Consider the following 144,179-nt stretch of genomic DNA (forward strand, 5'->3'; position numbering starts at 1 on the left):
TTAAGACTGCTTTAGGGGAGAAAACTCCTTGCTAAACAATGAAAGTACTTGGACCCATGCTTATAATAAGGCAAGGAGTTCTTTGAGCCATGCCTGTTTTTTTAGAATTGATACAATGGGATGCTAGGTACCTAAAAGGGTCGGGCAAGTTTTCTCTTAATGAAATTAGTCGACTCAGCTGTGTTTTCTCTGGTTCAGATTTACTGAGGGGATTAGTCGACACAGCAGCATTTCCTCTGGTTCAGACTCACTGAGATTAGTCGACTTAGCAGGAATTCAGATGGGCAGTCCTTTGAAAAATGTCTACAGTGATTGGTAGATGTAAGGACTTAGGGGAGGTGACATAGGAGAAAAACCCCTATATAAGAAAAAGCAGAATCTCTTGAGGGAAAATCCTTTTGGAGGATCTCTGATAAGGATCACTTGGGAAGAATCTCTTGAGAGAGGCTCTGGAGAAGGGAAGCTCTTGGAGGACAATCTCTAAGAAGGTCTTGCTGGAACTCCTCTGAGGGGACTCTGTCCCTCTGGAGGCTCTGGAGAGAGGCCCTTTGGATCAGTCTCTGGCTGGAAGGCTCTTTGAGGAGGACTCTGGCTGGAACTCTCTCTGGTGAAGTCAGCTGAGATGGAGCTGGCCTGCTGTCACTAGAATCCTTGCTTAGACAGACCTTGTGGTGAGTGATAAAAGACTGACTGACTGATCTCTCTCTCTTAAGACTCAGGTCTAGGCCATGTTGGCTTAAGGCCCTTCATACTTATTTCCTTTTTCTCTCTTTCCTTTAATTACTTATTGTATTATTAATTAAAATCTCTATAAAACCCAGTTGACTTGGGTATATTGAATAATTGGGAATATTTCCCTGGCGACCACCTTATATATTGATTTAAAAACAAGACACTGTAGTGGAAACATATTCCCTGCGGTCAAATTTACTCACCCTCTCTTATATCTATCACAGTTTATACCCTTAACTCTTTTAACTACTACAGTTTACAACCACAACAATTTTAAATCTTACAGGGCATAGTTCCAAAGTGCGCTCCATAATAATCACAACTCCACCAACAATGCATAAGTGTCCCAATTTTGCACACCCCTTTCAATATTTATCACTTTCCTTTAATGTTGTATTGGCTAATCTGATAGGGGTAAGGTAGGTGGTACCTCAACATTGTTTTAATGTGCATTTTTCTAATCAAGAGTGATTTAGGACTTTTAAAATATGATTATTGATGGCTTTGATTTCTTCACCTGAAAATTGTTTGTTCATATCCTTTGACTATTTGTCATTTGGGAAATGGCTTGTAATCCCCCAAATTTGCCTTAGTTCTCTACAAATTTGAAAAATTAGACCTTTATCAGAGATGTTTTGTTATAATTTCCCCCCCATTTTGTTGTTTCCCTTCTGATCTTGGTTACATTAGTTTTGTTTGTACAAAAGCTTTTTAATTTAATATACTCAGAATTGTTCATTTTATATTCTTATGATACTCTCTGTCTCTTATTTGGTCATAAATTCTTTCCTTCTCCAAAAATATTTTCCAGGTAAACTCTTCTGTGTTCCCTTAATTTAGTTATGTTACTCTTTATATCTATACTCTATACTTTATATCTATACTTTGTACTTTATATCTATACTCTTTATATCTAAATCATATATCCATTTTGACCTTATCTTGGTCTAGGGTGTGAGATATTGGCCTCTACCAAGCTTTTGCCTTACTGTTTTCCAATTTTCCCAGCAGTTTTTGTTAAACAGGAGTTCTTATTCCAAAATCTGGGGTCCTTGGGTCCTTTATCAGACACTAGGATGCTAAGGTCATTAACCCTTACATAGTATATATTTAATCTGTTCCATTGATCCACCATTCTATTTCTTAGCCAGTATGAGACTGCTTTAAAGCAAATCAATATTTCTTAAGAGCATATTTTACCATGACATTTCTCTATTCAAGAAGCTTTAGTCATTTCCCATTGCCTTCAGGACAAAATAGACTTTTCTGTTTGGTATTTACTGTTCTTCATAGAATCCAGCCTATCATTCCAGGCTGACTGCACACTGACTCCCTTATGTATTCTTTATTCAGTCATTTTTCAGTCGTGTCCAATTCTTCATGAACCCATTTGGGGTTTCCTTGGCAAAGATACTAGGTTTTTTCAAGGTTCAAGGTTCTTTCAAGGCTCAGCTCAATTGCTACCTTCAAGGAATCTTTCATGATTTCCTCTAGTTGTTAGACTCTCTCTCCTGCCCCCTTATCATTTTGTATTTATTTTGCATATACATTATATTTTTTATGATCATGAAGCATACTCTGCAGTTGAGTAAGTTTCTTGAAAGGAAGAATTCTTAAGTTTGCACCCCTAAGGCCTAGCACAGTACTTGACACATAGTAGGTGCTTAATAAATGTTATTAATTGACTGACTGCAACCTATGTGACTTTAGGCAAGTCTCAATCCCCTTTGATCTCAAGCTTATTTATGTGCAAAATGAGGAGTGACATGGATGATCTTTGGGGTTCCCTCCAGATGTAAATCCTGCAAACCTCTGCAGAGGTAGGAGGACAAATGTAGAGATAACAAGAGCTCTGACAAATGGACAGATTACCTCATTGTTGGTCACATTTCACCTCTCTGTGTCCTAGAAAGTATAATGGAAAAGTTGCCCTATATGTACATGGCAGGAAACTAGACTGAAAGTCCTATTGGATGGTAGACGACCTTTACTTAAGCTATAATAGCATTTATCACTATGTGGGTTTTTTTTAAAAAAGTCTTTATTTGTAAGAAAAATGACATAGGAAAGCCACGATGAAGCCTCATATACAAAACACGTCAAAAAGTACAGTGCCAAGACCCAGAACAGGAGAATACCACAAAGAGTGCCCATGGTTCAGAAGCTAAAATCTTCCTTGTCCACTGAAGAAATATCCTCCATGAAGTTTCAGAGGGTGCTTGTCAAGTTAAAAGGAGTAAACTGTGGTCCAGAGGTTGCAATGTGTTGTTGTTGGTTTTTTATAGGAAGATCTTAAAAAAGAAAACCTGGCTCAGCTCAGGAAGTTGAGATAAAATAGCCCCCTTCTGAATCACTCATTTAGTTGATCAAAATTCTGGTCTTTGATTGTAGGTTGTACATTTCCAAATATAGATTCTGTTCTTTTGGATCCAAGTATGGCCACAAACAACAGAGAAAAGGTCTATTAGCATCCATCGTATGCACAGGTAGAAAATAGGGACCTGTTCTGCTGGGGCTGATTTCATCACCACAGCCATTCAGTTCCAGCCAGGAAAGCTCAGAGCAGCCTAAGGACATTGAAAACAAATTCTGGCAACAACCCTATCAACATAGGAATACAGCAAGAACAAGATCCATTGTGCCACACGTGGTACATTTTTACAAAGTAGAGCCACAGACAGAACATGCTTGAAGGGTGGTTTTTAGAATCTTGATGCATGCACATGTGTATGTGTGTGTGTTTTCTGGTTACAAAAATGGGGAAAATTATGTTGCTATTAGACCATATGCCAAAGAATCCCATTTATTAAAAATGACCCTTTGTTAAATGAAAAGTAGTTCAATAAATCCCTAAGCAAACAGACAAAAAAACTACCAAGGGAGGAGGCTGTAGTGCATATATAAAAGATATTGATGCCTGAAATCAGAAAAATTTCAAGTTTATATCATCAAGATCAATGAGAACTAAATAGAGGGAGAGTGGAGGAACAAGATGGTAGCCAGACAGATGGGAAAGACTCTTTTCACAGAGACGGTAGCTTTTAGTATAAACTGGAAAAGGGCTTGTCTTCACTCCTCTTGGAGGAAAGGCGAGCAGAAGAACTGGCTATGTGTAAACTACTAAGAACATCTATAAATGTAAAAAAATCACATTTTATATTACATCCTAGATATGAGTCTGAGACACTAGTGCTACTGCTGATCTATTGCCTTTTGATATGAAAAGTCACCCTTTGCTTCTATACCATTTAATTGTGTGGGTTGTGTCAAATTAAGTTTCATTTACCTGAGAAAAGAAATACCCCAAATGGCAGACCCAGGATCTACCTGGGAGAAACGTTAATGAAATAAGACCCAGAATGAAGGTTTTATAATCAGTGGCCGTTGGGTTCTTTTACTTTGGGCTCAACCACTATTAGAGCAGATGGGCCACATGTTGAAACTAAGAAAGGTTAGGATGATCTAGTGATTGCTACATATTCCTCAGATTCGTGGGACCAGAACTTGTCCACTGACTCTGTGAGATGTTCAACCATGTCCTTGAGTTCTTTGATCCTCCATTTGTCCATGTGTAAAATATGGAATATACTTGCCCTCTTTTTATTTTATGGATGTATTACAAAAGGTATCCTTGGGACTCATTGGGAGATAACTGTAGGAATTACAGAAGGTAGTCAAGGAAATAAGAAAAAGGTGGCTGCTGGTGGTACAGACTTCTGGGTTGAGTTACAGACCTTTTCCCCATTGAGTAAGTTACCAAACCTGCATGGGTAGGTTTATGCTGTTAAATAAGGGAGTTGGCCCACAATATCTCTAAAACCCCTTTCAGCTCTAAATCTATGATCACTATAAAGTTAAATGAGCAGCCAAGTCAGAATTCTAACTCTGTGGCTTTTAAATCCCAGCAGAGGGCACTATCACATCAAAAGTCATTATTTAACAAAAAGCTTAACTCAGCTTTTTTGTTGTTGTTGTTGCCTTTGACTCACCATTTTTATGATTCTTTCTCATCAGATATACCAGTCTGATGCACTGTCTTAAATAAGTGGGGATAAGGAAAATTGTATACTATAGAATGGAGTCTTAATAAAGCAAACATCACCACGATCATCCTCTTTTTGAGGGGAGAGAAGGGAAACAAGACAGATGTCTTTTCTTTCCTTTTTCCTAGGTATAAGATAAGTCTATATGACAACTGACTTTTGAAGTCCCAAAATTAACGAAAAAGTCATACATTCCAGTCAAATGGAAGTCACACTAGTTACTTATCTATTTACAAAATGTGAGGCCCATGAATAACATTGTAATCTCATTATAGAACCTTAAAAGTGAAAATTTTGGTATAAGAAGCATCTGCTATGGGCCATATGCTAGGAATTTAACTTATTAAAGAAGTAAAACAACCTAATACTACGGGAATTTAACCCATAAAGTAGTCACCCTGGATGGACCCTGAGGACAACATTAGAATGAAATGACTGGACTTGTATTCAACTTTTTAAAAATGAGGAATGATTTGACTAATTTTCTACAAAGTTATTTCTTTTTTCCCCTGTCTTCTTCTTCATTACACTGCCTTTGAGTCCGAGATTCCCCTTGTCCATAGGACCCTCCCCAAGGATATTTAGAATATTGTAGTGATTATCTAATGTAAAGAATTATTAAGTAGTTTTGTGATTAGCACACATATTTGACTTTCCTACATTTACTTGTAAGCTCAAACTACTTTTTGATCTCATGGATCTAGGTATGCAAAACTTCCATAATATTTACTTTCCCTGTGGCAGTAAACTTTTGATAAGCACACGGGTTTAATTTCTGACTCTAGCTAATATAGTCAACATTGCCTCAAGGGGATCAGTGTGCCAGATTTCAGAACAAATGGGCAGAAAAAAAGTCAATATAATGGTAAAAAGATGTCAACTTCAATATTTGTTATGGGGAAGAAAACATCAAGAACTTTCACATTTTGTAGCCAAGCTGGCAAAATTAGCAAATGGAAGCTGTAAAAAGTGGAAGTTGTTAGTGGCAGGGATCCACCTACTTTGGAAAAAGTGATGCAAGTGAGTGGGTTGTGTACTATGGTCCATATCACACTTAGGTTTCAGTGGGATTCCCCTTAATTCCTAAATGAAAAAATAAGGACAACTTTTGGTCTACATCCTTTTAAACTCAGAGTCATTCCTTAAGGGGTCTAGCCTAACTTAAGAAAGACATGGTAACCTAGATATGCAACATAAAAACCAGACCATTTTATGGTGTATCTACAGAATGACAATACAGATCATACCCAATGCATAACTGGGCTATTTATATTTATAAAAGTTAATTTGTAGATAGATTTTTTTTTAGAACTGAGAATACACTTTCCCAGGAAAATGATGTTTCATATGATGTATTCCCATGCTAGCTCACAATTACCTATAATGTACATAAATATTATTATACTAATTATTATATTATACTAATAATACTGTGCTATTTGGGTCATACCTAATTATTTACTAGTAATATTTTTATGGAAAATTATATCACGTCTCCCCTTATTCCCAACTGCAGTCCTAATAAAGCAACAGAAATTCAACCTCTTTATGGGTTTAGGGCTCCCACAACTCCCAGTCTCTAATGGTGGCTTTAGCAAGGTTGGATATAGGTATGGCTAAGGGATAGCAATATGTATTCTGGGATATCAGTGGATGAGGACTAAGGGTAGGGACCATTCATCTACTACAGATCTGGCCACTAGGACAAAGTGAGAACCTGGGAATGGGGTTGGCTAAATGGGAGTTCATGGCAGCATGGAGTCTGCAGTAATGAGGAAGAAGGGGAAGGAAACCTCCTGGGAAAATGGTGAAGAAAGGGAATTCCTGTGCCCATGCGCAAGGGTGGCTATTTTACAAAGGAGATGGAAGTATGTTGAAAATTGTGTATACACTGAAAACCCAAGACCTTAAGACAGCTAAAGAAATATAAAAAGTAATGAGAATCTATCTTGATCTCTGTTCATCTTTATGTACCATCATATAATCACTGCCATATTAATTTTATATACTTACAAGGTCTACAATGAATATCAATTATAATTACATTTTCCTTCAATAAACTGTAGGAAAAAAGCACGAGAAAGACATATTTAGGCTAAGCAGGCACCCAGAGGGTAACCTTCATCTAAATGTTCAGTGTGGTGCTTATTGCACTATTAACATTCAATAAAAATTAAATTGATAATTTATTGGTTCTCTTTAACAACTTGCTAAAGTATCTATTTTTTTTTAAATGACATTTCACTGTAAATGATATCAATCACACTTGTAGTAACTCTAACCAGGGAAGAAAGTTAGTTGGGAATAATTAAGAATGGATCAGAAATTTTAGAAAACATTTATTGTATCTTTTATTTTAAAGATAAAGTTCATCTTGTGGTGGAGTTGATTAAATGAGTAGTATCAGGTTCTAAATGAAGCTATTGTAAAGCATTCCCAGGAAGAGTGTTGGTGGTTTAGCAAATTTTTTCCCCCTAAGTTACCTCTAAACATTACTGATGTGGAAAGGCACTATACTTCAAAAAAAGAAAAGGAAAAAAGTGTTAGCTCTAAGGCTCTGGGTACCTAATTCTCACTGAAAACATTTAATTTTACCTATGTAAATTAGAGATTTAGACTGAGATGAATCCCAGATATCAGATTGAACTGCCCTAAAAATTACAATTTAAAAAAAAAATTCTTTTCACCTCTTTAACTTCCTTCTTGTTTACTTTTTTGGTTGGATTTATCTAGTTCTGAGAGGGGAAGGTTGAGTGCCTCCTCTCTTCAAGAATAGTTTTACTGTCTATTATATTTATACTTACAAAATGAACTAGTATCTCCCCAAAAATACCAACACACTACTACTGCCTAATTAATTAATTAGTTCTGAGGAGAAGATAATGCAGTATATTGGGGAAAAGCATTGGACTGGGAGCCAGAGTAGTTGGAATTTAATTTCTGCCTCTACCATTAATACACTCTATAATACTGGGCAAATGATCTAACATTTTTTGGGTCTCAGTTATCTCATTTGTAAAAAGAAGAGGTAGGAGGTAGCATAGTACAATAGAAAAAATCAGAGGAAATGGATTTGACTTCCTACTGTGCCTATGTTTCCATGATTTTCATATGGGCACCTAACTAAACTTAAAGTTCTTTGTCTAAAATGAGGGGGTGAGACTAAGTTATCTTTCAAATCCCTTTTGGCTCTGAGACTCTGACTCTGTGACAAAATGATATCTTTAATTATTTTTAGGATCTGTCATTCTGTGAAAAGTAATGCCATCTATTCTGGTAAGGAATAAAGAATACACAATAGCTAGGGGAACTGGGCAGTCTTCCCGTACTATCCATAGAGATTCAATGCAATTTCTATATTTTTTTCTAAACCAACAAGCCAGAACATTGAAAAAAGTCTTTGAGAAATTGATTTACTGATTGGATTCTTGGATTCTCCCTCCCACTTGTGGAGGTTTTAACTTCTTACCTAAATGCTCTTGTAGTGTTGCTGGAACCTATCTTAATAGCTGTTGGAATAGGTGCTAGGTTTTAATGCTAGGTTGGTGATCTATATTGCTGAATGAAGCCTTGACACTCTTCACTGGCAAAACTCTCAATCTCACATGGAAGAGGCAGAAATGAGTGTTATGTTAATTTAAAACAATTGATAGCTAATATGAAAACATTTTAAAGGCTACTCATGTTAAACTCTCCTTCTAGAGCTCAATTACCAAGATCTAGGTTCTTGCTTCTAGCTTTACTCTAAACTTTATATCATTCACTTGTATTAAAAAAAATTCTTAGAAAAGTTGGGCAAATAACATCTATCTTTAGATCACTGAAAGAATATGATGGCATTTAATGATATAAGACTGGTATATGAACTAAGGCAAACTCACAATGATACCAATATCCTAGTAACTGGGCCTTGGAGCATCTTGTAATGGACAAATGATAATGACATGACAGTGGTAAAATGGAGCAATCACTTAATGGTATTTGGCCTCCAAGCAATGGAAATCAATGCTATTGATCTGGCAGACATTGTATGTGATTCCTTTAGGGTCACCGAGACCTTTGAGTCCTGGGAGTTGTTCATTAAAGTCAGTGGAAAAAACAAAAGCATTTTGCTTCTAGGGGTTAGCTACTGTATAAAGACTGCTCATCTTTCCTAAAATTCTGGATTCAGATATTGTATCAAAATACAGAAGTGCAAGCAAACACACACACACACACACACACACACACACACGCACACACACACATAACAAACAAAAACCAAAAACCAAATACAAATCTCCTTAGGGGATACAACATCATCTTTTTTTAAGTAAACACTTAAACAAACAAAAAAAAAACCAATGTCCTGTCCTCCCCTCCATCCCGAGCTATAGTGATTTTTAATGTCCAAAGAACCAATGAAATAAAGGAAGAAAACTTTTAAAAGTGATTATGGTAGTCTCCATGCCCCCTCTTTGGCCATTCCTCTTCCACCCACCTCCTCAAGACTTTTTCCACATCAACTCTATGATAGAGCCTACAGAGCTCAATCAGTTGATCCACAGTTTTGTGACTATTCCGGAGCAGGAACTCCAAGGTAGGACTCTGTTGTTTTTGTTCCAGAAAACACAATTCATCATAGTGCATTCCCCATTTGCTTGCAAAATTCCTCCAGTTTTTTACTGTTGGGTGACATGGATCCAACTTTATTCTGATCACATCTAGCAAGTCCTCATCATTGAGCAAGTCACTGATGTTGGGGGCCCGGAGTGAGCAAAGGGAGCATGTGCAATTTTCTTGGCAAGAGTTGTCCTTTATATCTGTAGGGGAGAAACAATAAGTTCAAGTGAGTCAACAAGAAAACCACAAATAGGTGGGTTTTTTACTTACCTTTCTGAGCCTGGTTTTCCCCATCTCACTCAGGCTGGAATAGCAGGAGGAGCTACTCATGGACCTAATCCCAGGTGGATCAAGAGAGAAATTTTGATCAGCCCTATTTCTAACATTTAATAATTTGCTCTTTCTTAGGTAGTCCTCCACTCCTCAGAAATCACTACACTGGCACCAAATTTATAGGATGGACACTCTATTGGCTCACCATAGCTAAGAATTCCTGAGCTCAAGAGATCTACCAGCTTTAGTCTGTCTTCAATAGCAGGGATTATAGATGTGCCTCAACAACCTGGCCACCTCTTCTATTTTAATCCCACTATCCTCTGAGTTATTAGTAGCATTCAAATAAATGGGACATAAATTGGTCAGAGAAAATGAATATTTCCAGCATTTTTTTTTATGAGAGGGAACTCCTGAGAGGAGTTTCCTCTATCAATACAGGCTGGCATCAACTCTAAAACTTAAGCATCATAGGATCTTAGATGTAGAGCTAGAAAGGACCATCATCTAATTCAGCCCTCTCATTTTACAAATTAAGAAACTGAGACCTGGGAAAATTAAAGGAGGATATATGGTCAGTATGGTCAGTATGCAGTAGAAGTGGGTCTTGAACCTGGGGCTCTATATTTTGGAAAGCTGGGTGGTACAGAGGATAACATTCCAGGCTTAGAGTCAGGAAAACTTGAGTTCAAATCCAGCCTCAGGTACTTAGTAGCTGTGTGATCCTGGGCAAATCACTTAACCGACTTTGCCTCAGTTTCCTTATCTATAAAATGAACTAGAGATGGAAATGGTAAATCACTCTAGTATCTTTGCCAAGAAAACCTTAACTGGGGTCACAAAGAGTCAGACACAACTGAAATGACTGACCAACAATTTCTTTATTCCAAATCCAATTCTCTATTCACTATACCATCCTGATTTTTTCTATGCATGTGTGAAATGTATATGGATCTATACATACATATATATATATATATAATGAAGATAAGTATATATAACTTATTGGATACTATGGACACATATGGACATATAAATAACCTACATGTATGTATGTATCTCCTTTTCCACACATTGGAATTTGCATTCCTCAACCATTAGGTTGCCAAAAGAGAGCCCACCTGTTTTTGTACTTCTTGAGGCCTTAGATTAGTTTTTACTTTAAATAATGCTTCATATTAAAAAAAATTATCATCCTTTAAAAAGAATATTTAATGGTCTCTGGCCAGAGCTACCCCAACTCTGCATGAGAATCAGCTGCTCTTTAAGGAATGAGGAAGGGTTTGCTCTCAACTAGCTACAGCCCCCTCCCTTCTTAAGAACTTCAGGAATCTCACTCCCTTCACTGACAAGGACGGCCAGTCCTCTCTGACTCGGTGGATAAATGTCTTTGGGGGCTGCTTTGGCCAAAGCCTTTATCACTTTGTGGCCACCCTGGCAATGAGTTTCTTTGAACTTAGCTAGACTGTTCCTTGGATGACAGAAGTATGTTTGGTTTGCTGCTGGGTCTATATGTAAAGCCTTTTCTCCTTGGTAGGACCTGCCTGTCAGATCTTGTACTTTGCTGGCATAGCCTTCCAGGATTGGGAGAAACTTCCATGGCACAATTAGGCATCAGAGGAGGACTCTGGCAGCAGAATCTCTTTCCTAGTCTTTTTATAACTTAAAAAAAACGCAAATCTAATAACGTGCATTTGTGAGATAGTTGGACTAAGTTAGGAATTCCCAAAAGGGTTTTCTCTGAACAAAGATAAATTGCCCATCTGTGTATCAAAGTTACCCTCATTAGCACCATGCTCTACCCCATCTGAACTAACCAGCCCAGGCATGTACACAGTCCCACTCTTGCCTGCCCCATCCCCCTTCCAATTTTAAAGTCAAGCCTGACAGCTTTTAAATGCCAAACACAGTACTTTAGGGTGTAAATGATTGAAAAACCCTTAAACAGTTCTTTAAAAACATACACACAAACTTGAAAATCCACCCTGTACACATATTTGAAAATGAGTGATAATTGACAATGTCAAAATACTGATTTAAAAAAAATTATGGCCAACTTATCATCCTTCTGTGTTTTCTTCACCCATGGGGCTCTCTTTGAAGCTGAGCCAAAACCTTAGCTATGTACATGGGATGAGAATCAGGCTGAAAAAAATAAAAAGAAGAAACCCAACAGCTGTAGATTCTCCCCCCTCCCTCCAGTTCTCATTATAAAAAAACACAATTCTTTGGCAGCTAGAGCTTTCTGACCTAGTATAAGACAGCATTTTCACATCTGAAGTGTATTTTCCATTTAAGGTATATTTTGCATTTAAGTATCTCACTGAGAAGACCAACACTGTTTGGGAACAGTGACTGGCAAGCAATTCATATTAGCTAACTTTAGCTGTCCCTATATAACCAGAGCAAAGAAGTTAATGCTGCCATCATGTACCAAAATGCCTACAAGACTGACCATAAAGGCTCTTGTCAGTTTGGGGGGGAGGGAATTAGGACCCTTACAGGAATGATTGCATCTCATTCTGAACCCTACCTGGAAGAAACAGGCATCTCGGAGTGGCATGCTTTGTGGTTCCTCCCTGAAGCCTTGCTAGACCCCTCCAAGTTGCAGACACCCCTTTTCCATTCACAAAAGCATTTTGCTTTGTGCCTCTTTAGTTCACCTATGTAGTAGCAGGGATAGGAACTGGACCTGTGATTTCATTGGAATGGGAAACTCCTGGAGGAGGAAATTCCTCCCACTTCTATAGGTCAGTGCCCTTTTTGTAACTTGGAACCTTCAAGAGCTGCCTGCTCGGAGGTAATGAGAAGTTAGGTGACTTGCCCAGATTCACAGAAGTGGGACTTGAACCTAGTTCTGGTTCTGAGGCTACCCCCCCCCCCTTCTCTACCCACAATACCACACTATCCTTCTTGATGTGGTTTTATTTATTTATTTTACATAGATTACATAACTGTTACTTTCTATTACTGTTGCCTGATAATATGTACTTTGTATATAATATTTCTCATCCCTCCAACTAGACTTTAAGCTTCCTAGGAATAGGGACTACATACTTCACTATTTATAATGGTCAAAGTTCTGGAAAAATTCGATACTTGTATGTGGCTTACATAGTTTGTTTTATTTAATATATTTTAATAAATATTATATTAATTAATTAAAATATATTAATATATATATATTTAATGTACCATATATTTAATATAATTTATAGTAATTTAATATAATTTAATTATGTAATAGTTTAAATAGTGCTTGGGTATGAGGGAAGGGTTTGTTGAGAGAGAATTGGTCAATGGTACTGTGGCCCTTGATACATATTTATTCATTAGAATGGACTAAGAATTTGGAAAATAACACTGAGGAAAACCACCATCCAAGGATTTTGTAGCTTAAAGAGAAAAGGCTTAGTAATGGTCTTCATGTAAATGAAATACATAGAAAATTACCCTTATCTTCACCAGGGGCAGAGAAAGGAAACACAGACTTCAGCTATAATGCAAGAGATTTAGATTGGATAAAAGACAGGAGATCTTCCCAACATTGAGAGTTATTTAAGATCAGAATGAACTACTGAGGGGCTTTCTCACATTTTTTTCTGAAAGTCTTTAAAAGTAGGCTTGAGAGCCATCAATGCAAGACTATGTAAAATGTTGTATAAAGCCTGCTTGTATGATTCTATGCCACCTTTGTTTTTAAATTCAAGGAAAAGAAATAATCAAGGAAAAGTCAAGGAAATGAATAATACTGTTATTATTATGTTAGTAAAACTACTTTGTTAAAAGCAAAAAAAAAGTAAAACTACTTACTTTGTTAGTAAAACCATTTTAAATAATGGTTTCTAAATAGCAGGCAGATAGGTGGCACAGTGGATAGATAGAGGGCCAGTTCTGAAATCAGGAAGACTCCTATTCTGGAGTTTAAATCTGGCGACTGACACTAGCTGTATGACCCTGAGCTAGTCACTTAACCCTGTTTGCCTCAATTTTCTTATATCTACAGTGAGCTAGAGAAGGAAATGGTGAACTACTCCAGTATCTTTGCCAAGAAGACCCCAAATGGGGGCACAAGGAGTTGGACATGATTGAAAAAAAACAACACTTAAAGTCTTTAGTTCATAAGAAATTTTCATTTCTTCAAGTCATTGGTGAGTTTCAATTTAAAAAGGCATGATATGCCAAAAGAGTGATTACCTTTGTGGGTTTTATTTTGTACTTTGTACTTCAATCACTAAATTGACAAGCCAGTTAGTATATTGGAATTCACTTGAGCTGGCAACACCAGTGAATTTAAAGCAGCTCGTGAGAGTCACAGACTATAATTAGCCCTTCTTAGGGGTGTGGGAGGTAGAACATGTTTTTTTCTACCCGATACATTTTGTCCTGCCATATCTTAAAAGCCTATCATGTAAAGTCACACATGAAAGGACAGAGTAGGTAATGCCAAAAGGGAAAGAAATAATGGGGGTGGGAGGGAGGGGAGATCTGAAACTCACAAAATCCAAGTTAATCAACAATTTTAATAAATGTCAATATTGTCAGTTAGTTGTCTAAAACCACGTGAAATTTTATAACATGTAGAAAAGATGCTCATTAAGTGTTTGTTGACTATGACTTCCACCTTCCTCAGGTGACAAACCAGATTCATTGTTATTGTTATTGGTATTGCTAGAACCTAAAGAAAAACGATAAGAGAAAAAGGTGCTGGTATTTAATAATAGGTAAGCAGAGGTATTTTTGGAAAATGGCAGAGAATTCATTGAAGAGGTAGATTTAGATTCAAAGTATTAAGTGCCCTTTAATTTTTTTTTTAATTTGGCATTAAAGGATAAGACTACTGATGTTCAAAACTCCTAACCTAAAGAGGGTCTCCTCCCCATTATCTAGCTTTGCTATTGCCTCGTGCTTCCTCTATTCTGAACTTTGAAATTTTGAAATTGAAAGCAAGAATGAATCCCACCATTCATAGAGTAGGCTGGAAATTCATTCATCCCTTCAAGTAATTAAATTTCTAGTAAGGGAAGTGAAGATAGGATGGGCATTTCTCATAACGGGCCAAAATTCTGAAAAGATTTGATACCGATGAGTGACTCTAGTTTAAATACTATTTGGGGAATATAAGGAAGGACTGGAAAGAGAATATTGGAAATAGTATTGTGGTAATCTATCACAGGGCAGTTTTGGGGTTCAGTAAATAAAATACTAGGTCTGGAGTCAGGAAGACCCATCTTCTCAAGTTCAAATCTGGTCTCATACACTTACTGTCTGTATGACCCTAGGCAATTCATTTAACCCTACTTGCCTCGGTTTCCACATCTATAAAATGAGTTGGAGAAGGAAATGGCAAACCACTCCAGTATCTGCCAAGAAAATCTCTAAATCAGGGCATCCAGGGAGCTCAGAAGATTGAGAACCAAGCTTAGAAATGAGAGAACCTGGGTTCAAATCTGTCCTCAGACACATACTAGTTGTGTGCCTTAGCAAGTTACTTAACCCTATTTGCCTTAGTTTCCTCATTTATAAAATGAGTTGGAGAAGGAAATGGCAAACCACTCCAGTATCTTTGCCAAGAAACCCCAAAATGGAATCATGAAGAGTTTGGTATGACTGAGCAACAACAAATCTATCAATCATAAGGAGAGAGATTTAGAGAGGGTCTCTAAGCTAAGGGTGAGTGGCTAGCCAGAGGACAGTTAGGCAGCTAAATCAGGAGTGCCATTATATGCTTGTTAATTGTGAGAGAGAGAAATTTCTTGGATTTTCTACATTTAGAGTCGGCTTGTGCCTTCTGTCCATCTAAATCAAACTCAAGTGGAGTCATCTGAATGTCACAAGATTTTACACCAAGATCAAATTGCTCCTGGAGGTAAACACACCTAAGCTTAGTAGAAAACTTCCTAAAATTAAAAACTGGAAATATTATGCAAGTACCTTGAGGAACCAGGTGCAGTAGCGTAGTAAGCAACTGATTTAAGGGATGCTAAAGTCTGACTTGGAAACCTGTCTTAGATACTCACCAGGGATATGGGCCTGGGAAAGTTATTCAGCTTTTTGGGGGCCTCGCTTTCCTCATACCTGAAATGATTGACCTCAAAAGTCCTTGATAGCTCCAAATTTATGATCCTGGCTTTTTGGGAAGCCAGACAAACAGCAATGTGCTTCAATTTGCTTAGCACTGAACTATCTGCATTACAGAGGCACAAAGAGAAGACTAATAATATTTAAATTTCTTCATATTGGAAATGGGAGGTCCTGGATTCAACTCTGGCTTTAGACATTTCCTAGCTGTGTGAACCTAGGCAAGTCACTTTTCTTAACCCATATCACTTCTCTGCCTGAGAACCAATGCATAATATTGATTCTAAGATGAAAGGCAAGGGTTTAAAGAAATTTTTCATTGTAGCTGTCAGAATTGACAAACTGTTCCACTTTTATTCTCCTCTCTATCAATTATACTGTAATTTTATTCAGGGCAGGAACTAGCTTGCTTGCTTTTACTTATAAAATCAATTCTTAGCACACACATAGTAAACACAATAAATTCTATATTAGTCATAGAGAATTACCTAGATTGGGGCAGTTAGGAGGCTCAGTGGAGAGTGGGTTGGACAGGATTGACCTCAAAGGTCCCTGATAGCTCCAAATTTATGATCCTAGCTTCCAATTTCTGGCTTTTTTAGGGGACTTAAATTATCACTGAGAGCTAGGTCTGGGGAATGGGAGGTCTTGGGTTCAAATCTAACCTCAGATACTTCCTAGCTGTATAACCTTGGGCAAGTCATTTAACCCCAACTGCCTAACCTTTATCACTCTTTTGCCTTGGAACCAGTGTTTAGTATTGAGTCTAAGACAGAAGGTAACAAAACAAAACAAAACAAAAAAAGACTAGAAAGGAGGAGAGAGCTAGAGGTTAAAAAGAGATTTGAATGCCAAATAGGTAAGTATCCAAAAAAAAAAAAGAATTCCCTAGATCACCAAAAAAATAAATAACTTCCTGAGAGTCACACAGCCAGTATGTATCAGAAGTGATCCTTGATGCCAGGCCACTCTGACTCTGAGGCCAGCTCTCTATCCATACACCACACTCCCTATCAATGTATTCTAGAGGCATATAGTAGACAACAGATAAATGTCATGAACAAATAATTTAATTAATTCATTTAGAATATTTTTTCCATAGTTATACTAATCATGTTCTTTCTCTCCCCTCCTCCTTTCCCCCTCCCGTATCCAACGAGCAATTCCACTGCGTTTTACATGTATCATTGATATAAATGTCATTAAAAAAAAAAACACCTTACCTTCTGTCTTGGAATCAATACTGCATATTGTTTCCAAGGCAGAAGTGGTAAGGGCTAGGCAACGGGGGCTAAGTGACTTGTCCAGAGTCAAAGAACTAGGAAGTGTCTGAGGTCAGATTTGAACCCAGGACTTCCGCCCTCTCTAAATGTCATTTTTTAAAGAAGCCAGAACAAAAAAGGTGAAATAATAAAGTTGAAAGCCTCTAGTCAAAATCACAGAAAGATTATCTTCAGAAAACCTTGACTAGAAGAAGCTCTTGAGCCTATTTCCATCACTTTTGTCCTTGCTTATTTCAATTATTAGTGAAAACTTCTGGGGTAACAAACAGGTACTTCCCTAGGTGAAAGGGGACCTTGGAAGGCCCTCTAAAGAGTATGCATCTGTCAAAATGGCAGGGTTATTTGGTTCAAAAAGGATGAGTCATGCTTTGTTATTTAGAATATTACTTTAAAATGACATTTTGCAATTACAATGGCCCAAGCTAGCATGCGTATACTTTTCAAATAAAAAAAAAATCTGAACCAACTCTATGAAAGTAGAAGATATTTCCTAGGCTTCAAGTTCCTTGAAAAATGCTGAATCTATAATTTTTTAGGTTCTACGGAGGCAGAAATTTCTGCTTTTACTAGGAATTCAAGCACCAAATATGCATGCAATTAGTAAGATCTAACATAGCTTTTTTTTTTTTTGGATTGCAGACTGTAAAATACTGGTCAATTAACAGTTAATTGTGCATTTGAACAAGACTCAGAAATCACAAAGGTCATTATTAATCATGCCTAGAAAATGGTTGCAATCAGGATGTTGGCAGTGGATCACAGATTAAGTTAATAGATCTACTTGCAGGTGAGATGTTCTTTTATCTTGCATGTTCTGGCTGCTAGAGAGCTATTACCATGTGGGTGTTTCCAGAAATTTATGGAGGCACAATTGTTTATGAAATTTATGAAGCACAATTGTTAGATCTCAAATCACTCCTAGTGATGCTTCCCAGGTTAGCTGAGGCTTGAGTTAAGACATCTGATAACTTTTAAGAAAAGAAATAGTTGTATAACCCAGATCGAATTGTTTGCCAGCTTTGGCAGGGGGAAGGGAAGAAGGGAGGGAGACAATATAAATCATATAACTTTGGAAATTCATGTGGAAATTTGTTATTAAAATTTAAAAAGAAAAGAAATAGAAGAAAAGAAAAAAGATGTTTATATTGGGGCCTTTGGAGATAGTCAAAGTTCTCATCAATAGATGAGAAAATGACCCCTTTTCACTTAAGGTCTTTAAATTATAAAAGATTTGTAAGATGAAACAGATCTGTGTTTCAAAGTTGGGTTAACAATTTTTTCCCCCATCATTCATTACAGATGTGCAAGCATATGGCTTTTCTCTGTGTGGCTTTCCATGTAGTTAGTAACAAAAATATTTAAATGCCACTTTATTGTTTTGACAGATTAGCTGTCCAGTCACATTTGCACAAATAGACAGATGCAGTTGCTATGTTGAAAGCTGGAAAGTGGTAAAGGATTATTCTTATCATAATCTCAAACTAGCAATCGGAGGCCAGTTTGGTGCATTTATGGGAAGATGGGGGAGGAGAGATACAGAATGGGCAAACAAAGAGGCTTCCATTTGCATCACTGGAGGGAGTCTTTATTTTGGTGAGATAAGAGATGTTTCTCTTTTGATCTGGAAGAAACTGACTTAAGAGCGCTGGTAGGTTTTCTTCTCTTTCCTGAAATATTCTTGAGAGGAGACATCAACTTGGAGACTGAATATTACAACTGCTGCTAATGGGTTGTCTGAGTTTTGACCAATTGATTGAATTGTTTGTGTTTAGTTTTGCTTGTTGGAGGAAGGTTGTCTACTTTTAGCCATCATAGGAATGAGAAATATTTGGAGAGATAGATGGAATAATGTAAAATCAAGTAAATCAAACGCTACTAGAAAAAAAAAGCCACCAAATACAAATATAAGGCATTAGTAGCTTAATAATGTCCATGACTTTCATAACTATTTGTGTTTCATAAGTTTCTTTTTAAACTGCATAGTAATTTTTCTTCACTTTGGCAATAATTCTCATTTTTCTGGTCATTTTCAAGAAAGCCCCAAGAATTATGATTAGCTAAAATATCTAAGTAACTAAATTTTATCTCTTTAAATGACAAAATTAAAAAGAATTCATTATCTTTGATGGAAACCTTTTTAGATACATTGTATGTTTAATACCTTAGATAAATCACTTCTTTTACTAATCTCCAAAATGCTGGGGAAGGACTAGATGATTGCTAAGGTTCAAAACTCTCGGATGCTATGAAAGTTTGACTTTTTCTTGATAGCTATGGGTCACCATTATGAATATAAATTTTTGTAAAGGTACTTTTTGCCCCTATACTACATAACCCAGGTCGCTGACTTTTTTAGGTTTAATGTCAGCATTTTAATTCTCATCTTTTTCCCATCTCATAGTAAATCAAGCATTCATTTCCAACTATTATCAATGCTACTGACTAGCAATCTTCACCTTTCTCTATCTCCCAACTCCATTGTGTTGCTTCTGATCAATAAAGGACTGTGAAAGATGGTGCACATTTGCAGATCATCCAAAAAAAAGTACACAAGAAAAATTCACAAGTTCGGGGAGTGGAAAGGTCCTGGGAGACCATCTAGTCCAATTAACCTGTTTTTACAGAGGAGGAAATCGAGACCCAGAGAAATCAGTGTTTATACCCTTTCCCTTCTCAAATTACTTTTAACTCATTTGTGTACTAGGTAAGTGGTGTAGTAGATAGTAGAGAGGAAGACTCATCTTTCTGAGTTCAAATCCAACTTCAGTCACTTATTAGCTGTGTGACTTTGGGCAAATCACTTAACCCTGTTTGCCTCAATTTCTTCATCCTTGAAATGAGTTGGAGAAGGAAATGGCAAACTTCTTTAGTATCTCATTGAATTATTATTCCTAGCACTTTGCAGATACCTTGTACATAAAAAGGTGTGCAATAAATGTTTGTTGAGCTAAACTGAATTGCCCAGGGTCATACAGGTAGGAACTAGGGGCAGAGGTACAACCAGGATTTGAATCCAAATCTTTGGATTCCAAGATTTAATAATTTTTCCACTAATATCATGTTACCTTGTTTAGAAGTGAATTTAAGATTAAGATTGGTGGAGCAGTTAGGTAGCACAATGGATTGAGCTCCAGATCTGGAATCGGAGGGACCTAGATTCAAATCTGGATTCAGATACTTCCTAATTGTGTGACCCTGGGCAAATCACTTAAACCCAGTTGTTTAGCCCTTATCACTGTTCTGCCTTTGAATCAATAACTTATCCTCAGACAGAAGCTAAGGGTTTAAAAAAAAGATTCTCTCTTAGAATGATATGATACATCCACAAGGTTATATGGACAAAGATTGTCTAGCTTCCACATGCAGACAAATACCAACCAAACTGTTTCAGAGATCTAGGACTGACTTACTACAGAAAATCCACAGGGAGTTAAAAACTTAAATGAACATATACATACACACAGTGAGTCAAAATGGCATTACCAAATAATTTTAAGGATGTTCAATTTTAAAAGCTTGCTGTCTCCAAAGATTATCCTTTCTTTCTTAATGTAATTTAGCCACAGGTACATTCTGCATCTAGGCTCCGATCACAATATCTAGAGAAAGTATTTTCAATAATCTGTCCAAAGTTCTTGGTGTCAGAAGATTCAGAGCAAAAAGTCACCTAGGCCAGTTTTCTCATTTTTCAGAGGAAGAGAGGTTAACTGACTTGCCCAAAGTTACCAACATAGTAAATTGCAGAACTGAGATTTGAACTCGGGTTCTCTGACCCAAGATGCAGAGGTCTTCTATAACACTCTTATGATGCCTCTTTGAGGGTAAGTCATTTGAAGCTTCACATTAGAATAAACCAAGTCTTAATAAATTCCTGTTCTGCAAATTTGTTTTCAATTAGAAAATGCTATTTTGCCAAATCCTTTTTGTTTTAAAATCTGAAATTTGGCCCTCATTGCTGCTTAGAAGGCCAATAGTTTACCTGAAAGTGGATCTCCAGTGCTGTCGGGGTAGCCATTTTCTTCTCGCTACAAACAAAAAAGAGCAGAAGTACTATTGAACAAAGGTAATGATAATTATCCAGCTAAGTGATTATAAATATTCAGGAAAATGAATTTTGTGATAGATTAATATATCATATAAGAAAGAGAAACTCTAGATAATTAATCTTTTTTTTTTTCCAATTCTTACTTTCCATTTTAGAACCAATACTGTGAATTGGTTCCAAGGCACAAGAGCAGTAGGGGGCTGGGCAATGGAAGTTAAGTGACTTGCCCAGAGTCACAAAGGAAATGTGAGGCTACATGTGAACCTAGGACCTCCCATCCTGTGCCTTGCTCTCAATCCAATGAATTACCTAGCTGCACCCCCAGATAATTTATCTTAAATGATGTAAACTTTATTTTAAATTTAAAGGCAATATCCTTTGCTGTCAGAGGGAATTAAAAAAAAAACACCACAAAACAATAACTTTAACCCAAAGTCAGAAGGAAAAGGAACTGAAGCAGACTTGGAGCCTGGTTCCCCTTTTCCCAAATGTGGCGGTCTATACAGTGGAAAGTATGCTGAAATTGGAGACAGAGAACCTGCCCTTGAATCCCTTCCTGACTGACCTTGGGCAAATCACTTCTACTCTGAATCTTAGTTTCTCCATCTATAAAATGGGGAGAGCAAATACTTGCACTACTTACCTGATGGGGTTGAGTTAAAAATACTTTGTAAAATGTCATATATATGTAAGCTATATAAGATGGACTATATTATAGGTTTTAACTTAATGGAGTTAATTTTTTAAAGGATTTTTAAAAAAGTTTAAAATTACAGTGTAGCCTAGTCTGGTATCATTAAAAAGCAACTCAGTAAATTCAATTCAGTACAAAAAGCTTCCCTCTCTGCCTGTGGTGAATAGAAGTTCCAAGAAACCCAAACCCAAATAAAAATCCCTCTCCAAGTGTTAAACACGAGAATGCATTTACCAAAGAATTTGGAGAAAGAAAAGGAAAATATTGTTCTTTGAAGACTGTCAAGAACCAAAAAGACCATAGATTTACAACTAGAAGGATGTTGGAGGTCACGTTCTTGTTTTATAGAGAAGGAAAATCAAGTGCAAAGAGCTTTCAGTAATTGTAACCCAAGGTCAGAAGGAAAAGGAACTAAACCAGTCCTGGAGCCTAGCTCCTCTTCTTCCACATGCATGGGTGTTTCTATGAACAAAATGGGTGGTGATGGTGGTGTGGTGGCAGTGGTAGTCTTCAATATAGTTCTTTCTAGAGATAAGGCATTGGGTTTAATAACTTCTAGGAATCTACACAACTGGTAGTCCAGTCCTACTTCTTTCCGTAACTAGCTATGTGATCTTGAGCAGGTTGCTTAGCTTCTCTGCTTCCTAATTTATAAAATGAAGGGATTGATCTATTATATGATCTTATTTGATTCCTTCCCACATTAAAATTCCATGATTTGATGCCTTTTGCTGTTAGTTCTGACTTAAGAGACTTTCTTTAAGACAGAGAAAGGGAACAAGAATTTATTAAGTTCCTATTATGTGTTAGCACTTAGGTGCTTTACAAATACTATTTCATTTGCTCCTTAAATTTACAGTTTTACTTACATCCACATTTCAGTTTTAATATTAACATCAAGGCTTTTATTTTTATTATCTAGGATTATAGCATCATAGCTGGGAAGGGAACTCAAGAAGTTACCAATTCCAATCCCTTATCTCTAGAAATAACTGTATTAAAGACATTTCAAAAAAGAGTTTTGTTAATGGAAATATTCCTGCATTTAGAATACAGGGAGCCAGTCTCCAAGTCTGGTTCAGTGTCTTTTCCTTTTGACCTTGGGGTAAAGCTATTGTTTTTTTTTTTAATTCCCTTGGACACAAATAGATCAAAACTGTCAATATTTAAAGAAATTAATTAAGACTATTCACTGTAAGGTCAAATACTAAGCTGAAGCTTAACTACTTTGGCCACATAATGAAAATATGGGACTCATTAGAAAAGATCCAGATGTTGGGAAAGATTGAAGGCAAAAGGTGAAGGGGATAGCAGAAGATGAGATGGATAAATAATGTCATGGAAACAATGAACATAAGCTTGGACAGACTTTGGGAGATAGAGGAGGATAGAAGGACCTAGAGTCTATGGTCCATGGGGACATGAAGAGTTGGAAATGGCTGAACAATTGAACAACAATAAAAAGTTACTGTAAATACTCTGCGTCTCACTCCCCTTCTCTATAAAATGGGAGAGTTGGACTTGACCTTTAAGGTCCTTCTAGATCTAAGTCAATGATATTTTTTTTCTTGCCAATCTTCAAAGAAGACCAGTTCTCTTTTCTTCTTCTAAATTCTTTGATAAATACATTATTGTCTAACAATCGGAGAGGTGTTCTGTGTGTGTGCTTTATTTCAAACGACTCACCTGCTTCAAGTAAATCTCTTCCCCTCAAAACGGTCTTTAGTGGACTAAAGAAAAACTACTCACTGTCACTCATGCAATACCTTTTCACAGACTTGAAGGCTGTAATTTCCCCTCAGTCTCTCCAGGCTAGTAGCATTTTTTGGTAATGTCTATACAGACTGTTGCTAAAGGAACAGAATAGATCCTTTTTCTGTCTGACCTTTTAGCCCCACAAAGCTAAACACAAAGCTAAAAAAAGTAAGTTCTAAAATTTTAGGGAGCTTATTCAATAGGTCATGCAGAGGTCTTTGCACATCTGTGTAGTTTCAGAAATCCAGAATCACAGGACATCAGTTTTCCCCCTTTTAGTTAGTTATCATCATCACTGAATTGGAAATTTGGGCTGAAGGGATTAAAGCATGAACTTTCTGAGGAAATGCTAAGAGATTTGAATGTTGGTATTTGGACACATTTTGCACTAGTATTTTTTGTAGCTTTGTTTTTAACTCTTCATAAATATCCTCTCATTTGATCTTTACAACAACCCTGGGAGGCAGGTGCTATGATTATGTCTTTTTTTTTACAGATTAGGAAATTGAGGTGGAAAGTAGCTATGTAACTTGTCCAGGATCACATAGCTAGTAGTGTTGGGCTAGATTTGAACTCAGACCTTCCTGATGCCAGGTCTGATGTTCTATCCATTTTCCCACTTAGTTGCCTTTTTCATGCTGCTGGTAACTAATATGTTCTATGAAGCATTTGATTAGAGAAATGTAAAATATTTTAGTAATCTTCACAGAGATGAAGACCATGGTGCATTAAAAAAAACCTTTGAATGTTTTTTTAGAAACTGAAGGAAAAGATACTAGTCTTCTGAATGGATAGTCTCTGGAGTAAGCTTGAATTTGACCATCCTTTTGGAAGATTTAGAGGAAGATATAGAGAAGAGCTAAGCAATGAGAAAGTGTGGATGATTTGAGAGCTATGATGTTAGAGAAGACACCCATATTGAAGAGCATCAATGAGATCACAAATCCACTTTTCCATTACTCCAACCCTCTCCCCAAAGGGAGGTTTTAGAAGAAGACAATCCCTATCAGAAAGCAGGTTGTAAAAGTGGACTAAAATAGATATAATTGTAAGGGATGAACAGAATAATTATATTATGTTTGGGTGCTTTGGATAATGAAGCATTATCAATATTGAACCTATATATACCAACTATTATAGCATCTAGATTTTTAAAGGAAAAACTAAATGAGAGATGGAAATAGATAACAAAATAATAATAGCAAGGAACTTTAGTTTTCTCCTCTCAAAATTAGGTAAATCTAACTAAGATATATTTAAAGAGAAGTTAAGGAGGTAAATAGACCCTTAGATGAGTTAAATATGATATATGTCTACATAGCCTCCACATACTTGCATGAGGTTAATAGGAGATCTAAGCTTTAGCAGACAAATATAATCATAGTTTCTGTTGGGACAACAATAGTTTAGAGAACATAAATATTCTGCAAAAGACTTACTTCAATACTCATCATACAATGGAGGTATTCCTTTATTCCTAAGGGGTTGTGGCATTGGAACAAAAGTTCCACTGGTTCTGAGCAAGCTGGAAAGACTTGGTTTTGGAAAGAGTATAGTGCTGGCAAAAGATTGTGACTATTTTCTAAGAGCCAATCTAGCTAAATATGGTCCTGGTAATATATATTAACTGAGAACCAGATGAGTCAAAGTAATCAAACTAAATGCTGATAAGAAAATGGAGAAACAAGCCCAATATTACATTACAGGGCAACTGTGAATTTTCTTTAAATTTTCTTAAATAAAACAATATAGAAACATGCATCAAGAGCTATAAAGCTGTTTAGGCTCATTAACCAAAGTATCTCATTACTAGGATTAGTCCTTCAAAAGTCCTAAGGGAATTACTGAGAGGGAAAAAACTGTGTATGTATGAAAATATTTATGGAAGCTTTGTTTGTAATTACAAAATAACTGGAAGTAACACAAATGTAATAAATGGGATAAATGGCTGAATAGGATTTGATATTTGAATGTAATGGATTAAATTATGGTATTAGAATGACAAATATTGGAAATATAAAGAAAATAAGGGAACTATAGGAAGAGAAGAGAAAAAAGCCACAAAATCAAGAGGAAAAGTATCCAAATAAACCAAATCCAAAGGAAACTCAAAAGCAGAGGATGCTTATATTAATACACATATGTAATTTACATATTGTTAAACAAATTGCAAGCAATGTGGAGTTTTACACATAATTTTTTATGTACTTGTTTAGTTAAAAAATTTTTGTTGGTAGTGGTGGTTATTAAATATATAAAAAAATAAATATTTTTAAAACTGTAGGAATACTAGTTATTTGGTTGGATTTCCTACACACACACACACACACACACACACACACACACACACACACACACACACACATATATATATATTCTTATTTATATACTTAAATATACATATCTGGAGTATGCTTGGATTGGACCACTTCTATGGAAGGTTTAGAGGATGATATGAATAGAGCTGAACAGAATGAGAAAGTGTGGATGATTGAGAGCTATGATGTTAGAGGGGACACATACATTAATGAGCATCAAGAGATCACAAATCCACTTTTCCATTACCCAAATCCTGCCCCACTTCCCCAAAAGGAGTCTTTAGGGAAAAAATAACCCACATCAGAAAGCAGGTTATAAAAGTGCTATTTGTTAAAGGAGAAATTGAATCAAATTAAATGAAATTTTGGTTCATGGATAGTCTGTTTAAGGTCAAAGTGTGTGAATGGGAGGAAAACTTGGAAGAATTTAGCAACGTAGCTTTAGAGACCTTCTTTTTGAGAAAAAGGAATCACAGGCATCTTTCTCTCTCTGGATTCTGCCCCATTGAGGTAGCAGGGGGCTGAGAGGTTTGTATCAAATGAGCAGCAGGAACTCAGAGTAGATGGAACATTAGTAAAAACAAACTAATGCTTCCATATTATTAATTTAGAAGCATAGAGCTGGGGTTCACTCATACTAGGGAAGTTAAGGCCACTAATTACAAAAAAGAAACGGAGCTTTGAGCCTGGTGATTTGACATGCAGGGAAGCTATAACTATAGACAGACAACACAGGAAAAGCTTTTGATGCTGAGATAAATATGTTGGGTGAGCTAAGGCTTAGTAAAGAGACTTCTTGTAGAAGGTGAGACTTAAGCTGAAATAACTAAAATAAATTTCATATGCTGAATTTTATTTTTCCTTTGAAAAATTCAAGTCATCTTTTCTTTAAGTCAGTCCTTATTCAGCTGAATTGAGGACCAAGAACCATATTCATTTTATACATACTTTCACCTTTCTTAAATTCATTTTCCCTAGCTAGAACTTTATATATGCAGACATGTGTTCCAAATTTAAGTGAGAGTATTTGAGAAAGTCTGAGTTGAACATTAAATCCGACTTAAAAGTCAGATTTGCATTCAGATAATCAGCTAGAATTCCTTTTAAAGTATATAAGCCTCCTTAATTGTGACTCCACTAATTAGGAATCTGTGATCATTTAGACAGGACTGGGCTAAGCTGTTTGTTTAACAAACTTTTCATGGTGCAAATTACATGGAAATAAGATTATAGGGGAATACTTAAAAAGCTAAGATAACTAAATGTTTCAAGTGTCCTTGAACATTCTAAGAGAGCTTTTCTGAATAAAAACTTTAATAGTCATTTACATTCACCTATTAAATTCTTTATGTAAATATTATTATTAATAAATGCCTACTGTGTGCAATGTGCAAATGCGTAGGTGTTGGAGGCATCAAATAAGACATTATCTTTTTCCTAATGAAGCTTACAATTTAGAGGGGGGAAATATACATATTCATATGTATAGAATATGACCAAAAAAAAAAGAAAATGGAAAAACAGGTACAAGATGGATCAGATATTTATTATCTGAGTTCCCTTCTAGCTTTGAGAATCTGCGTCATGCGGAGAAAGTGTTCAAATGGATCCATTATGACTTAATTGATGTGAATGGCCCTTCCAATGATGCTGATTCAGAGAATTCATGCCTGCCCATCCTAGGTGACTCTTGACCATGCCCTTCTTTAAGTTCACCATGGGGAGGCCAATTAACTGTAACAGGCCTTCTTTGTTGAGATAGTACTAAGGAAAAAAGGCAAATGACTGTAGATGGTTTTAGACCAAGCTACATCTTAATGAGAAACTGTATTGGGCATCTTAACTTATTACATTCCCCAGTTTATACTATGCAGTAAGGCAGGAAGTGTGTCTTAAATAAGCACTGCAGATGTTTTGGGACTTGAATTTGGGAAATAGTATAATATTTTCAATGAATGACCTCAAATTTCTTGTTGCCATGAAAGCCCTATCCAGAATTTTATGTAAAGACAAAAAAATCACATGACATGAAAAAGCATGAAGGGATGGTAGAGAGATTATCCACACCTATAGCTCATGGATCAGTGGAAGTAGTGAGATATATATCGTTGAAACGAAATAAATAGAAGGGCACATAAGTGCATGTGTGTGCATGTGTGTGTGTGTGTGTGTGTGTGTGTGTGTGTGTGTGTGTGTGTGTGTATTGCTGTTTGCCCTTCATTTCTGAAGAGGACCAGTGATATCTTGACTCAAGCATAGACTGGATTTAAGTGAGGCAGGGTTGCAGAAAGTTGTCAGCCTCACTTTCTCTTCTCAACTCATCCAAGTCCAATGGCAAGACAAAAGTCTGGGGATGGGCCAGGATGCAGTGGATGGATGACTTTAGCATCATGGTTAAATAATTTAATAAAGCGTTTCTAGCATTATTTGTTCAATAACTATGGCTATAGCTAGTAAGAATAATAAAATTCTAGAATTCTATAGTCAATCAGTCAGCAAATATTTATTAATCACCTACTATGTGTCAGATACTGGGCTAGATACTAGGGAATACAAGTACAAAGAATGAAAAAAATCTCACCTTGCAATGAGCTTACATTCTAATGGGGTAAACAAATGCCTGCCTGCCTGCCTGCCTGTCTGTCTGTCTATCTATCTATCCATCTATCCATTCATTCATCTGTTCATCCATCCATCCATTCATCCAACTATCCATCTATCATCCATCCATCTATCCATCAATCTGCCTGTCCATCTGTCCATCATTTATCTATCTCTCTATCCATCCATCCGTCTGTTCATCTATCATCTATCTATCTATTTATCTATCTATCTATCTATCTATCTATCTATCTATCCATCCATCCATCCATCCATCTATCTATACACACATATATGTATGTGCATACACAAATACATACATATATACACACATATATAAAGTCAATAAATAGGTATACACATACATACAATGTATATAAGATAGCCAGGGAGGACACCAGAGGATGGTGGGGATCAGAAAATGCTTCATGCAAAAGAAAGCGTCTGAGCTGCATTGAAAAGGTGGACTCTATTTGGCTCCAGATACTTCCTAGCTGAGTGACATTGAGCAAGTCATTTAACCTCCATTGTCTACCTCTTGTCACTCTTCTGCATTGAAATCAATACTTAGCATTAATTCTAAGACAAAAGGTAAAGACGTTAGGCTTAAAGGGAAAGGCCTTTAAATAAGATTAAAGGAGATCCATTAGGGGGTTGTTGCAACAATCTGGGTAAAAAGTGATGTGGGCCTCTACTAAGGTGGCTAACTATATAAGCAGAGAGAAGGGGTCAAACATAAGAGATGCTGGGAAGCAAGAATGAGCAGTATTTGGCCACTGATTGGATAATGGACGGTGAAGAAGAAGAATGAGTCGAGGATGATGCTGAGATGAGAAACCTCAAACATTAGAAGGATGGGGATACCACCGCTGGCAGAAAAAGTCATGTATGGAAGAAGAGAGGCTTTAAGGGGAAAGATAATGAGTTTAGTTTTAGACATGTCGATTTTAAGATAATTCAAGATCACACAATTTGAGATCTTCAATATGCAATTAGTGATATGAGACTGAGGTTTAGGGAAGAAACTGTGGCTGGATTTGTACATCTGGGAGTCATCTGTAGAAAGATGATAGTTAAACCTTTCTGAGCTGATGAGGGTACTGAGAGCAAGAACAGAAGGAGAATGGAAGAGGTCCCAGGACAGAACCTTGGGGAAGGCTCAGAGTTAGGAAGGAGTAAAATAAAGAAGAGGGGTCAGGAGAGAAACAAGGAGAGAGTAGTATCATGGAAACCCAGAGAGGAAAGAGTATCTAGGAAGACAGGTCAATAGTGTCAAATGAAGTAAAAACATTGAGAGGTTAAAGAAAGAAAAGACGATCATATTTGTCAATTAAGAGATCTCTGATAACTTTGAATGTGTTGTCCAATTCCTCCCCTGTATAATTGAGCATGAAAAAATTTCCATAACCTGTTCTGAGAAGGCAGTTTGATCCTACTTACAGATAGTGGTTGGGAAGCTGAGTTGATATTTCTTTTCCCCAGAGTTCAGAATTAATTACAAATGATATGCCCCAGAAAGAAGAGATAAAAGGATGAATTCTCCATGTTTTCTCCCCCTAAAATGAAGGACCGTTCTGGAGAACTATCCTCTATCTACGTAAAATGACAAACGTGATAGCTTTGTCTTTGTCTTTAGGGTAAGAACCAGCAAAACTTACTATTCTATCAAGTGGATCTTGCTGAAGCTTGAAAAGATTTCCGTATATGAGAAAGAGCAGGCCAGAACATGCTACGTTGACTCAAACGAGGGGATCACCTGTAGCAAGTGCCAGCTTCGTTGCATTCCCTGTTATTATAATTCTCTTTATTACTTCAGGTTTGCAGATAGTCTGGGCAAATGATTCTACTGCCAAGACAAAGAGGTTGTTTTGGGTATAATTTTTCAAATGCTTCCCTCTATCATTTATCACCTCCATTTATTGATGAATTGCATGGGAGAGTGGGGAGAGCTCTGGGCTTAGAATCACAAGACTTGGATATGAATCTTGAGTCAGGTACATCCTGGCTGTATAAACTTGGGCAACCTCTCAGTGACTCAGACTTTAATAATAATAAGTACCCGTACTACTTATTTATTGTAAGGAAAGCACTTTGTAAACCTTCAAGTGCTATGTAAAAGATGAGTTATTATTTATCAGTATTGTTGCAGTATAAATACTTGTGGACTGATTCCCTTACAGAACAACAAAAAAAAAAAACCCTCTAATTGTAGAGAAGCCTCAAGTCACTCTGTAAATAAGCAGGATTTGGAAGGGAAGTCATCTAGTCCAAAAGTGTCACATATTCTGCTTTGAGTGCCAACAGAACCAGATTAAAATAGGAATATTTGGGAAATATTTAACAAAATAAATAAAAATATAAAGAACATAAATAATATTACTTCAAGATCTAAGTCAATATGCAGCTAGTAGGGATTCTTATGTGTATATTAGTGGCCCTCTGTTTCTACTTGAATTTAGCATCACTAATCTAGCCCAACCTCCTCATTATAAAAATGAGGAAACTGAGGGCCAAGGAAGTTAAGTAAGTGGCTTGCCCAGTGTGACCCAGGTAGTGGCAAGGGTAGAACTTGAACCTAGATTTTCTGTCCCCACAAACACTGCTCTTCTTGAGGTACTAAACTACCTCCTAAGAGTATTTGATTTGGGCTGTGTAATGAATAAAATTCTTTGGAGGCTGTATTTTTAAATTTTCAAATATAAATTTATTTTAAAACTATGCAAGATTTCTAACTAGCTAGCAGACTCCCTCCACAATCCAAACAGATGCCATAGATGTCGAAAGGCATAAGCTTGAGAAACTGAGCAGCTAGACTGAGCCAGCAAAAATAGCAACCTCCTTTCATGCAAGCCAATATGTTACTTCTGACGACCCCATCCAGTCTCTCCCCTGGATATCTCTGATTGAAAAACAGGCATTCAAGAAGTGGAATCAGAGACCTGAATTCCTTCATCACAGGAAAGGGAGTGTCCTATGGATGCCAAGACATTCTGCTACATGATAGTGTAAGATGTCCAGAGCCTGCTAACTTCCTTACCTCATCTCTCAAGAGAGTCATGTCTAGTGGCTACTCAGCATGAATCCTAATATTCCTAACTAAGGTCTTAAAAAAAGAAGGGAGAAACCAATCCAGTGTCATTATCTTGGGAAGGGGGAGTGGGGTGGAGAAACTGTTTACCTCTGTTTTAAAATCAAACCACTTCATTCTGATCTTAAGGGGAAGTGATGGCAAAAAGGAAAAATTATTTTCCAAAAATATCCCAATTCAGAAGAAAAGAGCACTGGATCTGGAGTCAGGAAGTTCTGATTTCAAATTCAGCCTCAGAAACTAGCTGTGTACAAGTTACAACCTCAGTTTCCTTATCTTTAAAACAGGGATAATAATTGGCATACCTTCCAAGCAGGGTTGTTATGAAGATCAAATAAGTTAATATTTGTAAAGTGCTTTGCAAACTTTAGTGCTATGCAAATGCTAATTTAATTATGGAGAGAAAATAGTAATTCACATACAGATTCACTTTCCAGTTTAAAAAAACATTTTTTATAAAAGAAGTTGATTACAAAAGAATTAAGTGACTTGCCTTGGATCATATAATTAGCCAGACATAGAAACATTTAACTATGTAAATATTTGGTGGTCTTTGGGCAAGTCAGTTTAACTTCCTCCCTAAAATCTGTCTTAATTTCCCAGTGTATGGAGAGACCTCCAGGAAGTGGTGCAGAGCGAAAGGAGCAGAACCAGGAGAACATTGTACACAGAGACTGATACACTGTGGCACAATCGAATGTAATGGACTTCTCCATTAGTGGCAATGCAGTGATCCTGAACAACTTGGAGGGATCTACGAGAAAGAACACCATCCACATTCAGAAGAAAAACTGTGGGAGTAGAAACACAGATGAAAAACAATTGCTTGAATACATAGGTCAAGAAGATATGATTGGGGATATAGACTAAATGAACTTCCTAATGCAAACATCAACATCAAGGACACATGTAGTACCCAGGGGCTATGGGAAGGGTTGGGGGAGAGAAGGGAGGGAAAGAATATGATTCTTGTAACCAAGGAATAATGTTCTAAATTGACTAAATAAATAAATTAATTTAATTTCCTGGTGTATAGTGGGCTGGAGCTTAGTGAGCACTTATGGCCAAGGGGTAATGCACAGCTCTTAGTTGCTTTGAAATGCTTTTCCCTCCACTCCATGAGGGACTCAAGAAGATTCTCCCCCCTAGACATGGCATAGATTTTTGCCAGGCTCTTTGTAAGACCATAAATCTGAGATCAATATGTTCTCGACTTCTAATTCAGACATTGCTGCCATCCATTGTTATCCCAAAGGATGAAGCTAGGATCCTGAGTAAAAGATGGAAGTCCAAAATACTCTGGACATTCAAAGTTCACAAAGATCTCCCTAGGCCAAAGGAGATGGAGAAAAGATAAAGACTGAAGCCAAAATGCTCTCCTCTCTTCTAAGGTATTCTTTTTTCCAGGGGATTTAGCTGGAATGCTCTTTTCCGCTTACTGGAATCTCTCTTATCTGCCAAATGTCCAAATGACTTGAGTTCAAAACTGATTATCCACAGGTTAAAAGAGCTAGCAGTTTGGCTACCTGGAGTCAGGGAACTGAGAAGGATGATTTCAAGGTCGTGAATTTTGGCAATTAGAAGGATACTGGTACCATCAGAAAAAAACAGATATTTGAAGAAGAGATATTTTTATTCAGGTGTGGGTTGATTGATGGATTTTTGGGATCCCTTCTACCTTAGTTTCTGATTTAAATTCTGATGATTTGGTAACTGATTGGACCTCAGTTTTTCCATTTATAAAAGAAGTTGTTTGGAATAGGTGGTCTTTAAGGTCCTTTCCAATTCTAAAATTCTATAAATAAGCCTACGTAAATACCAAAAACTACCTTTTGTATTATGAAAAACAAACAGAATGTCATGAATTCTTGGGTAAGAAACACAGGAAACATAAGGAAACTCAAAAGACCATGAAAGATGTGAAAGGCTTATAATCTTTTGGCCTTAATTCTTGCCACCCCCAGTGCCAAACTATAAACAAGGTAGACTACTGGATATTCCCTAAATATGTTTTATACCTTACTATTTTTTTCATGCTGGAATTGCTTTCCCAGCTATAATTTCAACCTACTGATACCATACCTATTTGTATACCTGGTGATATGCTAGTATAGCACCAGCTCTCAAGGGAGTGAGGGAGAATGCGCACAGGGCATATTTCAAAGTTTAATCTGAATTAGTAACATTTTCTTCATCACTTTTGTAAGTCTAGACAGTCAATACCACAATAAATCAAGCAATAATTTGTGGCAAATTTTGAAGATTAAAAATTTTCCCAATCAAATAATTAAGAGTCATTTCAAGTCAAGTAGAGCTGGTTCCAGCACACCCCTAAAGGTACCTTCAGGCTCTGCTCTGGGCCCTCTTTTCTCTCTCCATTCTCTTATTTGATGACCTACTTCATCGGCTCCAGTAGGTTCAATGATTACCTTTGAGCAGAGATCAGATCTATAGCTCCAAACTCAGATTTCTTCCTGACTTCTACTCCTACATCACCAACTGTCCCAGTCAAATTAACTATGCAATAGGCATCTTCAATTTGACTTTTTCAAAACAGAATTTATTTTCTTGCCATCCCTCTGACCCCCCAAAATCCTTCCTTTTAAAAATTTCTTTATTTCTGTTTATGGCACCATTATCCTTCCAGTCACCCAAGTTTGTAATCTTGTAATTCTTACTCCCTTACCCAAATATCCAATCTTTTGTCAACCGTGGTTGAATCTACCTGCAAAATGTTTCTCACATCCTTTCCATTCTCTTTACTCACAAGGTCATCATCCTAGTTAAGGACTTCATCACCTTTCTCCTAGATTACTACAATAAACACTAAATTATTCTCTTTTACTCAACTCTTTTCCCTTTCTAATCCATCCTCCATACTCCCCTGTTCTATGTACTTCAATGAGCCTGCAGGATCAAACACAAAAACAAAAATTTGTCTGGCATTAAAAGCCCTGTCTTTCCTGCCTTATACATTATTTCCTGTCAGGCACTTTTTTTAGTTAGCTCAATAGTCCTTTTTGTTGTTTCTCATAGACATCATTCCACCTCCTATTTGTGTGCCTTTAAAAAAAACCAACTTATTCTTACTATTGTGCAAAACTCACTTTCATATTGCTCACTATTGTAAGAGCACACTCATCCATGACCAAAACCCCAAAATAAAACCATAAATTCACCGATGTGAAAGATAGTATACTTTGATACACATCCATCCAATTCTAACAGTTCTTTCTCTGGAGATGGATATCATTTCGCCTCATAAGTCTTTCAGGATTGTTCCAGATCATTGCATTGCTGAGAGCAGCCAAGTTTTCACAGTTGATCATTATACAATATTGCTGTTCCTGTGTATAATATTCTCCTGATTCTGCTTATTTCACTCTGCATTAGTTCCTGCAGATCTTTCCAGCTTTTTCTGAAATCATCTTGCTGATCATTTCTTACAGTACAATAGTTTTCCATTACCAACATGTACCACAAATTATTATATATTTCTCTGCCTTTACACAAGCTTTACACATGTCTAGACTTCATCCTTTCCTTAACACCACCTACTAGAATCCTTAGTTTCCTTCAAAACTAACTCAGTCAACATACATTTCTTAAGGTCTTGTTGTATGTTACAATATTATTTTATTTTAAAACCCTTACCTTCCATCTTAGAATCAGTATTATGTACTGGTTCCAAGGCAAAAGAGTGATAAGGGCTTGTTAATGTATTAAGTATTGGGGATTCAAAGAAAGTAAAAAACAAAGTTCCTGCCCTCAAAAAACTTAACCACTAATTGGGGATACAACATAAATAAGTAGTCATATGCATTAGAGGTACAGAGAAGAAGGCAAGTCACTCTCTGGGGGACTGAAGGGACTGGAGGAGACAGAGAGGGCATCCTGCAGAAGGTTAACATTTGAAATGAATCTTGAAAGAAGATAAGGCCATCAACAGGTGGAGGTGAGAAGAGAGACTATTTCAGCAATATCACTAGTCTGTAAAGTATGTAGAAGGAAGGAAAATGTGAAGAATGTAAAGGTAAGAAGGGCCCAATTTGTTAAGAGTTTTAAATGTAAGAAGAATTTTTATTTCATTTTGGAAATAAGAGTGAGTTGTGGGGTTTTATTGGGCAGGGATTTTATTGGTGAGGCCCCAGCTTTAAGAAAAACACTTTGGCAGATGAGTGAAGAAATTAAAGCAAGGGAAGAATTATGGCAAAGAGACCAATTAGAAAGCTATGGCAATCATCCAGGTGATGGGAGTCTAAATTAGTGGTACATATATGAGTAGAGAAGAGATTTATGTAAGAGATGCTCTGAAAATAGACATGACAAGATGAATGGCATTTTGTGTGAGTTTAGATGACTAGATGACAAGATTACAAACCTGATTGAAAGGGAGGATGGTGCAGCCCTGGATAATAATAGGGAAACTGAAAGAAGGGTGTGTTTTAGGGGAAAGACAATGACTATCTCTTGTAAGTGGCATATATAAATATACAATATATTGTGCAACTAGGGGTGCAACTAGGTGGCTAAGTAATTAAAGAACTAGGCTTAGACATGGGAAGCCCTGGGTACAATTCTATCCTCAGATAATTCCTAGCTGCATGACCCTGTACAAGTCATTGCCTGTCCCTTATCACTCTTCTGCCTTAGAACCAAGACATAGTATTGATTCTAAGATGGCAGATAAGGGTTTTAAATAAAATAAAACAAAACAAAACAATATATCCAATATGTAGTTGGAGATATGGGGCTGGAGATCAGAAGAGAAACCAGAGCTAAACAAAATAGATACAGTTATCATCTGCATAAATTGGTAACTATCTAAGGGAGCTGATGAGATTACTAATGGAGATAGTATAGAGAATAGAGAAAAAGGTCCTGATTTGAGACTTCAGGGATAGCCACAGTTAGTGAAGTGAAAAGGATAATAAAGATACAGCAAAGGTGACTTAGGAGGAATGGCCAGGCAGGTGGGAGGAGAAACAAAATAGTATTGTCTTGACAACTCAGAAAGGAGAGAGTCAATACCACTTTCCTACATGTGGCCTTTTCTGATCCCCCAGTTGCTAGTGGTTCCCCTAAAAATTACCTTGTATTTATTTGGCATGTGTAAGAGAGGGAATTTCCTTCCCCACCTCAACTGATGTGGTCAGAAGGGCCCAGAATGTAATCACAAAGTATTAAGTAGGTGTAAAGGAATTTTCCCACAACTCTAACACAATGTATGAATAAACATTTAATCAATTTGAGAGGATTATAGGACCTTGGCTATTAAGGCAACTAGCACCACACAGGAAATATCCTGGGATTGGTTGAGAAAACCAGTTATGCTCCCTGTGCCTATATAGAAAAGCACCAAGTTTTTTAGTGGTGGAAGAGTCCACTTTAGCCACTGAATATTCTCCACCACTGGAATATTCCCTATCCTCATCTCCATCTCTTGACATTTCCTAGCTGCTTTCAAAATTTAATTTGAATGCTATCCTTTTGCAGAGGGCAAAGTCTCAGTCTCCCTTGCTCTTCCCAGTCACTTCAGCCTCCTATCAAATTTACCTTCTTTTAACTCTCTATCTATGGTAGATGTCCTGCTTATTTACATACTGTCTCTCTAACATGTAAATCTGAAGAATACTCCTTCAAAGGTACCACTCATAGATTCTACATATACCAAAGGGCAGTGAGAGGGTTCTCTCCCCTCTCTCTTTCCCCTTGTCCCCAAGTGTCCATATCATTAGGGCTACTGGTTCAGTAGGAAACAATACATCCTATTGGGAGTAGAGATGATAATAATAATGATAACTAACATTTATATAATGCTTTTTAGGTGCCAGGCTTATGTGGACTAAGAGCTTTACAATTATCATCAATTATTTGTTCCTCAGAACATCAATGGAACATAGGTGCTGTTATTACTCCCATTTTTACAGATGAGAAAACTAAGGCAAACAGAAGTTCAGGGACTTGCCCAAGATCATTCACATAGGTAGTGGCTAAGGCCAGATTTGAATTCAGGTCTTCATGATCCATGCATACTGACTTTGAGGAATGTGATTCATCTCAATATAGAAGAATACTATCTATGAATTCAAACAAGGAGCAGAGTCTGGGGTCTACCTGAATGGCCCACTGGAGAGATGCCTCATGTCAGGAGAGCTATGTAAGGACTCTATGAGGTGGGGGGTGGGAAGGGACTCATAGGTCCTAAAGTATTAGGAGTTGCAAAAGCTTTGTAACCATTGTACTTTTAAATATGAACCTACTTTTCCCAGGAATATGCCCACATTTGTGTAAGAGGGCACTCCAGATTTTTTTGAGGTACGTTTTATTCCAATCATTCCTATTATATCATCTTAATAAATTTCTTTGCTGAAATCTAATTAAGTTTACTGGAATGATTATTAATTGGAAGCACTCTTGTGGGAGCTTTTGGGCTACAGGGCTACAGGAGTAAGAACACTCACCAAAAAGATCCCCTCAGATCTCAAGTTTGCCACCCACAGGACCCAAGACATGAATGTAAATGTAAGTTGGTAGACTATTCCAGGGAGGTCATGTCATAGGCATACAGTGTACATGTTACATCCTCTCAGGAAAATGTATCCCCCATGTTTAGATTAATGTCTAGCACATAACATGTGCTTAATAAATGTTTCGTCGATTGATCAATGGAACTCACTCATCCTTTAGAACACAGATCAAATGTCATCTCTTTACTGGAACACTTCCAATTCTCTCAGGAAGTGATTTCTCCTCAGAGTCTCCACAGCATTTTATTTTCCTTCTTTTACATTTCATATTTAAGTTTATATTATATTTATGTTAACATCTTCAAAGAAGCTCAGTATCATAAATCTAGAGAAGAAGAATACTTTAGTAGTCATTATGTCCCATACTCTTGAACTTGGGTCTTTTTGAGACAATGTCTCCACTCTATCCAATGCATTCCCTAGAAGCTAAATGACCTCTAAGGTCTATTCTAACTCTAAATCTGTGATCCTAAGAGATATTTGAGTTGAATTATCCTGAATATATGAATGAGATTAGCAAAGTGAATAGAGAGTTATCCTTGGAGATGGGAAAAGTTGGGCTCAAATTCTGCCTTTGACACAGTAGTACTGCACAAAGCACTTACCAGTTTAATGTTTCATACCACTCTCTAAAACAATTTCTAAACACTTATAATTCCAATCAATTTAATTCAATCATAGTGCTAGAGGACCAATGTTGAAACATAATACCAACTTCCTGATAGAGAGGGGATAGACTCAAGTGCAGGAGACTTACTTTTTTTTGATGTGGCCAGTATAGAAATTTGTTTTGCTTAATTATGCATATTTGTAAGAAAATACTCTAACAAGGATTGTTTTTATTTTCAATAGAAGGAAGTGGTAGAGAAAGAAAAGTATTTTTGTTAATTAAAAAAATTACAAGTCATAAATGAGTCATTGATCTTCATCAGTGGAAATTCCATCAAAGATTTTTACCACCCATGTATGAAATCATGGGTCTAGACTGAAAAAAACCAACACCTTAAACACATAAAAGACTTCCCCTATATCTAAGAATAATGTTGAACCAAATGTAATCAAAGGCAGTCAAAAGAATAGCTATATGTTAAATTAGAAAAAAATCACAGAATATTTAAACTACAAGGTGCCTTAGGAGTCATCTAGTCCAGTTATCAAACAAACAAAAAAGCTGTAATTGAGATATGTTTAATGAAAGAAATAAAAATAAATGGAATATAGATGTTAATTTGTGATTTTCGATTCAATATGCAGCATCTGGGGTCCATTTCTCTTTGAGTTTGATACTACTGATTTACCTCCATAACATTCCTTATGCTGGAAGGCTTTGTGCAAGTTGAGTCTCATGTATGGAATGTTCTCTTTCCTCACCCTTGGTTCTCAGAATCCCTAGCTTTCTTTAAGGCTTAATTCAAGTCTCATCTACATTATCCTGACATCCTCAGTTCTTAGAACTCATTCTCAATCCCAAATCACATCTTTTAGTTTGTATTTACTTATCAGTGAATCAAAAAACATTTATTAAGTACTTACTAGATTTGAGAAACTGTTCTAGGGACTGGGGAAATACAAAGACAAAAATGAAACATAATTCCTTGTCCTCAAGAAGAATTTTTATTCTTTTGGAAAAAGTTTTGTACTTTTGGAAAAAGTTAGTACTGTTTTATTGGTATTTTAGAAGGAGAGGAGAAAAATTCATGCAGCCAGTGAATATGCCCAGATTTGAGAAATGGAATATCTTCTTCAAGGAATAGCAAGGAGGCCAGTGTCACTGGATCACAGAGTACATGGAAATGAGAGGAAAGTTTAAGAAGGAGAGAAAGATGGAGGGAGAGCAGGTTATGAAGGACTTTGAATGCTAACAACAGAATTTTATACTTGATCCTAGAGGTGATAGAGAGCCCCTGGGATTAATTCATTCAGGATTTTTGGGGGGATGGCATGACATGTTCAGATCTGAGCTTTAGGAAGATCACTTTGACAGCTGAATGTAGAGGGGACTGTAGTGGAGAGAAACATGAAGCAGGGAGACTGACCTGATATGGCCCTGCACCAGAGTGATGGCAGTATTTGAGGAGAGAAAGGGTCATATGGGTGAGACATTACAGAGATAAAATCAACAATGGTTGGCAAATAGAATGGATAGAGGGCATGAGAGAGAATGAGTTAAGGATAATACCTGGATTATAAGCCTGAGTGACTGGGAGAACAGTGATATCCACAACAGTAATAGAAAAGTTTGGAAGAGAGGACAGATTTAGGGGAAAGATAATGAATTCCACTTTGGACATACTGAGTTTAGGATATTTATAGGACACTCAATTACAGATGTCCAATAGGCAACCAAAAATGCCCAGTATCAGTAGAAAGATTAGGGCTGGATACTTAGATCTAAGAATATTCAGTATAGAAATAATAATTGAATCCATGGGAATTGATGAGACCACCAAGTGAACTAGTATAGAGAGAAAAGAGAATAGGATTCAAATAGAGACAGCATAATGTAGAAGATGATGTGATTAAGGAAATTGATATGGATTGGTCAGATATGTAGGAGGAAAACCAGGAAGGAATAGCATCACTAAAACCTAGAGAAAAGAGAGCATCAAGGAGAAAAGGGTAATTAATCATGTCAAAGGCTATAGAAAGGTCAAAAAAGGATGAAGACTAAGAAAAAGCAGGTAGATTTGGTAATTGAGAAATCATGAATAACTAGAGAGATGTTTTGATTGAAGGGTGGGGTTGGAAGTCAGATTGTAGAGAGTGAGAACAAAGAACTTTTAAAAATATTGTATATATTTATTTTATATATTCTATAGAATAGAAACTCCTTGAAGGCAGAACTGTTTCTTTTTATCTTTCTATCTCTAGCACCTAGTCTAATATCTGGCACAGAGTAGATGCTCTAATATCCTGCACAGAGTAAATGCTTAATAAATACTTGATTGGTTAATTGATTTTTAAATGGAAATATTGTTGAATTTTGCTAATGAAGAATTTTTGATGTAGAAAAGCAATGACCTAATAAGGAAGAGATGCCTTTTTTGTTTCAGTTTCTGTGCCTATTTAAATGACATTTATTAATCATCTATCCTATGCAGAATAGGATAATCTTAAGTGCAAGAGGTAGCTTAAGTGCAAGAAGTACTTTTTTGAGTTGAATTTTTAAGGAAGCTGGGGATTCTATGAGAAAGTTGAGGGTGGTGGTGGTGGTGGTAGTTTATTCCAGGTATGGAAGGTGGCCAGAACAAAGGCAAGAGGAAGAGATAAAAGATGGAATGTTATAGAAAAGGATCAGCAAGATGACCAGTTTGGCTATAAGTTGAAATGAGGGAAGAGAAATAATGTATGATAAAGCTGGAAAGGTATACTCAAACCAGGTTCTGAAGGATTTTAAATGTTAAAGACATCTTCTAGTGGCAGAGAGAGCCTCTAGCTCTTTTAAAGGGGGGCAAAGGGAGTGGGGTACAGAACTGTCTGAATGGGAATTCCTTTGACCAATTCAAATGATAACCCATATGTAACTTAGTTGTTGTCTTGTAGTTGTTACTTCCCATGTTCATACAGCTAGTAAGTGTCATAGGCAAGATTTGCATCCAAGACTTCCTTACTGTAAACCCAATATTATATTTACTATTTCATGTTGCCTAAGAATAAATAGTATGATGGCCTTTTAGAGGAACAAGAAACTTGAAAGTGGTGCACAATTCCCCAAATGCAATCTGGCTTGCAATCCAATTAAATTCTGAGCCCAGTTCAGTATTCTGTCTGCCATGTTTGCATCACACACACACACACACACACACACACACACTTCAATGGACTGATTATTAAAATACATGGAGCAATCCTGGCAATACACATTTTTCAGTTACTTTGTTTTTCCAGGGTTGATATGGCTGAAGAATTCATTGTGTGGGGTCAAACTAGGGATGAGGCTCTTGCGCTGTAGACTGGTCCTTTGATAGCTGGCTCAGTCTATTGCTGAGACTCAAGCTCAAATTCTTTCCAGCTTAGCAGAGGCTTCAAGAACCCAAGGTTATCTCCAAACAGTGACAAGTCATCACAACAAGACTTTGTGAAGACACCTCACCCCTCATATTCTGTATTTTAAAAAGCCCAGAAGACTAGAAGCTTTTGAAAAATCTGTGGGCTAAGAAATAAGGGAAGAATCTGCAAAGAGTTAATGTGATCTTAGGCTGAAATATAGGGTTGAGAATGAAGGAAGTGACAGTTTTGTATTTTGACCTAGTCAAACCATATCTAGAAGATATGAATATGGTCAGATGAAAAACATCCAAAGTTGGAAATGGGGATGCAGACAGGACTTAAAATTAAAATTATATTATATGAGTATAGGTTGATGGAACTAGAGATCCCTAGTCTATAGAAGAAAAGCTTTGTTGGGTTAGGGTGGGGGTGTATATATATATATGCACACACATTATATATGTCTATAATAGCTATGTATGTGTATGTATATATTATATATTACATATATAATAGCTAATTTCAAATGATTGAAAGCCTTTCATGTCAAAGAGAGATTAACCTCTTTTTCTTTGACCCTAAAGGTCATGGTTATAACTAATGGGTAAAAAAATCCAGGGAGGCAGATTTTATTTAACCTAAGGAAAGACAGAGTTATTCTCAAAATAGAATACTTTCCTTTGGGGGAGTGACCTGTATGTAATGAGTTCCTTATCAATGAATATGTTCAAGTGGACCCTAGATGACCACTTGTCAATTAGTCTGGGTTAAGGCCAGACCAAAGGACCTTCTGACCTCTGAGATGCTTTCCCAATATTAAGATTCTATGTCAAGATTTCCCATTGTACCCCAGGGTACATATTATACTCTGCAAATTGACAAAGATGACAAAGATGGGCAATAGTCAATGTTAGAGGATTTATAAAATGACAAGCACACTACTATATTGTTGGTAGAGTTGTAAAATGGTATAGCCATTTTGGAAAGTAATTTTTAGTCTCTTTTTAATTTTTTAAATTTTTTTGAAATTATTTTTAGTCTCTTTTAGCCAGACTCTCTTACTGGGCTTATAATCCAAGGTATCTAATAATAAGAAGACAATCTTCATATGCATCAAAATATTTATAACAGTGTTTTATGTAAGAATAAAGAATTGAAAATAAAGTAAGTACCTGTTGACTGGGAAATGGATAAAGAAATTATAGTATATAACTGTAACAGAATATTTGTGCTATAAGAAATTATGTGATAAATACAGAGAGGCATGAAAAAATCTATATGAACTGGTGCAGAGTGAAGTAAGTAGAGCCAAGAAAATAATAAACCAAATAACTACAACAATGCTAATAGAAGAAACTACCACATGCACAAAAATAAAAAAAGTGAATGTAGCAAGCATGATTTTCAATTTTCCATTCACAGTTATGCTAGGTTTGAACTCCAAGGAACATGATTTCCCACCTATGAAAAGTTGATTTCCTGACATCTCATCAACATATTTACCTTAGCTTTGCATATGCAATATTTCCCTTGCTTGCTCTCCTCTCTGATTGGAGGGATGGAGTTTAAAGTATCAATCTCCTTCCAAAGTTTTCCTTTATATAGGCCTATATCTGGACTCTCCAGCTAATTCCTCACTTTCTGCAGCACTTCTTTGAACTCTAAGGAATATGATGCCCCTAACACCGGATACCACTTGGAGTCTATCTTCCTAATTCCTTGCTTTCTGGCTTCCTTTTGTGTGTTGTTTCCCCCCATTAAATTGTAAGATCTTTTAGAGCAGAGACTATCTTTCTTTTTTCTTAATTGAATCCCCAGTGCTAAGCATACTACCTAGCACATAGTAGGTACTTAATAAAAGTCTATTGGATTGAATTATTGACTTGAATGAAGAGATATGAGAATTCAGCTCCAACCCATCCTTTTATAGAGGTGAGGTGAGAGGCCCACAGAGGTTGCATATATTTGGGGACTTTTTTACTGTATTGATTGGTTGTGCTGATGTTTCCATTTTTTTTGGCTTTATAAAATGCTATTTGCTTTATGGGATGACTCCTTTAGAGGGGAAGGAGGAGTAATACAAGGAAACACTAGGATGATAAAGAAAAAAAACAGAAGGCATCAATAAAAACTTATTAAAAATTTTTAAAAGACAGTAAAAAAAATCTATTAGGTCTTTTGTTATGCTTGACAATCCCTTTTCAAGCTCTTTGTGTTGGCTTATGATCTCATTCCCTACAGTAGCTATTTCGAACCTTTTTCACTCTCATAGCATTCTGAACTCCATACAAGCAGCTCCTTTTATCATTATTTTCCTTCCCTTCAAACTGACCTATTTACTTAAGAAATAAGGTTATTTTAGTTGCTTTCCCTAACTTCTTTCTCTCCTATTATTTAATTTAATTTTTCACCATAAACTAATAAAATAATTACATTCCATTTTGCTTTTTATTTTCAAAGTAGAATTTTTTTCTAAAAAAAATTTCCCCCTTACTGTTTGGTAAATGTATTATTATCTTTCAGGGTAGTGTTTTTCAATCTAATTTACGTTGGTAAAATGATGAATATCATATACCTAATTGTAACTTAATTGCACTGTGGTAGAAACTTAACCCTAAAGAGAGAGAACATAGTGTTATGGGTGTAAGTCCTGACTCTGACATATACTAGTTGTGTGAGAAGCCCAAGAAGTCATTTAACTTACAGGTTGCCAGGCAATACTAATTGCAGACAGGTGTGATTCTTTATTGGTAAGGTAGTGACATCAGAAGATACCAGAAGCTGCCTATAGCTACTGAAATCACAGGTCTATTAAAAAAATAAACCTTGAATAATATTGAAAAATCACTTACAGCTAACTAAATAAACAATACAGTCTTGACTTTTAAAGGAATGTGGTTTGCTGCAAGAAATTTGAAGAATTTTTGTAAAAGAGACAAGAAAAATTCATATTTGATGTTCAGTATGCTAGTTCAAACTCAACCAAGACAGTAGTCAATCAGAAATACATTCTTGTTCAAGGATGAATAAATGAATGAATAAAGGTTAATGCTGGGAACTGTTATAATAGAAGAAAGCAGAGGTTTATCTGTCTTCCTAGATTCACATGAATCTATGTAACAGAACTTTTTGATAAAGGGGCTATCCCCCCGCCCTGGGTTATGATTTGATTCAGGAAAATGAAGTAGATAAGGACAGGAAGAATATGACCTTTAGTATCCATCAGATTTCTTCTTATCTTATCTCTTACTTGAGAGGAATCCTTATAGGACAGCCACCTTTATGGATAGTCACTTAATCTTGCTAGGTCTCAATTTCCTTAAATGTAAAATTGGATGACATAATCTCTATGATCCCTTGCTGCCTGAAATCCTCTGAACCTAAGAGCCTCCAAGGCACATCAATCCAAGACTTGTTGTTACTAGATAGCTTGAATATTAAGGAGGGTATAGGAAGATAGGAAAAAATATTCAAAAATATAGGCTAGGATTAAGAAATGAAAGAACTCAAAGGCTTAAAAGACTCAAAAGACTCATTTACATGTCATTGATACTGTCTTCAAGAAGTATGCAAAAGGTTCTGACCCTAATTGGGCATAGAATAGTATTTTTTTTAAATAGTAGCTATATCTTAAAAACAGGAAACTGTTAATGATGTGGAAGTAATTTTTGAATCAGCAATCAATGTAGTCACATTAATTTTTTTAAGTTAGCAATCAACTCTCAAGTGGCAGAAAAGATAATATGGGAATACATGATGTGCAGTTATAGCTTCTCCAATATGATCTATTCAAATAAGCAATGGCTCTGAAAAATGAGCAACAAATAAAGGTAAAGATGTTGACCCCCCACTTATCACCATGTCATACAAAAGATTAATCCACTGAAGAAAACAAGTACTACATTGGCATGTCAAAGGAATCCAGAAACTGCTCTTGTGAGCAAATAGTTGCTGTCCTTGACAGGCAACAAGATTTGTAGCAAAAGTAATCATTTTAAAGTATCAACTTATCTCAAAACATTATAGGAAAATATGCCAAAAGACCATTAATTATATCACTTCAGAAGATGGCAAAAAGCAATAGAAGGGAAAAGCCATTTGCAGAAAGTTTGGAATGAGACCCAACTAAGTCCAATCAGATGAAAATGAAAGAGGATAACAAATAGACAGCAAATGGAACAGTTTTACCATCACGTTTATAACAATCTATTCTCATCATCAATGATAATATGTTATATAGGTCAGGTATGAGTAAGTGAATATAGTATTTCAAGAAGATGTAGTTAGGAGAATAAGCTGGACCAGGGCAAAAATAGGTAAAAGAAATCCATTCTGGGCCCAAGGGATTTTGGAAGAAATGAGGAATCAAAATTTGAAATCTCAAAGAGCGAAAAGAATATACATTATCAAATGAAAGGGGGAAAATTCAGGAGTGGTATTATTTTCAAAAAATGTTACTAAGAGAACATTAATAACTAACAATCTATATGCCTACTTAAAAAAGAACATTCTAGTAATTTTCAAATAAAGTGGAAGTTTGCATTTTCATGTCACATTGAGTTTTAGCACATTTCGATCCAAGGAAAAAGAAAACTGAAATATAGTCATGAACGTGAGGTTACATATACAAGGTGTCCCAAAAGTGTAAAAAAGTAGCAGTATTAAGCTACTAAAAACTTAAAAGTTTAAAAACTAAAGTTTTAAGTTTTAGTAGCTAAAAAACACACTCAGACTTTGGGGATACCTTGTATTATACTTTGCCTTGTTATATCTGCTTGTGGTTGTTTGATAAAAGGTAACTTGAGGGTGTGGAAGAGAGAAATTGGGAAAGCATGCAAAAGACAGAAGCAGTGGAGGCTGATGACCTGTCAGTCAAACAAATGTTCTGATTTGGAATGTTACTGGGAAAACAGTGGGAGGCAAAACCAACTGTTGGCTGGACTTTGTTTCCCTTGTGGCCTTGAAGGAAGGAAGAAGGCTATTTTCTCTGGTGATTAAGAAGCAGAAGAAAGAAGGGCAAAAGTCCAGATATCTCTCTGACTTGCTCTGTTGATGATAGTGACTGAACTTCCAGACCTATCAGACATTTCTCTCAATTTGAACTATATTCCAAAATCCTCCAATCTAAGAATCACTGTAGTATTAGGGAAATCCCCAACCCTCTTACCTCCATTCTCTATCCTTTCCTGTTTTCCCCAAATAAGCCCTTTACTTAAGATAAAGAAGAGAAAGAGTATTTCATATGAACATCATAAACTCACCCTGAGTGATTTAGAAGAAGAAAGAAGAAAAAGAAGGAAGGGGGAGGGAAGGAAAGGGAGGCTGAAGAGAGTGAGGAAATGGGAGGAAGGGAGGGTAGACAGAAGAAAGAAGATAACTGCCTGATCTGTTAGTTATGAATTACCAATCAATATAATCCCTTATTATAATTTATTACAATTTGGCACCCAGACTGACTGAACTTCACAATCCTAAAACAACAGCAAAGATGTTCAAACAAGTGATCTGTGGGGTAGTTGTGTTGGCAGCTATTACAGGCTATTGGATTTATACTATCTTATATATCAAAATGACTAACATGATAGTATATTCAGTGGAATACATTATCAATACCACTATGTTTATACTACAGTTGCCATTCCAAAAAGAAACCATTCTCTGGCAAATTTTGACACAGATCTACATCATTTCCATGGCTGCAATACAGACACTGACCTATCTTAAGAACATTTACAGATTTGTGACTCCTAGAAAGACAGCACAGATAATAGTAGTGGCTACAAACCTAGAGACTCTTGTTAAGAACATGTTTGAAGAATTCCTCAAGGCAAAAGGGCTAGATCAGGTTAAGGATAAGGGAAATGGTCAGGCAGATAGTGCACCCAAAGAGAAAGACAGAAAGGCCAAGAAAGCAAAGTCTAATGCACAGGGAAATGACAGTAACAAGGACATTAAGACAAATAGTGACACTGAGAACATTTTTCCACTCAAAGATGTTACCAAGATATCAAGTACAGCTGGTGTGTTACATTCAAAGGTTCATAGACAATTGAAGAAACGGTTCCCAAAATTTATCAACCAGCCAGCAGTTGGCTTTACCTCCAACTGTTTTCCTGATAACATTCCAAATCAGAACATTCATTTGACTGACAGGTCATCAGCCTCCAGTGCTTCTGTCTTTTGCATGCTTTTCCAATTTCTCTCTTCCATAAGGGTAAACCAAATCCATCAAATGATTAATTGTTACAGGAAAGAAGATATTAAAGTTTTGAAGTATGTTTGTTTAATTTCAAAATCTTAAAATAACATTAGATCTAAACTTTGTTTTAAAAAGCTGTTAAACACTAAGCCAGCTAAATAAAGATTTAAACACAATTAATATAGAAAATACTTCCTCTTTATGCTCAATCTTACATACCTATTAGAGGAAAGGGGGAAGAAAGATAACATTTTGAGCAGCACATATGATTAACTCCATCAATCACTATAAAATACACAGTTAATAAGCGTCCGAGGTCAGATTTGAACTCAGGAAGATGAGCCTTCCTAACACAAGGTCCAACACTATCCACAGCAATGCCACCTAGTATTAATAATTGCTCTTAAAAACCTTCATTTTTCACTAGAGTAAAATAGTCCAAATGCATGAGCTACTCTTTCCCCAGGATTAGCATTATTAAGCTGTAATCAAATTATTATAATTATGAAATACTTCATTAAATTCTGAGTTAGGGCATGAATGATGAATATTGCTGCTATGTGTACTTTCCTCTCATCTGACATCTTCTCCAGATCCTACATCTTCCTTCTAGTGAGTAATGGTGGCATGATCAGGAATTTAATTTCTCTCTTTCCTCTTCCCATATAGTCCCATGAACTTAAGCTTACTTTTAAATGCAAGTTAAAAGAATAATTTATAAACATATGTAAAATGAACAAGCAGGCTTTAGAAAATGTTATTGTACACCAGAGCAGGTCTTCACAGTTATATACTGACTAAACAGAGATCATTTGATTAACCATACAATATTTTTAATGATTCAAAGCTATCATTTGAAAATGATTCTTCTTTTTAAAACTAACATTTCTTAGTGATACTATACACCTACAAACCATGGAATACCAAAATCTCCAAAGAATGGGAACTATGGGTGAACCAAAGGCCAATGGAATGATAAATGGTGGTAAGTGTAGCACAATATCAATGAAGACTTGACCACAAGAAGTGGTATATAAGATGTATCCCAGGACATATATATTCAGAAAAGGAAATAGGCTTGTCTGGCAGGACCTCCAAAGCTAGAATGAGCAATGAAAATTAATAGAACAAAAAGGGTTTGCTCAGAGAGGTTGGGTATGATAGATAGATCAAAGGAGGTATCAGAATACTATTTAGGGGAGACAGGATAAATTTATTAAATGATGGGGGAAAAAAGCCATAACAATTGATTTTCCTTTTACTTCTGCTCCTTCTATCAAGAATACCAATCTTGACACTAAAAAGTTTAGAACAAGGGTACTTAAAGGGTACTGAAACCCAGAATTAGTGAGAAGGTTGTTATACAGCACTTAGTTATCTTCAGTGAGTTCAAGATACTAAGCCTCGATGAGATGCATTCAATGATATTGAGCCTGGAGACATGTTCTTTTAGGGATCTTTTTTTAAAAACCATGGAGAATAACAGCTGACATTTTTAGGGTGTTTTAAGGTTTGCAAAGTGTTTTTACATATATTACCTTATTTGATTCTCATGATGATTCTTCAAGGCAGGCTCTATTATTATCCACATTTTACAGATGGGGAAACTGGGGATCAGAGAGGTTAATTTCTCTCTCAAGAAGTTCAGTATCTGGCTCAGTCTTCCTCCGTACCCCAACTCCTGGTCTCACTTGAGAGAACTTGAATATATATATATATATATTGATGTCCTCTCTAATACTTGCTCCTCCAAATTAAATTTCTGTAGCTTCCAACTTCTGTAGCCTAGTCTCATAGTCTACCTTAGCCATACACAAGGATGGTCATATCCTTGCTTGCACTACCACTTGTTTCACTTTAATGACCCCAACTCTGAAATCCTTTATCAGATCACAACTTCTTTTCAGGCTGCTATTCCTTATATCTTGCCCCTACTAAACCCATTCTTTTACTGGGATCCCTAATCGTTACACCCACCAGTACCTATCCCAGGCTACCATCCCTGATCTAACTTCCTTTTCCTCCATTTCCAGATTCCTCCCTATAATACAACACTCTGAAGTTCTCTACTTTTTAAATCCCACACTACCCTTCCTCCCTTCTCATTGATATTCAACCATACCAAACCCCAACCCCAATTTATTCCCATTCTCCATCTCTTCTATTTCTAATCACATGCAGTTGAAAAGAGCTAGAGGAAATCATGAGACTGAGCCAATTGAATCTCGAAACCTTTGCATTGGCTGACTCTTATGCCTCATATATGCGACCTCCTGACTTCCACCCCCCTAGAATCTCTTATTGGTTTCCTTTGTAATCTCATATATTTTATTTTATGCATTCCACAACATTATTCCAAGAAGTCCATAGGCTTCACCAGACAGCCAAAAGGGTTCATGGCCCAAAGAGAGCGAAAAAATATCTCTTGTAGAGGAATCCCTATTAAGGCACAGGCTGAATTAAATGACTTCTGAAGTCTCTTCTGACTCTGTCAGTGGATTTATTTTTCAACTTAATTATACCAACCCATGTACTCAAGACATATAAGGAATACAGGTATACTCTAAAGGTGTCTGAAGAATTCTAATATCAATTGTAAGACATGAGAGACACTGGCAAAGGACCATCCAGCATGGCATGCCTGAAAGGTGCTGTGTGCTCTATGAACAAAGTAAAACCATAGTAATTCACAAGAAATGTGAGATGTGAAAATTTAGAGCAATTTCTACTCCAAATGTTTATATGAACAATTTGGGCTCAATCTGTAAGAGAGGCTTCTGAGCTAATATTGTTCTGATTAGCTATGGTCAGAATACCTTACACTTATCTCAACACCATGATGTCTCTTCAAGTATGAAGGACAACCACCAATTGCTCTTATGCATTTTTGTAGCATGGAAATGACTCTGGACTCTCAAAGGTTATGACAGCAGAGTATAAAACTATGATATCTGGCAGGTTTCACCAAGTTGGAAAATTGACCCTCAGGAAATTGAGGGGATTAAAACAGAAAGTGATAGTGGGAACTGAGTGAACTACACTGATTCCATCTTGTGATTCAATTCTGGAACTAGCTCAGTTCCCTTTCATTTAATTATGGGTCTGGTCCAATTTCTGTCTTGTGAGAAAACTTTATTCATTGTCCTGAAGCTAAATTCAAGCCAAGTATGATGTCTACCTTTTTTAGTTGCCATCTAAAATTTAAAATTTGTCTATTATCAAAATTACTCTTTGACTTCAGGCCAAAATTCTTCTAACAAGGTGAATTTCCTTTTGAGTATAGTTCTATGCTTTCAAAACAACAACAATAACTCACATTTTTATAGTGTGTTAAGGTTTACAAAATACTTTACTTTGCAAATAGAATATAGGCTCCCAAAGTCAGGGACTGACTCATTTACATTTTGGTGTCCCCAGAATATTGAACATTGTAGGTACTGAGTAAATCCTTGATAGATTGAGAGATTGACTAAAGTAAAAAGCAATAACCTTGAGATGTCATTGGTTCAAGTTTTCAAAAATGGTTTATTTTTCTTTTTATTCCATCTCATGTTGTTTTTTTAATGGGTCAGGGCAAGTTTAAGAAAGAAGAGAAAAGACCACAAAGATGTGGTCTGAAGATTCTACTTAACTGCAATAGAGATAGAGTTTAACTGTAAGTGGGATACAGTGTCCCATTCCACAACTAATGTACAGTCTCTTTTTATTACTGAGGTACTTTATCTGACTGAGAATATCACAATTTAATAATAAAGATTTATTACAGACTAATTTTTTAAGAGCAAGACTAAACAAACCTACAAATTTGTCTTGTTAAAAATTTACTTTGTGTTTATGGAAGGTGCAGGACAGAACCAGCATACCTTGAGGCAAGACATGCTGTTGGAAATATTTAATACTCTAAATATAGTTTTAGCACATGCTAGTTATTGCACAATTTTACTAATGAGTTTTAAGTTACTGAAAAGGGATGGACAACCCAACTGTGATGAGGTGCTGAGACACCAATGTGAAATCCCTAAACCAAATCATTTCTCTCCATTTCACAAAGTTACAGTAAAGAAAGACTATTCCTTTTCTTAAATTATCTCCTTTACCAAATTGAAATTCTAGGACCTTTTAAGAACTTTTGAAAAGAAAAAGCATTTACCGTTCAACAGAGTAGCTTCTGGTAAAAAGTTATGTAAGTTAAGTCATGTGCCAAGGCAAAAAAGAACCCAAACCAGAAACAAAAAACAAAACCTCACCCCTGAGATTTTGCTTCCTTGTTTGATAACAACTTTAGAGGTTTCTTTGAAAAACAAATCCTGATAAAAAAGACAGAATCTGTCCTTCAAGGCTGATCTTACAAAGAATGATATAAACAAGCAAAAAATTAAAATCTCACTCTTTGGTTACCAAATGAACTTCTTAGTATCAAGTTTCCCCCCCTCCCCACAGATTAAACATTTTAAAATGCTTACCCCAATGGTATTTTGATTCACAAAAGGAATGAATTCTTGCCATTCAATAAGTCCCACTTGAACTTCTTTTAAGTCTACAATAATAACATTTTCCCCCCTCTGTGACTAGACCAAGATTTCAACTGTAGGGGGAACTCCAGGTTAAGAAACTCTTTCTACCAATTTAGATAAGCATCAGATAAGTGACTAATCATCTTAGAGATGCCTACAGGCATGGAGGAATGAAATTACTTGCTGTATCTAATGTGAAACTGGAACTCTGGTCCTCCTGATTTTGAAGCCAGCTGCTGCCTAGTACTCCAGGCAGCTTTACCAAGGTTTAAAAAAAATAATCAAAAAACCTTGAAAATTTTATTTATATTTTCCTTATTGGTTGTCTTTGGTTTTCCATTTTTCATGTGCCATCTGCTTATTTTATTAATCATAGTGAAACTCTAGTTCCTAGAATTGAGTGCTGTAAATAATTACATTGATTTTAGCTAGACCAAAACCATAAGCAAAACACCACCATACTTTCTCTTCCCCTCACACTAAACATAAGATGAAGGAAAGAAACTATCATTTTTAACTTACAGAGCATGAATCACTTACCCTCATCAGACAAATAGGCATTTCAAAATCCAGATTATAAATTTTTAGACACCACAATGATTAAAAGAAATGCAAATTGTAGAGATGGATGATTTTATTGGGATGCATACAAAAACTCATTCCAAAATCACCATCCTATTAATATTTGTCTGGAATGTCTGTTCTCATTGTCTATCCATTGCTTCTAATGAAAATTATCATAAACTTCTAGTTAGTTTAAACGTACCCTTTTCTAATATAATTGAATTTATTTTGCTGCAAGAATTTTCATTCTTTAATTACTTTTTTACTTTTCCAAGTATTTATTTCTATTTTCTCTTTTGAATGGTCATTTCTTCATTTAGTTCATTTATTTAAAAGGACACCCAAGGAAAAACAAAACCTCCTTAGATGAGACAAAATCTTGATGCATTACAAAAGTGGATGGTTTTCTAAAAAATATAGTTTTAAAGTATTTTCCTTACCTGATGCATTATGTCAGAACTTGGTGGAACTTTCAGTGTAATTGAATTATATTCTTTATCTAAAAAAAGACAAAACACAAAACTTGTCATAAAGAAAATGAAAATAACTGACATATACATTCATCCTTTCTACAAATGATGTTCTCAATGTGCTTGGTCATTTGCTTGCCAAACATTCTGTTCAAATAAATGGTACTGTGAAATGAGCAGAACCAAAAGAACATCGTACACAGAAAGTGTACATGGTGGAATAATCCAACGTAATGGAGTTTACTACTAGTAGAAATGTGATGATCCAGGACAATCCTGAGGGATTTATGAGAAAGTATGCTATACACATCCAGAAAAAGAACTGTGGAAGTAGAAATCCAGAAGAAAACATGATTTTTCACTTGTTTATATGGGTATGTGATTTGCGGTTTTGGTTTTAAAAGATTGTTCTATTGCAAAAATGAATAATATGAAAATAGTTATCAGGTGGTAACATTTGTATAACCCAGTGGAATTGCTTGTCGGCTCTGGGAGGGAGTAGAGAAGAGAGAAGGGAAAGAAATGAATCATATAAACATGGAAAAAATATTTTTAAAAATTAAAATAAAAAACTGTTCATGCTATAGAGTACATTCAGACTTGGCTTCTTTCGGTCTTACTCCCTAAAATCAAAGCAATATAGTTTCTGTTCTGTTGTGGTTTCCTTCTGAATGTTTAAAAGAGATAGAAAGGAATGGGGGGCAGGGCAGGTTAGTTTATAATAGCTTCCAAAAACTGCTTCAAGTTTACATGTTCATTATTGTTTTTTTGCCACCCGTGACTTCATTTTACAGCTTCCAACCTGTCATAAAAATCCCATGGTGTATGTATTATAACTGATAACATCAATCAAAAATTAGAATGAGGTTCAGCCAGCTTTTTAGCTTGAGTTATATAAGTCAAAGACAATGTTTTCCTGCCACACCATGTGACTGAAGCTGAGTGTATATCCCATTTTTGCTTTTTTAAAAAGCCGGGAAATACAAAGCAGACATATGAATTCTTTACACATAACATTTTCCAAAAAAAGGAAAGCCATTTGACAATTAGACCTTTCACATTAAAGGTTAGTCTTATTTGTTTAAAAAGAAAAAAGCTAGGAATAGGCATTGTGGTTTTTATATTCTCTTCCATTCTCATCAATCTTTGAACCAAGCTAACAGGAAGCATCTCCTAGCATCTCCCCTGTACCAATTTCAAAAGGTCCAGGATATGGGACTTAAACTTTGCTGGCATTCTCACAATAGTTGACACTGTAATTGCCACAAATCCATATATTTTCTGTTCATTTTCCTAAATTCCTAGATCAATCTTTACAATAGTTTGAGTATGATAGTGTTTATTTAAATAAGGAATTTGAAGTACTGTACTTCACATCGATTCCTGTTGTTCATCTCTCCCTGCCTCCCTCCCATCTCCACTGCCCCACATCTCCACTGCTCAAAAAATCCTAAAAAAGAAATAGAGGAGTGATTCAAATGTGATTCCTACTGTGTCATTCTGCCTTTTAAGACTGTTTCTAATCAATATGATTTGACTTAAAAGTTGGCACTAAAGTTAAAGAAGTCAATGTCTGGGTGAGAAAGAGTGTTCATGGAAAGGGTTAGGGGGTCCATGTGAATTCAGAGTGCTCATTCTAAGACTGTAGTAGTAAAGGGCAAGTATTATTGTCAGACACAAATGTAGAATTATAGAGTACACCATCTTTGTAAGAATTCATTTGAGGACAGGTAGGTATGGTAGTGAATAAAGGAGTGTTTTTTTAAACAGTATTTTTTAGAAGCCAAGGAAAAAAATCAAAAGATTATGGTCTATATAGGTGTGATTTTTTTAATATTTAAAAAATACTGTTGCAATAAACATAGTATTGTGAAAGTGGAAGAATAAATTTGGAATCACGAGTTCAAATATTGCCTTAGATACTTTCTAGCTATACAGCCTTGAGTAAGTCACTTAAACTTCAGTTTTGGTTTCCTCATCTGTAAAATGGGGGTAATAATAGTGCCTACCTCCCAGGATTATTGTGAGGTAATTTTAAATGCACTATAAATTCATCTAGAGACCTGGCATCAAGACAAATTTTTAGTGAGTGCTATAAAACTATGGCAAGGGTACAGGTTAGGCAGTAATTTGTTAGGGAAGTGGAGGTCATAAAATGTTTAATAATGTGGTTGGGCATAACTGAAAGTAGCACTTATCTATGCACCTCTATCACTACTAGGATTGTGGGGCTCAGAAAAGAGGCTTCACCAACATCATGAGATCTATTGTTTTGAAAAAGGTTTCCATTTATTAAACCAGTGATTGAAGATTGTCTATCAGATGCCATGAAAATGGGAAATATGGAAATCAGTTATTCCCATGAAATGTTGGTAAAAGTGCCATATAAATTAAGCCCCTGATCTTTTGCTCCAAACTACAGTATGGTGCCCATACAAAGCTTTCATATGCTTTATAGAAAATGTTAACAGATAAGTCTGAAAAATTTCTGCATTTGTTCAATGGCAGTGACAAAACTGTAAAGATGGACTAAGAAGACTTTTCATCTCATTAGAGATGCTGATCTCTGAAAGTGTATCAGATCTATTTTTGACATATATAGTAAAATCATATTAACTTGAAGCCCTCTAATTTGGGCTGGCCCACAGGCTATCTTTGTATTATCTATGGGAACAAGGTGTGTTAGGTAAATTAGCCAACATTACACCAGGTATGTTTAACCAACCTCTAACAGAAAACTCTTAAAGAAGTTTGTTATTTTAACTATATACAAAAATATATATGGTTACAAATTACTCATCTATTAAATCAGGCAGGCCCAAAGAAATCTCTATTTTGTTAGAACATAGTGTGTTAGGATTTGCCAGAGCTTGTGACTCACTGACATACTCTTTGAGAACACTGAGTCATCTCCATACCTCAATGAGACATGGGAATATGTGAGGATGAATTTAGTAAAGGTGAAAATAATTAACCCTTATTTAAAACAAACAAACAGACAACTACAGGGGGCAGCTTTGTGGCTCAGTGGATTGAGAGCCAGGCTTAGAGAAGGAGGTCCTAGGTTCAAGTCTATCATTAGATACTCACTAGCTGTGTGACCTTGGACAAGTCACTTAATCCCCATTGCCTAACCCTTACTATTTTTCTGCCTTGGAACCAATGCACAGTATTGATTCTACGATGAAAGATAAGGGATTAAAACATTTTTAAACCCTACATATATACATATATATTACTAATTCAGTTATATAGACCCTTCTTTATATAATACAATTATTATGAATTAGCAAAATTTGATTCTTAACAGGAAATAAAAAGACTTATTGGTTTGATTTGTATAATAATTATAAGGGCCAATTCAAAACTCTTTTCATCAAATGCAAAATTGAAACAAGTGGTGGTAACTTGCAAAATTCATTGCTTTTATAAAGTGATTTTTAAAGGACATAAATCATAAAATCTCTTCAAATCAAATAGGTAAGTTAAGCAAAAGTTCCAACATAATCTTTCCATAGTGATGCATACCACTCTAGCTGTGAATCATTTATAAATCTCAAATTCTAAGAGAATCTAGAATTTGCATTTAAACATGCTAAACAACAAGCTTTATTCTTCAAAACAGGAAATCTTTACATTTGATACAATATCTTTCGAAGAGTCAAACCATGACTTTGCATGATAAGATCTATACTTACAGCTTTGGTTTTTTCTTGGCCAACTCTGTTTTCAATTTGTATCTCTGATACTTGACTTTTGCCACTTTACAATGAAACCTCTGATTATTTTCTCTTGTCATGTGTCTTGATCTCTTCCTTGATTTTTATTTTTATAGCACTCCTAATTTCCTTAAATCCATTAAGTCTCTAGGCTTGTGAGGCTAACTCTGATAAACCCAATTTTGTACCATCAATTGCTTTACTGAAATAAGCATTTGGCTACCTAGTCATCAGGGTAAGACTACTTCCTTGAAGCTTGGCTGGGAAATAGCTATTATGCCAGAGTATGGAGAAAAGTATGGAGGGGGGGGGGGAACAATAGGGCAGACATGAAAAATGATCTAATTATTTTTGAAAATTAAAAACTTCTTTGAAATGAATCACCTATATGAACCTATCTTTCTCCTTAGTTAGATATGTATTTACAATAAGAGATGGGATCATATATAAAGTAGGTGTATGTGTGTGAGAGAGAGAAGAGAGAGATTGAGAGAAAGTATGTGTGTTTGAGAGAAAAAGAGAGGGGGAGAGAGGGAGAGAGAAAGAGAGGGAAGGAGAGGCAGGTAGAGAAAGGGAGAGAGAGAGAAGGGTGGGAGATGGCACTCAGGCCATTTAGCAGTTTGTAGGTAAATGGTTGTGTGTTTAAATAGCTGCTTTTCTTATCATAGAAAAATGAAGCCAGAAGATACTTTAAGGATCATTTGGTTTAACATTCTTATTTTGAGGGTGTTTTCATATTTTTCTTGAGTGGTCCTACAAAATGTAATTATTCACCAAAGGAGGAGTGGGGCAAAGGTCTCTAAGTAGTTTGGAAAATCTGACCCCTCTGGAAAAATTCTCTTAAATACAATGGGCAGGGCTTACCTTGGGCACTCCTAGACTTCCCTTTCTATCACTCTGTTTTCTCCTGGGTGCCCCATCTTTTAATTTCTTTCCAGTTCAAGAACTCAGTTCTCACATCTTCTTTGCCTTTTCACTAGTATAAAAACCTAGCAATATGTTCCTTTACCTTAAGCAAATAGTCATAAATTACTTTTCCCAGGGTTCTTAGTAAGTTAAGGGATGAGGAAGCAATGGAGGTGGAGAATAGGAATGAATCTATAATTAAGGAGTAGAGTATATAGATGTGGTGTCTCCTAAAGTCTTTTTTTTTTTTGGCACAGTCAGAAAAATATTCTGTTCAAAATACAGATCTCAAAATGTACTAAGACTTTTGGGAGACTTTGTATATGCTTTGTTTTTATCAGATTAGAGGGGAAAGTTTCTCAGAGGCTTTTACAGTTAGTTTATACAGCCAGTTTCTACTTTGCCTGTACTTAAAGTTAACCCAGAAAGTACCTCCCAGTCCTCCAAAGAGGCAGCATTGATATCATTTGCCCATGTGTGAAAACTGTTGGGGAAACCCAAGTTTGGTGGGAATTCCCATTGTTTCCATGGTGGTAATGGAACCTAAAATTACCCACTTGGGTAGTACTGAGAGAGGAGAGAAAGGTTTTCTAGCTCTGCCATTTAAATGGCTGATATCTGCAGCTCTACCTGACTGCAGGGAGTTTACTTGTCTCCTCCTCTTTCCCATCCCATCTTATTCCTCCCCCCAAGGGGGAGACCTCAGAAGGAAAGCAAAATTTTTGACTTGGCAATGGCGTCAGGTTCAAATGTTCTATATACATGTTCAGGCCTGTGATCTCACAATTGCCTGACTTGCTTCAATGACAAAATCTAACTCTGAAAGCTGCCCGGCAGTGTAAGCAATAGAAGTACAGACTGTGTGATTTCAGTGGGCTATGCTATGCCTTGGCATTGGATGTTGAGAGGGTTCAGGTATCTAAACCCCTTCATTAGCTTTAAATGTGCATGTGGAACATTTTAGAGTGGGACACAAATGGGACACAAACAGAATGTTTTTGGTTAAATTTTGATGAAGACAAAATAGGAAATTTTTAGAGATTCTCACAAAATCCATTTTAGGGACATTCATATAACAAGTCAAATGTCAAATTATTTATATATAAACATATGCATATATATAATAAGGTTACATATTTTATGTATGTATGTATATGTTTATAAATTGATGCCACTATATTTTGGGATGTCTAGACCATTCATTTTATTAGTATGAGCAACTATTGATGAGAAAACTCCTTTACCAAAGTAGATTCATACTTTCTGTTCAAGAGTTGCCTAAGCCATGAGGGTGGTGAGGCAGCAAAGTGGATAGAGCACTGGGTCTAGAGTCCCAAAGATTTGGGTTCAAGCCCAGCCTCAAACACATACTAGAGGTGTAACCCTGGGCAAGTCATTAATGCCTGCTTGTCTTAGTTTCCTCATCTGTCAAAAGAAAGGGAAAGGAAATGGCAAACCACTTCAGTATCTTTTCCAAGAAAATCCTAAATGGAGTCATAAAAAGTCAGACATGACTGAAACAAAACAACACTAACCAGTCACTGGAAAGATCAAAAGGCATGCCTAGAGTCACTCAGTCAGTGTGAATCACAGGTAAGTTTTGAATCCAACTCTTCCTGGCTCTGAGGCTAGCACTCTATCCATTACACCATGCAACTGCTTGTCAAATGAGATACATAATTATTCATCACATAGTTTTAAATTATGAAAAAAAAAGAATTGTATCTTGGCTGACCTATGATTCAAAGTTGCTTTATCATTTAACCAAACAGTTAAATAAAAATTGCTACATTAAAATGAAAAGAGCTATTGTACATACCTTTAGGGAGACCTGTATCTTGAACAGGATATTTTTCTGACTGTATAAACAAACAAAAAAGAGGAAGAAAAGTTATATCGATATGAAGGTATTCATTAATGAGATTGGATTAAGGTAAACTGGAATGATCTTCTATGGGGAACAAATATTCAATTATAATATTTCAAGAATTTTGCTTAGGGATTTACCGATAGTATTGGTTTATTTATTACTATCAATCCCATTTTATAGATGATGAAATTAAGGCTCAGACAAACCATCTAATCTGTCTAATGTGACAAGGAATCAAATTGGTAGAACAAGAGCTCCTAATTCCTAGCTTTGACTCTGACCACTAACCCACACTTGCTCTCTTCTACATAGTATGGTTCTCCATATCTTACTTCCTATATTTTAAGTATCCACATCTCATTTGAAAGGTACTTGCTTTCATATTAGATTGCAATTATAAATTTCTCCATTATTTAAATAGATTTTAAAAAAATAAATAGGGTGGTACCCTGGAAAGAACATACACAGAATACACAGTCAAGATGACCTAGATTCAAATTCTGCTTCTGAGGCTTACTCTCTTTGTGACCCCAGACAATGTACTTAAACTCCCTGGACCTCAGTTTCCTCAACTGCAAAATGGGAGGACTAGACTTCTGAGACCTCTCCTAGGTCTGTATCTATATTATGATCCTCGTTTGAAGTAGACTGAATTTAGAGTAAAAGAATTCTAATCTTGGCTCTGTCACTTACCTATTCATGTAATGTGGACATACAAATGATTCTAGAGTTATAGGGAGCCAGTGGAATTTATTGTGTTATGGGACTGACATAATTGAATTTGTGCTTTAGGAAAATTATTTTGAAAGTTCTGGGAATCATGGATTGAAGGTGGGAGTGAATTGAGGCAAGGAGAGCAATTACTTGCAATAGTGTGGTATACAAGGATGATCATTAAATCAATTGGAGCTGATGACAGCATTAAGCAAAAGAGCATAGAGAGGAAAGATGAGGGCCTCGAGGAACATCCATAGTCAGAGAGCGTGATAAAGATGATAAACCAACAAAGGAAACTGAGGAATGGTCAGAGAGATAGGCAGAAAAATAAGAGAGAACACTGAAATGAAAACTCAGAGTGGAGAGAGTATGTAGGAGGAAAGGGTCACCAACAGTGTCAAATGCTGCAGAGTGTTCAGGAAGAATGAAGACCAAAAAACCAAAACCCAAAACAGATGATTAGGCTTGGTAATTAAGAGATCACTGGTAACTTGAGAAAAGCAGCTTCAGTTGAGTGATAAAGTCAGAAACCAAACTGAAGAAGATGTAGAAGAGGAGAGGGAGTAGACATTAAGTAATTTAATTTCTCTGGGATGGAGCTTTCTCATCAGCAAAATAAAAGGTTTGGACTAGATGACCTCTAAGGCTTGATCATCTAAGGATGGTCTCCCCACTATTAACCTATGATGCTATGACTTCCATCTCATGATTTCTGAATACTATTCATTCCATATTGAATAAACATTTGAATGCTTATTCTATATATTCATAGCATCCCAAAGGAGAGATAAAGAAGTTTCTATCTAATTGGATAAAGATTTATAATTAGCTTTTAATTATCAGTGCCAGCAGAAGGAAGTTATAAAAATAATTATTAAAATAACATATTTCCTTAGCAACTCATTTTATAGCACTTTAAGAGTTATGAAGTATTTTCCGCACTACCATCTTGTAAGGTAGATGGTCAGAATATTGTAATTCCAACTGAGAAAATGAGACTCTGATAGGTTAAGTGATTTGTCCAAGGTCACATATTAAGTAAATATGGCAGATGGAACTCAAATTCTGGTCTTTTGATTCTTGGACTTGTGCTCCTATAATCACTACTCATTCCATTAAAAACCACTTATATTTATCACTAGGGCAAATTTTTATATTTATATTTGAAATTTACTTTTCTTCCACACACTGGATTCCATAGTCTAAAAACATTCCTTAGTGGCTAATTTCCTGGTATTTTGTCAGTCTATTCTTAGCTAGGACAATCTTCAAGTATAATGGAAACTTTTCCAGTATGAGAAGTTGCAAAAATTTAGGCTTTTTTTGGGTAGCCCACAAGAACCCAGGGTCATCTCCTAGAAAAGCTAGACATAATTGAAACAACTCAATAACAAATGAACTTTCTAGACAGAAAGATTAGGGAGGGGCAGAGGGTTGTAAAGTTGAAATAAATCAAACAGTAGGTATAGAATGAGTAAGAGTAGGAGAGAGGGGGGGCAGCTAGGTAGCTCAGTGGATTGAGAGCCAGGCCTAGAGATGGGAGGTCCTAGGTTCAAAATTGGCCTCAGACACTTCCCAGCTGTGTGACCCTGGGCAAGTCACTTGACCCCCACTGCCTAGCCCTTACCTCTCTTCTGCCTTAGAGCCAATACACAGTATTGACTCCAAGATGGAAGGTAAGGGTTTTTAAAAAATAAAAAAAAAATTTTTTTAAATAAAAATTATTCCCAGGTAAAAATTATATCTCAGCTCCTCCCTTCTCTCCTGACACAAACAATCCATAATTGATAAGCCTTAAACATGGAAAGGTCCTTAAAACACATTCTGAATCATCAAGGACAAATAAAATGGTGTTTTATTTAGTTTAGTGGTAAGAATATTTTATAGCATAATCAATTTTGAAAATTGGCAAGCCATGTGTGGCATATGGTAAACTTGAAATGACCATGTATTTAATTAAACAGAATATCCTATTCTTTAACTAATGCTAATATTTGCTGCATATTATTTTCACATTAGAAATAAATTACCTTTTTTGAAGGCATTTGGTATATAACATTTTTCATGTCCATGTAGTAAAGAAAGTGTAGTACAGTCAAAAAGCATTAGATTTGGAGTAAAAGGGCACGTAATTCAAATTTCCCATCTTCCATATATTAGCTGTGTGACCTTGGGCAAGTTGCTTAACTTTTTGGAGTCTTAATTTCCTTCCTCATTTGTAAAAACAGAGATAATTACACTAAGGCTACTTACTTCACCATGTTGTTAGGATCAAATTAGATAATTTATGTTAAAAAACAAAGCAAAGCCCTTCTTACAATAAATCAATCAATCAACACACATCAAGTGCTTTCTATGTGCCAGGTACTATACTAAATGCCAGGGGATACAAAGGCAAAACTGAAATTGTTTCTGTCCTCAAAGAGTTTATACTCTAATGAGAGAGTATGTACATAAATATTTCTGCTGACCCTTCATTTTCAATGCCAAATTAGAGATAGTAACAGTATTATTATCCAAATATTAAAATGTGGATTCAGCAATAAAAAGTTATTTGGGGGGCAGTGAAGAGTGAGGATTAGAAATAGGATGTCCTGGGTTCAAATTTGGCCTCAGTTATTTCCGAATTGTATGACCCTGGACAAATCACTTAAAATGGATTGCTTAGCCATTATTGCTCTTCTGCCTTGAAACCAATACTTAGTATAGGTTCTAAAACAGAAGGTAGTTGTTTTCTTCCAACATCTCTAGGAAAAAAACAGTTCAGTATTTATAAGATAGGAGTTGGTTGAATAAATCAATCAGTTTGCACCACTCCATTCAGTGAAAACTCCAAAGCATATGCTATAGAAGTCATAAGCAAAATTTAATTAAAAAAAAAAACATAACGAGGGCAGGATGAGTAGGGACTTTAACAGGCACCAACTTGGGAAAGGTGAATTTCTTCCTTGATTTGAAGTGGACTGAAGACTTCTGTCCTCATGCCTAATGTTCCTCTACTGCTTTTTGCCTCTGTATAGGCTGGCGAAGAAGGCAGGAGGGAGGTCTTGGACTAGCAAAGTTAGGGAGAAGAGGAGAGGGATATGCTGTCTCTACTTGTCTCACAGATATATTTATAGCTGAACTCCTCAGGCACATTTTCCTTCTCCTTCAAAATGCTTGAGTTCACAAATCTTATTCTCTAGGGTAAAAGTTCTTAACCCGAGGTCTGTAAAGCTGTTTAAAATAAAAATAAAATTTCAATATAATTGGTTTCTTTTGTAATCCTATGGTTTTTTAACCTAATATATTTAAAAACATTATTTGAAGAAGAGGTCATAAGCTTTGCAGGACTTCTAAAGGGACCAAGACAAAAAATGGTTACTAACCACTAGTCTAAGGGCTTATTATAGCTATTCTTTCTCCTCCTATTCAAATGAATTTGCCTTAGGCAACAGGATTCCTAGATATTGCTTTGTTTTATACAGCTCTGTTTATAAGTTTGTATGTATATATAATTACACACACTATAGTTGATCATTTCCTGCATTTGGGATTAGTTCTATTTTAGGTGCTGGGGAGGGTGGATGTCTACTATCTGACAAATCATATTCTATTTGATAAGATATTGATGTCAGGAAAACATCATTTTAAGGTTTCTGATAATGATGAGCCAGTTGAAATCAAATGACATTTCTATTTAAACAGAAATCACAACATACCATTTTAAAAGATAAAGTGCTAGGATCTGTATCTTCTACTGGTTCTCTTGTAGCATGATCTGTAAAAATAAATAAGTATAATGAAATTCACTTTCTGATAATGATTTTCAAGTTAATATAGGACTTGAGTCACACTTTTAAAAAACACATGATTTTATTTTCCATCTGAGAGGCAGCATGGTATAGTATATAAATAAAGCCTGAAAGACCTGGGTTCATTTCTTGATTCTCACAAGTACAAGTTCTGTGAGCTGAGACAAGTCATTCAACTTCTAAGGGCTCAAGCTATACATTGAAGAGAAGTTGTTAACCTAAACTGGTAGAGGGAACTTCCTCACCCAGAAATTTCCTATACTGATGAAATCACAGGTCGGGTCCCTCTTCCATTTCTCCCAAGACAAGAAGAAATGGGCTTAAAATTAAATGAAACACTATTTTAATGGAAATTTATTCTTTCCTTTTATTCAATTTTATAAGGCCATCTATATTTTATAATTTTATAATGCCAATTATAATTTTATAATGTCATTCCTCCTAGAACAACTAACTGAAGCCAGTTTCCTGACTAAAATTTGGCTCATGGAATTATATTATTAAGGAAAGACTTTTTACATTCCTGAGATATGAGGCCAAAAGAGAGGAAAAAAGAAATATAGCATCTTCAAAATTTTTAAGCCCTCCCAAGAGGATTGAGCTAATTTTATTTATGGAAGAATATCTCTTACACTGAATTTATGCTTAACTTTGTAAATCTCTTCCTCTCAATTAGCCCATTGTGACCTCTTTAAAATATGGCCTTGGATTTTGCAAACTCGATATTTTAAATTGTAACTTAGTCTGTATACTAATTTGGCTAAAGAAGCAAAAAAGACAATGAATCTATTTGATTATCAAGTGTGATCTTTATGAATATAAAAATTGTTATATGTTAAAAAAAAAGTCTCATAATTTTCTCTAAAAAGGCTTTGTCAGAAACTCAGTTTTGATTCAGAGCTATTTTTCTACCTCCTGAACCAGTTCTTGTGAATAATAAAACTTGGGTTTTTAATCTCTATAAGTTTTACATTGTGATAGATTTAGTTAACAGCAACAATTTAGAGAAATTAGAGAAATTTCCCATAACACACTGTTAGGGTAGATAAAATCAGTTTTAGGACAGATTACTGATAAAAGCCTATAAGACTATAGATAATCAAATATAACCATATATTTTTATATCTATCTATCTATCTATCTATCTATCTATCTATCTATCTATCTATCTATCTTTCTATCTTTCTATCTGTTGCTCTTTGAAGTCAGATTGCCTACTTGATATGGATTTAAATTCTGATAAATGTGATTTGGGGCAGCTAGGTGATATAGTGGTTAGAGAACTGGGCCTGGAGTCAGAAAGACTTGAGTTCAAATTTGAGCTCAGATACTTAGTAATTGTGTAACCTTAGGCAAGTCATTAACCCTGCTTGCTTCAGTTTTCTCATCTGTAAAATAAGCTATAGGAGGAAATGTCAAACCATTCCAGTATCTTTGCCAAGAAAAATCCAAATGGGTTCAGAAAGAGTTGGACACAACTGAATTGATTGAACAACAGCAACAAAATGTGAGTTTGCTCTCAACTGTGAGTTTGCCTCCTTATTCTAAATCCATCTTACTTTCTCTGTAACAACCTTTCAGCATTCAAAAATATTCATTGATATGCAATGTGAATAGGATTTGTATTTCAAACTCTTGCAAATTCAAAAGAATATATTATCTTTCCTTAAGAAGTTTTCGATTCAATTAATTTCACACATATTTATTAAGTGCCTACTAGGTGCCAGAGACACAATGCTAGGAGCTAGTGGTAGTAAGATGAAAAATACTATGATTTTTTTCCCTTGAAGGAACTTACAATCCAATAGGGTGTGAAGAAGATGACTCAAAGAACTTGTATGATAAAAGATAAAATGTAATAAGGACAAATGAAGGATCTAGAGACAGTTAGAAATTTGAGGTTGTAGCAGATTGGCTAACATGACAGTAACGGAAAGTAATGAATGCTGGAGAGGATGTTGCAAAGTTGGGACATTAATGCATTGCTGGTGGAGTTGTGAATTGATCCAAACATTCTGAAGGGCAATTTGGAACTATACCCAAAGGATGCTATAAGACTGTCTGCCCTTTGATCCAACCATAGCACTGCTGGGTTTGTACCCCAAAGAGACAATAAGGAAAAAGACATGTACAAGAATATTCATAGCTGCACTCTTTGTGGTAGCAAAAAAAAAAAATTGGAAATGGATGAACAAATTGTTGTATATGTTGGTGATGGAATACTATTGTGCTCAAAGGAATTTTGATTTTTTCCCAGGGTATTACACGTGTCCTTGATCAGAACCCATTTCCATGTTGTTGGTGTTTGCATTAGGATGTTCATTTAGTCTATATCCCCAATCATATCCCCCTCGACCCATGTAATCAAGCAGTTGTTTTACTTCTGTGTTTCTACTCCCACATTTTTCCTCTGGATGTGGGTAGTGGTTTTTCTCCTAGATTTCTCCCAAGTTGTTCAGGATCACTGCATTGCCACTAATGGAGAAATCCATTACATTTGATTGTACTGCAGTGCATCCGTCTCTGTGTCCAATGTTCTCCTGGTTCTCCTCCTTTCACTCTGCATCAATTCCTGAAGGTTGTTCTAGTTCACATGGAATTCCTCCACTTTATTATTCCTTTGAGCACAATAGTATTCCATCACCAACATATACCACAATTTGTTCAGCCATTCTCCAATTGAAGGGCATCTCCTCATTTTCTAATTTTTTGCCACCACAAAGAGTGCAGCTATGAATATTCTTGTACATATATTTTTCCTTATTATCTCTTTGGGGTACAAAACCAACAGTGCTATGGCTGGATCAAAGGGCAGACAGTCTTTTAGTGCCCTTTGGGCATAGTTCCAAATTGCCCTCCAGAATGGCAACCTGACTTCTGAACACACTGCACAACTGAAATCATTCCCTCCTGTGTTGACAAGTTGACAATGATCCTGAAATTATTAAGTTCACCTGCCTTTTTTCAGTTCTCATCCTCCTTAACCTCACTGCAGCTTTTGCTACAATTGGCCACACTCTACTCTTAACATTCTCTTCCTCCCTTGATCTCTTCATCTTCTTCTCAAACCTTTTTATCTATACCTTCTCAATCTTCTTTGAAGGATCATTATCTCACCCTTATGTTCTTAGCATTAATCTTCCCCAGGATCTCCCAGGAGTCCACTTTTCTTCCTTTGTTCTCTTACCCAGGCTTCTGGTTATCCATATCTACCTTCAAAATACAAAAACTCTGGTTCTCTGCCTTTAAATCCAACCCCCCCCCCTCTGAGTATTCATGCTCACTTCCTCTCAATTTTCTTTGAGTCTACTTATTTGTGTATATTATATCCCTCCAAGAGAATCTAAGTTCCTTGAGGGCAATATTTATAATTGTATTTTCAGCCTTGAAAACAGTAGGCACTTCAGCATTCTCTTAATTTGTTAAATTTAGCTACTAAAGATTTCATAAGGGGTAGAGGGGAGGACTGTGTATTGATATAGTCAGATAGACCATATGTTCAGACACATTGGGTACATCAATAGATGATAATGCACAAAGACAATTGTCATTCTCGGTAACCGAGAGACTACCACTAACTAACTAATCAGACATATACTGAGAGATGCAAAAATATTTTACTGGGTGATTTAAAATTATTATTTTTGTTTGTTTTCTCTTCCATTATGTTGTGTTTTTCTTTAATATATTTGTTATGACAATAGAGAGAAAGTAATGAGATGGACAGAATGTCAAGACATATAAACACAAAGCAAAATTATGACATAATCCAAGTTTGTGTTTGAGCTTGATCCTGCTTTTCCATTATAATCCTATATCTCTTTTGTTCTTTATGGCTAAACTCTTTGAAAAGGGAGCATGCAATAGGTGCCTCCACTTTCATCTCACTTTCTTCTTGATCTCTTACAATCTGATTTCTGAGTTTATCCCACAAAACTGTTCTCTCCAAAGTTAGAGATGATTTTCTTAGTTGACAAATCCAATGGCTTTTTCTTAATCCTCATTCTCCTTGACCTCTCTGCAGCCTTTGCCACTGTTTATCAACCTCTTCTATCCTTGAAACTCTTCTCTTTCCAATCTATCTGACCTCTCCTCATTCTCCTTTGCTGGATTTTGATTTTGATTTAGATTTAGATTTAGAACATACACCCCAACCATAAGTGTCCCACAAAATGACATCCTGGATCCTCTTCCCTTCTCCTTTTACACTACTTCACTTGATGATCTCATCACCTCCCATGAATTTAATTACCATCTTTATGCTCCTCTGCTAATCTCAAATCGTCCTATCTTGCCCCCAATTTTTCTGCTGATCTCCAATCTGTCATCTTCAACTTACTTTCAGATATTTTACACTCTATGTTAACTAGATAGCTTAAACTCAACATGTTCAAAATGAAAACCATTAATTCCCTCTCTAAAACCTCTACTCCTCTTACCTTCTCTACTATTATAGATGGCAACATCACCCTCTCAGTCCCTCAAGCTTGAAACCTAGGAACCATCCTTGACTCCTCACTGTCTTTTGCACCTATCACCCCATATACAATCTGTTACCAAGGTCTGTTGATCTCATTCTTGCAACATCTCTCAAATAAGCCTCTTCCTCTCCTCTGATACTGCTAACTCTCTGGTACAAGCTCTCATCACCTCATGTCTGGGCACCGACTGATGGGTCTGCCTTGCCTCATCTCTACCCATTCCAAATCCATCTTCCATCAACTGCCAAAGTGATTTTCCTAAAGCTTAGGTCTAACTGTCATTTTTCTACTAAATAAATTCCTGTGGTTCCCTATCACCTCCAAGATCAAATCCAAAATCCTGTTTGTCATTCAAAGCACTTAGTTACCTATCCTCCACCTACTTTTCCAGTATTCTTATATCATATTCTTGATCATTTATTCTTCCATTCAGTAATATTGGCCTCTTTTCTGTTCCGCCATAAAATATATTTCATCTCTCAACACTGGGTATTTTCTCTGACTGTCCACCTAGCCTGGAATGCTCTCCTTCCTTGTCTCTGTCTACTGGCTTCCCTTAAATCCCAACTTAAACCCCAAATCCCTTTCCTATTCCCACTTTTTACCTTCCCTATTATTTCCTCTTTAATTTGTATATATTTGTATTATATATATTTGTATTGTATATGTAAATATAAATATATATATATATGTTGCCTCCCCCAATTACATTGTAAACTCTTTGAGGTCAGAAACTGTCTTTTGACTCTTTTTGCATATCCAAGTTTATCACAGGGTCTGGCACATAGTAGGCACTTAAATATTTATTGATTTTGTTTGGGTTTCAAACCTCCTTGGACTTGGTTCTTTCCAATTAATACTTGTTGGAAAGAAAATACCTTCTTCACCCAAATCAGAGACAAAATACTCTTATAATCAATTTCTTACTCTCCTATCAAAATTTATTAGTAGAGGCTTCATCTGTTTACATTAAAAGAATATTTCAACATAATTTATTTCCCTTATAATATATACATATATATACATATATGTATTTATTTTGTGCATTTAAAAACATTTTGAGAAGGGAGTCCATAGACTTCATCAGACTGCCAAGGGGGATCCTTGACACACAAAAAAAGGTTAAGAACCATGTTCTAACATATAAATGACTGGTGATAACTTAAACTACTACCTCTTTCAGGGTTACGTTATTTTAATAGGAAATCAATACTTAAAGCTATAAGAATATAGTTTTAAGAGTAAAAAGTTAGGAATTCCTTAATTTTAGGAAGAATGTTCAGTGCAGGGAGGGCATGAGTGCCTTCTTGGTGCATAAAATTGTATGAATTGGGCAATTTTCTCTTCTTCCTAAGCATGAAGCCAATTCTGCATTTCAGGAGGAAAAAAAAAAAGAGTACTGGCTATGTGTGAGGTGAGAAGGAGCTATGATAGAAGAAGAGAAATGGTAAAGAGAGAAGAATGAATTTTGGAAGTGAAAAAAGTAAACACAAAAAGCAGCAATTGGCATTTCACCTTTGCAGGCCCAAGAGAATAATAATAAGGTGAAAGTGGGCCATGGGGAAGAATATAATTCTTTATCTTAAAGAATACTAAATTCTAGCATCAGGACATGAAGGTTTGGGGGCTGGATATGTTACTGATGGGACAGAGGCTTTGTGAGAAGGACACAGAGGTTATAACTTTAGTCTTTTGAGGCCCCTGGCTATTGAAGAAGGGAAATTTGAATGCAGGGGCATCCCCAGAAAAATTCAATCCTTGCTTTCTTGTGCTTAGCTCCATGACTAGGGAAACTGAGCTTTCAGTTCCTTAGGACTATGTGTCTGCTTAGTCACTTCTCTGAGTTTCAGTTTCCTTTCTATAATATGAATGATTTGGATTATGCCTTTCTATTCAGTTAAAGATAAGAAAAAACTCACAATTTTATGGTTGCTATTACACAAACACTTTTGATTCATAAATTACTATTTGCGGGGGCAGCTGGGTGGCTTAGTGGATTGAGAGTCAGGCCTAGAGATGGGAGGTCTTAGGTTCAAATCAGGCCTCAGACACTTCCCAGCTGTGTGACCCTGGGCAAGTCACTTAACCCCCATTGCCTAGCCCTTACCACTCTTCTGCCTTGGAGCCAATACACAGTATTGGCTCCAAGACAGAAGGTAAGGGTTCAAAAAAAATAAATTGCTATTTGACCTTTAAAGAATATATCAGCATATTATGAGACACTGACATTAGGTGAACCTGACACTAATTTCCACTGATAGGAATTGAGAGAGATACAAAATTTGTATAATATATAGTCCCAACCCTCATTGAGCTAATGGCTTAATGAGGAACATGTATAATAATAATAAAAAACATTACATCATAACTACATTTGAGAGATATAAAACAAAGGACTATGTGAGTTACAAGGAGGATGGCTGCTATCAAAAGGGGATATCAGCAAACACTTCATGAAGATGGAATTTGAACTGGATTTTAAATGATAGAAAGTCATCAGGTAATGATGGGAAGGAAAAGTTTTCCAGTAACAAAAAAACAGCTTGAGAGAAAGCATAGGAATTGGAAAGTGTGAGGCACAGTCCAAGATGGCTAGGCTTAAGACTGTGCCTGAAAATAAGATGAACTAAGAAATAAGACTGGAAAAATAGAGTGGCTCCAGATGGATTGTATAAGGCCTTGAATACCATAAAGAGGAAATGGAACTATACTCTCACTGCAGTAGAGAGCCACTAAATATGTTCAGGTTAGGATTAAATAGTCAGAAGTCTGTATAAGGAAGATATCTGGAATTATTATGAAGAATGAGTAAAGGGCAAAAGAGTGGAAGCAGAAACACTCTTATGATGCTATTGCAATAGTTTGGAATAGGGGCAGAGGAGTTAGGAAGGCCGGAACCAGAGTAGTGACAGTGATAATGGACAAATGGGGAGAGATACAAAGGATGAACAAATGTAGAACTCTTAGTCAACTCAAAATTTTAAGCACCTACTTTGTAACACACATTATGAGACACTGACATTTGGGTGACAGGGTTAAGTTAAAGGAATACAAGGAAAGATAAAAAAAAACAGTCCCTACTCTCAAGGAGTTCAAAGTCAAATGGGGAAGACAAACTGAAACCATCTTTGTATAAACATGATATATCTTTGTATACCTATATCTATATATCTATATCTATACACATCTATACACACACACACATAGATACATGTGTATGTGCAAAATAAATTGGGGAATAGTTTCAGAGGAAGGGAACCAGGACTAAAAAGAACTGAAAAGTCTTCTTGTGGACTTGGAGACTTTAGGTGAGACTTGAAGGAAGCTAGGGAAGCCAGTAGGCAGAAATGAGGAGGGAGAGATTTCCAGGAATGGAGGACAGCCCAGGAAAACACCAGGAGTGAGAGATGGTGTTTGTGCAAGAAGTCAATGTCACTACATCAGAGTATATGGTGGGGAGTTAGTATGGTGTAATAAAACTGGAAAAGTAGTAGGGGGTAGGTTATAGACAAATGACATACATTTATAGGACTTTGTAATTTATTGGCTATGAGAAGTGAAAGGACAAAAGATAACCCCAATGTTTCAGACATGGGGGACTGAGTCACATCAGTGATCTTTGGAAGATTGAAGAGAATTGAAGAAGTGCTATAAGATTGCAGTTTGGCAAAAGCCACCCTGACCTGAGTAGATGGGCAAAACTGCCCTGATTTTCAAAAAGGAAAAAGAGTATAGAGTTTGGTTAGTGAATGTTTAGAAAGGAAAGCACTGATCACAAAGGCTTCATAACATCACAACATGACTCTATAAAAGCAAGTGATGACAGATTACCTTTTCCTAATGATAGTTATTAAATAAGATCAAAAATGTGCAGTTCACATAAGTACACCTGAATTTCTGCAAATTATCTGACGAAATTTCTTATGCTAGCCTTGTGGTCAAATGAAGACATGAGCAAGTTATGAATCACCTTAGGGCAGAAAGCCAAGATGGTAGAGTGGAAAGAAACAAATGCTTCTACTCACAACTTCTTCAGATAGATCTATAAAATGCATCAACCCTAACAGAGAAATCCAGAAGAAGACACTATGCATTCTTTGTCTGGTTCAGGTCAGTTTAGAGAGATAAACAGAGGTCTGTTAACATTGGGGACAGGTTCAAAGCAGCTCACAGCATAGGGTGCACTCCATCACCCATGCACAATTAGCCCCAAAGGAGGTCCCTGATCCATACTAGGGCACTGAGATGGGGACAGGGGCAACATACAGCTTTGTTGCCCATTATCATCCTGCATGATCCAAAATGAAGTGAAAAGGGGACCAGTGACCAGTTTAGAGAGGGCCTGAGTGGTGTACTGAAAGAAGGAAGTTCAGAAGCCAACAGCAGCAACAACAGTGGTGTGGCTCAGACCTCAGGTGCAAAGCTGGGTCTTACTTCCAGCATCTAGCCCAGCTGAGGAGGAATAACCATGACAGGAAACCCAAACCAAAGGGGAACCTATAATTCTGCCTCTTTGAACAAATACAATTCTCTGGCCAGCTAGTAGGGAGGAGTCTAGCAGTAGTCAACTTAAACCAGTTCAGAAACTTGAAGACCTCAGACCAGGGGAGCAGAAATCAGACTTTACCCTGGATTGATGCCTTTTGGGAACACTGAAAACTTGTAAGAGCCTAGCCTGTCCCTGAGATTTTGGAATAACAAAATACTTAATACTCCAAGAAGCAATGGAACCAGTTCACCCCTTGCATGATGTTGGAAATCAGGAAATAGAATGGGAGAATGGATAGACAAAAAAAAAAGAATCACACAATAATAGCTATGATAAGAGATGATTGGCTCAGATGCAGAAAAAGAGAATGATTACTGCTAAGTTTCATAGGAAAACACAACTGGGGCACAAAATAAATTAGAATTCCTGGGAGAAACAGAGAAAGAATTAAAAAAACACAGAGTTTTTCAATGGTCTAAAAAAATAAATGGAATGAGAATCCATTTGAGGAAAAATTTAGAAAAGCAATGACAGCTATGTAAGAAAGAATTGGAAAGGGAATTAACAGATTGGCACAAAAAATGAAAAAAATCTTTCCCAAGCAACAAACTCCCTGAAAATCTGAATGGACCAAATAGAAGCCCAAAACTCCATAAAGCAACAAGAAATACTAAAATAAAGTTAAAAGGCTGAAAAAATGGAAGACTTTTAAAGTAACATTATAACAAAAACAAAACTTCCACAGAGAATGTGGAAAAAATGGGGACACATACATTGTTGGTGGAATTGTGAACTGGTTCAACCATTTGGGGAGAAGTCTGGAATTGTGTCCAAAAAATTATAAAATTAAATACCCTTTAATGCAGTATACCATTAGTAGGTCTATTTCCTAAGGAGAAGAGGGGAAAAGGAAAAGAACCTATATGTTTTAAAATATAGTAGCTCTCTTTGTTGTAACAAAGAACTAATAATTGAGAAGATGCCCGTCAGTTGGGGAATGGCTAACAAGTTGTAGCATATAACTGTAATGGAATACTACTGCATCATAAGAAATGATGAACAGGTTAATTAAAAAAAAAACAAAGAAAAACCTTTATGAAATTATGAAGAGTGAAAAAGCAGAGCCAAAAGAATATTAAATACAACAACAGAAATATAGTTTGAAGAATAACTTGTATATGTCCACCTACAGAAAAAGAACTAAGAGAAACATGCAAGTCATAGTTTTATATATGCATTTTTTGGCCAAATGATGCATTCTCTAGTTCAAGAAGGGGTGGGCAGTGAGGAAGATACCTTGGAACTTTAATGTAATAAAAAATTTTTTTTAAGTAAGAAAACAGATTAAGGATAAAAACAATTAAGAATCATTAGACTATCTGAATACCATATCAAAAAAAGCCTAGAATCCTATTTCAAGAAATCTTAAAAGACAACTGCTCATATTTCTTAGAAACAGAGAGTAAAGTAGAAATAGAAAGAACCCCCCAGTTTTATCTCCTAAAAGAAACACCAGAACAAAAACTTCCAAGAACATCATGGCCAAAATCCAAAGCTTTCCAGGCAAAGAAAAAAATACTGCAAGCAGCCAGAAAGAAAGAGTTTTAAGTACTAAGGATCCACAATCATGATCACAATTTAGCAGTCATCACTATAAAGCAGCAGAGAATTTGGAATACACAATTCCCAAAGGCAAAGGATATGGGTTTAAAGCCAAGAAGAATTTACTCAGCAAAACTAAGTTTAATACAACAGAAGAAGTGGACTTTTGGTAAAATAGAGGACTTCCAAGTATTCCAGATGAAAAGACCAAAGCTGCAGAGAAACTCTGAAGGTCAAACACAAGAGTTAAAAGGTAAATCTGAATGAACAATGATTAAAAAAAAAAAACCTAAACAAGAACGAAATGCTTACATTCAAATATGGGGAAATGATGTATATATCCCCTCTGAACTCTATCATCATTATGGTTCATTGAGAGAATTCAATTAGACAAAGCCTTGGAATGATTCTATAATGTCTTAATAATCTTTAGGAAAGAACGGAAAGAGAAAGGGATATGCTATGGGGAAGGCAGGTGGAGATGAGGAAAAAGGAAAGGAAGGTTGATGGGAAATATTTAATATAATCAATATGTACAAGTTGATATCTATTCAAATGAGGAGATGGTGGGGGTGGAGTGGCTGACATTTGAATCTTACTCTCATTTAAACTGGTCAAAATTAGTAGGAACACACACATACAGACTGTTGCACATGTGGGATACAAAAACCCATTTCACTCTGTAGAAAAATAGAAGGGAAAGGGAAGGGGGAATTAGAGGGAGAATAGATTAAGGGAGAGATTAGCCCTAAGCAAGGAAAAATTTCTAAGAATGTACAAAAATGTTTACAACTTTTTGAAATGACAAAGAATGAAAATCTGAGGGAGCTTCTAGAAATTGGGGAATGGATGATATAGTATGATATATAAATGTGATGGAATGTCATTGTGTTGAACTTTTATCAGAGTAATGATCCATTAGGATTCCAGAGGACTAATGCTAAACTGTCATACCTACCTCCTGATAAAGAGGTGAAAAGATTCAGAATACAGAATGAGACAATTTTTTTTTTGGACATGGTCAATGTGGAAATTTGTTTTGATTAACTATTCATGTTTTTAATAAGTCTGTTTTTCTTGTGTTCTCAGTGGGAGGAGCGATTTGAGGTACAAGGGTAAGGAGGCAGGTCTTAGTTTAAAAAAATCAATGCAATATTTTTAAAATATACCTATTTTTAAATAGTAAATTTTTAATAAAGGGCAGTATTAGACTAGGTCAACTATAAGGTCTCTTCTAAAAAAATTATTTCAAAGCCTAACCAGTTTAAATGCCTGTACCAAACAGTTAAGAATGAATATGCTCATGTCAGCTTGGAAGGAAGTCTCTAACGGAGTGCCCCCAAGGCTCTACCTTTGGCCCTGTGTGGTTTAACAAATGACTTGGATAAAAGTATGAAAGGCATACTTAGTAATAACTGGCATTTTTATGATGTTTTAAAGTGTGCGATGCACTTTAAATACATAATTTGAACTTTATAGCAATTCTATGATTTAAGATCTCCAGGTATTATGCTTATTTTACAGATGAGAAAACTGAGGCTCAGAGGGACTAAGTAACTTCTCTATAGTCATATAGCTAGTCAGCACTTAAAGAATGGGTTCAAATTCAGGTCTTCTCATTTGAATTAATCATTTTGTCTCTACATGGCACTGCCTTTCTCATTCCTCTTATCACATCTGAAGGTGAGATTTGAACACAGTGTGGCAACAGGCAGGCAGAACTAGTCTTAAAGTCAAGAAGGCTTGGATTCAAGTCCTGCTTTTGCTATGTACCAGCTATGTGACACTAGGCAAGTCGCTTAAGCTCTTCTTGCTCTGGGCAATTCTCTTAAGACTAAAAGTTGCAGAAAAATTGTCAGCCTGCCTTGGTAGAGTTTCCTCACCCAGAATTTCCTTATGCCAAAGAAATCACACTTCTACTCCTTATCTCTGTGTTGTTGAGAGGGACAGAAAATCTCCTGGATGACTGGGTCAGGTTCCAAAAAGATCTCAACCAATTAGAGACAAACCTAATAAAATGTAATTTAATGAGAACAAATGCAAAGGCCTATTGTATTTTCACAAGTACAATTATGGGAGCCAGGCAGGAAATAGTATTAGGAGTTTTAAGAGACTACAAATTAAAAAAAAAAAGAGAGAGAGAGAGACTACAAATTCAATATGTCAACAGTTTGCATGCCGCAAATAAAAGCTAAAGTTGCTGTAGGCTTTAAAGACCAAAATCCAAATAATCCTCATTTTCTTTCCTGGTCAAAATGTATCCTGAGCCCCATATTTCAAGTAGGACATTGATAAACTGTAATAGTTCCAGAGGAGGATGACCAGAATAGTGAGGGGACTAGAAACCATGCCAAATAATGATTTGTTGAAGGAACTGAAGTTTTCCCTGATCAGAGAAGACTGATCTAGGAGAATCATAATAATTCCTTTACAGCATTTGAACAGTATATGGTAGAGAAATTAGGTTTCAGTGGACAGTTAGGATGGTAGAAGTGGCAGAGAAAATTATTTAGGCTTGATATAGTAGTAGTCTCTCGGTAACCGAAGAAACAATTCCTAAGAAACAGAAAGACCCAAAAGAATGAGTTGCCTTGAAAGGGAGTGAGTTCCCTCTTAATGCTGGCCTTCAAGCAGAGACTAGATACCTACTGGTTGGGTGATGTTGTATAAGATATTCTCCCTTAGCTATTGTTTAGACTGAATGGCTTCTGGAGTCTCAAACAATCCTGAAATTAAGATCTTAATTGTGGGACCACAGAAAGAACTAGCAAAGTCAGAATGAGATTTAGGGGAAAGATAAAAGATTTTAGATATGTTGAATTTGAATTGGGTACCTGAGTGGGCTTATCCTTTGGCAAAGTTTTTGAGCTTGGGTGCCCAGAGGGCAACTTCAAGCTGCCCGTGAGTCCCTTTTCTTCCCCCCCTCCCCCATTACACTAGAGCAGAGGGAGGAAGTGCTTGCTTTGGGAGGTTGGACCAAGAGGCAGGGCATGCAAAAAATGTCCTCCAGTGCCAATACTTCACCAACACTGCTCTAGATGGTCAGAGATGTAAGCCTGCAATTCAGGGCTGAAGATACAAATTTGGGAGTAATTTATAAAGATGATAGTGAAGATGGAGTACATTAGAATCTCAAAGGGGATGAGAGAGAGAGAGAGAGAGAGAGAGAGAGAGAGAGAGAGAGAGAGAGAGAGAGAGAGAGAGAGAGAGAGAGAGATGGATAGGGAAGCAAAGGACAGATTTTTGGGGGAGAATATCCAGCTTGTGGAGGGGGTAAAGAAGAAAAGAAAGTTTCAAAGAAAGAGAACCAAGACATTAGGTAATTTCCAAAGCCAAAGGAAGAGAAAATATCCAGTAGAAAAGGCACTTTATTGTGTCATATACTACAGAGAGGTTAAGGAGGATGATAATGGGAAAATACTGGATATGGTGATTCAGAGACTAAGTAGTGGCATTTGAGAGAGCAGTTTCAGTTGAAGGATGGAGGCAGAAATCAGATTATAGGGAGCTAACATTTTCCAAATTGAGTCATTTGTAGGTTCTATGTCAAATATTCTGATGCCTTCCCCCATGTGGGGCTAGAAAAATCTGAAAGGACACAGTTAATACAGAAATTTCATATATAAATATGTGCCTCTAAAAGCAAATGACAGATTGCAAATTACTCTAAGAAAGTTAAAAAAACTACTCTTAGCTCACTTCTTTCTGAGCAATTGTAGCTAAGTAAGCAGAATGTACCAGATGTTTTCAAGCTTCACTGAGTGCCATGGGCCAAAAGCATGGCTTTTGTGCTTTCTAGTGAAGAATTAAAGGTGATTCTTTAAACATCTGATTGCAGAATCTAGGTTCTGTGCACCATGGATTTTCTTTTGATGCACAGCTGTTTTCAATACTGGTTATAAAGAACCCCTGAAGTCTTGAACTATATCCATGGTCACAAAAGTCTCTCTCAAGCAAAGAGAGATGGATATGCCAACCTACACTTTTAATTCCTCTTACTCTTAAGTGTAAATGTATTGCAGCCTCATGAAACAGCTCTGCACTGTCATTCTCAGAACTAGGTGAAGGGATGAGAGCAAGAAAGGCACAAAGATAAAGAAATAGGCCTGTAACTTTGATTTCTCTGGCACTTGCCCAGCCAGTATTTCACAGATTTAAAGGTGTCAGTCAATAGCATGCTGAATACCCAAGAGGATCAAACTGGAGGAAGAGGAGGAGAGGGAGGAGACACAACAAAGAGACATGAAAGAAAGACCTAGACATGGGGAAAGTGAGAGAGAAAAAAAATAGAAAGAAGCAGAATTAGATGAAAAAAGGTGAGGTAACGATTATAGGTAAGAATGAAATGAACAGGGCTCTCTCTATACGGAATGTCCAGAATAATGGTCTAGCTGGCTAAGGAAGGTAGGAAGGAAGAGGGACCTTCTGGTAGGGGCATATTCTTTCTGCTCTAATTGCTGAAAAAGGTGAGGAGTGAATGCAGGAGATAAGAGCTGCTAGCCTTGCTTTTATGTAAACATAGCCTGAAATGATAACCAAACATAAACAGTTGTATGGTAGATACAAAAGCACTGAAAGCTTTTCCTTGTGTTGATGCCAGCTTTAGAGTAGTAGATACAGTAGGTATAGCCAACACCAAAAGTGTCAATTTTCTGGAAAAGAAGTAGGAAACTATAATTTTAGTCTTAAATTTTAACACTGCAATGAAGCAAAGAGCAGCATTTTTCATAGGAATAAAAATGGGTCAGTGAATGTTATCACCACTATATAAATCAAGGACCTTCATCTTTAGTTTTCAACAGCTAGATAAAATCAAAATTACTTGAAAGAACAAAAGTTCTTTTCCTCTAGGAGAAAATTCTGATTTGGTCAGGGTAATGTTGCATTTTACTAATAGATTTAGAGAGATAGATTTAAAATTAATTAGTTTTATAACAGGTACATGTGACCTGAAATTTGTTTTTATTTTGGAAAACACAAAATTATGGGTTTTCTTAATGTGAAGAAGGTATATGTTTTTATTCTATTATGCATGAATATGTATATGTATATATGTGTGTATCATAGAAAATACAGAGACATATATTTACTTTAAAGGGTAAATCCAGGAAAATTACTGTTGAAGGAAAAAAGAACCAAGATAGCAAAACAAGAGTGTGTTTCTTCTGTCATTTTGGTAGAACTAGTGTTTAACTTTTCTATCTTTATTCTTTTGCTGCAAATTACACCACACTATTTGATAGGGAAACTTTAAATGGCAGTAGTATATTGTAGTTTCATTACCAAAATGGGGGGAGTTACCATCCAGAAAAATCACAGAAGCCTTAATGAAATATAAAAAAAAAAGGAAGCCTTTCTTTTAATCATCATCACCATTAACATTTAAAACTTGGGGGGGGGGGGTACCAGGCATAGACATCCATTATCAAGAGTAGTCTTAGAATTCACCAGAAGTTAATTGGAGGGCTGGCTCAGAAGAGTTGAGCACTTAAATTTCTCTGATGGCATTCCTAACACATCCTATCTCAAGAAGACATGAAGAAGAAATGATGAAAAGTAGATGTAAGATAGAGAAGTCCCAGAAGCAAATGAAGAATCTATAGGATTTCTATGAGCAGTAGTAGCATAACTGAAGGCCAGGGAATAATTTGCTAGGCAAAAATTAACTAGCAGGACATGACACTTGTACCAGAGGAATACTAAATTCTACATTAGGATATTAAGAAAAAGAGTAGGGGTTTTATAATATTTTATCTCCATTTCTCATCTCTTTATGCCAAGGAAAAGAGGTTAATTGGAGGCAAGGATTTGCTTACTGATGTATCTAGGCAAATTTATCATTTTTCTTCCATTTATCATTTCCCACTTGCAAATATTAAAGGATATATTTTTGACAGTGCCTGGCAAATAGTAGGCACTTAATAAATATTTGTTAACTTATTAGTTACTCTAGGAAACTTCTCAAGGCTCAGTCCAGCCTCTTCCTATTCATCTCCATTTCTTACTGCTTTACTTCTTTTTGTATTCCTCCTGCTTAACACAATCCATGATACACATAGAAAGTACTTAATAAATGTGTATTAATTGATTTATTGGTTGCCTCAAGGTAACAACATATCCAGAGCATAAGGTCTCTTTTCTGTCAAAGTTCAAGTAATTAAATATGAAGCATACTTATTTCAAGTAATTACTTTTGGACCTCTCTTGAGAGAAGCCAATTCAGAAACTTCAGAGAAACAGCATCAGTATAGTCAAGATTTTATATAGGGCTAGATTCTAGGATAAGACCAAGAGGATTCCTGGGCTATAGAGTTTGATGAGGCGGTAAATCCATGGAGCAATCGTTTTCCGTGTCAAGAGTCAGTATAAATACAGTAGAAAACATTTGGGTCAAGCCCACCGTTCACGGAATGTCTTTTGGTTCTGTACCTTTCTTTATATGCCCAGCCCTCAGTACAGTGACTGGCACATAGTAAATACTTAAATGATTGTAGACTGACGGGATCCTGGCTTGTAAAACTTCCTAGTAACTACAGTTTGGAATGACACAGGGAACTCTCTCTCCACCCCCACCCCATTGTGGTACTAAGGTAAGGCAAAAAAAATTTTTGAGGGAGGGGGAATCTACACAGCATGAAAGTGGGAAAGGTGGAAACAGGAGAAGGAATCAAATACTTAAGCTGTTTTATGCCAGGGAAATTGGTTGGACGTGTTTCAACCTGGCATCTCCCGATCCAGAACAAAAGTGCCTGGGGCCAAAAAAGTAAAAAGAGGGCAAGAAGGGGCACAAAAGGACAGAAGGTTGGGATGGGGATAGGAGACGAGAGGGGCGGGGGGTGTGTGTGGGGGGGAATTAGCTACTGCCCACACAGGACCTTGTTTAACAAGAGTTCCCAAACTACCACGGGGCCCTTTGCACAGCGAGCACTGCTCAAAAAGCTCCTGAGAGTGGGGTATGGGGGGGGGGGGCACTTTGGGTGTCCGTCCTAAATCTCTCCACATCTGGGCTGCTGCTGAGACTCGGTCCTTCTCCCTCTCCCCGCCCCTTATCTAGACCTAAAGGCCAGCCCTCGGGGCACCGCTCTCCGCCCCGCAGGTGAGAGTGCGCCCCGCCTTGATGTCAACTTACCTGTAAGCAGAGGGTCCTCGGCAGAAGCCATGGAGGCGGGGTGGAGGAGCACCAGTTCCAGCTTGGGGCTGGAGAGCCGGGTGGGAAATGGGAAGGCGTGGGGTAAGGGGGACGAAAGGAGGAAGGAAGGAATCCCGGGAAGAGGTAGTATGGAAACTTCGGCTTTCCCGGGTCGGGCTGATAAAAACACCCCAACTCCTCCTCCTCGTCCTCCTCCTCCTCCTTGTGTCTTCGCTGGCTCCTTCCTTGTACTCACTTCCTGCTTGGGCATGGAGAGGAGCCCCCTCTGTGCGCGTCTCTAACTCCCTCCCCTCCGTAGGTACGAAGCAAGAATGGGTGCTCCCCCCGATTCTCACTGCTACAGCTCCGACCCCGCCGTCCACTAGCCCGGCCTGCCCCTTTGCACCCCAGTGGGTTGGTTGCCGGCTCCAGATTCCCTTTTTGCCTCAGCTGCTGCCCGAGGACTCCTACAATTGCCTCAGTCGCTGCAGTTCGGGACCGGGCTTTTCGATTTGTACGGTGAACCAGATGATTAATCTTAACCAACGGTAGCCGTAGTCCCACTATATTCAGGCAGACGGCAATGAACTTTACTGGATACTACCCTAGCTAAGACCCCAGAGCTACCTGGGTGCAGCAGGCATGGTTTGTGATATATACGGTAGTCTGATATTTAAGCAATTTCCTGATCTTTATGTAGACGGAGTTCTGATGCATGATAGTACATGCTAATAATTTCTATTTTGATTTTTTGTTCTTTTTTGCATTAGTCATTACCTGACCTCCCCCAGGGAAGTATTACAACAAAGAGAATGAAAAGATAATTCCCATTGCAAAACTCATTAGCAGCACCTAGGCCCTTTACTGAAGTAGCTTCTATTAAGTATTGGGGAGATATTTAATTCTTACATGAAAGCTTAAAATTTAATTTATATTGACGAACGTAGGAACACAGAAATGGAAGCTACCTCAGAGGGATCTAGTTCAATCCCATCATTTTGCAGATGAAGAAACTGAGACTTGGAAGATTAAGAGATTTGCCTAAAGTCACACAGGTAGAAAGGGTAACTGAATTTTTAAAGGGTTTTCCTTATAGCTGGTTTGCCCTCCCTCCTCACCTTATCTCATGGAATTTTTAGCTTCCTTCAAAGGTAAACTCATACGTTACCTCCTACCTGAAATCTATCTTAATCTCATAACACAGGTCTCAGTTGCTAATGTCCTCCTGATGAAAATCACCTTTATGTATTTTGTATTTAATTTTCTATGTACATGTTCAATAAAATGTCTGCTCTTGGAAGGCACAGGCTGCTTGGTTATTGGTTTTTTATCCCCAGTACCTGGCACTTTGCATTTAATATTTGCTGAATTGAATCAAATTGGCATATTTTGATCTGCACCTATGATTTTGTTGGTGTAGGGAACTCTTGGTGTGGAAATTTCCCATAACCTGTATTTTCAGAATTGCCTGAGGTAGTGAGAGGTTAGGTAATTTATCTAGGATCACAAAACTTATATGCATCAAAGGTCAGAAATAGGACTTGAACTCAGGTCTTCGTTCAAGGCTAGTTCTATATCTCTTAAATCAAACTACTGAAAGATATGGAGAGATAGAAAAATAGACACATACACATACATATATAGATATGTATGTACATGAGCTATTCTATATGTACATATAAAGAATATACTTAAATTAGTTATATTTCCAAGTATTAATAAAACCCACTATTAATCACAAAGCTTCCACACATGTGATGACATTGAAGTAAGCAGAAGTTTAGAGGACTGTAATAGTTCTTTCATGCCATTCATATTTAGGAAGAGAAGGATGAAACTGATTACAAGCAAGTAATTTCTTGCCCACTACTACAAGAAATTGTCTACAAAGGATGAACACTGTCTAACAATGGGATTTGTACCATTTTTCTAGCAGTGTATGATATTGTTAATGTCACCAACTAAGTACATATTTATTATTAATCATTCAACAAACATTTATTAATGTGCCAGGCATTGACCAAAGGCCTGCCTGGTCTGAACTACTCAAAAATATTCAGCAAATGACTGACATACCGTCTTGGTGCCCAGGAAGTAGCTGTCTACCTATCCCAAGTTGCTTTGTAGTCCTGAGGCCCATAGTACTCTTGAAGATGTCTTCTTAAGTCTCAGAAATGTGCCATGGATGAAATAATATGTTAAACGCAGAGATGAGGCTTTGAAAATGGAACAGATCCTCTGTGTAGGGAAAATAAAACAGCCCAGATGAAACACCTCTGGGGAAACTGTGGGTGGGTGGACAAACTTCCTCTCTCTGCCCTAAGATGGAAAGGGAAATTTTTTTAATGGGTATTTTCTATGGTTGACCATTTGGGGAGTTTGTTTTGTGGTTCTGCTTTCCTCATAAAGGGGCTAATTTCTGAGATCAATCAACCAGAACTACTTTTAATCAACTCAGGAGATCTTGCCATCAATACAACCTCAGTGGACGCCCAGAAACTTTTTTTTGGTTACCTTGACACAACTATAAACCTCTAAAAACAAAGATTTTGTAACAAGGACTCCAAACCTTGAACTAGAATTCATATATTGCTTATTCTGATGCCGCCTTATATCAAACAGAAACTAGTAAAGAGGGTGATATGACTTTTAAAAAAAATAAAGATTAGATCAAGGGCAAACCTTTTTATGTACAATCCCTTCTGATTTCTGTCAATTTCCTCAGGTCTCCATAATACCATTTATAAAATGGTATGCTTGTAAAAGCAGTAATAATAATTAAACTAATCACAAGTGTCACTGAAGAATAAATGAAGTATTTGCTTAGGTAGCACATATACTAACATTGGAATAATTTTAAAATGCACAGAATAGGAGAAAGCTCAGGGGAGGTAGATAAGCAGGACAGCTATTAAACTGATATTTTTAAGTTGTTACATACTTTACAAATAAGTAAATATGTTATAGTGAAGAGGTTCTCAACTTGGCATCCATAGACTTTTTTGTTTCTTTTGAAGATACTCTGATAACAATTTCAATATAATTTGTTTCCTTTGAAAGGCCATGTATTTATGTTATACATTTAAAAACATTGTGATCAGTAATCCTATAGTACATATCTAGCCTATAAAGTGCTCAATACATTTTTGACTGACTCTTGAAACAATTTCATGTTAGCTTTGTTCTTTAACTAAAATTGAACCAATATTCAATGCAGTACTTCTTCATTTAGTGGGAGGGGATAATAATCACCAAACAATTTTTTAGGACTAAAATAACATTAAAGGAAATGGGGATGAATCAGTAGAAATACCTTATTTTAAAAAATGAATTATATCTTTTGTTTTTAATGTCTCTTTTCCTCCCTTCAGTCGAAGAGTCATTTCTTATAAAAAAGAACAATGTAACATTGGGGGAAAAATAATAAGGATAAAGAGAAAAGGGCTGGGGGAGGATGGGGACAGCACAGATGGGAAGCAGTTCAGCAAAACTACCAACATATCAACCAAATCCAACAACCAAGTTCATATTCCTAGCACGCAATCCCTCTGTCCCTCCCTTCCTAGTACATAGTGTGTATAATCTGTTTCCTTCAGTGGCTTAGATTCTATCTCAGAGAGACAAGTCCTTTGCATGTGAAACAGATAAGTAACAATTCAATGTAGCATTTGGTTGAAGGACCCAAGGACCTCTATGAAGAAATTCTAAAAAAAGAGAGTTATGATTAGGCAGGTATTAGTGTCGGCTTGAGCTAGGAAGGCCTTGAAGATGAGACTGAACTTGAGCTGGTCATTGAAGGCTGGATAAGAATGAAATATTCAGAGTGTTGTACTATATACAACATCCCAATATCTAGATAGGAGAGTTGGAGAGAAGGGAAGGAGCAACAGAGGCAAAATATTAGTTAGAAATTAGCATAACTTTGTTTTGGGCAAGATGAGGAAACCAGTTTAAGAAGTTCAGGGGCTAGTGGGAGGTAGTAGATTGTGTCATAGTTAGATTATAGTCTCAGTGCTGGATAGGATTGGGAAAGTCCAAATTTTTTATTTCACAAATAAGAAACTGAAGGAAGCTTTCAGTCTAAATAGCATGACAAAAGAAACAAAGGATAGGAAAACTGGGACCAGATTATAGAGTACCTTAAATACCAGCTTGAAGAGTTTGGACTTTATCATATGTGATATGATATGGGCAAAAAAAAGATATTTGAAATTTTTGAGAAGGGAAATGAACTGATGAAAGCAACCTTTTTTGGAAGGTTAGTAAGGTAGTAGGGCTTAGAACTAAATAGGCATATTTATAAAACTTTATAAGCTACTTAATTGTGGGTTCTTAATATTATTATTAGTCTTTAAAATGTGGGATAATTTATATTCTTGAAAAATTTAAATATACTTAATGGGATTGCTGTTTATTTTTTCTTTAAGCATAAAATTGACAAGTCTAGAATTTTTAACACTTATTTGATTCTTCTTTGATAAGTTTGTAACCTTCCTCTAAAGATACTGAAACACTTAAAGAGCCTTACTACCTTTCTAAGTAATAGATTAAATCTCCAATGCCTACTCACAGCATTTAACATTGAATTACTCAGTGCAGGGGGACAGTTAGGTTAGAAACCACAGTGCCTGCTCTGTCTTTCCCACAGAGGGGGAAGGTGATTTGTGGTTGATTCTCAGTATAGCAGACTATTCAAAACACTCAGAACTTCTAGGAGAGACAGTTGGAAAAAAGAAGTGGAAGAAGATCAGAGACATGGAGAGACTGTAAGTCAACAAGTATTTATTCAGCACTAATGTTTGTTGACTTGACTATAAAGTATTTCCAAAAAAATCTCACTTATTCTCCATATGTTCCTTTGTTTGATTGGATGAGGAGCATCTCTATTGGTGGGTAACATTCTCTCTTTGGACATAGCAGATATTGTTCAACAACTTTTTATGAAAGACTTTCATTCCTATCCAGCCCAACTTTACTCCTTTCTAGTCCTTATTGGCCTCTGTTTTTCCCTTGGACTATACTTCTGTATAATTCTCATCTCCATCTCCATCAACATGGAATGTATCCAGACATGTAACAGGACAAGAAGGGAAACAAAATAAGCATCTCTAACTAATCTCTAATTTCTTCACTGAGGGAAACTTGAATTCTTTCTGAGAGGGTAAGCAAAAGTTTGGGACTAAACACTGGGTCACTCAGCTCTCAGCTCTCCTTAGAGAGGGGAGTACCAAGCTAGAATTTTACACACACACACACACACACACACACACCATATACACACACACCCTTAAATATCTTTAGTCTAAGGAAGTGATGGTGAACCTTTTAGAGGAGTGCCAGGCCCTGCCCCTCCCACTTTGCCCCTTGGCCCCCCACCTTAACCCAGATGGGGGAGGTAGGAAGTGTTTCCATTGGACTGCTGGGTGGAGGGGCCAATAAAGTGAAAAAAATGTCCTCAGCTCAGGCAAAGAGGGGAAGGGGAATGGTCCAAGAGCTCTACTCCCCGTCAGCTCTGCCTCCTTTGAGCCGCCCATCTTACCCACTGTGCACTCCCATTGGGTTGCTGGTCAGAGGGGCAGGTGATATAAAAAAATATCTGTAGGCATGATGGAGATGGAGAGGGGAGCATTTCTGCCCAAGTACCTCTACCTTTCTAGTAAGGAACTGGAGAGACCACAGCTTATATGCCCCCAGAGAGTGTTCTGTTTGCCATCTTTGGCACCTGTGCCATAGGTTAGCCATTACTGGTCTAAGGGATGTGTGGTTTTGGTTGTTCAGTTGTTTCAATCCTGTCCAACTCTTTATGACCCCATTTGGGGTACTGGAGTAGTTTGCCATTTCCTTTTCCAGCTCATTTTACAGATAAGGAAATGGAGGCAAATAAGATTAAGAGACCTGCCCAGGGTTACACAACTATTATGAAGCTGAATTTGAACTTAGCCCTGCCTGGCACTCTATCCACTATGCTACCTAGCTGCCCTTAGTCTTAGATCTCACTCAGGAAATTCTCTGAAATCTCTAGCAGGCTGGGGAAAGAGACATTATAGAAATCACTATCTTCTCTCATATAGACTTCCTCCCATAGTTTTATTCTCTCTTCTGCAATCTGAAATGTGGTTGGCATCTTCTAGCTTTTTTTCTCAAAATTGGAAGCCAGAGGTGCCCAAAGCAACTGGAAAATCTGACAAACCTGAAGAGGCTCAGGACCCAAAGAAGGTCTGATAAAGGCAGAGCTCTCCTATCTCCTGCTCTTACCAACCTTACTCTCCCTCTTTTGCAAGTGAGAGACATTGATTTCCATGAGAAAAGAAGAGGATTTTCCTTGCCAATGGGCTTTGGGACATATTAACAAATTATCCTTCCTTCTCCCTCTCCTTTTTTCACAATTCAACTTTCTGGCCTTTCCTGACATCTGATCCTTTAGCACCTACACCTATTTTTTTTAGGTTCTTTCCCTCCTCACCAAGCTTTCATTACCAGACTTTCCCTTTTTCATTATTGTTCCTCCTCCAAAATTTATGCCATCCAATTATATCATGTTGTGCAGACTCTTAATCTAAGGACTTTGAAGTTCTTCTCTCTTCTTTAATGAATTCAGTACCTGTCTCAGAGTCATATTTTCTACTCCATCATTTATTCTTGGTGATTTCTTATTCACATTAATGATACGAATCTCTCCATTTCTCTCCTTTCTCACTTTCTCCCCGCCACACTCCCATGATTTCTTTGTAATCTACTTCCACTATATAGAGTGCCATATTTCATCATCACTTTATATTGCTTCCCAATCCCCAGAGTTCTTGAACTCTGAGGTTTTCATTCCTTATTATAACGTGCTATACATCCACTTCTCTCCTTCTTCTACTCCTTTTTATGTCCAATTTCAGATCCCTTAGTCTTTCCTCTTTCTCCTAGTTCTGCCCACATTTCCCTCTCAGTCTTGACTTGATAATTAATGATTCAACAGGGCTCTGTCCTTCACCTATAAACCACTCATGCCACTGTGACCAGTGTTCAGGCCCTCTGACCTTCTACCTTAGATATTTGGCATCATTCTGTTTCTTCCCTCCGTTTTTTTTGAGCATCTATAAAGATAAAGTCACAAAATGAAAGACTGGATCCAACCCAAAATTAATATTTGTAAACTAACTTGACCCTGAATTGCACACAAATCCTTTTATTCACATTAATCAATCAATAGTTATTAAGCTCCTACTCTGTGCCAAACATTGTTCTAAGTGCCGGGAATACAAAGACAAAAGCAAAACAGCCCCCAAACTCAAGGAGTTTACATTCTTACAGGGAGACAGAATGTACATTTATAGCTATATAAAGAATAAAAACAAAGTAGATAAAAGGTAACTTCAGAGGGGAAAACAATAGCAGTGGGGGCACCAGGAAAGATGTCCCACAGAAAGTGGTGTTTAAGCTTAATCTTGAAGAAAACCAGGGATGTTAAGGAGAACATCTGTTGTGGGGAGTGAAAGAAAGTTAATAGGTTCAGGATTAAATATAAACTTTGTTTGGCATGTAAGACTCTTCATAACCCAATTAATTCCTACTGTAATTAGGTGTCTGCTCAAACCTGAGGTGATTTTTAAGAGGGACAGCTCTGTGCTGTTCAAGTGTAAATGCAAAGGAAGATATAATTTCTGGTTGGCTGAGAGAATGCTAGGTATGATTGCATACCTATAAGGGCTTTGAGACACACTTAGGAATGTCCTGAGAAGAATCCTCTCTGGAGAAGTGTTGGAAAGAGAAAGACCTTTTGTTTTTGTTTAAGCTCTTCCATACTAAGTATCAGTTCTAAGGCAGGAGAGTTGTAGGGGCTAGGTAATTGGGGTTAAATGACTTGCCCAGGGTCACAAGGCTAGGAAATATGACCTAGGAAGGTCATATTTGAACTCAGGATCTTTCATCTCCAGGCTTGGCTTTCTATCCACTGAGCCTCTCAATTGCCCTGAGAAAGACTTTCAAATAGAGAATTGGAGCCTTCTAAGTTGCAGTTCATTCATAAATCTATCTGCCAGGGTTGTTTCCTTTGGTAATTCATTTATGTCACAATCTCCTCCTGCCCCCACAACCACCCCCGCTCAAGATTGGGTTATATTTATTTCTTGTTTATTTGGATTTTGCATAAATGGAGATTTTGAACCTTTGACTTCATTCCCCAGAAGTCCTTAGTATTTCCCAAAATTCCCTATAATCTCTCCTGTGTCTCCATGTTGGTGGGATCATGTTATTGGTATTTAACTGGTGGTAACTCTGCCCATGTCCTCTTTCTTTGGGATGATGCAGCAAGTATGGTGGTAAGATAAGTGCTGGGATTTTAAATGGGCTAATCAGCCATGGGCACGTGGTTTTTATTTTGTATCCTCTTTATTCCTTGATTTCTAATGATCATTTAATAAAACTCCTAAAATACAATATTTTATTATTAGAGATATAATTTTAGATTTTACAATATTTCATATATTTATATGATACCATACATTTCCTTTGAGTACTCTTTTCCTAGGATATAATTAATTTCTGACAATTCTCTTTATTTCTTCTCTGTTTTTCAGAGAAGAAATCTGTATTTTTATTTTGATAATTTAGTTTTTCTCTTTTATTTCCTTGATGAAGTTGGCTAATGATTAACCTGTTTTGTTAGTCTTGAATATAGGTACTTTGTTTTAGCAGTTCCTCAGTCTTTTTATATTAATTTTTTCTATTTCTCCTCTAATTTTCAAAATTCCTATATAATTATTTTAAAGTTACAAATTTGTTTATTTTTTATCTTTAATTTGCACACTCAGTTCATTGACTTTCTTTTTCTATTTTGTTAATATTAGTTTCCAGAGTTCTAATTTCCTCCTGTGTGCTGCTTTATTTTATTTTATTTCTAAACCCTTAACCTACCTTAGAATCAATACTGCATATTGATTCTAAAGCAGAAGAGTGGTAAGGGCTAGGCAATGGGGGTTAAGTGGCTTGCCCAGAGTCAAAGAACTAGGAAGTGTCTGAGGTCAGATGTAGTACCTCCTATCTCTAGGCCTGGCTCTCAATTGACTGAGCCATCCAGCTGTCACCCTGTGTACTGCTTTAGCAGGTTAAAAAAGTTTTGATTTGTTGATTATTTTTAGCATTATTTTTATCTTTATAATTTATATTATTTGAACTTTTATCCAATAATTAACCAGGATATTATTATTTAGACTCTATTCATTTTTATTTATATTTCCTTTATTCATTAATAAGATTATAGTATTATATTCTGTGATAAATACATTTTTATGACTTTTTATATGTTTGGGATTCCTTTACATTTTTTCATAATTCCATAGTACATGGCCCATTTTTGTAAAGGTACTGTAAAATTCTGAGAATATATATTCTTTAATATTCTCATTCAGAAGTCAATACACATTAGTCATTTCTAGTTTATTCAATCATTTATTCCCTTATATCTCTAAAGAGGACAATTACTATCTCCTATTTTTATTATTATTACCAAAGTCTTTTAATCTTTTTCTTTTCTTTTAAGAATGTAGATGCTATACTTTTTGGCTCACAGATATTGATATAAATACTTAAACACCTTGTGAAAGTTGTAGAGAGTTGTCTTGTTTGTATGTGAATGGTTTGATGGCTTTCAACTGGCAAAGAAAGACTTCTTCATTTATTGGAAACTAGGAGAAAAATGAAAGTGAAGAAACAGTTTCAGGGACTCAAAATGGGATGTGGTCCGAGTTGAGAGCTTAGAACTAACTGTAAGGCATTCTGGTCTCTCCAGTCATTTGCATATACCTGTTTTAAGAAAAAACCAAAAAGAAAAGAAAAAAGAAAAAACCAAAGGGAAATCAAATGACTATTAGGAGATTGACAACTAATTTTAGAGGGTTTGTTAATTTTATAGAGGAAATTTGGAGTTCTTACCTTGTAAATGAAAGGTGAGTCACTGATCTCTAGGATGCTATGATTTTAGCTAGGGAAAGATAAAGAAGATAAGAGACTAAAGCTAAAGCTGAGCTGAAGAGTAAAAATTATAGAAAGTAAAGATTGGAGAAACAGCAGGCAAATAAGAGCAATCTACTAACAGAAGGTTTTAATTAGATGTAAACTGAATTTCACCAGACATCAGCTTCATTTTCACATGTTACTCTACAGCACCCCCTAGAGCTTAAGATAAGGGAAGCTTCCACTCTGGTTTGAGAGGGAAAAGAGGAAAGGGGAAAATTTTTTAGCTGTTATACAAGGAGGAGATGGTAAGAATTATTGGCTGAAGTAGAATCCTAGTGAATGAAGAATTGGTGAGATCTTGCACAGAAAACCAACCTGAGATACTTGCTTTGAAATATGTTCTGATTGGATAAATAGCATTTATGATTTGTTTACTTGACATTGGTTTACTTTATTTCTATATTTGGCAGAGCAGTGTCTTGGTAAGTAAAAATCTGGCTAGATAAACTGGTTTGCCTTTCTCAACAGTTAACTGTTTGAGAAAATTTGATTGGACTATACAACATTCTGGAAAGTGTATTCTGGCTGGTCTAACCTGTATTGACAAGTTACTCAGCCAATAAGCTTTGCCATTCTCTGGTTTCAAGTAAATGACCCTCCAAATTATGAGGTTCCACTTTCCAATGTTTCTTTAAGAGAAACTATAAGTTGAAAGTGTGTAAATATAAGAACGTACAACTGTGCTCAGGAAGGATTAGCACCTCTAGTGTAAGGGCTTGTTGAGACCTTTTCAGGGCTGCTCATCTACCTTTGATATCCACCTTCACTTAATTATCACCAGCAACTCTAAGATGCTGTAGCATACACAGTGGCCACAACTCAGTAAAGTCATTTTGGCAGAGGGTAAACAACAAACCTCCAACCCATCAGTGAGTTAGGAGGATCTGAAGACTTCCCCTGGTGGAATGGGGAGATAAAATTTTAATTTAAAAAAGTAGCATTATATATCTTTAATAGTCAAGAAATAGATAAATAACACAACAATTAGTGGTTCTGTCTGGGGCCTCTGATAGCTAACCAACCCATTTCTTGCTCCCATGGATCTTCGGCTAGAGTCCACGGTTACCTCAGTGGCCCACAGCTCCAGGACCTGAGAGAGGCTAAGGTCATGGTAGAAGTCAGAGTAGAGTGGGGAGTGGTGTTCATGATGTGAACTAGCCCTCCTCTTCCCACAGCTCCTACTATACCAGAAGATACGCAACTCATACTGGCATTTTACCTGGAAAAAGATCTGAAATTTGATTGTGCAAGTAGGAGTCATAAGTGTTACAATTTGTTAGTCAGTGTGAAGTGGTACAGTCATCTCCATTCTCATCCCTGATATTACATTCACATGGGAAAAATTAGTATTTTAAGGCAAATGTCATAGTGGTACTGTCTATACCCCTTCTCAGAGATAGGATAATCAAAAAACGATTATCTAGCCATGGCTATTATGTATGGACTCTACTTATCCCTCCACTGACCCTGATGGTGTAGCCACAACACTCCTCCTCAAAGTGAAAATCACTCTTCCTGGAGACAAAGAGGATCCAATCCCAAAACATATTTTTCAAAATAAATTCATGCTTATACATGGACCAGACATTTCATATTACATATCATTCCTTCAAATGCCAGGACAGACCAAAGATCTTTTCCTCCTCAAACCTCTTGTGCCATTTCTCCTTCTATCCTCTCAGGAAAAATCGAGGCCATTCTCTCAAGCTCCTTTTTTACCCCTCCTCATCATACATCATTCAGATGTCTTCCTCTACTGTCTCTTCCCTCATTCCTGTCTTACTTTAAGAGGCAGCCCTTCTTATCCAAGCAAAGCCCTCTACCAGTACCCTTGATCTCATTCTGTCCCATCTTTTCCAGTAGGTTGTCCCCTCTGTCATCTCTCCTCTCCCTTTGAAGAGATAGTGGCTCATATTCTGCAGCCTACAAACATGCTTGGATCTCCCCATCCTTTAAAAAATCCACACTTGATTTGACTATTGCCATTTCCTATTGCTCTATATTTCTCTTCCCCTTTTACAGTTAAACTCCTTGAGAAAGCTTTTCTAAACCCTCTACAATCTGGCTTCCTATTCAAATATTCACTTGAAACTGCACTCTCCAATGTTACCAATTATCTCTTAATTGCCACAGTTTTTTTTTTCCAATCCTCATTCTTAATTTTTTGGTATTCTTTGGCACTATCAATCACCCTCTTCTCTTGGATATTCTTCTCTCTTGGGTTTTTTTGTAACACTATTCTCTTCTGGTTCTTCTTGATTTCTTTTACCAGATCTTCTTCCAATTATGCTCAGTAACAACTGTGAGTTACAATTATGCCCAGTAACTGTCCCCAAGGACCACTCCATATCTCCTCTGACCAGAGGAGAGTATCATCCCTTATCTCTGCAAGTTAAGGTTCTTTTAATGCCATTTGAGGATGCTGCCACATCACACTGCTAATTCATATTGAACTCATAGTCCACTAAAATCCAAATCTTTTACAGACAAACTGTTGTCTAACCTCACTTCCCCTATATTATACTTGAGTAGTTGATATTTTTAATTCAAAGTTAAGACTTTATGGATGGCCCTGCTAACTTCATTTTATTAAATCCAGCTCATCGTGGTGGTCTGTCAAGATATTTTTAGATAATAATTGTTACCTAATGTGGCAGTGCCAGTTTTGTGTCATCTGAAGATTCGCTAAACCTATCATCTTTACTTTATTTACATCATTGACAAAATAAAAGTTAAGTCAGAGGGCTCCATTGGATAATTTCTCCCTAATGAGCATTTAACCATAAAAACTACTCTTTGAATTTGACCTCAATCAGTTTCAAATCCATTAAATTCGATTATAATCTAGCCCACATGTTTTCATTACTTCCACAAAAAATAGCATAAGAAATGAAAAAAAAACATTTTGCTAAAATCTAGGTAAATGATAGCTATTGTATTCTCCTCCTCCACTGTTTAATAATTTGTCATGACATTTCTAATGAAGTTGGATGTACTCTTTATAATCCCTGCTTCCTTTTCTAGATGATTACAAATCATTCTTAATAATCCATTCTATAATTTTCCATGAATCAAAGCCAAGCGCTCTGTCCTAGAGTTGAAAGTTCTCTCCTCCTTTTTGGAAAACTGGAGAAATATTTACTTTTCTCCATTCCTGCAGTCCTTCTGATCTGCACTATCTATCAAATATTACCAACAGTAAGTTAGCATTACATCTGCTAGATGTTTCAGTGCCTGTGATTCTTCTGGAACAAGTACCTTTGAATTTGGCAAAGGCACCTACATGCTCTTTTACTATTTCTTTATTTTTCTTGGGTATCAATGATGTGTTAGTCATTTTTGTTCTATCATGCTCAATTCAGAAGTTATTCTGATTGTCAAAGAAAACAGAAGAAATATGAGAATTAAGTTCTCCCTACTTTCTATTTTCAGTCATCATCATCCAATGCAAAAAAGCAGCAGTCTTGTCTCTTTTTTCTCTTTTTTCTTTCCTTCTTCATAATTAGCTCCTTTTTTGTCTTTATTTTCCCTTGCCAACTTAGTTTCTTCTGAGCTTTGCACTCCTAACCCTATGGTTACAGATCACACTGGCCTCTTATCTTCATTATCTGACTTTATTTCTATCTTCTGTACATTGATGAGTTCCCTTTAGCATCTTTTGTGATGGGCCATTTGCCACTTACCTCACAGGGTTGTTGTGAGGAATAAATTTTGTGTTTGTCCTAAATATTTGGATAAATGTGAGCTTTGAGGAACTTGGGAAACAGCATGAGTTATAAAAATTTACAGATAGCCTCCATCCGAGACATTTTCCTGTAACAAAACCACTTTGAAGGAAGAATCTGATAAGCATTTTACTGGTACATTCATGACACAGGAAGCAAAGGGCAAAGATTATAAGTTGAAACTAAAGGGAAAATGTAAGTAGGACTATGAAACAAAAGTGCTCAAAATAATACTGAATGTGGTCAATCTTTTCCTTGTGGTTATTTTTTTTTAATACAGAATGAGTGTTTCATTGAAAGCTACTAAAATAATTTGGCTACCTACTCCTTTGATTGTTAGAAGAAGAAGGCAAGTATGAATTCTTTCATCAAATGATTTCCTGTGGTATTCGTTTTTTTCTAAGGGATTTTCTATTGTTCACTTAGCAAACTTCTCATGAGCTATGAGCTGTGGAAAGATTATTTCTCACTGCATTTTACTGAAAGGTCACATTAAAAATCTGTGTCAAAATCTTAAACCTTACTACAGAGCAGAAATTATCAAAATAATTTGGTATTGGTTAAAAAATAGATTAATTGGTAGGATGGATTAAGTATATAGGAGCAAATGTACCTAATACTCTAATAATTGATAAACACAAAATCTCAAAGAATAATAAAAGGATTCTCTCTCTCTCTCTCTCTCTTTTTTTTTGACAAAAATTGCTAGGAAAATTGGATAGCAGTATGGGAGAAATTAGATTTAGACCAATATTTATCACCTTCTACAAAAATAAGCTCTAAATGGGCATCTGACTTACACACAGACATCTAGGTGGTACAGTGGATAGAGTGCCAGGCTTGGAATGAGGAGGATCTGAATTCAAACCCAGAATTAAATGCTTATTAGCTCTAGGACCCTAGACAAGTTACTTAACTTGTACTTCATTCAATTTCTTTATTTACAAAATGGGGATGATAATAGCATCTACCTTCCAGGGTTATTCTGAGGATCAAATGATATGATAATTATAAAGTGTTCAGCAGAATGCCTAGCACAAATTAGGTGCTATATAAATGTTAGTAATTATTATCATATAAAAGATCATATTAGAAATATGAAAAAATTACCTATCAGATCGATGGATAGGACAAAAGTTAATGACCAAATAAAGAGCAGAGTATCATAGAAGATAAAATAGATAAATTTGATTATATAAAGTTTTAAAAGTTTTTATGTAAACATCTAAAAAAACCTAAGATTAAAAGAGAAACAAGTAGCTGAGGGGAGAATCTTTTCACCATGTGTCTGATAAAGATCTACTTTCTAAGATAATTAAGAAACCAATTCAAATTTTAAGAAAAATAGTCATTCTCTAATTGATAAATAGTCTAAGGATATGAACAGTCAGTTCTCAAGGAAAGAAACTTGGGCTATCTGTAGCCACATAAAAACATTTTAAATTCTGAGATTCTACCTCGTACCCATTAAAGAGCAAAGATGAACAAAAAGGAAAAGGGCAGTTGTTGAGTGGGCTGTGTGAAAAACCCGGAACACTGATCACAGTTAGTAGACCTGCGGATGGGTGCATTTGTTCTGGAAATCAATTATTAAGCAAAAAGGTTAATAAATAATGCATGCTCTTTGAACTAGCTATACCACTTTTGAACTTACCAAAAAGATCAAAGAAAGAGGAAAAGCTCCTTTATGAGCAACAATATTCATGGAATCTCTTTTTTTGTGGTGACAAAAACTTGAAAACTAAGGCTATCCATCAAATGACAAATGGTTAAATAAGTTGTGGTATATGAATGTGATGAAGTACTATTGTGCCAAAAGAAATAAGGAAATGGATGATTTCAAAAAGACATGGAAAAATGTATATGAGCTAATGCAGAATAAAGTAAGCAGAAGCAGAAGAATAATTTTATACTTTAAAAATCAGTATTTTTAAATGAACAATTTTTATAATCTTTATAAATTAATTTATAATCTTGATCAATATTTATAAACAATCTTTATAAACTGAAGAAGAATGAAATGAGTAAAACTTGAACAATTTATATAAATATAACAATATTGTAAAAACAATTTTGAAGGCTGTATGGATTCTGTAATGACCTTTTATAATTCCAGTTGAAAACTGTTCTCCACTAATGAGATATGATGAATTTAGGGTACAGATTGGGACATACATTTTCCTCTTCTTTTTCCCCCCAATATTTTAGTTTTTCCCAATTACATGTAAAGATGATTTTAATGTTAATTTTCTAAAATTTTGACTTCTATATTCTCACCCTCCTTAATCCCTCTGTGAGAGAGTAAGCAAATTAATATAGATTATACATTGATATCATACAAAACACATTTCAGGGTTGGTCATGTTGTGGAAGAAGAAAAACCTTATCAGAAAAACTCAGGAAGAAAATAAAGTGAAAAACATTATGCTTCAATCCACATTCAGATTCCATCAGTTCTTTTTCTAGTGATGGCTAGCATTACTAGCTATGAAACTTAGAGCAAGTTTTCTGGCTCATTTCCTTATCTGTAAAGTGAAGAAAACAAGAATACTTCCTTCCTAGGGTTGTAATAAGAATTAAGTGACCATAAGTCCTTCAGAATTGTCTTGGATCATTGTTTTCTGAAAATAGCTAAATCTTTCACAGGTGATCATTGTACAAAATTGCTGTTATTATGTACAGTGTTCTCCTGGTCCCATCACTTCTTTTTGCATCTGTTTGTGAAAGTCTTCCTAGGTTTTTGTTTTTGTTTTTTTTTCTGAAACCATTCTGTTTATAATTTCTTGTAGTACAATAATATTCCATTACAATCACATGCCACAACTTGCTTAGTCATTCCCCAATGGACAGTCTCTCAATTTCCAATTTGCTACCACAAAAAGAGCTGCTGTAAATATTTTTGAAAAAATAGGTCCTTTTCCTTTTTATAAAAATCTTTTTGGAACAGAGAAAGAAAACTATAGACCAATCTCCTTAATGAACATAGATGCAAAAATCTTAAATAAAATACTAGCAAAAAGATTCCAGCAAGTGATTACAAGAGTTATTCATTGTGATCATGTGGGATTTATACCACGAATGCAAGGATGGTTCAATATTAGGAAAACCATACATATAATTGACCATATCAACAAGGAAACCAGCAAAAACCACATGATTATCTCAATAGATGCAGAAAAAGCCTTTGACAAAATACAACACTCATTCCTATTGAAAACACTAGAAAGCATAGGAATAGAAGGATCTTTCCTAAGAATAATAAACAGTATATATCTAAAACCATCAGCAAACATCATCTGCAATGGGGAGAAACTAGAAGCCTTCCCAATGAGATCAGGAGTGAAACAAGGATGCCCATTATCACCCCTATTATTTAACATTGTATTAGAAACATTAGCTGTAGCAATTAGAGAAGAAAATGAAACTGAAGGTATTAAAATAGGCAATGAGAAGACCAAGCTATCACTCTATGTGGTTGATATGATGGTCTACTTAAAGAATCCTGGAGGGGGCAGCTGGGTAGATCAGTGGATTGAGAGCCAGGCCTAGAGACGGGAGGTCCTAAGTTCAAATCTGGCCTCAGACACTTCCCAGCTATGTGACCCTGGGCAAGTCACTTGACCCCCATTGCCTAGCCCTTACCACTCTTCTGCCTTGGAGCCAATACACAGTATTGACTCCAAGACAGAAGGTAAGGGTTTAAAAAAAAAAAAGAATCCTAGAGAATCAACCAAAAAGCTAGTCAAAATAATCAACAACTTTAGCAAAGTTGCAGGATACAAAAGAAATCCACATAAGTCATCAGCTTTTCTATATATCTCCAACCCATTTCAGCAGCAAGAATTAGAAATAGAAATTCCATTTAAAATCACCCTAGACAATATAAAATACTTAGGAATCTATCTGCCGAGACAAACACAGGAACTATATGAACACAACTACAAAAGACTCGCCACACAATTAAAACTAGATCTAAATAATTGGAAAAAACATTAATTGCTAATGGGTAGAACGAGCTAACATAATAAAAATGACAATCCTACCCAAACTAATTTACTTGTTTAGTGTGATATCCATCAAATTACCAAGAAACTTTTTTACTGAATTAGAAAAAAAACATAAAGTTTATTTGGAAGAATAAAAGATCAAGAATATCAAGGGAAACGATGAAAAAAAAGTGAAGGAAGTTGGCCTAGCAGTACCAGATATTAAACTGTACTATAAAGCAGTGGTCATCAAAACAATATGGTACTGGCTAGGAGACAGGAGGGAGGATCAGTGGAATAGACTTGGGGTAAGTGACCTCAAGAAAATAGTCTATGATAAACCCAAAGATTCCAGCTTTTGGAACAAAAACCCACTATTTGACAAAAACTGCTGGGAAAATTGGAAAACATTATGGGAGAGATTATGTTTAGATTAACATCTTACACCCTACACCAAGATAAACTCAGAATGGGTGAATGACTTGAATATAAAGAAGGAAACTATAAGTAAATTAGATGAACACAGAATAGTATACTTGTCAGATCTTTGGGAAAGGAAAGATTTTAAGACAAAGCAAGAGTTAGAAAAAATTACAAAATGTTAAATAAATAATTTTGATTGCATTAAATTTAAAAGGTTTTGTACAAACAAAACCAATGCAACCAAAATTAGAAGGGAAGCAACAAATTGGGAAAAAATCTTTATAACAACAAAAACCTTTGAACAAGGTTTAATTACTCAAATTTATAAAGAGCTAAATCAATTGAAAAAAAAATCAAGCTATTCCCCAATTGATAAATGGACAAGGGACATGAAGAGGCAATTTTAAGATAAAGAAATCAAAACTATTAATAAGCACATGAAAAAGTGTTCTAAATCTCTTCTAGTCAGAGAAATGCAAATCAAAACTACTCTGAGACATCACTTCACACATAGCAGATTGGTTAATATGACATATGACAGCAAAGGAAAGTAAAGAATGCTGGAGGGGATGTGGCAAAGTTGGGACATTAATTCACTGCTGGTGGAGTTGTGAATTGATCCAACCATTCTGGAGGGCAATTTGGAACTATGCCCAAAAGGAGCTAAAAGACTATCTGCCCTTTGATCTAGTCATAGCACTGCTAGGTTTGTACCCCAAAGAGATAATAAGGAAAAAGACTTGTACAAGAATATTCATAGCTGCACTCTTTGTGGTGGCAAAAAAATTGGAAAATGAGGGGATGTCCTTCAATTGGGGAATGGCTGAATGAATTATTGTATCTGTTGGTGATGGAATACTATTGTGCTCAAAGGAATAATGGACTGGAGGAATTCCATGTGAACTGGAACGACCTCTAGGAATTGATGCAGAGTGAAAGGAACAGAACTGGGAGAACAATGTACACAGAGATTGATACACTGTGGCAAAATAAAATGTAATGGACTTCTCCATTAGTGGCAATGCAATGTCCCTGAACAACCCAGAGGGATCTATGAGAAAAACCACTATCCACATCCAGAGGAAGAACTGTGGGAGTAGAAACACAGAAGAAAAACAACTGCTTGATCACAAGAGTTGATGGGGATATGATTAGGGATGTAGGCTCTAAACGATCACCCTAGTGCAAATATCAAGAATATGGAATTAGATCTTGATCAATGACACATGTAAAACCCAATGGAATTGTACATCAACTACAGGAGGAGATTGGCAGAGGGGAGGGAAAGAACATGAATCTTGTAACCATGGAAAAATATTGTATATTAACTAATTAAATAAAATTTTCTTCAAAAAATGGAAATAAAAATCTTTTTGGGATACAAACCTACTAGTGGCATTGTTGGGTCAAAGGATATGCAATTTTATAATTCTTTGGATATAGTTTAAAATTGCTTTCCAGAATGACTAGATAAATTCACAACTCCCTCCACAGTGTATTAGTGTCCCAATTTTCCCACATCTTCTCCAACATTTATCATTTTCCTTTTCTGCCATATTGACCAATCTAATAAGTTGCATATCTTTGTGCATCTTTTTCTATATCTTTATAACTATCCCTATATGCCATAATGTATAGGGATCTGGCCTTCAAATCAGGTAGAGTTGGGTTCAGTTTCCATCTCTGACGCATATTGCCTGTGTCACCCTAGGCTATTCATTTCACCTCTCATTGCCTTAGTTAGTGAGTGTTCTAAAATGATACATTGCAGAGTAGGTACTTACCTACATTGGTAGAGGGAATTTTCTTATCAAGAGTTCCTTATACTAACGAATTCACAGGTTTAATTTAATATAATGATGATAAAAATTAGCAATTTATAAAGCTCTAAGGTTTGCAAAATGTTTTACAAATATTAGCTCTTATTTTATTCTCACATCAACTGGAAAATAGGTGCTATTATTATCTCTATTTTACAGGAAATCTCTATTATTATCTCTATTTTACAGGAAATTGAGGCAAACAGTAATTAATTGACCTACCCAGGGTCACATAATTACTAATTGCCTTTGGCCAAATTTAAACTCAGATCTTTCTATTCCAAGTCTAGTGCTCTATATACTGAAAATTAAGCAGTCAATGTAAAAATCCCCTCTACCAATGCAAATTGGCCATTTATCTACAATTCATAGTCATAATTGCCTGGGACACATTCATTAAGTGAATTGTACATAGTTACACAGCTAAAACTGGACTTGAATACAGATTTTTGTAACCTCAAAATCAAATGTCTATGCAATGCACTAGTTGCAACCATAGGTAAAGCCTGAGAATTCAGAGTAAGGTTTTAGAATTTATAATCCTAAGAAAGTGGAATCTGGAGCTTTGAAATACAGTCTCAGGTTCACCAAGACAAGTGCATGAGCTTGCTGTCACCAATGTGAATATTGGATTTGGCCCTCCTCTGATTATAACAATGAAGGTACTTAGCTCTTCCTTTATCTTAAAGATTAAATTGTAATCCCCTGTCTATTTTTAGATTTTAATCCCCAAAGTGTAAACCCAGTACTTAAAGAAGATTTATCCATTTTAACCACAAAAATGCATAAACTAACTACAAAAAGGTGTGAACTAACCACAAAAGGTATGAATACCCATTTCATACATTGAGTGGGAGGTCTATGACCCATGTGTGAAAGAGTGGGCAGTCCTGGAGAGGAGTGTCTACTGTGATTGGTAAACGTAAAATTTAGGGGAGGTGACACAAGAGAAAAAGGTCTTTAAATAGTGGAAACAGAGACACATAGAGGAATTCAGTGACTTGAAGTATGATCATTCAGTCACTTGGAGTTGGACTAGAAGAGAGTCACTGACTGGGTGAAGACAGTCACTCGGAGCTGGAGGAAAAACAGACACTCAGACTTGGAGTTAAGACAAGTGACTGTGGAACTGGACCCCTGGAGGAGCTCGTGCAGGAGACCTCAGACTGCCTTCCTTTTAGATGGTCACCATAATGAGTGTAAAGGCTGACTTCTTTCCTTACTCTTTCTGGAGGTGTGAACCTCTGATAAAGACCCATCATCTTGAGACTCCTTTCCCCTGACTGGTGCCTTAGAATTTCTAACTGGTTCAGAGGAAGCCAGAGCTCACTCTCTCTCCCCTTTTCTCTCTTCCTTAATATCTTCCCTCTATTGTAAAAACAAACTACCATAAATTCCATTTACTTGAGTAATTCATTTTGGGATTTAGTAATTAAATCCCTGGCAACCACCAATTTAATATTCAGTCTAAACCATAAAACTAACACCAGTAAGCAGTAGGCATCGCTGCTCTGATCAGTCTCTCCACCAGAGCCCTCTCTCCACCATCATGGGAGAGGGGGAGACACACACATAAGCATTGCCTAGCCAGGTGATGTAGTGAATAGAATACTGGACTTGGAGTCAGGAAAACATGAATTCAAATCTTTCTTCAGATACTTACTAGTTGTGTGACTTCTGAAAAGGAAATTAGACTGACAGTTTGTGGGGGAAGGAGCCAACTGGGAGTGGCAGTTGGGTCTTGTGACTAGCACTTCCTTCCTGCCAGGTGTTGCAGTTGGGTCTTGTGACTAGCACTTCCTTCCTGCCAGGTGTTGCAGTTGGGTCTTGTGACTAGCACTTCCTTCCTGCCAGGTGTTGCAGTTGGGTCTTGTGACTAGCACTTCCTTCCTGATGGGTGTGGCAGTTGGGTCTTGTGACTAGCACTTCCTTCCTGCCGGGTGGGACTTGCTTCTGTGTGTTGGAGGAGAGAGGAGCGTGTTCAGCCCAGTCTGGAGTGGCATGCTCTTCTTGGTTCAGCTGGAAGATTCAGGCCCAGTTGCTTCTGAAGGTTAGACCTGTTCTTGTTTGCTTTCTATCTACTGCTAAGATTCTGAAGTATACAAAACTGGACTGATATAGAGGAGACGGAAGTGGGAAAACCCTCCGCCAGCCTCTAGGGCCTGGCCCTATACTCTGAAGCTAAGGAAAAACTCCAATTCCAACTGGAATATTAAACTTTATATTATTTGAATTCGCAGTCAGATAAGTGGACTATCTTTTCTGGTCATAGAGGGAGCTGAAAATCAGTTCAGTCATCAAGGCAATAAAAGACCTTATCGGACCCTTGCTGTTTCCTCTCAGCAGGGGGCATCTCCCTCCCTTGCATATCCAAACATATTTCCTCTCTCCCCTTAACTCCTCCATACCCCATACAAACCTCCCTTTATCCCTCTGTTTTCCAACCTTATTTCCTTTCCCAATAAATATTATAGACTTATAGCAGGTTTTTTGAGACTCACTTTCCTTATCTGTAAAGTGAGGATAACAAGAATACTTCCCTCCCAGGGTTGTGATAAAAATTAAGTGATATGACAAATATAAAACACTTTTTAAAGTTTAAAAGAGTATATAGATTATTATTATCAACATCGAGAGCTAAAAGACTCATCTTCTTGAGTTTAAATCTGGTCCCAGACACACACTAGCTGTATGACCCTGGGCAAGGATCTTTGCCAAGAAAATGCTAATTGAGATCATAAAGAGTTAGACACAACTGAACAACAACAAAAACATTATTATCCAGTGGCCCACTTGAAAATGGCAAGACAAATGTTTCACTAGAAAGGACACAGTTCTCGAGACAGAAAATGTGGTCCCAGAGAGAACTTGGTCCCAGACCTGCTTCCTGGAAGGGAAAGGAATCCTTACTCCTATTTTGAGCTAAAATCTTCCTCCATTGCTTTTATTTCTGCCTTCTAGGAGAAAGCAGGGTAATGAGTTCTTCTTACACAACTCTCTTGTCATAGTATCTCTTTCATCCATTTCTGTTCTACTCCACAGCCACTAACCTAGTGAAGGCCCTAATTATCTCTTGTTTATACTATTAACCTCATAATTGGTCTCCCTACTTCTGGTCTCACAACTTTTTAAAAATTAAAAAAAAAAATCCTTACTCTCCATCTTAGAATCACTACTGTGCATTGGTTCCAAGGCAGAAAAGTGGTAAGGGCTAGGCAATGAGGGTTAGTGACTTGCCCAGGGTCACACAGCTAGAAAGTATCTGAGGCCATATTTGAACCTAGGACCTCCCATCTCCAAGCCTGACTCTCAATCTACTGAGCATCTTAGCTATCATCTTCTTACTAGTAGTATAATCAGTTTAAATCCATTGTTTCCCTTGATTACCTTAAGGTATCTTGGGTATCTTAAATAACTCTTGTACTACCAATATCTTGCTATTTATCACTTTTCCATGCAAGGAATAATAGTTTAATCTCCTTTTCCCCCTTGATTACTTTAAATATATTAAGTAGTTTAAGTATCCCTTATACCTAGAAATCTTAAGAATCCTAGTTAACACTTTCTCACATTGGGATGTGATTAGTTTAACCTCCCTGATTCCTTTGATTTTAACTGCTTACCTTTTTATGCTTCCCTTGAGTATTGAATTGATCATTGACTTTTCTTTTAGCTCTAGTCTTTAATCATGCTTGGAATTTCTCCATTAATTTAATTAAAATTAATTAGAATTTCATTTATTCCCTGAAGCATTATGCTCAGCTTCTCTGGGTAGGTTAGTTTTGGTTGTAGGCTTAGATCCTTTGCCTTCCTGAATAGCATATTCCATGCCTTCTGATCCTTTAAGGTAGAAGTTGCCATATCTTGTGTAATTCTCACTGTGGTTCCATAATATTTGTATTTTTTTCTGACTGCTTGAAGTATTTTCTACTTGGCTTGGGAGTTCTGGAATTTGGCTATAGTAGTTATGGAATTTTTAAATTTGGGATTTCTTTTAGCAGGTGATTAGCAGATTCTTTCCATTTCTATTTTCCCCTCTTGTTCAAGAGCATCAGGGAAGTATTCCCTGATAATTTTTTTTTTGCAATATGGCTTCTAGAATCTTTTTCTGAGACAATCCATTAATTCTTAGATTTCTCTCCTGAATTGATTTCCCAAGGCAGTTGTTTTTTCCGGTGGGAGATTTCAGATTTTCTTCTACTTTTAAAATTTGTCTTATTATTTCCTGCTCTCTGATGAAGTAATTTGCTTCCATTTGTCCAATTCTATTTTTTAGGGGGCCATTTTCTTCTTTGAAGCTTTGTATGTCTTTTGTTAGGGAGTTATTTTCCTATTAGAGGTATTATATTTCCTTTTTAGGGACCTATTTTCTTAATTAAGCTTTTGTTCTAAGGTATTAGCTTTTTAATAATTTTATTTTCAGATTTTTCTTCTAATTCTCTTTCTAAGTAAATATTATTTGCTTTCTGTACTTTTTTAAGAGCTTCCAGGATTTCATGTTGGGATTTATATCTTTTCACATTTTCCTTTGAGTCTTCACATGTTCTCATTTTTTTTTATTGCTGTCCTCTTCTGAGCTCACATTTTGTGCATCTCTCTTATTGAAGTATTTTTTAGCATCTGTCTTTTGCTCATTTGGGGGTAATTTTCTCCCTTTTTTGTCTACATACTGAAATTTAGCTCTATTTGTGGGGTAAAGGGAGTGCTATCCCAAGCTTTTATAGTGTCTGGGGTTGGCTCAGCTATCTTGATCTCAGATTGAGCATTTTTCTCTAAATCAGTATTTGATTAGAGACATGAAAATTAAAATAACTTTGAGATACCATCTCATACCTATTAGGTTCCCTAAAATGATATAAGGAGAAAATGACAAATGTTGGAAGGGATATAGGAAAATTGGGACACTAACACACTCTTAGAACTGTGAACTGATCCAACCATTTTGAAGAGCAATCTGGAATTATACCAATGAATTATAAAACAAAGAAGAAGAAGAAAAGAAATAATGAGCAAGTTGATTTTAGAAAAAATATGGACTTGCATGAAATGATGCAGAGTAAAGTGAAATAAGTGGAACCAAGAGAATGCTATATGTAGTAATGGCAGCAATAAGATATTCTAATTAATATGAATATGAATAGTCAAATAAACTACAAAGGACTTATGAAGGAAGATACTATATACCCCTAGAGAAAGAACTGATATCTGGAAGTATATATTGAATAGATTCACATATATTATATATATATATATATATATATATATATATATATATATGTTGAATGTTGGTCTTCTCTGGTGCAGGGAAAGAGGGAGGGAAGGAAACAGCTCACAATTCAAAATGTAATAAAAAATAAATAAAAGAAAAAAACAAAATCTCACCTTTCACAAGGAAAAAAAAGGGAATATATAGAAGAGATGTGGTGAATGTGTAGATGATAAAACTGGGCAATTGATTGGATATGTGGGATGAGTGAGAATAAGTTGTTGAGGATGACATGAAAGTCATAATTGACTAGAAGGGTGGGATTCAGTTCAGTTGTATACAACTTTTTGTGACTCCATTTGGAGTTTCCAATGGCAGAGATTTTCTTTTCCAGAGGAAGAAACTGAAGCAAAAAATGTTAAGTGACATGTTCAGAGTCACATAGCAAATAAGTGTTTGAAGTCACATTAGAACTCAGGTCTTCCTGGTGCTCCATCCATTGAACCACCCAACTTTCCCACAAGGATGGTGCTGTCAGTAATAAGGAAATTGGGGAAAGGAGTATGTTTTGAAGGAAGGAAGATAATGTAATGAGAATTGCAATGCAGATTGCAACTCAACCATGCCTATGTATCTTGTGTGCCTCATTGTATCCTTCTCAAAAAGGAAGTTCTTTCCAGCCACCACCACATAATAGAACCAAATTCTAAGGAATTGTGGAGAGAGTGGGTGATGCGGAAGTTTAGTCCTTGAAATGTAGAAATCTTTCCAAGAAGTTTCAAAGTGAAGTGTGGGAGAGAGGTAAGGCAATAAGTAACCAGATCAGACTTTTTGAGGTTAGAGGAGAACTGGGCATATTTGTAGCCATATGGAAAAGAGCCAATTGTAATGGAAAAATTGAAGATTCATGAAAGAAGCACAATGATAGCTTCGGCCTGGTTCCAGAGATAAAGAAAGGGAATGGAATCAATCAATTTATAGGATTTATTAAATATAACAGGAATTGTGGAAATAAAAATCAAAATTAAACTGAAATGTTGGTAGAGGAATTATCCTCAGGGATGATCAGGGAGACCTGTTTTCCTGTGACCACAGAGAAGGAGAGAGTAGGTGGTAGTCTTGAGGTATTCTGGTAGGAAAGGAAATTTGAGAGAGACCAATTTTTAGGGAAGTAAGAAGTTGTCGCTTTTAAATGTAAGATGTTTGTGTTTCTAGAAGTTTGAAAAAGCAAATATGAGGATCAAAGTAGAGTGAGGATAATAATTGCTAGCATTTTTTTTATTGCTTCAAAGTTTACAAAATCTTTTACATCCATTATCTCCTTTGATCCTCACAGCAACCCCGTGAGGTAAGCACTATTATTGTCTCCATTTTACAGTTGAGAAATCTGAGGTGAAGAGAGTTTAATGATTTACCTAGGGTCACGCAGTAAGTGTCTAAGTCTAGATTTGAACTCAAATCTTCCTGATGCAGAGCCCAAGTGCTCTATCCACTGCACCACTTCGCTACCTGGGAAATATTCCAAACAGAATAATACATTTTTCTGTGAACTTTTCTCTTTTGTGTTCCTGGGGGTGATTAGAGGCTTCTTGGTGATAGTTTGGATGCTATGGATTTCCTTTCGATGGAAACTCTGGATCTTTGTGCAGCTGCCTTTGGAGCTGGCACTGGGAATCTATCTGCTTTCAGTTCTTCCAAGGAAAGGTGTGTTTAATACTCTCCCCATCTGTGCTCTAGTCTGTAGGTAACCCCAAACATTCTTTTACTCCTTAAAACTATGACCAGAGTCCCCTGTTCCCCTGTGGCTGCAAGTGTTGGTGTATGCTGGTTCTCTTCCTCACCCTGTGACTCTGCCTAAGACTGCGACCTGATTCTGTGTATGGGCAACATAACAAGAGTCTTGCACCCAGAGCCGGCATCAGGACTCCTGTAATCTCCTTCTGAGCAGCTGTCCAACCCCCCATGACCTTCTCTGACTGAGAGTTCCAGAAGCCTTGGTTGCTGCTTTGGTTGCCTTGGCATGCTGCGCTCTACTTCCACCTCAGTGCACTAGATCCTTCTTGCTGGCCTTCTAAGTTGTTTTGGGCTGGAAAAATGACTTTATCTTGTCTTTTGTGGGTTATGCTACTCCAGAATCTATTTTGAGATATTATATCATTGCTTTTTGGAGGGTAATTTGGTAGAAATCAAATGGGTTCCTAACCCAGATCCACCATCTAAAAGATAAGGATTTAAAACACACACACACACACACACACACACACACACACACACACACACACACACATTCTATTACTGGGTCAGGATGATATAAAAAAGTTCATGGAAAGAGTTTCAGCTAAGTAGCTCAGGGGATAGAAATCCAGACCCAGAAACTGGAGACTCAAATATGGCCTCAGACACTTCCTAGCTATATGACCCTGGTCAAGTCACTGAACCCCAATTGCCTAGTTCTTATCACTCCTCTGCCTTGAAACTGGTACTTAGTATCAGTTCTAAGACAAAGAGAAGGGTTTTTTAAAAAGACCATGGAGACTGTTGAGTAGACATTGATTATACTATGCTTGACCAGCTTTAGCTCCATATTAAGGGGAAATGAACTGAAAGCCACTTAGTAGGGCTTGGATGTCTAGAGTGATTCTGGTTTGCTGGGGAACCTCTACCGTCCTGTGACCCTCATTGCCTTGAGATTATATGATACAGAGATCTTTAACTGGATCATGTACCTGGAAAAATCCTTATCAAGATCTACCCTGTGACTTTTATGACTTTCCATATAAATTTATAATTAATTTTATTTTATTATTTATAATGAATATAGATTTTAATATAAATTGTTAAAGAAGCCATTGGCTTAGGTAGAGTGACAATGGGCAGGACTTGAGCTCAGAACAAGACATTAAGGAAGAAACCTGGTCAATTTGCCAACTTTCCTTCTCCTTCACAAAAATGAGTCAGTGTTCTAGACTGCCTCCAGTCTAGCAGATTCTTCACTGCCTTACAAGCTAGCCATGCTGTCTTTTTCCATAGTTTCTGTGGTCTATACCACTCATGCAAACCAAGGAATACCACTTCCTGGGACATGACTACGAAAGCAGCATGAAAACATCCGACGAGCCTGGGGCTTTCCCAGGTCCTCTCCTAAGTATTTTCCACAACTCTCTCTGTTCCCCATGGGCAGAATACACTTCCTTCTCTCTTCCAACTCCTGAATCTCATTTCCTCCAAGACTCAAGCGCCATCTTCTAAAATCATTCCCTATTTCCTAACTTGTCATCTATTAGTGCTCTCCCCATCACCGTGTTTCTATTTTATGTATATGTGTATATACTACTCTTCTGCCTTGGAACTAATATTTAGTATTGATTCTAAGACAGACAGTAAGGATTTTAAAAAAAAGAAAGAAAGAAACCATGATACCCACATTGAAGACCACTGAATAATGGATGAGTCCAAAATCTGATTCTTCATTATGGTATGTAAGTGACCTTGGGTTCTTAAAAATGATGACAGTATGGGCAGCTAGGTGGTTCAGTGGATAGAGAGTCAAGTCTAGAAATGGAAAGCCCTGGGTTCCAATCTGGCCTCAGATACCTCCTAACTCTGTGACTCTAGCCAAGTCACTTTACCCCAGTTGCCTAACCCTTACTGCTCTTCTGCTTTAGAATGGATCGTACCAATTCTAAGACTCAAGGTAAGGATTTAAGGGAACAACAACCAAAAACAAAACTGTTAACAAATGCAAATCAGTTTTTTTTTTTAGTAAGGATGACCTGGTGATTTTTCTTTCTCTCTTTCTTTCACTTTTACTAATAAATAATTATTATTTAATTTTTAAAAATGCTAACCAAATAAGTCCTACCAAGTTGGAAAGGCTTTAGGAATATTCCCTCTGGAGTGTATGCTAGACGAAGAATCAAGAAAAGCTCAATTCAAATCTTGCCCCAGACAATTACTAGCTCTGAGAGCCAGGGCAAGCCACTTTACCTTTTCCAACCTAAGTTTCCTCTTCTATAAAATAGGGATAATAATAGAACCTACCTCCCAGGGTTGCTGAGGACAAAATGAGATATTTGTAAAGTATTTTAAAAATATTAAAATGTTGTTGTTTACTATTATTGTTATTTTTATACTATAAATGCAGCCAGAAAACAAAAATAAGTTGCAGTTAAATGAGAGGACAATCTCTTAAGTGTTAAACCGGATAACCTTTTATTTGTCCTTATCATCCTTAACCTCTCTACAGCTGTTTAAATTTTTTTTTTAATTTTAAAACAAGCAATTACTTACTATCCCTCTCAGCCCTTCCCCTCTCAAATAGGGAAAAAATGAAAAAGAAAACTCTTGTTGCAAATATGCAGTCAAACAAAGCAAATTCCTACATTGGCTCCATCAAAAAATTAGTCTCATTCTACAAATTGAGTCTATCACCTCTTTCAGGAGATGGATAAATATTCTTCATCATTAATCTTTCAGAATCATGATTTATCTTTTCATGGTCAAAGTTCTTAAATCTTTCAAATTTGTTAAATGTTACACTCTCATAACAGTATAAATTATTTTCTTAGTTCTCATTTCTCTTTGTATAGTTCATATAAGTCTTTCTAGATTTCTCTGTTTCCTTTATCATTTTTCTTAACACATAGTATTCCATTCATCTATCATAAGTAGATGGATGACCAATTGTTAGATGATTCCTTGTTTTTCAGTTCTTTGTCACCAAAAAATTAGAGCCACTATAAATATTTTTGTACATATGGAACCTTTTCATCTTTCTTTGATATTTTTGTGGCACAAAACTAGTTGTAGTCTTGCTGTGTCAAAGAGTATGTTTTTGGACATAGCTCCAAATTGTTTACCAGAATGACTGTACCAATTGACAGCTCCACCAACAGCCTACAAATTTGTCTGTTTTCCCTCAACCCCTCTAATATTTGTCACTTTCCTGTGTGTGTGTGTGTGTGTGTGTGTGTGTGTGTGTGTTGTCAACTCTAATAAATATGAAGAGGAACCTTAAAGTTACTTTAATTTGTACTTCTCTAATTATTGATGATTTGAAGCCTTTTATATGTCTATGTAATTCTTCCTCTGAGACCTGCCCTTTCATGTACTCTGAGTCATTTATCAATTGAGGAATGATTCTTTTTCATATAAATTCAAATCTGTTCTCTATGTATCTTGGAAATTAGACCTTTATCAAGAAAGACATTGCAGGGGGCAGCTGGGTGGCTCAGTGGATTGAGAGTCAGGCTTAGAGATGGGAGGCATAGAGACAAAAGGTCCTCAATTCAAATCTAGCCTTAGACACTTGCTAGCTGTGTGACCCTGGGCAAGTCACTTAACCCCCATTGCCTAGCCCTTACCACTCTTCTGCCTTGGAGCCAATACACAGTATTGACTCCAAGACAGAAGGTAAGGGTTTAAAAAAAAAAAAAGAAAGACATTGCAAAAGATTTTCTCCTGATTTTACTGTTTCTTTTTTAATATTAACTGTGCTTAATTTATTTGAGCAAAAACTTTAAAATTTATATAAACATACTTATTCATTTTATTTTCTGTGATATTTTCTATCCTTTGTTTGATCATTAATTTTTCTCTTGAACTTTTTGAAAAATTAACTTCTTCTTTTCTCCTATAATTTCTTATAGGAGAATATTCTTATATATATATATATATATATATATATATATATATATATAATTTTCTCTTATAATTTCCTCTTCCTCTTCCTCTTCCTCTTCTTCTTCTTCTTCTTCTCCTCCTCCTCCTCCTCCTCCTCCTCCTCCTCCTCCTCCTCCTTCTTCTTCTTCTTCTTCTTCTTCTTCTTCTTCTTCTTCTTCTTCTTCTTCTTCTTCTTCTTCTTCTTCTTCTTCTTCTTCTTCTTCTTCTTCTTCTTCTTCTTCTTCTTCTTCTTCTTCTTCTTCTCCTTCTTCTCCTTCTTCTCCTTCTTCTCCTTCTTCTCCTTCTTCTTCTTCTTCTTCTTCTTCTTCTCCTTCTTCTTCTTCTTCTTCTTCTTCTTCTTCTTCTTCTTCTTCTTCTTCTTCTTCTTCTTCTTCTTCTTCTTCTTCTTCTTCTTCTTCTTCTTCTTCTTCTTCTTCTTCTTCTTCTTCTTCTTCTTCTTCTTCTTCCTCTTTCTCTTCCACCACCATCACTATCTCCTCCTTCTCCTCCTTTTTTTAGTTGTTCTAAGACAAAAGGTAAGGGTTTTTTTAAGGGTAAGAAAACAAAACAGCACATAATAACAAAATTAACAACTCAATATTAACTTTAAATCTTTACTACAGAGGCTTGAGAATGAAAAGAATAAGGGACAAGAGAGAATTCTCAAAAGTTTCCACATATAATGAGGAAGTAGAAAAATTTTGGTCATTCATATAATTGCAAGAAGTCCAACATAACAAACATGCAAGTTGGATCAAATAAGAAACAGAAAACATACACACCATTAATGCACAATAAGCAACAGAATAGCTATCAGGGGAGATGACGGAAACTCTGGCCTTCTGCAAAACTATAAAGTGATGGACCCAGATAAGACCCACAATTATTTCACTCAAAAGAGCAACTTATTATTTTTTAGGTTGTAACAAGCTTGCTCTGGTCTGTTATTACAGACACAGGCAATTATATCCCCACCCACTCAGGATTCTAAGGGTACTCTGGGTGATTTGGGGATATATCATATTTAATTTCATTAACTTGAACCCTAACTAGTTTTATTTTCTCTCTCTCTCTCTCTCTCTCTCTCTCTCACACACACACACACACACACACACACACACACACTGCTAGGTGACAATGAATAAATAACATCCCAGTTCCATTTAACCAGTTAATATCAATTAGCTTTTACAAAAGGACAATTAATTCAAATATATAGAAAGAAGAAAAGTGCAAATAGTTCCCCCAATAAATTAAGGGGCACTTTCCCTATCCTACATTGGTCTCCTGAGAGAATGGGTTCAAATTTAGCTTAATTTCCTATATAGAAGTGATCTCAACAAATGCATGTCTAGATGTGGCACAATTGCCAGATGAATCTTTGTTTTAGCTACTGCTGGGCTGGGTCCTGAAAGTCACTTCCAAAGGTTACATCTCACTCTTTGGAAAATTGATTCTGGTCTGGTTGCAGAAACCATAACACATTCAGACTCCCAGACTCCTAGAAGCTTGCTTTTTTGCCTTATGAAACTCATAAGACTAGAAACTCAAGAGTAATCTTTGTCCCCTAAACAGAATGAGAAATGCCTCAGCAACAGGACCAAATCCCATTTTCCTGGGGCTAGAGAAGAGAAGGCCCAAGATTTCTTCCTTTATATCATTGCCTTTCCCTGCATTTCATCAGTGAAATAAGACTACAAGGGATTTACCAAGAGAGAGCAAAGAGTAAAATGGCTGAGACTAATCCTTTTAAAATTCCTCTATATACAAAGAGCCTCCTATTTACCACAAAATTAGCTGGCCAGAATCAGGTACAGAATGTCTACTCATGCTCCTAGCAGGCACTTCTCTACTCCAATGGTTCTGGTTGGCCTTGAATCCCTTATCCCCTTGCCCAAAAAAGAAGGAAGCATGGCTTCCAAGTGAAAGAAAATAACAAACTAAAACATCTTATTAACTACCTGATATACATGGATGATTCAATTTACATAACTACCAAAAATCATTAGTTTTTTTTCTCTATTTCAATGAATATTTCTCTAACAATATTAAAATAGTATTTGATCTCAATAAGTATAAAATTTTTAATTATACCAAGAAAAGATGGAGAATGAGGGCTTTAAGGCTTGAATCCAGGGACCATATTGAACTCATTGAACCCACAATGAAGACAATCACTATAATGGTATTATACACAAATTTCTCCATGCAAACCACATTAAACATAAAGATATGAAGGGATACAATAAGATCATGGGAGACAGAGTGGAGGGAAAGGAGACAGTCACTTCACAGCTCACACGTCCAATGGTAAATAGTGTCAACTGACTCTTGGAGTCTCAGGGAGTCCCACCTCATTCCTGGAGTCATCTTGATCCAAACATAATGCCATTACACGAGATCTTTTATATTCTAACCTCAGATCTCTCATATTTTTATTCTCTTTCATTTTCATCATTGCCACATAACTGTGTTCTAAAATTTCTATCTTGTGGAGTGCTCCCTATCCATCAGAGTCTTCGTCTGGTTATGTCTTCATATTGCAGACTTAATGTTCAGCTGGCTGGGAAAATATCATTGGATTTGTAATTACATTTTGGTTTTGCAGTCAGAAATGTAGAATTGACGAGATCCAAAGAGCCTCATTTAGCTGTGAAATAAATCTTAAATTTTGATGTTTCAGAACACTGATTAGAAGACGAAAGCTTCAAGCATCATATCCCAACGTACTGCTTCATATAGAATTAGCAATAATTCATCTTTGCAAGCTGATATAATACTATGCCTTTAGGGGCTGCTATTCAGACAGAGAAACATTATGATGCATCTTTTTACTTTGGCTTTTATTGTTGTATCACCTGAAAAAAAAGTTTAGGCAATCTGCAGATAATTTAAAATTATTTAAGGTCATATATTATTATACTGTCAAGTCTAATAATGATTTCTTTTAATCTGACACAACATTATGCATTCATTCCAATGATAAAATCAATGACTTTTCAACCATTAAAATAGGAAAAGTTATATTTTAACCACTATCAAATTTGTAATTGGGGGAGCTAGGTGGTAGGAAAACTCATCTTCATGATTTCAAATTCAACCTCAGACACTAGTTGTATGACCTTGGACAAATCACTTGACACTGTCTGCCTCAGTTTCTCATCTGTAAAATGAGCTGGAGAAGGAAATGACAAACCATTCCAGTTATATTTGCCAAGAACATCCCAAATGGATCACAAAAAGTTGGACACAACTGAACAATAACAACAAACTTGTAGCTGTACTTTATATAAGTAGCCATTAATTTGTTCTGTTATTATTGATGGTATATGTATAAATAGGAATAAATTAGTATTGTAGAACATATGATTATATTCAAGTTATCATTTGAAAGGAGAAAAAAGCAAAGTGGCCTCTCCAAACTTTTCCTAGGAGTATCAATATCTTGTCTTAGCTCTGTATGGTAAGCCATGGAGAAGTTCCAGGACTGATGGGGTTAATAAGAAGCTAAACAAAATTGTCAGGAGTCCATGGGTTTTGATAATGACAGAAAAAAAGTCATCAAGAGATTCACTTGGGACTCTAACTAAGTGATATGATTGTAGAACCATTATCTAGAGTGGTACATCTAGAACTTTGCTGTCAAGAGCTGAAATTTGGGGCATGAAACTTTAAAATAAAGATTTTTAAAGACTGCCTAATTTTTGATTCATATTTACATTTTGGTAGCACTTTCACATTTTTACAGCTTCATCAACTCAGAAATTAGTTAGCAAGAATAATTAGTTAAACTGGGAAACTACCAGATGGCACAATTCCACTCTTCCTCAAATTGGCTGGAAGTTCACCAGGTGGATGAATGTCTTTCTCTCCAGTCTGGTTCTGTTCCTCCCAAGGCAATAGTCTCATGGTGTCACAGAATCTGTCCTGTTATTGAGGGGGGGGGGTGTCTATCTCCTACCTAATACAGTTGATTTAGAATATTTTTTCTGCTGCTTATTATGGCCTATAAAATTGCTAGTTCCAGCTCTAGATGTTTATTTCCAAATGAAGTGAAATAGAATCCAGGTATAGATGGCAGTCATAAAGATAGTTTTGAATATAATTTAGATTCTATATTTGGAAATATTCAGCCAGTGGGGATGGAGGGTGGTGGGGAAAGAATGGGAAGTTAAATTTTATAATGCTTAGGGAACAGAAAAGAGGAAACTACAACTATCAAATTTCTAAATCTAGAGCTGGTTAATATGTGAAGATGAGAGAATAGCAGGTCAAAGATGAACCTGGGATCGACAGAACATGAAATAAACTTTATAGCCCTATCAAGACCTCTATCTGGATATTAATGAGCCAGTTGACCCCATTTACTTAACTGGTCAATATTTAAGAAAGAGCAACAGAGTTTCTCTGCTGGTATTTGGAAAGTGAATGTCGCTAAGGTCTTTTATTGTTTTTTTTATTGTTTTATTTTTTTAATTAAATTTATTTTTATTCTTAAATATTTTTCCATGGTTACATGATTCATTTTCTTTCCCTTCCCTCTTCCCTCCATCCTGTTAGAGCTGACAAGCAATTCCATTGGGTTATATAAGTTTATTATATATATATACATATATATAAGTTTATTAATATCTATTTCCATATTATTCATTTCTGTAATAGAGTAATCTTTTAAAACCAATACCCCAAATCATACACCCATATGAACAAGTAATAAACCATATGTTTTTCTTCTGTGTTTCTACTCCCACAGTTCTTTCTCTCGATGTGGATAGCATTCTTTCTCATAAGTCCCTCCAGATTGTCCTGGATTATCACATTGCTACTAGTAGCAAAGTCAATTATATTCGATCATTCCACAATGTTTCACTTTCTGTGCATAATTTTGTCTTGGTTCTGCTCATGTCACTGCATCAGTTCATGGAGATCTTTCCAATTCTTTCTGAAATTATCCTGTTCGTCATTTCTTATGGCACAATAGTATTCCATCACCATCAGATACCACCATTTGTTCAGATTTTGTTTGGTTGTTTTGTTTTGTTTTGTTTTTCAGCTGCTTTAGGAAGGGAACTCAGATCCCAGGGAGCCTCAGGGGTTGGGAGAACAGTGTGATTTCACAGTCAGGCTTTCTGGAGATTTCCGAAGGGATTTGTAACTGTATGTATCTCACGAGATACCTGTTTCAGTAAAAATGGCCCAGGTAGCTGTGTACTATCCTTCTTAGAAAGGACTCAAAAAATTGGAATATATGGTTAAATTGACACCATGGGTTCTGTTCTTCCATATTCTTACTGGCCACCTCCCCCCTCATCAATCACTCTAGAAAGACTGGGCCAGCTCAAAATAGTTGCATGAGTTGCAGTGGGTTTATGTTTAAGTAAGTGCTACTATACCTGGACTGACCTATTCCTGGTTTTCTAGCTAGTCCCTTGGACTAGCCCCAGTTCTAGTCCCAGCCCCATCTAAGTATGTTATTGTATCACCCACCTGTCTTCAGGAACATCAAGAGCAGATTTTAGCTCATTGGGAGCAAGTTGAATTTGCCTTGAGGACTCACTCTCAAAACTTTCAAGTACTCACCAATATCCTCAATTCTTCACTTGCACTCAGCCCACATATCCAGACTTGTGTCAAATCTTGTTATTTCTCCCTTCACAACATCTCTAGCACATAACCCCTTCTCTCTACTCACAGAACTGCCACCTTGGTTCAGACTCTCATCATCAGGAACTTTTGCAATAGACTTCCCCACTCCATTCAGCGACCCATTTCCCTAACATGCAGACCTGACCATCTCATTCTCTACTCCACCTCAGTAAATTCCAGGGGCTCCTAATACCTTCAGAATCTAATATAAAATCCTCCTTTTGACTTTTGAAGTTCCTTCACCACCTCATCCCTTCCTACCTTTCCAGTCAGCTTCCATTTTGCTCACCTCTGTGTTCTACAACGTGATCCAGTGACCTGGACCTTCTTGCTGTTTCTCAACAGGATGCTGAATCTCTTTGCCTTTTCACTGACTGCCCCCCATGCCTCAAATGTGTTTGTCTCTCATCTTCCTTCAAGATTCAGTTCAAATCTCACCTTTTGCTCATTCCTCCTTATTTATGTCCTCATGGCTAGTGCACTCCTTCTGGCATATCTTTTATTTCTCCTGTATATAGCACGTGTGTATAATTTTTTTTTTGGCATGTCTTCCTGATTTTTATGTGATTTCCTTAGAGACAGAGATCATTTTCTTTTTTTGTTTTTGTATCCCCAGTGCTTAAAACAGTGCCCAGCACTTAGCAAGTACATAATTAATGCTTCTTGATTAATTGACTGACATTTACTTTTAGTCAAAATCAAATTACTTTTAAGACAGAAAGTTTAGGAAAAGATTACTCTCCCCCTGGGCCACTACAAATGATTTAAAAATCGTTTCATATGATCACATGCATCATAGATTTAGAGCTGAAAGAGACCTTAGAGGTCATTTACTCTAACCTCTTAATTTGACAGATAAGGAAACTGAGGCTCAGAGATGTCAATTGTCTTGCTCAGGACTATACAGGTGGGGGATGGTGCAGCTAAATGACTCAGTGGATTGAGAGCCAGGCCTAGAGATGAGAGGTCCTGGGTTCAAATGTGACTACAGATATTTTCTAGTTGTGCGACCTTGGGGAAGTCACTTTAATCCCCATTGTCTACCCCTTATTACTCTTCTGCCTGGGAACCAATACTCATTATTGATTCCAAGATGAAAAGTAAGGGTTTTTGTGTTAAAAAAAAAAAAAGACTACACAGTTAATATCAGATGTCAGATTTATAAGAAATAATTTGACCTTTACCCTATTTAAGAAGACCCCCTCTTGTGAACTGATCCAACCATTCTGGAGGGCAATTTGGAACTATGCCCAAAGGGCGACAAAAGAATATCTACCCTTTGATCCAGCCATAGCACTGCTGGGTCTGTACCCCAAAGAGATAATGGACAAAAAGACTTGTACAAAAATATTCATAGCTGCGCTCTTTGTGGTGGCCAAAAACTGGAAAACGAGGGGATGCCCATCAATTGGGGAATGGCTGAGCAAATTGTGGTATATGTTGGTGATGGAATACTATTGTGCTAAAAGGAATAATAAAGTGGAGGAATTCCATGGAGACTGGAACAACCTCCAGGAAGTGATGCAGAGCGAGAGGAGCAGAACCAGGAAAACATTGTACACAGAGACTGATACAGTGTGGTACAATCGAACGTAATGGACTTCTCCATTAGTGGCGGTGTAATGTCCCTGAACAATCTGCAGGGATCTAGGAGAAAAAACACTATTCATAAGCAGAGGATAAACTGTGGGAGTGGAAACACCGAGGAAAAGCAACTGCCTGACTACAGCAGTTGAGGGGACATGACAGAGGAGAGACTCTAAATGAACACTCTAATGCAAATATTATCAACATAGCAATGGGTTCAAATCAAGAAAACATGTAATGCCCAGTGGATTTACATGCCAGCTATGGGGGGTGGGGGGAGGAAAGGAAAATGATCTATGTCTTTAATGAATAATGCTTGGAAATGATCAAATAAAATATTAAAAAAAAGAAGAAGAAGAAGACTCCCTCTGCCCATACTAAAATCACTGATATTATCCCTGTTAATTTCCAATCGTTATTATTCAATTTAATGTGATTCCATATAATTACAAGTGATGAATTCTCTTATATTAACATTGATATACATCTAGTGAGTTAAGGATAATAAACTGACCCTGATTTCACAATATAATTATAAGTAATTAGCTTAAGTTAAACCACTGAATAAGTTCTCTTGATGTTAGATTATGGAGCTTTGCAGGACATGCCCCTGCTTGACCACAGCTAAAGGGGTCCCACCCCATTTTTGACCATCCAAGTTCCTCAGGGCACAGGATATCACCAGGTCATTCCTCAGGGCACAGGACATCATAAAGTTAGGTGGAAAGTTCTTGACTATTTTGGGAGCCTTCTGCCCTAGTCCCTTCATCTGATTGGTCAACCTGAGGCAAAGTATGACCTCAATTCTTTGACAAGACTCTTTTGCTATATGTTCCAACTTTGGGGACCCTGCCTTGTTTCCAAAGAAATGAACTGGTAGCAGTCATATCCACACCTGGCTAATTTTAATCCACCAATGAGTTGTACCAAGCCCAGAGGGGCTGCACTTATAGATTGTTGTTTGAACTTAACAACTGTAAATGTTGTACCCTGGTAGAAGAGGAGGTCTCAGATCATGAGGAAAGTCTAGGAATTTATTTGCTAAAAAAGGACCAGTTCCTTAATAAATATTTATTGGCTTAGAGCTCTGTCTCAGAGGCTTTATTTATAGGTTGGAGAATTTTAAGGATACAGATTTGAATCCTGGTTTTCATAACTCCAAGACCAGTATTCTATCCACAGCACCATTCTACCTCCAGAAGCATGTTTGCATACTCAAATCAAAGGCAGTTAGTTGCAGCACCAGCACTAGAACTCCAAAAAAGGGAGCTGGGAACTATTTACTTGTATCATTGGGTTTCACTAAGTACAGGCAATTCTGCTGGGGAATGAAGCTGTATTCATGGAGCTAGTGAAGAAAGACTGAATGAGGAGTTAAAAACCTAGCAGGGAATTTGGTTCCTGCAGACTTGGCTAGGCAATAGAATTTATTGTAATAATCAGCAGTCAAATAAATGGAAAAGCAGAGTGCATTTAATTCTGAGAAGAGAGTTATAAACACGAAAGCAGTCACTCCAGGCTTAGATGGCAAAAAGAGAAAAACAACTTGCAGTAATAAAGAAGTAACAGTCTTGTATTCTGCCCTTGTCTGTCCACATCTGAAATATTGAGTTCAGTTCCTGGCATCATATTTTAGAAAGGACATTGATAAGCTGGAGAGGATCCAGAGAAAGACAATCAAGATAGTGAAAGACTTTTGTTCTTGCTATAAGAGGATTAGTGAAAGAATTAAGGCTGTTGAGCCTACAGAAGATTTTGGGGATGGGGGTAAAATAGTTGTCTTTCAAGTATGTATTATTGAAAATCTGTTACTCTAAAAAAGAAGTACATTTCCCGGGAGCCCACCAACTTCCTGTCATTATATACTCCCTGAAGACAGAGGATATTAGGTGGGGATGGAAAGGGTCCCACCTCTTTACTTCCTGTCCCAAGCTTGGTGGTGGTAAGGTGGTCATTTGAACAGACTGATCAGCCCTGGGCATGTGGTCTTTATTTTGTATCCTCTTTATTCCTTGATTTCTAATGATCTTTAATAAATCTCCTAAAATATAATATTTTATTACTGAGATTTAATTTAAACTCTTATGCTGATGGCAACCACTAGCCAGAGAAGAACCTCTCAATTTTTTAAGATAGTGTAGATAAAAAAAATTTTAAGCCACATTTCTCCTGCCAAGGCTTTTTGCCCAACCCACCCACCCTCACAAACTACGAACTCTCTACTGGAGCTGCTGCCTTTTTCTTTTCCTACTTTTTGCCTGGTTGCTCTTCCTACTGGCTAGGCTATTTTTAGCTGGAGGACTCTTGATGAAAAGGAGATAAGCCATCTGTTTGAGCCCATATTCTTCAGTTCCTCACTGCTGCCTCTGGCCTTGCTGCTGCTGATACTGCCTGCTCCTGCTCCTGCTTCTAAATCCTCTTCCTGATTTCTGGCCCCAACCCCAACTGTTATTGGTCCTGCTGGACTGCTGGCAGCTGATGTGTGTTTTGGAACTCACAAACTTGGAGCAGATCTCTGGGCAACAGGTAAAAACTAGAGTGTATTTTCCTTAGGCAACAATTAGCCTCCTAACTCCCTCTCCACGTAGCTGGGGAAAGTAGTGTTTTACCTCAGGGGGGAAGGGAAGAAGTTTTTACTCTTTCAAACAGGAAATAAAAAATTATAAGCATGGTGTACTCTATGAAAGAGTAATACCTTGCCTATTTCAAACAGCTTCTACCATTCATGAGTTCACTGATCCTTTCACTTATCTTGCCTGAGATTCAGGGGAGAAATTCATCTCCCTACAACCCTTTGCCATTTGGACCTGCCCAATCTCCAAGATTCATCTAGTTTGAGATTCCTCAAACCCATATTCTTCCTCGCTATAGGAAATTCCACAGTTATGACAAAAGGAATCTGAATGGCTAGAGAAAGGAACTTGAAAGAGACTGGAGGTGAAAATTTTTAGCCTCTTCAGACTCCATTGTTTTATGAAAGTCTCTATTTTATTGTATTTTGCTGATTGTCTGCTTTAAAATTTAATTTAGTTGTTTTAAGTTCATATATTAATGTATTCAATACTATTCTGTTACACTGAATCAGTTTAATCTACTGTGTTTTAACTATTAGTTATATTCTGTTACCTTTCCCCTATAACTACTGAACAAAATATTGTAAAATATTGTAAAAGCCCATAAACAACATTTTTTTCCATTTTGCATTTGTTCATTGTCACATAGATGATAGATGGACTCAACCTGGCTAACAACCTTTGAAAAATTTAATGAGCTAAATATCTCAAATTGATTTTGAGGGTCTTCAGAAATAATTTTAATTAACTAGTGGTTTCTGAATGGATGATTCTATTTATATTTATATTATAAAGAATGTTGTATTAAAGATAGAAAACCAAAGAGCTGTTCCTACCAAGATGTTTATATGAAGCAGGAAGCCAAAAAAAAAAAAGTAGCTCCTGCAAAAACTCTTCAGTTTAATTTACTTCCACCAGAACAATCTAGATTTTTTGATGATGTTCTAGACTCTAATAAAGTTTTACTTTGTTTAAAAATATGTTTGCCAAGGTTGAAAGATTTGCTACATCTGTAAAAATTATGACAAATATCCATCAGTTCATAGGTTTTTTTAATGTCATATAGCAACTTATATGAAATATGATAGTGGGTTTATTTGCTATTGTAATTAACTGGGCTATTGTGAATTTTAGGGGCTTTGGTATCTCTTTGAATGTGCATTATCTACTGTATTACTGTTTTATTCTGAAAATCATTTGTATTCACACAGTGGTTAAGTTAAAAAGGAAATGGATCTCATATTTTTTGGTGAGAAACCTTTGTTTTTTACCTCTCCTTGACTGACACTGTGTCACTGATTGTAAGCTATATATTTTTTATTTTTCAAACTCTTTTTTATTCTTGTTTTTCCTTGCATGTACCATATAATATCTGAGTTTTATTTTTCTCCTTTTTGTATTTGAAGCACATTGAGCTTTTTCTTTAATTTTTTTTTATTTTGCAGTAATATAAGTTTAAAATACACTTGCTCTAATATTAAAGCATATCCAAAAAGCTCTAGACTATAAAAATGATGCCACTGATTGTTTAAAAAAAATTATGGGTCTTTGCTTAATGATTTTGTCTGATTCCAGGAGAAGAGAATACAAAAAGGGCCATTGCAAGTGCCAAAGAAGCACAAAGCTAAACTGCATAGTAATCAAGCACAAGGTCAAAGAGATCAACCAATCCCGATGGGATTGATGAAACTTTGAGGCAAGACAAGAGGACTTGAATTTGTTTGGGGTTCAAGGTTGCAGCTGTTTTGACATATGTCAAAGGCAGGCCTTCCTTGTCCCACATTTTACCAAATATCTCAAATTTGGCTACTACCTGGCTCTTATAATCTACTACCTATTCTGTCTTTCATTGTGTGGCAAAGCTTTCTATAGTCCTAGCTGCTGATTGGGTAAATGCATAATTGCTTAAATCACTTTTAATTGGGCTCTTATTCAAGGACCTGTTATTTTTCCTTTACTTCGAATTTTTACACATAAGACTTTGATAGTCTATATTTCATCCATGAATTATTTTCTCTTTTATTTGGATTTTTTTTGTTTTTTATTTCTCTTGCCAATTGATTCATATACCTCATAACTCAGCCATGCATTTCTAAGTGATCCCTGTGTTTTTCAACACCCTCTTTGGGGGGGAATGTATTATTATTATTATTCTAAATTGTAAAGTTTAAATTCTTTTTGAGAGTAATTTTAGGATAAGAAACATGCTACTTCTTCGAATCCAGAAAGTGAACTGTTTAGAGAAGTCACCATTAAGATGCCAGGATAGACCACACCCTGCACCAGAAGATCCAGAGTAAACTTTGGGATGTGGTGATTTGAACTGTGTGGGGATTAATGCATTTGTTTTATATGTATACTCTTATGCCAAAGGAGACTGCCCCCTAACTAGTTTTTTGTTAATGCATTTAGCAATCATTGGTTTTATTCTCTTTTCCTGTGATCCCCAAATTATTGTAATTTCAAAGTTGGTTATGTTTAAAAATCCATTGGAGAGACTAACCTTCCATGGATCTCAGGGGGAATGTATAATTGAAAATCTGTTATCCTAAAAAAGAACTACATTTCCTGGGAGCCCACCAACTTCCTGTCATTACATACTTACTATAGACAGGGGATATTAGGTGGGGACGTGGAGGGTCCTGCCTCTTTACTTCTTGTCCTGAGCTTGGTAGCAGTAAGGTAGGCATTTGAATTGCCTGATCAGTTCTGAGCATGTGGTGTTTATTCTGTATCCTCTTTATTCCTTGATTTCTAATAATCATTAATAAATCTGGTAAAATATAATATTTTATTATTGAGATTTAATTTTAACTCCTACAAGTATTTGAAGAACTGTTATGGGGAAGTGGAATTGGACATGTTCTACATGATCACAGAGTGCAAAACTAGGAGGATTGGATGGGGATTGTAAAGATTGTTTTTGCCTCTTTGTCAGCTAGGTGTAGCAGTGGATTGTGTCAGATAAGGAGTTGGGAAGACTGGAGTTCAAATTCAGCTTCATATATTTACTTCAGCAGTACGATCCTGGACAAGTCATTTAACCTCCAGATATTGAATTATTTAGAATTTTGGTTCTTCTGAGATTTTGGTCTGATTCATAGTTATATAATATCACCAAAGGAACATAGTTTGTTTTTTTTAATGGGTTTCCTGCAGCAATGAGCTGTTTGGGTACATATGATTTAGCCCAAGTTCTTCTTCCTATTCAACTTTGGGTCCATTTCATTCTCTGTTTATGTATAGTATCAGTCCAGTCCAAGATACGATAGACTGATAGGACTGATTGAACAAACCAAGAAATCTTACTATGTGTATTATTATCTGTGCAAAATTTATAGGGTATCCCGCAAGTCTTAGTGCAGTTATAAGCCCTCAATTTTTAATTGCATGTGGTTCATTTGACCTCTGTCAAATGGCTTACAGATCATTAAGGAGGCTCTGTAATGTTTTGGGACTCAAAACAATCAACAGTGTTTATCCATGAATAGGCATATATGTACAGCTTTGCCATCAATAAAGAGTATCTCTTCTATTTGGACTTTTTGAAAACAGAATAAGTACTGAAAAGGGCAATGAATTTGCTCAATAATCCTTCTATTCTTTCCTTATCCATTCCTATCTTAACCATGGAAACTATTCCAAACCTTTCCTTTTCTCCTCTCATATTCCATGACACACCAGTCCCCAGCATATACAGTAGTCATTGGACCTTGGAGAGCAATTTCCATTGAGTGGTGGGGACTGAAATCAGACTATAAAGTCTTGAGGAAAACATAAATAGTGAGAAAATGAAGTCATTTGACATATGAATATTTTAAAATTTATTATTGAAGGGAAGGAAAAAGACGAGCTTGTACCCAACTGGGTTAACCTTAATTAATCTCAAAGGGAAGGGCATGAACACGAGTCCCACAGAATGGGTTGCTGTGGTTGTGTTGTGATAAGCATTTCTGGGTGGAAACTCATATCTCTGAAGTCAGAGATTCATTAGCATACTAGAATACCAAGGATAAGGGGGAATAATTATGGAGGTAGGAAAGTTAAGAAAGGAGAAATGTTTCAATCAATCCATGTGTTGACTGAGTGCTTATGTATATCAATCTCTATGCTATGCAACATAGCAGATTCAAGAGAAAAGTAAAATGTAATGCCTCCTTCAAAAGGACTTAAAACATAGGCAGAACCAAAGGATCAGCACATAGAACAGAATGATCAGTAATACTACATTCCCAATCGGTTCATGATGTAATAAATTTTAAGTAGGAATTCATAGACAAGAGAGACAGCTGGATTTAAGAATATACTTTATGGTGGGAAGGGACCTTTTAGTTACAATGCTGACATTCATGAGCTCTATGTTCTTAGACAAGTCACTAAACACATCTAACCTCAATTTCCTTAACCATAAAATGAGATCATTAGACTAAATGGTCTCTAAGGTCACTTCCTGCCCTAAAATATTGTGACTGATTTGAACTTGATGCTGTAGGATGAGTAAGATTTGGATAATTTGAGAACGGTGCCAAAAAAAACATTCAGGCATGGACAGAGGAATTAATAGGGATTAATAACGTAAGGGTGTAAAAGAAAAGAGAGAAATCAACAAGGTAAGAATGAAGAACATGGGGCGGGAGCAATGAGGAAATGGACAGCTTGTTCATACTGAAGATTAATGATAAAATTGGGTATGTAAGTCTGGTCCACATTATGGAGATTTTTAACAACTTGAAGCACTGAGGACACCATAATATAACAAACATTTATTAAATAGCTAGCTGTGTACCAACCACTTTTAACAGATTCTTGTAAAAGGTAGAAGACTAAGGTAAGTCACAGTTCAAGGAGATCAGTAGTGGGGAAATACGGATAGCTATAATTCATAATATTTTCTTAGTTCTAGACTACTACTAATTTTGTGGCAGAAAGAATAGAGAGGAGAGACCTCCATAAATGTTCTGAAGGAAGAATGGGTAAGATTTGGTGACATCTTGGCTGTGCAGTAAAAATCAACAAGTAAATATTTATTAAGCACCTACCATGTACCAGGCACTATGCCAAGTACCAGGAATACAAAAACACAAACAAAAAAAAAAGAGAAAGAGAGAGAAAGAAAAGGTTCCTGCTCTCATGGAGTTTATATTCTATCAAGGGAAACAAGATGTAACAAAGCAAAGAGATGGGTTTCTTGGAGTTAAAGATGACCAAGATTTTTAGTCTGTGAGCCTAGGCTAGTGAAAGACTTATTGTAAGTGAAGGGAAGAGGTAGAAACAAGGTAGTGAACTCAATTAAAAAAAAAAAAAACACCTTACTTTCCAATACCGTGTATTGGTTCTAAGGCAAAAGAGCAGTAAGGTCTAGGCAATGGGAGTTAAATGACTCGCCCAAGGTCACACAGCTAGGAAGTGTCCGAGGTCATATTTGAACCCAAGACCTCCCATCTACATCTGGCTCTCAATCCACTGAGTCACCCAGCTGCCCCCTGTAGAACTCAATTTTGACAATTTCTTTTTTAGATGGCAGCAAGATATCCTTAGCAAGATATTTCAGAGTATGGAGCTCACCAATTCCAGGGGTTTACATTATTTTGCATTTCAGAATGTACATCACCTGCCAGACACATTAGGAATATCCACTAGATCTTTTGTCAAAGTTGTTTCTCAAGTCTTATTTTAGAAACTTAGACTATCTTTAAGAAAAGATGGTTAAATCAGTCAGTGAATTGTCAGATGCTAATTCAAGCATGAATCAATTATATTTTACTCTGCCTCAGTGGATTTCTAGAGCCTCCCCTCCCTCACCCTGCACATTTCCAGGTCTCGGTTTCATCAGTAAATCAGAGTCTTCCATTCAAGTTGACTTTTAATGCTCAGAGATTTTAATAATTAAAATCCTACAAAACTGAGAAGAGTCTTGGCAGGTATTTATATAACTGGTGATAGCAAATCAGAGAAGTAGATTGGGGCTCCCACAGGCTCAGGCAGGAAGCTACAAGGGTTTTAGTTGTTCAGATGTTCAGGTTATTGCTCTTCTCTCTTATGAATTTTAATATGTATTAGTCAAGGGAAATTTTTCTTCAGTTAAGGAACATATTTGAATATTCTCAAATATACTTTCCTCAAGGTCAGTGCTTGAAAACTGAAAGGAAATTGAAAGGAAAACAGTGTGGGTGACATAACCCAAGGTGATACAAACACAAGTAGTTAGCAATCCAACTAATATTCGACCCATAGAAAACCAAACCTAATGACGGGAGGTCCTGGGTTCAAAACTTACTTCAGATACTTCCTAGATGCTAGACAAATCACTTAATCCCCATTGCCTAGCCCTTATTGCTCTTTTGCCTTTCAAGGCCAAAGGTAAGGATTCTTATGTAAGGATTAATTGTCCCTGCTATTTGAGTTTGACACCACTGTACTAGACCAACAATTCTTAAATTTTTTTGCTTTGTGGGCAACTTGGACAAAATAAAAAGACTCAGTGGAATAACTGCCCCATTACATTCCTCATTCAAAGAAGGGACTGGGACTTTCAGTGAAAGTCCAGAAATTTATAAAGCCCTTTTCTTTCATCTACCCTAAGAGACAAAGGGTATAAATGTTATTATCCCACTTTATAAAAAAGAAAACTGAGGATCAGAGATGTCAAACTGGTTCTTCGGCAGTCACATAGTATCAAATCTGGGACTCAGGATTCCAAGTCCACAACATATTCCACTAGTTTATTTTGATGTCTCTGTAATGTTGAAAGGCTTTCTGATTTACTTTTTCTATTTCTCCCTAAAGTCTCACTTTGTACTTTTATTGCTAGTTCTCACCGAGCTTCTACTCCCTGAGTTTTTTATTCTCTCACATCTCCTGGTCTTGGAATGAATTAAACCCTTCTTACTGGACAATAACCGCCTTTCTTTCTATGTCTCTCTTTGCTTTTCTCTTTCTAAATGGATTCTTGCTCAGTACTTTCCCAGGCCATTGTCCCCACTCTAGCTATGTTTTATTACCTTGCTAATCTTGACCCTGTAATTACCAGGTTCAGGGTTGCATTGTCTGCTCTTGAATTCCTTTCCCCTCTCTCCTAAAATCGCTCGTTCATTGCCAAACTCCAACTCTGGATTGTTTCCACCATCTGCTTCTGCTCCCATTTACCTGCTATTAAACTATATTGGAGGAAGTCACACGCCTGTGCCAATTGAGTCCACTACAAATTTATGTTCTCTATTTTCACCTGGGCCATTGCAAGAGCAAGGTAGTCCTTTTACTCCTCCTTAACAGATGCCTTATCATGCACCCCACAGCAAATATTCCAAACTTGCTATTCTTTCCTCAAGCCTCCCACATTGCCTTTCCATCCTCAGCAGAAGACTTCACCTCATACTATACTGAGAAAAGCAGAGACCATTTGATGGGACCTCCCTCTTTTCCTCTTTTCTGCATCTCAAAGTCTTTTCACATCATCCCTCTTTTCTCTCTTTACTCCAATTTCAGATGAAGAGGAGACTTTTCCCAAGGCCAACCCTTCTGCTTGTGTTCTGATCAGTCTTCTCCATCCTGTCCAATAGTTTGTCACCTCAGTCACCCCCTTCTCTCCTTGTATGCTTAGCTCTTTCTCTGTTGCCCAGGAACATACTTAGGTCTCTTTTTAATGTTTTTTAAACCCTTACCTTCTGTCTTGGAATCAATCTTGTATATATTGGTTCCAAGGCAAAAGAGTGGTAAGGGCTAGGCAATGGGGGTTAAGTGACTTGCCCAGGGTCACACAACTGGGAAGTGTCTGATGCCAGATTTAAACCCAGGATCTCCCATCTCTGGACCTGGCTTTCAATCCACTGAGCCACCCAGCTGCCTCCATTAGGTCTCTTTTTTTAAAAAATCCTTTTCTGTCCTTGCCAAACATAAGACAAAAAGAAGCTTTCAGCCTATATCTCTCCTCCCTTTAATAGCCAACCTCCTAGAAAAAAGTTATCTGTACTCCTTGCTTTCTCTTCCTCTTCTATTATTTCTCAACCACTTGCCACCTGTTTTCTGCCCTCATCACTCACTCAACTGAAATTGTGTTCTTTAAAGTTACCACGGAGTTTCTAATTGCCAAGTTGGATGGTCTTTTCTCACTCAACCTTCTTGGTCCCTCTGTGGCATTTGACACTACTGGCTACTTTCTTCTTCTGGATTCAATCCCTACCGATAATAGCCAACATTTAAATAGAGCTTACTATGTGCCATGAACTGTGCTAAGCACTTTGCAATCATTATCTCATATTATCCTTACAACAACATAGGGAAATAGGTGCTATTATTATCCCCATTTTACATATGTGTAAACTGAGGCAAATAGAGCTTAAGTGACTTGCCCAGACTCACATAGCTAATAAATATCAGAGGCTGGATGTGAACTTAGGTCTTCCTGACTCCAGTCCCCCCAGCTTTATCCAAAGCACCACCTAGCATTAAGTTTTTCAATAGTCTGCCCCCTCATATTTGGATTACAACCCCTCCTCATTTCTGCCTCTTAGAATTCCTAGTTTCCCTTACAGTTTAACTCAGGTACTGCCTTCTTGGTGCCTTTCCCTCATTCTGGCTGCTACTATCTTCCCCTAAAATTATATTTATTTTTAACATAGAGGTACCTTTTACACATGTTATAATGTTGTATAAAAATTAAAATTATATCTTAATAATAAAAATATTATATTTTATTTTAGGAGGTTTATTAAATGATCAGTAGAAATCAAGGAATAAAGAGGATACAAAATAAAAACCACGTGCTCATGGCTGGTTAGTCACTTTCAAAATTCTCACCTTACCATTATCACAACTGCATCATGCCCAAAGAGGAGGCAGAGCCTCAAGGCCCCCTCACTTATCCTCTGTCTACAGGAAGTACATAATGACAGGAAGTCAGTGGGTTCTCTGGAAATGTAGTTCTTTTCTAGGGAAACAGATTTTCAATTATACCGTTGTCTTCTCCTCTAGGCTATAAGCCCTTTGGGGAGCAGAGACTCTCATTTTTATATCTGTGTCCTCAGAGCTTAGCAGTGTTTGGTATATAGTAAATATTTAATAAATGCTTTTGAGAACTGTTGGAATCAGAATGCAGATCAAAGCATATGATTTTTTCATTGTAATTTGTTGGGCTTTTAATCTTGGGGTTTTGATTTTATATGATTATCCTCTTATAAAAATGAACAATATGAAGAAATGTTTTGCATAATAATACATTTATGACCCAGATCGAAGTGCTTTCCAGCTCTAGGAACAGGGAGAGAAGGGAGAGAGGAAGACATTTTGGATCATATAGGAAAACTTACATGGAAATTTGTTATTACATGTAACTGGTAAAATAAAATATCTTTATAGTATAATAAAGAAAAAAATAAAGTGCCATGTATTAAGAAAAAGAAAGTAGCTCACCAAAAAACAAATAAATAAATGCTTTTGCGTTGCTGGACTAGTTTATTCATTCACCTAAAACAGAAGCTTGTTTATTCCTAACTTGGACTTAATTATTTATGAAGGAAGATGTGCTGTTGTCATATGAAACAAACATTGGACTTGGAATTAGAAAATTAAAGCCTAGAATAGTTCACCCAATTTCAGTTTGATTTTTGGCTATCATTGGCTGTGTGACATTGAATACTTCTTCAAACTTCAGTTTCTTTGTTTATAAAAATGAGGATAATAATGTTTGCACTGCTGGTTTACCCTGAAGATTGAGATAATATATGGAAGGCAATATGTAACTGTAAAATACTATATTAATTGGAACTGGTTACCTTGTGGGAATTTTGGCAAGAGGAGTGACTATAAGAAGGTAGAGTTAGATGATGTCAAAGGTTGAGTCTATAGTAAGAAATTGGGGGTGTCGCATTTTCCCAGATCATCTAACATGAAGGCACCCGGCTTCTGAGAGAAGACACAGTACATTTTCCCTACCATGTAGTTAGAAAGAGACTGTTTTGATTTACAACCAGACTAGAACATGTTCTCTTTCTCAGTGTCAAAAGGTACCCAGTGAGGATGCCAAAAAATGACTGCATAGGGGAAATGGCAACCTTTCTCTCTTCTCCCTTTTTTGCTCTAGGGCCTCAAGAAATAGACTTGGGGTTGGGATTTTATTTTGGTTTGTTCTGCTTGTCCTTTTCAAATCTCGGTGCAGGTGGTGAATTTGAACTATAACAAACTTGGAGGTAGCTAGCCAGCCCAGAGAAGTTCTGAGAAACCAGGGCATCTGGGAATCAAGCCCAAGAGGGTCTTTGGACTTGGAACTTGAGTCTGAGCTATGCAAGAACTGAGTTAAACTGTCAATGTAATCCCCTTCCCCATACCAGAGTCAGAGATAATACAAGGGTGTGAGAAAGACTGTGCTTCCATAGGTTGGGCAGGAGAGTATTTATATTCTTATTTTGCTATTCCTTTGAAATAAATATAAATATTCTTTTGCAAAAATGAATCTGATGATTAAGTTGTTAAGTAGAAGTGGGGTATAAGCGATACTCCCTATGTTTAAGACAACTTCATCAGTGGAGGCTGGAGCCAATTACAGAGGATTTAAATACCTCAAACCCCTTTAAGGGCACTGGAAAATCCTGGGGGAATGGTAAAAGGTCACAATCCTGACCTCCAGGCAGAGGGGACCAGGATAGTCAGTGTGGGTACATCTATATCTGTCTCCTATCTTTTTAAATACAATAAAAATATCAATATCCTATCTTTTTAAAATGAATGTTCTCTCAGGGATACTATAGATATGCACATATTATATAGTTTCTTTAGCTCAGAAGGGTCAAAATTCACAGGTGACCAAAAGGGAAATGGAAATATACTGTGTACCTTTAAATACACCACAATAAATCAAGTCAAGAAGCATTTATTAAGGGTTTACTATGTACTAGTCTGGCAGCTAGGATAGCGTGCCAGGCCTAGACTCAGGAAGATTCTTCCTGAGTTCAAATCTGGCCTCAAATACTTGTTAGCTGTGTGAACTTGGGAAGGCTCTTAACCCTGTTTGCCTCAGTTTCCTCATCTGTAAAATGAGCTAGAGAAGGAAATGGCAAACCATTCCAGTATCTTTGTCAAGAAAAACCCCAAATGGGCTCACAAAGAGTCAGACATGATTTAAATGACGAAATAACAATATGTATTAGTCACTGTGCTTACCACTGGGAATATAAATATAGGCATGCCTCACAGATATTGAAGGTTCTGTTCCAGCCCATCTAAATAAAGCAAAAATTGCCATAAAGCTACTTACACAAATTTTGTTTCCCAGTGTGAATGTACCCCCAAGAGGAAGGTCTGGGCTTTTGGTATGGAGAGAGAGAAAGAGAAGAGAGCCCCCTTCCACAAAGTGGGGTTCAGGGGAGATAGCAAATGTAATGAGTTGGCTCAGAGAGAAGAGAGGGGATTTGAAGATTTTCCCCCTTCTGCCTTCCCTCCTTAGCTAAAGCTGCTCTCCCCAATTTGCTCTTGTCCTTCATGTCCCCCCTCTACTACTCGAAATCAAAAGGTCTCCCCTTGATCCATTCACTCACACTCAACTTGGGGAATAGATAACTTTTAATGTCAACTCAATCAGGTAATACAAAAGGAATAATGGGCAGGGAAGAATGGGAAAAGGAAAGTGGGAAAAGGGGGTCCCTGTCTCTATCTAAACTCTTTTCCTCCCTCCTCGAGTTTGGGGGAAACTCAAGCTTTGGCAGCCTGAGCCCCCTGAGAGAAAGTCAGATTGACTCACCCCTGGGCAACAGGAGCTGAGGTAGTCTGCTCAGGTTTCTCTTCAGAAAGTCCCTTCAATTGGAAAGTGTTGGGGGGAAGGATTTCCAGTCACCCGAAGGAAAAGTGTGTAACCCCTCAGGAGAAAGTCTTTATCCACCTTCTCTCTTCAAGGTCTCCAGACAGAGAGACCCTCACTGCTCTCCAAGCCTGTCTTCTCTCCTCCGGAAATTCACTCCTGGGGCCCCTCCCCCATTGAGGTGATCAATTTCACATACTCTTCAGTCTGGCACTTTTTATCTAGTGCCAAACTCTATCATGCCAGCACATAGAAAAGATGTTTACATTATACTTTGGTCTATTAAGTGTATGGTAGAGTGATATCTTAAAAAAAAAACCAACCCTGCCTTGTATTTTAAAAACATATATTTTCCCAACTACATGTGGATAACATTTTTAATCAATGTTTTCTTGACACTTTGCAATCTATACTCTCTCCCTCTTTCTCTTTCCCACTCCCCAAGGTGGCAGGTAATGTGCTATATGTTAAACATGTATTATTATGCAATCAATATTTCCAAGTTTGTCATGTTGTGAAAGAATATATCATTTACCTTAAAAAAAACTCATGGAGGAAATAAAGTAAAAAGTGATAGGCTTCAGTTTGCATTCAGACTCCATTAATTCCTTCTATGGCAATGGATAGCCTTTTTTGTCATGAGTCCCTTGCAGTTGTCTTGAATCTTAGCATTGTTGAAAGCAGTTAAGTCATTCGTGGCTGATTATTATAAAATATTTATAATTAAGTTTAAGGTCTTATAGAAGAGCTGCTCCCAGCACTCCAAAATAATTAAAATAAGAAATGTCAAAGAGCACTAATTACAGATTAACACAACAAATATGATACTGAAAAAGTTTGAAATATTGTGAGAATCACCAAAATATAACACAGAGATACAATGTGAACACATGTTGGGGAAAAAGTAGTGATAGAATTGCTTTTCTCAAGGTTCCATAAACTTTCAATTTGTAAGGAAAAAATGCAATATCTGTGAATAAAGTATGGTATGCCTATAAAAGTGGAATGAAAGGACAATCCCTGTCATTTTCATTCTAATATGGAAAGACAATAGATAAAAAAGGAAGCTGAAAAGCAATGGGAAAGGGGAATTAACTCATCAGGGAGGATGGTAAAGAAAGTCCCTAGAGTGAAGACTGTAGCCTGGAGGGGAATGAAACTATTACTAACAAAGACTTCCATTTACGTGGTTTTCTTTCTTTCTTCCTTTCTTTTCTTTTCTTTTTCTTCTTTCTTCCCTCACTCCCTCCTTCCCTCCCTACCTCCCTTCCACTCTCCTTCCTTCCTTCCTTCCTTCTTTCCTTCTTTCCTTCCTTCCTTCCTTCTTTCCTTCCTTCCTTCCTTCCTTCCTTCCTTCCTTCCTTCCTTCCTTCCTTCCTTCCTTCCTTCCTTCCTTCCTTCCTTCCTTCCTTCCTTCCTTCCTTCCTTCCTTCTTTTATCTCTCCTTTTCTCTCTCCCTCTCTCTCTTTCATGTTATGCAGGTGATTTTAAAGACATCATATGTACCATGAGAAACAATGAGTAGATTAATTTTTTTAAACTTGGAAAGAACTACATGACATGAGATAATGAAGAGTAAAATGAATACAACCAAAAGAACATTATATACAGCTACAGATTTAATATTTGAAGAATAACTTGTGAATGTTCAACTCAAGATTATGAACTGAGATAAGGAAAATGAAAGACATACTCTACATATATATAACTATTTGCCAGATGATGCTTCTATGATGTGAAGTGAGAGAGGGGCTGAAATATAAATTAAGAAAAAAAATTAAAACCATATCTTAAAATGTGTATAAATGGGAAAAGGTGGACTAGTCACAAAATAAGAAAAAAAGAAAAACAAAGTAACAGCCTGAGAGCTTGCAGAGGTATCTACCATCCAGCCTTTTCAAGTACAATGATACTTTAACATCAAAGAATTTCATTCACATCCCCACCCCAACTAATAAATTATGTGATTTGTTGTTGATGCTGTCCTATTGTAAGTAACCTCGTGGATTCTCATAGACTCCATGGGGTCTTCTTGACAAAGATACTGGAGTTCTTTACCATTTCTTTCTCTATGGTAAAATCCCAATTTTACAGATAAGGAACTGAGGCAAATTGAGATTAAGTGATTTACTGAGGCTCACATGCTGCTAAGTGTCTGAGACCAAATTTGAATTCAGATCTCTTTGACTCCAGGCCTGTTATTCTATCCATTGCACAACTAGCTGCTACTCCAAATTATATGATTTTGTTGTTCTTTATTTATTTCAGTCATGCCAGACTCTTTGTGATCTGATTTGGCATTTTCTTGGCAAAGATACCAGAGGGATTTGTCATTTCCTTTTCTAGCTCATTTTGAATATATTTAAACTCAGGCAGATGAGTTTTTCCTGAATCAGGCCCAGAACTACATCCACTATGCCCACTAGCTGCCCCAATTATATGATTAGAATCCATTAATTGAGAAAAATAGATCATGAGAAAAGCTATAATTTCAATAAGGATTTTAAATGGTTACAACTTTATCACAGCAATATTTACATATAGAAATATATTAAGCATCTCTGATTTCCTTGGCATAGAAAACTCCTGCTAGGAACACCCCCCAACAGCAGCGTAATGCTACTCATCTATGACTTAGTAAGTAACTCTTAGGGAGGTACCAAGTCACATTGAAGTTAAACCTCTTGATCAGTATCAGAGGTTGGGATTTTATTCTAGGTCTTCCTGACTCCAAACCAAGTCAGCTCTCTATTCGAATGCCCTGCTGATTCTACAGTGTCTGTATACATTTGAACTATAGTAAAATATAGATGGGACATAATTTATTCAGTTATAGAAGTTAGGATTCCTTACTCATTTTACTTGTATAAATATATATTTTCTTTGTGAAGGACTTTATGACTGTGGGTAGAGAGGAAACCAAAGATTAAAAGTGATGACCTAGTGCAAATATCAACAATATGGAAATAGGTCTTGATCAATGACCAATGATCAATCTTGTAACCAGGGGGAAATATTCCAAATTAATTAATTTAATTAAATTTTCCAAAACTTAAAAAAAAAACGAGTAAGGCAGAGATTCATGGAAATACATCAAGAAATTGTCTTTAAAAAAAAGTGATGAGTGTCTATCAGTCTATAGGGCAGTTGGTTTGTTGCAATGGATATAATGCTGGGACTGGAATCAGAAAGACTTGAGTTCAAATCCAGCCTCAGACATTTACTAGCTCCGTGAACTTTAGTGTGAAAGAAAGAAATGAGAACTGGGTCAAAAATCTGAATTTTATTGTGTGTGCACAAAATGTAGAAGGCAGAGGTCTGTTAACATGCTCAGTTTTTTTTATTCTGAGACATCTAGTTTCCAAGTTCCATAGATATCCAGATCTACAGGCAATAGGCAATGACTCAATGGAGGTTATGAACATGGTCAGGCATATGTTCTGAACAGGATTTATGAAATAGATTCCAAGAATAGATTCCAGTAAAAGGAGTTATGACAAGGACATCCCCCCCCTTTATTCCTTCCCTTTCTGTGGTGACTTGATTATGACACTGCAAAACTAGGATGTCACAGCCTCTAGAGCATGTGACAATATAAGGGAAATATAGGCATTTTGAGCATTGCAGAAGCTCTTAATTTTACTTTTTACTATTTTATTTCTAACACACCACACTATATATATTCCTGTCTACCCCTTATGATTAATATCCTATATATACACAGTCTTTTTTGATACTATATATATATATATGTATATATATATATATATATATATATATATATATACACCTTGGTAAAGGTCTAACTTTCTATAAACCACAGTTGTAGTTTACTAGCTAAGAAATAATATGTGCTAATTCAGATTATTATTATTGATATTAAAAGCAATATAATGTTCATTTCTTTTTCAGACAAGTTACTTAACCCTGTTTGCTTCAGTTTCCTCATCTATAAAATGAGCTGAAAAAGGAAATGGCAAACCATTCCAATAACTCTGCCAGAAAACGCTAAATGAGGTAAAAAAGTGTTGGACATGACTGAAAAGTGACTTAAAAATAAATACCCACCAGAGTCATTTCCCACCACGTCTGGTCTTTTTTAGACTCCAATTCTACCATTCCACAAGAAAGGAAAAACCATCAAGGAGTGATCAGAGTCCTCTTCTGTCTAGTGGATGAGCAGTTGTAGCAAAAAGGTCAGGAGGCAGGATTAGACCTCATGATCTGCTAGAGAAATGAGAGAATGGGAAGGGGCATCACAGAAGTCTGTACAGTAATAATTGTTATTTTTGTGGGGAGGAAGGAGAATAAACGTTTATATATCACCTGTTATGTGCCAGTCATTGTACTAAGTGCTTTTACAAATATTTTCTAATTTCATCCTCACAACAACCCTGAGAGGTTGCCAGAAACAAAACTGCAAAAGGATAGAGAGGGCCTGGAGTCAGGTAGACCTGAGTTCAAATCCAACTTCAAACACTTACTAACTATGAGATCCTAGGCAAGTCCATTGGCCTGTGTCCACCTTAGTTTCCTCAACTATAAAATGAGGTTAATAATAGACTTTAGCTCTCAAGGTTGCTGTGAGGACCAAAAGAGATAATATTTGTAAAAGCACTTACTACAGTGCCTGGCCCATAGTAGGTAATGTACAAATGCTTGTTCCCTTCCTCTTTTCTTTCCTTCCCACAAAAAAAATAACAATTATTACTATACAGGCTTCTGTGATGACATCTCCTATTGTCTTATCTCTTTAGCATAATCATGAGGACAGCATTAAATGAATGAGAGAGGAAGGAGGTCAATGCAAAAGAGAGCAAGGGTTAGAAGAGAAAAAGTGAGGAGGAAGAAACTATCTCTACAATAGGCAAATTAGTCATACTTCCTTGGCCCTGGACTTTAGAGAGTCACTCAAAGCTGTGGAAGTCAAACAGTTGGAGCTGACCAGTGACCCATAACTAAAGAGAGAGATCAAGGAAAAAAAAGGAACCCATTAATGTCAAATTACAGCAAAATCTTGTACTTGAATGTCTTAAAATCTCTTAGTAGGGAAAGGAATTATATAAATTTTTCCAGGCACAAAGGCCCGAATGAGGAGCAATGTAGTGAAGTTATCAGGGAGGCTGATTTGGGGGTGATCCTAAAAAAAAAAAAACTTCCTAACAACTAGAATTGTCCAAAAATGCAATAGATTGCTTGAGAAAGAATAAGATCTTTATATGGAAGTATTCAAGTGGACACTGAATGATCACTAGATGGGGCTGTTCTAGTAAAGGCAATTGATCAATTAAAGATTGAACTAGATAGCTTTAGAGATTCCTTCAACTCAAAGATTCTATGACAGACTTAAGCAAAAAAAAACAGCCACAAAATGCTAGTTACTTTATTGTTCTTTTCTTTCTTGAAATTTGGAGGAAATGTGATGGAATACTTTGTAGAATTTAAATTATAGAAACAGGAAATATGGTACTAGTTTTTCAAGGTTTGGTTTCTCCTATATATATAACTTCTACATTAACCTCTAATATAGCTGTTTGTCGACTGTATTTTTTTTTGAACACCCATCTCCTAATTGTACATTTTGTAATGTAAACTTTTCTAAAGGTGGAAGTCATTTTAACTTTTTTTCAAGTGTGTCTAATGCTGTTCAGCAGAGAAAACCGTTGAGATTTTCACAGCTGAGTAAATATATGTGCAAAGAAATACAAAGCACACCTTTGAGAGCATTAACTGAGCCATAGACCATGGAGGTTTTCTTTTATTCTGGTGTCTTTTTTTTTCTTCTGTTGCCTGTCAAAAGAAGAGAATGAACACCCCTTCCCCAATATCAGTCAGAAATCCCATTACCAAGCAAAAAAATGACCTCTTATGCTCAAATTCTTAGTACAAGCCCAAGTAAATAAATCACCAGACTGGCCAGTGACCTTCAAAATACAAGGTAATAATATCTACAAACACAGTTGTTTAAATATGACTTGTTGCCAATATCCTAAAATGTTTGTTAATCACAATTCAGCTTGCTATCATAGGTACACATCAATTGGGCTCTTAAATATCTGCCCAATTGCCTCAACTACATATAAAACTATTAATAAATTAAACGTCTCTATTCCACTTGAAAGGGGAAGACTATAAAACCGTAAAATTGTGGTAGAAAAACAATACAGTTGATTGTATCATGGAAATGTAAACAGAGGGCAATTTGGGTTATTCATACTCTCCCTTAGGTATTCAGATTATTGAAGCAAGGCACATTTTAAATTGTTTTCTCTTTTTTTTCCAAAAAGCATCATTAGTTATAGACATTTTAAACATGCACATAAACAACCTTCTGGTGACCACATTCCAGTAATTGACTATATATATCTGACAAACCTTTAGACAGCTTAGCAATATTTTTGATGGCCTAACAATATATTTATAGAAACTGTCATCATCCAGCTTGTTAATGAAAGATGCCAGTGTCACCTCTTTATATAACATTCTTTTCTCCATGAATGCCCCTTCCCAACAAAGCCAACCCCAATCCCTTATAAGAAATGTTGTGGAGCTCAACTGATGGAGAGATACTAAAAGATCAGATTACAATGTCAATCATAGAGTCACAGAGTTTCTGCTTTGAAAGGGACCTTAAGAGCCATCTAGTCCACCTATGAAAAAGAATGACCTCTGAAACAAATGGTCAGCAAGCCTTTTCTTTGAAGATCTCCAATAACAGGACTACTTCCTCTTAAGGTTGTTCATTCCACTGCTGGGAAGCTATGATTTGTAGGGAGTTTTCTCTGACATCAAAGCTTAAATTTACCTCTTTACAACTTCTACTTATTTCTCCCAGTTTTGCCCTTGGGGATCAAATAGGACAAGTCATATAATCAATCAATCAATCAATCAATCAAAATGTATTTATCACTTACTATGTACCAGGCACTGTGCTAGATGCTGGAATCATAGGACTTAATAGTTGGATATAATCTTCTATCTATCTACTTCAATCTATCCATGAAAAAGAGCCCCAGTTATCACATACTTGACAAGTGGCTATCCAGTCACCCTACTGAGAGGAAATCCACTCTTTATTGGTGCAGTCCATTCCATTTGGGGGTTGCTCTATTTTTAGGAAGTTTTTACAGATATCAAGCCTAAATTTGCCTCTTTGCAACTTACTCTTATTTCTCTTGGTTTTGCCCTCTAGAAACAAACAGAAATTGATTCCTCTTCTATATGAAGGCCTTTTAAAGATTTAGAAAACAGCTCTGCTTTCTATCTGCAATTCTGCCTAGTTTCAATGCCATAAAACAAAATGCCCCTCCCAGGAAACGCTAATCATTTCCGATCTTATCACCATGGTTAACTCAAGCCTTGGATACCACCTCCCTTAATTTCTTTTCTCCTCTGAAGTTCAATTCTCTTTTCAGGGAACAACTCTTCAAATATGTGAATGCAGCTGTCCTGTTTCCCCTAAAATTTCCCCTTTCCAGGATAAGCATCTACATTTCCTTCAACTGATCCTACATTGACCAGAGTATCTTCCTCTGGAAACTCTTCAGCTTATTGATGTCTTTTCTAAAATATGGCATCCCAAATTGAAAATAATGCTCTACTGTATTCTGACTAAGACAGAGTATAGAGGGACTCCTTCTTCCTTAAAACTAGGCCTTTTATAAGGAAGTCTGAGATTGCATGAGCTTTCTTGGCAGTGATATCATACTAGTGACTTATATTGAATTTGCAGTCCCATATAGTTACCATTTTTTTTCAGATAGACTATTATGTTGTCATGCTCCTCCAATTGAATATTTGTTAAGTTATTTTTTTAACCAAAATGTAAGATCTTTCAACCATCCCTAATAAATATATTATTGTGCTGTAAGGAATCGATGATCTGGAGGATTTCTATATGAACTGCAAGAGCCTCAATGAACTGATGCAGAATGAAATGAACAGAACCATAACATTGTACACAGAAAGTAAGACATTGTGGAACAATTCAATGTAATGGACTTTGCTACTGGTAGCAATGCAACAAGCCAGGACCCTCCTGAAGGGGTTATGGGAAGAAGGACTTATGGGAAATAATGCTGAAGATAAAGAACTATGGAAGCAGCAATGCAAAAGAAAAACATATGACATCACATATCACATATATAGATGGATATGTGATTTGGGGTTTAGGCTTTAAAAAAATCACTCTATAACAAAAATAAATAATAAGGAAATGGGTATCAAGTGATAACATTTGTACAACCCAGTGGAAAGGGGAGGGAAAGAAAATGAATCATGTAAACATAGAAAAAAATATTTAAAAATAAAAATTAGCCCAACTTCCCAAAAAACAGAGCCTACTTATAATTAGATAGGAAAAATGAGCAAACAACAATGAAAAAACACTTAACTCTAAACCGTTTTTACAGAGATAAAGAGCAAGGTACAGACACAGAAGAGGACAGTGAAAGCAAAGAAAATACATGCAAAGTCCAAAAGAAAAGACACAGATTCTGGAAGACAAAAAATACTTCAAAAACCAATTGAGAGAGGCAGAGGAAAAGTGGGGAAGAGAAATGAAAGTGATGTAAGAAGAAAGGAAAGTGATGCAAGGAGAAATGGGCCAATTGAAAAAGAAGAATCAAAGACTGACAGAGGAAAATAAGGCTTTAAAAATCAGAAATGGCCATCTAGAAACTAATGATTTCATGAAAAAAATCAAGAAACAAAATTAAAAAAAATTTTAATTAGAAAAATAATAATGTATAATGAGCAGACTCTTTTATCCAACTGGAAGAAAATGCAGGAATACCCAGAGTGCCCAGTTTTGTACCAACCACTTTCATTATACTTTCTAATTACTTTCTAAACAAATTACCTTCTACAAGTTATATAAAGCTAATGAGATGATTCACAACTGATAATATTGAAGGATACATCAGTGAAGAATTGAGCTAGAAGCTTTAGAAAAGAGACATTCCAACACCTTAGAGATAGCCCTAGAACCCCAAGTTAGTGATCTAGTCAGGCAAGCTCTGGGATCCTGACTCATCTGTGAGTCTAGGATAAAGATATCTAGAATTTACATGGTCTTGTTGTTCAGTTGTTTCAGTCCTGTCTGACTTTCCATGACCTGATTTAGGGATTTCTTGACAAAGATACTGATATCAATTTGTTCAGCTATTTCACAATCAAGGGATAACTCTTCATTTTCCAATATTTTGCCACCACAAAGAGTGTGGCTATGAATATTTTTGTACACATATTTTTCCTTATTATCTCTTTGGG

At 36.5% G+C, this 144,179-nt stretch overlaps 1 protein-coding gene across 2 annotated transcripts; it reads right to left on the reverse strand.

The window, feature by feature from the left end:
• Positions 1 to 2,762: 2,762 nt before the first annotated feature.
• Positions 2,763 to 84,712, reverse strand: EDARADD (EDAR associated via death domain). Of its 2 annotated transcripts, none has more exons than XM_007481578.3 (6): positions 84,566 to 84,712; positions 64,696 to 64,754; positions 60,227 to 60,266; positions 53,753 to 53,811; positions 20,994 to 21,039; positions 2,763 to 9,577 (listed from the first exon to the last, which is right to left on the reverse strand). In XM_007481578.3, the coding sequence occupies exons 1-6, from the start codon at positions 84,627 to 84,629 to the stop codon at positions 9,198 to 9,200; spliced, it is 648 nt and encodes a 215-aa protein (XP_007481640.1). In that variant the 5' UTR covers positions 84,630 to 84,712; the 3' UTR covers positions 2,763 to 9,197. The 2 variants fall into 2 exon arrangements, with proteins under 2 accessions (XP_007481640.1, XP_007481639.1); XM_007481577.3 differs by lacking the exon at positions 84,566 to 84,712 and adding an exon at positions 82,490 to 83,104.
• Positions 84,713 to 144,179: the final 59,467 nt, after the last annotated feature.

The sequence above is a fragment of the Monodelphis domestica genome, chromosome 2 (assembly GCF_027887165.1).
Source record: "Monodelphis domestica isolate mMonDom1 chromosome 2, mMonDom1.pri, whole genome shotgun sequence".
NCBI lineage: Eukaryota > Metazoa > Chordata > Mammalia > Didelphimorphia > Didelphidae > Monodelphis > Monodelphis domestica.

Bases quoted from the DNA above. Each gene is read 5' to 3' on its own strand.
- EDARADD (XM_007481577.3), bottom strand. From the start codon at position 82,760: ATGCCCAAGCAGGAAGTGAGTACAAGGAAGGAGCCAGCGAAGACACAA. The intron at 60,267-64,695 runs GTATGTTGTGAT...TTGTTTATACAG, and splicing joins GCACTTTATCTTTTAAAATG to TCAGAAAAATATCCTGTTCA. The intron at 21,040-53,752 runs GTAAGGAAAATA...TTTTGTTTGTAG, and splicing joins GTTCTGACATAATGCATCAG to CGAGAAGAAAATGGCTACCC.